Source organism: Lactuca saligna, chromosome 8 (genome assembly GCF_052625555.1).
Source record: "Lactuca saligna cultivar CGN05327 chromosome 8, ASM5262555v1, whole genome shotgun sequence".
Lineage (NCBI taxonomy): Eukaryota > Viridiplantae > Streptophyta > Magnoliopsida > Asterales > Asteraceae > Lactuca > Lactuca saligna.
The window spans coordinates 161,686,977-161,831,155 of NC_136424.1; the positions used below are offsets into that span (position 1 = coordinate 161,686,977).

Consider the following 144,179-nt stretch of genomic DNA (forward strand, 5'->3'; position numbering starts at 1 on the left):
TCTGTCCCCATTCAGTGCTATTAGTGATTTAGAGCCATAAAGCTTTCATCTTTAGTGATTAGTTGAGGTCATGCTTGAGTATAAGTCTCTAGAGAAAGGATAGAACATTATGAGAGTTGGTGACTTATCTAGCCATGCACAGGCATAAAGTCATCAACTTTATGGATTAAGAGGCTTAGATGTGGTCAGATCTAAATTTTGGACGTGGGTCTTAACCATTTAAGGCCTAAAAGAGTTAAGGTGCTGAAGCTGGGAGTACGCCAGGCATAATCCCAGTACGTGCCGCGTACTGGGTAGCATCCCCCGATCCTAAGAGGCAGCCAGGTATGCCCAGCGTACACATCTGGTACACGCAGCGTAACCCGGAAAGTTGACTTTTAGGGTATGGTCTATTGTGCGGCCTTGAGATATGAGAGGGGTAAAATGGTCTTTTACCCTTCTGAGAGTGTCATAAGAGGACATAGTCTAGCCTTTGAGAGTTATAATAATTAGGGTATTTATTTTGATTAGGCAGAGGTTAGACCAGCGTTACCGAGTCAGAGATTACCGAGATACCCGAGGTGAGTCTTCTCACTATACTTTACCTAGTGTGGTAACAGAGTTATTTGATAGAGTATTTTAGAGTAATATGCCAGTGTAATTGCATGTTATTTATGTGCTATGATTTATTGTGATATGTGCCATGTATGATTCAGAGTTACAGAGTTAGGACCTTCTGGTCCGCAGAGTTAGGACTTTCGGGTCCACAGAGTTAGGGCCAGAGGGCCCTTAGAGAGTTGGGGCTGGAGGGCCCCACTGAGACACCTAGACCTGAGCGTCAACAGAGTTACAACCTCGAGTGGCTATTATGTGTTAGAGTGGTATTTTGGGGAACTCACTAAGCATTTATGCTTATAGTGTTATGTGATATGTGTTTCAGGTACCAATGATGATCGCGGGAAGGCGTCGGCATGATTCGTACACACGCACACCGGAGTTTATATATATTGATCTTGGGTTTTGTACTGATAAAATGTTGATACAATGTTTTTATTTATGATTACAAACGATATTTTATGGGTTTCAAAAGTGAAAAATTGTTCAAATTTTTACGGTGTTACAGCTCCACATACCATGCTACATCCCGCTTCATGTAGTCTTCTATATATCCTTAGCCCTGAACCTCATTTGAGGGTATCCTGATCGCAAATCTATCTTGGAAAACCAAGATGCTCCCTGAAGCTGGTCGAACAAATCGTCTATCCTTGGGAGTGGGTAACGTTTTTCACCGTTACCTTGTTCAGCTCCCGGTAATCTATGCACATGTGATGCGAACCGTCCTTCTTCTTGACAAACAGGACCGGGGCTCCCTAAGGCAATCTACTCGTCTTGATAAACCCCTTGTCTAGCAGCTCCTGCAGCAGTGTAGACAACTCCAACATGTGACATCCGAAAAATACAACCAATTTAAAATTTTCAAAACAACCTGATTTTCATTAAAATGTTTACAAAAAGGTTTTCAATACAAGTCATTTGAGTATTCCCATAATCACATTGCTATAAAATCATGAGGAGCGGTACGATCGCGCCTTCGCCTTGCCACAGTCTCCTGAAGAACCTGAAAAACATTAAATCACAACTGTAAGCCCGAAAGCTTAGTGAGATACCCCCAAAATACCAACCACGTATACGCCCTTCCAGGCTACGACCTTCCGGTCCAAAACATATAAAACATACATAACATAACAGATCATAGAACAGCCATGCATATCGGGTCTACCGTGTGACTGGTCCGCCGTATCGGGCCTTCAGTCCAACGGATCCATCCTCCAGGTCTAGTCATGTCCTTCGAGTCTACAGTGGGATTGGTCCGCCCGCATCGGGCCTTCAACCCGCCTGGTCCACTCTCCGAGTCTACAGTGTGATTGGTCCGCCCGCATCGGGCCTTCAGTCGGCCTGGTCCACTCTTCGAGCCTCGGCACGTCTGGTCCGCCCTCGCGGGGCCTACAGCCTATCCGGACCGCTCGCTGTGCCTTCGGAACAACCGGTCCGCCCTGGGTATCTTGGCCTACAGCACAAAGCAGGACCCGCCTCAACCCATCTCCAGTCCAAACAACCATGTGCACAAAACATACATTCATATAACAGTCATAGTCAACAAAACGAGCAAGCAGATCACATAGCATATCATTACCCTAACCGGGTTACCGACCTAACCGGTCACTAGCATAGCATCACTCTGTATATCGGGAAAACTGACCTTAGCAAGGCCTCCTAGCATGTACCATCCTAGCTACCAGGATGCAGGCACATCAAACAATAACATAATAACCATAACCGAATCTCAATACAATAAAGGGCCGGCCTTGGTGCCTTAGACCCTGTTGATATAGTGAGGATAACTCACCTCGAAACTGCCGGCTGAAAAGATAAGATCCCGCTGCTCCGAACTCTGGCACGAACTCCTCTACTAAACATCAAAACATACAACTCAATAAATACCCTTAATTACCAAAATACCCCTGGAAGACAACTGGTCAACCTTGGACGAGTCAAAGTCAACCCCTGACTGACCCTACTCGCCGAGTCATCCCGATGACTCGCCGAGTCCTCATGCTCAGAACTTCCCTCAATTAGCGACCCAACTCGCCGAGTCACCCCAAGACTCGTCGAGTCCAACAACTCTAAGTCCACTCGCACCCAACTCACCGAGTCATCACTTGACTCACCGATTCATCGACTCAACCAGAAATATTGGGACTTCCTCGACAAGACTCGCCGAGTCCAAATGGACTCGCCGAGTCAAAGGCCATCTTCAACCTACTCGCCGAGTTGTTCTTCCAACTCGTCGAGTCCCAGGCCATCTTCAAGCAACTCGTCGAGTCCACCCATGTGACTCGTCGAGTACCACCTATCTGAACCCATACAGAAGCATCTCAGGCCATGCAATTGATCCAAAACATAGATCCAACCTCCTACAATCCATCCATCACGTAAAGTGGAAAACTTTACGTGAATCTAACGAGATTTAAGCCATATTCACCTTAAAACCAAGGTTTGGGACATGGTGGCTTCACTAAGCACTCAAACACAGGAACTTTAATGCACTCTAGGCCTTCAATATTCCAGATCTGAGGTAGCAACCTCAGATCTATTCTCCAAACTCCAAAACATTCCAAGACATACTCCCCACAAACCCTAAAATGATGAAACTAGGAATGCACAGCCTAAGGACGAAGATATTACCTCCAAAAGATGCCTCAATAGCAGCCAAACTCGAATCCAAGCAAAGCCCTTTGATCCAAGCCACTACTCCTTTAAGATCTCTTCAAACAACACCTCTCCAAGCTCTAATTTGCTCCACAAATGATCTATCCACGAATTTAGGGTTTCTGGAACTCAAGGGGGGAATAAGGGAGGCTGTGGAGGAGTATAATGCTCTTTATATAGGGCTCAACCCCGGAAATTAGGGTTTTCTCCATACAGCACCTACTCGCCGAGTCCATCCTAGGGACTCGCCGAGTAGGCCACTTGACACACGACCATGACCGCGACCTGACTCGCCGAGTCAGCCATGGACTCGCCGAGTCATCCTCTAAAACTTATACTTTTAGCCCTTCAACTCTACTCTTGCGATTCCGGGATGTTACACTACATCTCGGGAGGAGCCAACCGATATGGTGCCTTGGCTATCGGAGTCGCACCAGGGACTAGGTCGATCCTGAACTCCACCTGCCGCTCCGGAGGTATCCCAGGCAGCTCCTCTGGGATTACATCCGCGTAGTCTCGCACCACCGGTACATCGCTCACCGTCGCCTTACCCGCCTCTAGGGTATCCAAAACATAGGCGACATACCTAACGCAACCCTGTTGTAGGTAGCACCTAGCCCTCGCTGCTGAACATAAGACTGGTCCGTCGAGTGGCCTCTCGCCGTGAATCACCAACTCTTCCCCACTTGGGGTCCTGACTCGCACTAACTGCTGCGCGCGGTCTATTACCGCCCCATTATGGCTTAACCAATCCATGCCTATCATCACCTTGTTCCCACGCAACGGAATGGGAACCAAGTCTACCAGGTAGCGCTCCTCGAATAGCCACAGTACGCAATCTATGAATACTGATGATGCTCACACTGATCGGTCGTCAGCAATCTCAACCTCTAAAGGGCTATCCAACATACCCGAAGACTCAGGGAACAATCCTAAACATGTATACATATAACACATCAATATCATGTATACATATAACACATCAATATCATACACATCATGAGTCGAACAACACTTGCACTGGGATACCGTTCACATGGAACAATCCTAAACATGTATACATATAACACATCAATATCATACGCATCATATAAATAAAAACCAAGGAGAAGAAATCATACCCATCACCACATCGGGTGCGACGCGTGCCTCTTTGGTAGTCAACTGGAAGTCCTGACTCCTCACCACTGGAGCCTCTGTCTTGCCCTGCCGTCCATCTGTAATATGCAGGTTCCCTGGAGCTGGCGCATTCACTAGCGCTACTGCTTTCAACTGGGGGCAATTGGCCTTTTTATGGCCCCTCTAGTTGCAGTGGAAACATAGAAACTTGGATGACTGAATGGTAGGTGCAGGGGCGGTATAATCCCTGTTGAAGTGCCCCATATTTCCGCACTTGTAGCAGCCCGACGATCCCAACCTACAAGCTCCCTCATGTGGTCTGCCTCATTTCCTACAGCGGCCCTGTCTCGACTGGCCTTCGGCCTAGTGTCAAATCCCTTGGGCTTCTTCCCCGAAGCCCTAGTCATCTGTCCATCCTCGGCCTTCCTCTTACGGATGTGCTCCAAATCAATCTCTCTCCCTTGCCTTGGCAATCAAAGGGTCCAGGGTAGGGCAAGCTGAAGAGATGACATGCTCCCGAATATCGGATTGCAACACGTCGTGATAGCGGGTCCTCCTCATATCCTCGTCTCCCGCATACTGGGGCACCAATAAATCCCTCTCTCGGAATTTCACGGTGATCTATGCCACTGTCTCAGTCGTCTGCCTCATATCCCGGAAGTCCCGGGCCAACTGCTAAAGCTCCACCGCAGGTGCGAACTCATCCCTGAATCGAGTCACGAAATCCGTCCATGACATAGCCTCAATAGTCGAGGCTCCCAGAGAGTCACCAAACAACTCCCACTGTAACGCCCCGTTCGTGAAATATCTATTTATGGGTTACCGAGATCAAGATTAAGGGCGTTTCGGTCCTTAATGTGGATAAAGAATTGACGAGAACGGACTTTTAATGGAGGAAATGTTGTAAATTAAAGATATTGGCAGCAATGGTCCCTAAGGGGGAAGTTTAGCAAAGGAGTCTGATGCATGCCAAGCATGCATGTATGAGTTTGGCTAGATAAACCCAATGTAAGCTGAACGTACGCCCAACGTAATGCAAGAGAGGAATGCGAGGGTCTCTTGACGTACGCCCAGCGTACGTCTATCTTCCAGAAACCCTAAATTTAAGGCTAACCACTATATAAGGAACATAATGGCTCTCACCCTAGCCTCCATAAAACACTCTCTCATCCTCAGAAGCCCTAGATAACCGTTTCACCTCCATTGTTGGGTGTGTTTGACCTTGGGAAGCTCGTTTTAGCAAAGGAGAGCCAAGAAGAAGAAAGAGGAAGTTGTCAAAGAAGGAGTGGGGTGGCTAGAGCTTTTAGATCTGGAAAGGCATAATCTTCTAGAGCCCTTTTGAGGTAAAAAGTCTCTAGCTTGATAATCATATTGTGTAGATCTATGTGTTATGAAGTTTAGACACCATTCTTGTCCCAAAAACCTCATCTTGATGCATGATTCGAGTTGGCTGAGATTAGTTGTCATTTTAGACCTTAGGAGAGGTCTTAAGTAAGAAAAATGAGGTCCCAAGGGCTTTGGTTGTCTCATATGTGATATAGATAGGTCTTAATGGATTAAGACCTTGGATTAAGAGCTTTATGGACGTCCCAAGTAATAAAGTTTGAGACTTTATGGACCCTAGGCATATTTGGTCTATAGATCTGAAGTTTGGGCTTAAGAGCTTAAGCCTTTAAGAACTTATGAGAAGATGTAGTGCAGCAAAGTTATTCCCCACGTAACAGGGGAGTACGCCTAACATAGTGGGTCTGTGTCCCGATCCCAATTCGCGAAGCATCGTTGTACGCCCAGCGTACCAAGGAGGGTACGTCCAGCGTACTCCCTCTGTTGGGTTTTCAATTTTGGGCCTTATTTGTTTGGGCTGCCTATGGACTAATAAGCTTGGGCCTTGACTGAATGGTATGGTTGGAGTATTTTGGGCCCAATTATTATTATGGACCTTGGATCTAGGCCCGTTTGTAGAGGTGGGCCCAATTTAGTAAATTGGGCCAATATTGGGCTTGGTATGAGAATTAGACTTTAGGCCATGGCCCAATAAGAGGATGGTGGACTTGAAAAGTATTGTGGGCCTTAGTCATGGACTAGATTGAGTTAAGGGTAATTGGTCAATTTACCCTTGGAAGGATATATGAGTGATCTAATAATTATTTTTGCTATGTTGGCTAGTTCGGGATTTTCTGTGAGTCGGTGGTTCAGGAGTCTGCTTTTCAGTTCAGAGTTTCGGCAGTTACGAGGTGAGTTATCCTCACTATATCAATAGGGTCTAAGGCACCAAGGCCGACCCTTTATCAGATTGTAATCCGGGTATCATTGTTATGTTATTGCTTTGCTATGTTTGCATCCTGGTAGTTAGGATAGTATATGTTAGAGACCTGGTTAAGATCGGTATCCTGGTATATAGGATGATGCTATGCTAGTGACCGGCTAGGTCGGTATCCTGGTTAGGGTGATGTTATGTTATATGATCTGCTAGATCGGTTTGATAGGATGCGAATTGTTATATGATTGTATGTTTATCTGCACATGCTTGTTGTACTGGGGTTGGGTTGAGGCAAGTCCTGCTTTGTGCTGTAGGCCAACATACCCAGGGCGGACCGGTTATCCCAAAGGCTCAACGAGCGGTCCGGATTAGCTGTAGGCCCCATGAGGGCGGACCAAACGTGCCGAGGCTCGGAGAGTGGACAAGGCCGACTGAAGGCCCGGTGCGGGCAGACCAGTCATACTGTAGACTCAGAGAGTGGACCAGGTGGGTTGAAGGCCCGGTGCGGGCGGACCAACCACACTGCAAACTCGATGGATATAGCTAGACTCGGAGGGTGGATCAGGTGGATTGAAGGCCCGATAAGGCGGACCAGTCACACAGTAGACCCGAAGGGCATGTCTGTTCTGTTCGGTTATGATATGTTACGCGTGGTATATGTGGTTGGTATTTTGGGGGTATCTCACTAAGCTTTCGGGCTTACAGTTTTGGTTTAAATGTTTTAGGTATATCAGGAGACCGTGGCAAGGCAAAGGCGTGATCGTACCAATCCTCATGTTTATGTTTTCTGATATGGTTCTGGGAAGACTCTGATAATAAATGCATTAAAAAAACTTTTTGTAATACCTTTATGAAATTGGGTTGTTTTTGAAAAGTTTAAATTGGCTTGAATTTTTGGTCGTTACAAGTTGGTATCAGAGCCTTGGTTTGAATGAATTGGAGGAACATTCGTTTGAATCCAGTCTCAAATCAAGGAGAGTTTTCAAAATGAGAATTTAAAATAGTTTTCAAAATGAGTAAAGGAGGACGCGGAGGTACGATCAGCCGGAGCCAGTAAGTAGCCCCAAAATACCATGCAAGTTATTTGTTTATGTGATGTGATAGAACAACATGGTAGTACTAGGCTAGGGATCTTCAGGAGATTGCATGATAGAGTTGCCTGATTTATGATGCCTGCTAGCCTAGGGTTTCTTTCTGTATGAGATTTCCAGTGATTCCTCTAGGAGTGAGGGAGGAGTGCTTGTTATGCCTGTTCTTCTCTAGGGTGTTGTGATGATACTTGATATAAATATAGGTAGGTGTGGAAGGTAGTATGGTCCCATACTACTGAAATCACAGGATCCATACACATATCAAGGAAGTCACAACCCTTAAGGAAGGGTTGGGAGTCAGTTCCCGGGTTAGTGGGAGGTTTCTGATGTTTGTGGTGTTTTTTCAGTATGGTGGTTACGAGGCATGTTGGGAGTGGATTTGGGTCGCGATCGGGAGCAGGAGAGGGTAGTCAGGGTGGATCAGCACCAGCCGAGGTTATCATTCAGATGAGCACATACGAGTTGGATGCTAGGATTCGTGAGATCCTGCATGATGAGGTTGTTGCGATGTTCCGATCTGAGTTGCCGGAACTGTTTGGGTCTATCAAGACCGCTATGGTTGAGTATTTTGATGAGCGTTATACAGCTCTTACAGAGACGGCTACCGCGGCAGCTACAACGGCTGTAGCTGCGGCAGAGGGAGGAGCCGGTAGAGGTTTTCAGTATCAGGACTTCGATAATACGAAGCCCCTACCTTCGATGGAGTTCAGGACCCGATTATTGCTATGAGATGGTTGTCAGGTGTGGAGGGGTGTTTCTTCAGGTGCTCATGCCCTGCTGATCAGAGGGTGAGGTGTGCTCTGAACCTTTTAAGGCTCGGGGCGAAGGATTGGTGGAGGTTGACCACGGGATCGTATTCTGATGCGCAGCGAGCTGCGGTTTCTTGGGATCAGTTCAGAGATATGTTCAGTACTCGTTATGTCTGCGAGTTGAGAGGGAGAGATTAGCTCAGGAGTTCCTGGAGTTGAAGCAGGATTCCGAGTTGGTGACAGAGATCACCAGGATGTTCACTGAGAGGGAGATGTTTTTCCCTGAGTTTGCTTCTGAGCAGGCTCAGATGTCCCGATATTTGAGTATGCTAAAGAGGGATATCAGGCAGTTTGTGTCTACGCAGAGGTGCGAGACATTGTTGGAGTTGCAGGAAACCGCTAGGCGGTGGGAGTTGGAGATCGAGTTATAGTTAAGAGAGCATAGGCAAGCTTCGGTACAGTCGCAGCCGGCGTCGAAACGGTCAAAGACCGTTGATTTCAGTTTGGGCAGTCAGGGCAGCCACACTTGTGGGAAGTGCGAGAAGGGTCACACCGGAGTTTGTAGGTCTGGAGGTGCGTGCCGCAACTGCGGGAGAGAGGGGCATTATGCGAGGGGTTGTCGTCAGTCTGCCCCGGTTCAGGATATGAGGATTTGTTACCAGTGTCATCAGATTGGTGACATGAGGGCGAACTGTCCACAACTTACTGCAGGACCGGTGCAGGCTCCAACACCGGCCACTTTGAGGATTACGGGCGGAAGTCAGGGTGGAGCGGAGCCCCCGAGGGCTTCGGGTCGTGCATTTTAGCTTATAGCAGAGGAGGTCAGGACAAAGTCGGATTCAACTACGAGTATGTTTCCTTCTTGATATCTTGTTATCTTATGGTTGTTATGAAGTATTATATCTACTAGTCTTGTTCGCATAATTCTTGGTATCGCATTCGTTCGATTTTTTGGGTTATGGTATTATTGAGGAATCGGTTAGTATCCAAGGGATTGATGGTCAGAATTTGGTAGTATGGTCTTGTTGTTGAGTATAGCATTCGCGATGTGAGAAGTGTTCAGCTAGAAGTCGGACTCCTTTGGGATTCGAGATGTTCAATGTCGGGAGAGCAGTTTTGTGGAGGTTACTTGTTCAGAGGAAATCAGTTTATGGATAAGGAAGGTTTGGGATAGATATGATTGTTCTAGGCTGGATGAGTCACCGGTACTTGGAGGTCAGTGTTCTAAGTAGGGGGAGAGTTGGAAAATTCTCAAGATGATCAGCAAGTATTTGAGTTCGATTAGATGTTTGGAAGTCGGTGGTGTTTCAGTCAGCCATGAGTGTGGGCTGGTATGAGTAAGAAGCGGACTAGTGGGGGCAGGAAGCAGACCATGGATTCAGGGTAGATAGTGTTGAGGTTAGGCCTATGTTAAGCCATGGAAAGGATTCCAGGATCGGAATGAAGTTAGAGTTCGGAACCCCTTGAGGACTAGAACAGTATGTTCGGGAGAGAGTCCCATGAAGGATAGTTCGGGATGAGATATGATAGTCTGAGCGGTCCGGGGAGACTGAAGGCCTGTGGGCATATAAGTCAAGCCAAAGGCTCGGGGAACGGTCCAGACAGGCTGAAGGCCCAGGAGGGCTGTCCAGACATGCTGAAGGTTCCGAGAGTGGTCCAGATATGCTGAAGGCCTGGTAAGGCAGTCCAGTCATGTTGAAGGCTCTGTATGTGTTAGTGGATCAGTACGAGGAAAATGAGGAAAAGCGTCACCCGGTGATGATAATTGATATGGTCTGGCCCCAAGCTTTGATCATGTTAGTGGAAGGCAGTGCATGGACTCGGGAGTCTTTGCGGGTTAAATCATAGTAGGTAAGTTCGAGAATAGTAGTTTCTCTACATGGATAGCGTAGAGTAGAGTTTAGCTCAGTGGCACACGCAGGCACGTAAGAGTTGTTGAGTGGATTTCCTGGAAGGGAAAAGTCATGTAGCTCCGGAAGGAGCGTGGGTCCTCCGTTAGGGGAGGAAGTGGAGTAAATGGATAACCGTCGTGCCTCAGTCATTAGTAGGAGGTACTGGGTTGTACCAGGTATACGGAAGCACCTACGGGTTGGCTGCTCGTCGAGGCAATGGAAATTTTGAGTGACGATTAGTCATATTTTCAATCTCCTTGGAAAAGGAGGAGGTTAGTGGCTCTAGAGTGGAGATTTGGAAAAGAGGCCCTAAATTTAAGGCCAGCCACTGTATAAGGAACATAATGGCTCTCACCCTAGCCTCCATAAAACACTCTCTCATCTTCAGAAGCCCTAGATAACAGTTCCACCTCTATTGTTGGGTGTGTTTGACCTTGGGAAGCTTGTTTTAGCAAAGGAGAGCCAAGAAGAAGAAAGAGGAAGTTGTCAAAGAAGGAGTGGGGTGGCTGGAGCTTGTAGATCCGGAAAGGTATCGTCTTCTAGAGCCCTTTTGAGGTAAAAAGTCTCTAGCTTGATAATCATATTATGTAGATCTATGTGTTATGAAGTTTGGATACCATTCTTGTCCCAAAAACCTCATCTTGATGCATGAATCAAGTTGGCTGAGATTAGTTGTCCTTTTAGACCTTAGGAGAGGTCTTGAGTAAGAAAAATGAGGTCCCAAGGGCTTTGGTTGTCTCATATGTGATATAGATAGGTCTTAATGGATTGAGACCTTGGATTAAGAGCTTTATGGACGTCCCAAGTAATAAAGTTTGAGACTTTATGGACCCTAGGCATATTTGCTCTATAGATATGAAGTTTGGCCTTAAGAGCATAAGCCATTAAGAGCTTATGAGAAGATGTAGTTCAGCGGAGTTACGCACCGCGTAACAGGGGAGTACGCCCAGCGTAGTGGGTCTGTGTCCCGATCCCAATTCGCGAAGCATCGTTGTACGCCCAGCGTACCAAGGAGGGTATGCCCAGCATACTCCCTCTGTTGGGTTTTCAATTTTCGGCCTCATTTGTTTGGGCTGTCTATGGACTAATAAGCTTGGGCGTTGACTGAATAGTATGGATGGAGTATTTTGGGACCAATTATTATTATGGACCTTGGATCTAGGCCCGTTTGTAGAGGTGGGCCCAATTTAGTAAATTGGGCCAATATTGGGCTTGGTATGAGAATTGGACTTTAAGCCATGGCCCAATAAGAGGATGATGGACTTGAAAAGTGTTGTGGGCCTTAGTCATGGACTAGATTGAGTTAAGGGTAATTGGTCAATTTACCCTTGGAAGGATATATGAGTGATCTAATAATTATTTATGCTATGTTGGCTAGTTCGGGATTTTCTGTGATTCGGTGGTTCGGGAGTCTGCTTTTCAGTTCAGAGTTTCGGTAGTTACGAGGTGAGTTATCCTCACTATATCAACAGGGTCTAAGGCACCAAGGCCGGTCCTTTATCGGATTGTAATCCGGGTATCATTGTTATGTTATTACTTTGCTATGTTTTCATCCTGGTAGTTAGGATAGTATATGTTAAAGACCTGGTTAAGGTCGATATCCTAGTATATAGGATGATGCTATGCTAGTGACCGGTTAGGTCGGTATCCTAGTTAGGGTGATGTTATGTTATGTGATCTGCTAGATCGGTTTGATTGGATGCGAATTATTATATGATTGTATGTTTATGTGCACATGGTTGTTGTACTAGGGTTGGGTTGAGGCGGGTCCTGCTTTGTGCTGTAGGCCAACATACCCAGGGCGGACCAGTTAACACGAAGGCCCATCGAGCGGTCCGGATAGGTTGTTGGCCCCGGGAGGGCGGAGCAGACGTGCTGAGGCTCGGAGAGTGGACCAGGCCGACTAAAGGCCCGGTGCGGGCATACCAGTCATACTGTAGACTCAAAGAGTGGACCAGGTGGGTTGAAGGCCCGGTGCGGGCGGACCAACCACACTGTAGACTCGATGGATATAGCTAGACTCGGAGGGTGGATCAGGTGGACTGAAAGCCTGGTAAGGCGGGCCAGTCACACAGTAGACCCGAAGTGCATGTATGTTCTGTTTGGTTGTGATATGTTATGCGTGGTATATGTGGTTGGTATTTTGGGGTTATCTCACTAAGCTTTCAGGCTTACAGTTGTGGTTTAAATGTTTCAGGTATTTCAGGAGACCGTGGCAAGGCAAAGGTGTGATCGTACCGCTCCTCATGTTTATGTTTTCTGATATGGTTATGGGAAGACTCTGATAATAAATGCATTGAAAACCTTTTTGTAATAACTTTATGAAATTGGGTTGTTTTTGAAAAGTTTAAATTGGCTTGAATTTTTGGTCGTTACACCCACCAATCCCTGTCCCTATCCCTCAACCATCCTGCTGCATATCGTACCTTCGACCCCTCGGGGCAGAAGCTGGTCAACTGTGCAGACTCAATATTTGCAATCCATCATCTGGCAACAATGTACGTGTTCCTGACTGGCTGGTCGCCATGTCACTCCTAAACGCCCTGAGACGATCCTCCATCAGCTCTACCATACCTTCCTTGATCGACCCAAAGATAACCGGGGTCGCATCAAGGATGCCTCTAATGATCTCTGACGCGATAAACTCGCGTAGCCTCTCATCCACTGGTTCGGAACCTGAACCCGATCCCTCTCCCGAACTGCTAACTGATTGTCTAGGACGTAGTACCACCATTGTATAGACAATCGTCGGAAATATCGATATATTTAAAGGGATCACTTCTACCACAAGTTCCCTGGTCTTGTCTCAGCCTTCCTCGATTTAAGTACAGATCCTCTGCTTTCAGTAGTACGGGCCCATACTACCTTCCACATCTATCCGTACTTTCCTCAAGAACTTCCTTGACCCCACCAAGTCCATTCTAATACTACTGTCCTCTGCTACTCCCATCCTAGGCTTACCCTAGGGAAATCTCCAATTCCAAATCAGTCCTAAGCTGCTGAAGGCCTCTTCGTAATGCCAATTAGCCATCACCTAAATACTATCACATGCAACGAGGCTTGGATAATCCTTTGAGTAAGGGACTCATCCCTACAACAGTTAGGACTCAGACAAGAGCTACATAATAGGGTCAACCTCAATTCTCTAAGATTATTCAACCCTGATTGCATTTGACTTAACGTATTCACCTAATAGCTAACTCCCATTACTCAGAGTCCCACAATTCACAAAGCAAGCAACATTCAGACAAAAAGGAAACAAACTCAAGCAATTCTATTCACATAACAAGAATCTGTACTAGCATGTGATGTAAGCTCATATAACCAGGCATAACCTAAACAGGCTATCCTACCCCTGTCTAATCAACACTATCATGCAGCTCAAAAGCACTTATAACTGGTACATAAGGCATCCTTCCTAGATCCTAAGTCCTAATCTAGCAGGTTGTCCTACTAGCTGATAATCATAACATAAACTTGCATGGGTAATTTGGGAAAAACTTACTTGAGCTCGGTCGGTCGCGCACATCACACACCTTGTTCTTTTCAAAGTTCTTTTCTCTTTTCAAACTTCTTTTATAAAATAATCTTACTTTTGAAAATTTTCATACCAAGTCCTTAATTTGAGTTCATACACACCCGAGAGTGTGCCCGGATCCCTCAAACCAAGGCTCCGATACCAACTTGTAACGTCTCAAATTTCAAGTCCAAAGTCTAATCTTGGTCAAAGTCAACTTCCAATTGACCTGACTCACCGAGTTGGGCCGCCAACTCGCTGACTCCCTATTCTTTCATCTTACCCCCTCCTGACTCCACCCGTCGAGTTTAGCAAAGACTCGACGAGTTCTCTTTCTATAATATCATTGAATGAACCTTCATACGACTCGCCAAGTTGTACGAACAACACGTCTATTCCATCTTCAAAGGGTTGGGAGATTGCCTTGGACTCGCTGAGTCTGTTCATACACTCACCGAGTCCTATGATTCCCAGGTCTAATGCTAAGTCTAATATGTTGAGTCACTCCCCTGGACCCTTCCAAGACCCTTCTAACACTCAACTGGGTTCCTTTGAACCTCAACAGATGGGGGACTCAAGCCCTGGACTCGCCGAGTTCCAAGAACAACTTGACGAGTCTGCGCTATCCAAGTTTTATATCTCGATTTCTGATGTACAACACTCATCCAAAAGACAGATCTGGGATTCTAAGATCGATCTAGCATGTAAAGTTATGAACTTTACGTGCATGCATGGGAGTATAAGCTTAATGGACCCAAAAACAAGGTCTAAAGGTGCATGTGGCTCTCAAAGGCTACAAAGTTGGCCACTTTAGGCCATGTAGTCCCCTAAGGACCCTGGATCTGGAATCTTAACCCCCAACCATGCTTGCACTCATGATTGGTCACCAAAAATGGTTCCTAAAAGCCCTAATTCACTCCAAAAAGTGATATAGAACATGAATGAACAAGGTGTAAGCTTTATACCTCTAAGGAACTGTAGATGTTGCACAAACTCAAAATCTCCTGGTTTCCTCTTAGCTTCTCAAGCTTTTACTTCTTTCTTCTGATCACAAACTACCAAAATCACCAAAAAGGGCCTTAGATCTTCACAAAACGATTAGGGTTTCAGTATGAGGTGTTATGGGAGCATAAGGGACGATGGAGGCTGCATTAAGACGTTTAAATAGGGTGTAATCCCTCAGATTTAAGGATTTGTCCAAACAACGCCTACTCATCGAGTCGGTTTGCCGACTCGTCGAGTAGGTAAGTAAACTCCTGTGTCCAAAGTCGATTCTACTCGACGAGTTGGACCTTTAATTCACCGAGCCCCAGGCCAAAATGTTATAATTACTTGAACGAAAATACGTACTGGGTGCTACACCAAAACAAAAAAGCAACAACAAACGACAATCTTAATGGAATTTAAATAAACCTTCGACAGAAGGGAGTACAACATGAAATTATAATTGTGGTTGGAACCTTTGAGATAACTGCATCTAAACAATCTTTACAATCAAACCTTGCATAGTTTCGTAAATAAAATAAAAACTTCTTAATAGTCTTGAAAATTTTATCTATAACTAAGGACTCCTAAATGCCACATAATACTTCATTTTTATTTATATTTTCTAAGTTTATCACAAAAAAAAGAAATGCATCTGGAACTCTGGCATTAGATTCAACAAAATAATTCCATGCATGTTAGGGTTTTGGATCACCTCTAATAGTATCAAAGTCAATTCTTCTCCTAATTTTGATTTATTTTCCCTTTACATCCTTCTTGGAATCAACAACCTTTAACCTTTATTTTTAACCTTTTCAAGCAGCCATGATCGACACCCCTTCATCACTTTTCTCAACCCTGGCAGCCTGAACTATGATTCCCGACAAGAACTATTTTACACACATAGTATTGGGTTCTATTTTTTGTTTTTTTATCATAATGAAGAAACATGTCGTAAACTCCTACTACACATTAGGATCGTGAGAGAATAAAAATCGACTTGAACGTGAAACATTCGGTATAATCTAACAAATATATTTTATAGAAAATGACCCTAAACCGAATAGGACTACCGTGTAGATTTTCGAGAAATCTGATACCTTCTTCCGTCAGATGTTAATGGAATTCAACAGTTGTATAATACCTCAATCGGAGACCCGACTAACGATGACTACTACATCAAAATCATGTCGGTTACACTTCTCTTAGAAAAAATTGATTCGATGGTCATGTATTAGAATTTCCTCATGTATATCGTTAAAGATTTGTGTTGCCATAAAAATGGCTACATTGCCGGTATCAATCAAAATCATTCTTATCTTCCCGATTTCTCTTTAGCGCATTTTGTACATTTTCAAACATTCTTATCAAATGTTAAATTTAACATTGAAAATACGTGATGAAAAAATTATTATGATTGAAATTATAAAAATGGCTAAATGAATAGTTTTTAAATGTACTTTTTCAAATTTGATTTTCCATGATTTCTCTTTAGTGTATTTTGTACCTTTTCAAGCATATTTTCAAGATTTCCCTTTACTAACATAGTAAACTTGCTATTTCATCACCATTTTAAATTGGCGGGCATGTGGACAAGTTCTCTATAGTAATATAGTGGCAAATGAGCTTGGAAAGGGAGAGTTCGCAAAAGGTCATTGTTGGTGCACACTATGCGTTTTGATTCTTATTTTTGGGGAGGTTTTGTAAAATGTATTGGAGTATCATGTCGTGACAACCGACTTCAGTGGAAAATTCAAACATCGGGCATCACTCATTGATTGTGAAAAGTGGTTGTGAAGAAGCATTCATGTATTAGGGCCAAATTAAAATTTTGAAATAGGGATTATGCCATAAAACCCCTTAAGTTTTTCAAGAATTTGCGGTTTTACCCTTTGACATAATTTTTGTTCGTCTATACCACGGACTTGTAAAAAAAATTCCTTTTGGCCCATTTTACAGGTTAAACTGGTAATCTGTATCGTTGGTAATAGAGATGAAAGTGAGTCTAAACTCGGACCGGATGGACCAGGACCCGAAAAACCCAGAACTGGTTAACGAGATTTTGTAGAACCGAAAACCGGACCGGTATATAGGAACCGGTTCGGTTTCGGGTACGGTACTGGGTAAAGTGAGTCTACAACTGGAAAACCCGAAAACATAAAAGTAGGTAGGTTCGAAATGGATAAAGTGGGTTTAGAACCAGAAAAACCGGAATTTTTTGCTAATTATTTACTACTTAGTGGTTTGAACTTTGAAAAATTTCATATTGATATTCCGATTTTGTGGGGCTGTAACTCATTGGATATAAAACCAAAATTGACAACATTATAGTCTAAAATCATGTACAAACTGTAAACTAAACTCTGGAAAAAAAACCGTATATCAATCCGACTTTAAACGAATGAGATATGCATGTGTTAACATTTTCACAAAATACAAAGTACAAAAACATATAGTTAAAAAGTTGTAAATTTTCAGTTTTGATATCCCGACTTCGGGGGACTGTAAATCATTGAATATTAAACCAAAAATGACAAAATTATAGTCTAAACTCATGTAAAAACTCTAAACTATAAGTTGGAAAATAACTACATGTCAATCCGGCTTCGAACGAATTAGATATGCATGTTTTAAAACTTTCACGTAATACAAAAAAACTGAAAAACTAAAAACTTTCAGCTTTGATATCTCGACTTTCGGGGACTGTAAGTCAATGAATAAAAAAGTAAAAATGGCAAATTTATAGTCTAGAATTATGTTACAAACTCTAAACTAGACGTTGGAAAAAACCGCATGTCAATCTAAGTTGAAACGAATGAAATATGCATCTTTTAAACATTTCACAAAAACCAGTTCCGACCGTAAAAGTGGTTCCGGTTTTTAAACCCGATTTACCCGGACTCGATGGAGCCAAACCCGGAAATACCGGAACCGGATAAAGCATGTTGAGGGATTCGAACCCACCATCTCCATCTCATAAAACAATAAACAAACAACTAAGATGTATCTCCTTTTGGGTTTTATAACTCGAAAAGTTGATATATATTGTTTATTACTGAAACAATTTAAAATAATAATAATAATAATAATAATAATAATAATAATAATAATTATTATTATTATTATTATTATTATTATTTTATTTTATTTTTTGTAAGTGTATATATATACATTTTAAATTACGTTTTTAAAGGTATAAATATAATTAAAAATATGAAAATTATGTTTTTAAAGGTTAAAATACATTTTTAAAGGTATTTATACACTTAAAAACATATGCATGACTTTTAAAACCGCAGTTTTATGATGATATATGTATTTATATACTTAGAACGTATGTTTTTAATATACAAATACCTTTCAAATTGTATTTCTTCTACAAAATTACAAAAAATATGTATTTGTATTAATAATAAAAAAAAGAAAAACAATATTTATATTGAAAATGGAAGAAAAAATCTAGATTATCACCGAATATGTAATTTTATGGTTTTGAAAGTTTAAAAGATATGTACCTATACATTATATACTTTCAAAATTATATAACATACATACACTTATAAATAATAATAATAATAATAATAATAATAATAATAATAATAATTACTATTTTATCGATATACAAAAAACACGTAATTTAAAATGTATACACTATATATACTATTATTGTATTTTAAATTGTTTCAATCATATACAATATATACTATGTTTGCAAGATATAAAATATAAAAAGCGTCCAATTTAGTCGTTTGATCGTTGCTTTATGACTGTAGTTAGTGGGTTCGAAACTTGTTACCATCCCATTTTTATAATGACGTAATAATGCAACTCTCAGCCACGTCAATGTGCTGACACGTCACCGAGTCCTTCCAACTCATCGTCCATGCGGCTATAGAAGTTACGTGTAAAAAGGGAAAACCCAAATTTTTTTTACAACTTTGCTGTATAAACGAACAAAAATTCTGTCGAAAGGTAAAACTGCAAATTCCTGAAAAACTTATGGGTCTTATGGCATAATCCCTTTTGAAATATTATTATTCTTGATCGTTTTGGGGATACTACAAATCTGATTGAGGGATCAAGATATATTACATATAACAAGCTTCTTGTAATTGCAATGTATGTTGTGATGAGATAGATATTTTGTACAACCAATCAAATTCATTTACTGCCTAGTACTCTTCAAATGCATTGAATGTGTCGGTAAAGTTAACAAAAACCAAGATGGAGATAAATAGAATAAAGGCATGCATATCTGCGTTAAGAAGATCTAAAAGCGAGTAATAAAAAAAATGTTAGAAATAAAAAAATATGTTATACGTATCAGACCTTTAGAGAATTTCTTTCATAAATGATACAACTACACTCCAAAATAATGGTCAAACTATGTTCTGTAAGCTTTTATATAACCTACCTATGTCTACGTTAAGAAAACAAATTAGTACACAACAATTTTAGTCAACAGGAGTATAGTCCAAAGGAAAAATCCAAGTAAATTAGTGGCATCAATCATAAATCTAAACAACGTAACATGTATGTTTTCCTCATATTAATAAATATATATCAATTGAACATCATATCTTCCACGAACAGTGATATATATATATATATATATATATATATATATATATATATATATATATATATATATATATATATATATATATATATATAGTTTCCCAAACAATGATGAAACCACGTGTTTCTATATAAAGTAGACTTGCGGGCAAAGAAATTATTCCAAATCATCATTCACATCCATTTTCTCTTGTATCTACCAAAATTATGAAATCAACAAACCGGACAACCCAGACTTTTTTGGTATTAATCTTTTTCTACGCTACTTTGCTTTCACACACCACATCTAGGTTGCTCCTTGAAGCTTCAAGCTATGAGAGCCACGAACAATGGATGGCTCATTATGGACGTGTGTACAAGGATGCTGGTGAGAAAGAACAACGTTCAAAGATTTTTCAAGAGAATGTTCGTTACATAGAGTCATCCAACAGTGTCATGAACAAAGCTTACAAACTAGCAGTTAATGAGTTTGCAGACCTCACAAACGAAGAGTTCACGAGCACAAGGAACCGATTCAAGGCACATGAATGTTCCCCATCGACCACTGCTTTCAGGTATGAAAATGTGACAGCAGTTCCATCGTCAATGGACTGGAGAAAGAAAGGCGCAGTAACACCTGTTAAAGACCAAGGTCAATGTGGTAAGCAAAAACTACTACGGAAATTTCAAACTTGAGACGTAGTCTAATTACTAATTAAGTTATGTTTTCTTACAAGACCATATTTAAACTCGATATCACATCATATATGTTTGTAGGGTGTTGCTGGGCGTTTTCAGCTGTGGCGGCTATGGAAGGAATAACCCAACTGAAAACAGGTAAATTAGTCTCTCTATCCGAACAAGAGCTCGTGGACTGTGACACCAGTGGACAGGATCAGGGATGTGAGGGCGGTCTTATGGATGACGCCTTTGATTTCATCTTAAACAATAAAGGTCTTACTACAGAGAGCAACTACCCGTACAAAGGAGTCGATGGCACCTGCAACAGCAACGAGGAATCTAACCATGCTGCAGCCATTACGGGTCATGAAGATGTTCCTGCTAATAGTGAAAGTGCACTCTTGAAAGCTGTAGCTAGTCAGCCTATTTCTGTGGCCATTGATGCTAGTGGGTCCGACTTCCAATTCTACTCTAGCGGGGTGTTTACAGGAGAATGTGGTACTGAACTAGACCATGGTGTTACTACGGTTGGTTATGGAGCGAGTGCTGACGGAACTAAATATTGGCTGGTGAAGAACTCTTGGGGAACAAGTTGGGGTCAAGAGGGGTACATAATGATGCAAAGAGATGTTGATGCGCAAGAAGGCCTTTGTGGCATTGCCATGATGGCTTCCTACCCGACTGCATAATTGTGGAACATCATGGGTAATTATTGTAAATTAAGTGTGTTTACGGTTATGTTATTACAAGGAAACATGTATATTAAAAAATATATCTCAGAAATTAAATATTTGTAAAGATGCAATTATATATATATATATATATATATATATATATATATATATATATATATATATATATTATGCATCAGTATTATTACTAGCCTAAATGTCATTTCGAATATGCATATACTTCTTGGAGTATAGGAAATGCCGAACGAAACAATCACTCAAGAAAAACATGTTGAAATGTGTGAATTCTTTTTTGATCAAACGAAGGTTCGAATGAACAATAAATACTTTTGACCAAATAACAAAGTTTACCATTAGTTGGTAAAAGATTCAAGTGCAAAATTCTAAATAATCCAAAGTCTATAAATGATTTGATAATACTGAATAACACCCACAATGAAGGAAATCACAAATCGGGGAATGAGAATCTGCGGGCCGTATAAATGTGATACCGGATTCAAATACAAGTCGTGTCGATCAAAACACTAACTTTCCTTGAGAACCACTTGAAACATTTATTTTGATGCTAAGCTGAATATGGAAGTAGTGGTGAAGTGGCTTTGAGAGGTATGCAATTTATTGGTCGGATGTAAGTAGCTATGAATATAAAACTAAAAATGACAAAGTTATAGTCTAAAATTATGTACAAACTCTAAACTAGAATTTTGGAAAAAAACGCATATCAATCGGAGTTGAAACGGATAAAATATGCATCTTTTAAACGATTCACAAAAACCGGTTACGACCGTAAAAGTGGTTCCAGTTTTTAGACCCGGTTTACCCGGACCCAATGGACCCAAACCCGAAATACTGAAACCCAGATAAAGAAAATTGAGGGATTCGAACCCACCAACTCATAAAGCAATAAACAAACAACTCAGCTGCATCACCTTTTGGGTTTTATAACTCGAAAAGTTGATATATATTGTTTATTATTGAACCAATTTATAATAAAGTAATAATAGTTAAAATAATAATAATAATAATAATAATAATTATAATAATAATAATAATAATAATAATAATAATAAGTATTATTATTATTATTATTATTATTATTATTATTATTATTATTATTATTATTTTATTTTTTGTAAGTGTATATATACATTTTAAACTACGTTTTTAAAATTGTATTTTAACCTTTAATAACATATTTTTTAAATTTATAAGTATATTTAAACCTTTAAAATCAAATTTTAAAATGTATTTATTTAATTTAAAAAAATAAAATAATAACAATAATATTAATTATAATACTAATTACAATAATAATAATAATAATAATAATAATAATAATAATAATAATAATAGTAATAATAATAATTACTATTTTTGCGAGATACAAAAAATACGTAATTGAAAATGTATACACAATATATATACAGTTACTGTATTTTAAATTGTTTCAGTAATATACATTATATACTATTATATACTATGTTTTAGAGATATGAAACATAAAAAGCATGACACGCCACCGAGTCCTTCCAACTCATCGTCCATGTGGCAATAAAAGTTACCTGTAAAAAGGGCAAAACCATTTTTTTTTTTACAACTTTACGGTATAAATGAACAAAATTTCTGTCGAAAGATAAAACTGTAAATTCCTGAAAAACTTATGGGTTTTATGGCATAATCCCTCTTGAAATATTAATTTTCTTGATCGTTTTAAGGATACTGCAAGTCTGGTTGAGGGATCAAGATATATTACATTTAACAAGCTTCTTGTAATTGCAAATTATGTTGTGATGAGATTGATATTTTGTACAACAAATCAAATTCCTTTACTGCCTTGTATATTTCAAATGCATTGAATGTGTCGGTAAAGTTAACATAAACCAAGATGGAGATAAATAGAATAAAGGCATGCATATCTGCATTTTGAACATCTAAAAGCAAGTAATAAAGAAATGTTAGAAATAAAAAAATTTGTTATACGTATCAGACCTTTAAAGAATTTCTTTCATAAATGACACAACTACACTCCAAAATAATGGCCAAACTATGTTCTGTAAGCTTTTATACAACCTACCTATGCCTATGTTAAGAAAACAAATTAGTACACAACAATTTTAGTCAACATGAGTATAGTCCAAAGGAAAAATCCAAGTAAATTAGTGGGCATCAATCATAAATCTAAGCAACGTAACATGTATGTTTTCCTCATATTAATTAATATATATCAATTGGACATCATATCTTCCACGAACGGTGATATATATATATATATATATATATATATATATATATATATATATATATATATATATATATATATATATATATAGTTTCCCAAACGATGATGAAACAACGTGTTTCTATATAAAGTAGACCTGTGGGCAAAGAAATTATTCCAAATCATCATTCACATCCATTTTCACTTGTATCTACCAAGATTATGACATCAACAAACCGGACAACCCAGACTTTTTTGGTATTAATCTTTTTCTACGCTACTTTGCTTTCACACACTACATCTAGGTTGCTCCCTGAAGCTCCAAGCTATGAGAGCCACGAACAATGGATGGCTCATTATGGACGCGTGTACAAGGATGCTAATGAGAAATAACAACGTTCAAAGATTTTTCAAGAGAATGTTCGTTAAATAGAGTCATCCAACAATGTCATGAACAAAGCTTACAAACTAGCAGTTAATGAGTTTGCAGACCTTACAAACGAAGAGTTCACGAGCACAAGGAACCGATTCAAGGCACATGAATGTTCCCCATCGACCTCTTCTTTCAGGTATGAAAATGTGACAGCAGTTCCATCGTCAATGGACGGGAGAAAGAAAGGCGCAGTAACACCTGTTAAAGACCAAGGTCAATGTGGTAAGCAAAAACTACTACGAAAATTTCAAACTTGAGACGTAGTCTAATTACTAATTAAGTTATGTTTTCATACAAGACCATATTTAAACTCGATATCACATCATATATGTTTGTAGGGTGTTGCTGGGCGTTTTCAGCTGTGGCGGCTATGGAAGGAATAACCCAACTGAAAACACGTAAATTGGTCTCTCTATCCGAACAAGAGCTCGTGGACTGTGACACCAGTGGACAGGATCAGGGATGTGAGGGCAGTCTTATGGACGAGGCCTTTGATTTCATCTTAAACAATAAAGGTCTTACTAAAGAGAGCAACTACCCGTACAAAGGAGTCGATGGCACCTGCAACAGCAACGAGGAATCTAACCGTGCTGCAGCCATTACGGGTCATGAAGATGTTCCTGCTAATAGTGAAAGTGCACTATTGAAAGTTGTAGCTAGTCAACCTATTTCTGTGGCCATTGATGCTAGTGGGTCCGACTTCCAATTCTACTCTAGCGGGGTGTTACAGGAGAATGTGGTACTGAACTAGACCATGGTGTTACTGCGGTTGGTTATGGAGCGAGTGCTGACGGAACTAAATATTGGCTGGTGAAGAACTCTTGGGGAACAAGTTGGGGTCAAGAGGGGTACATAATGATGCAAAGAGATGTTGATGCGCAAGAAGGCCTTTGTGGCATTGCCATGATGGCTTCCTACCCGACTGCATAATTGTGGAACATCATGGGTAATTATTCTAAATTCAGTGTATTTACGGTTATGTTATTACAAGGAAACATGTAAATTACAAAATATATCTCATAAATTAAATATTTGTAAAGATGCAATTATATATATATATATATATATATATATATATATATAATGCATCAGAAATATTACAAGCCTAAATGTCATTTCGAATATGCATATACTTCTCCGAGTATAGGAAATGTCGAACGAAACAATCACTCAAGAAAAACATGTTGAAATGTGTGAATTGTTTTTTGATCAAACGAAGGTTCGAATGAACAATAAATACTTTTGACCAAATAACAAAGTTTACCATTAGTTGGTAGCAGATTCAAGTGCAAAATTCCAAATAATCCAAAGTCTCTAAATGATTTGATAATACTGAATAACACCCACAATGAAGGAAATCACAAATCGGGGAATGAGAATCTGCGGGCCGTATAAATGTGATACCGGAATCAAATACAATTCATGTCGATCAAAGCACTAACTTTCCTTAAGAACCACTTGAAAAAAAAAAATTATGCTAAGCTGAATATGGAAGTAGTGGTGAAGTGGGTTCGAGAGGTATGCAATTTATTGGCCGGATGTAAGTAGCTATGAAAGCACAGATGTTATTTTTAAGAAAACTACTAACATTCATGAACTTATAATAAAAAGAAAAGAAATTCCATGTATTTATGTTATGTGTATTTATAATCTATGTTTTGGCCCATGTTGGCAAATGAGCGTGGAAAAGGAGAGTTCGCACAAGGTCATTGTTGGTGCACACTATGCGTTTTGATTCTTATTTTTGGGAAGGTTTTGTCAAATGATTATTGGCTTTTCACGTCATGACAACTGACTTCAGTGGAAAATTCAGACATCGGGCATCACTCATTGATTGTGAAAAGTGGCCGTGAAGAAGCATTCATGCATTAGGGCCAAATGAAAATTTCAAAATAGGGATTATGCCATCAAAACCCTTAAGTTTTTCAGGAATTTACGGTTTTACGATTTGACAGAGTTGTTGTTCGTTATATACTTGGAATAAACCGCATATCAATCGGAGTTGAAACGAATAAAATATGAATCTTTTAAACGATTCACAAAAACCGGTTACGACCGTAAACGTGGTTCCGGTATTTAGACCCGGTTTACCCGGACCCGATGGACCCAAACCCGTAATACTGAAACCCAGATAAAGCAAATTGAGGGATTCGAACCCATCACCTCCAACTCATAAAGCAATAAACAAACAACTCAGCTGCATCTCCTTTTGGGTTTTATAACTCGAAAACTTGATATATATTGTTTATTATTGAAACAATTTATAATAAAGTAATAATAATAATAATAATAATAATAATAATAATAATAATAATAATAATAATAATAATTATTATTATTATTATTATTATTATTATAATTATTATTATTTTATTTTTTGTAAGTGTATATATACATTTTAAATTACGTTTTTAAAATTGTATTTTAACCTTTAATAACATATTTTTTAAATTGATAAATATATTTATACCTTTAAAATCAAATTTTAAAATGTATTTATTTATTTAAAAAAAATAAAATAATAACAATAATATTAATTATAATACTAATGACACTAATAATAATAATAATAATAATAATAATAATAATAATAATAATAATAATAATAATAATAATAATATTTACTATTTTTGCGAGATACAAAAAATACGTAATTTAAAAGGTATACACAATATATATACAGTTATTGTATTTTAAATTGTTTCAGTAATATACATTATATACTATGTTTTCGAGATATGAAACATAAAAAGCGTGACACGCCACCGAGTCCTTCCAACACATCGTCCATGTTGCAATAAAAGTTACCTGTAAAAAGGGCAAAACCAATTTTTTATTACATCATTACGGTATAAATGAACAAAAATTCCGTCAAAAGGTAAAACTGTAAATTTCTGAAAAACTTATGGGTTTTATGGCATAATCCCTCTTGAAATATTGTTTTTCTTGATCGTTTTGGGGATACTGCAAGTCTGGTTGAGGGATCAAGATATATTACATATAACAAGCTTCTTGTAATTGCAATGTATGTTGTGATGAGATTGATATTTTGTACAACCAATCAAATTCCTTTACTGTCTCGTATTCTTCAAATGCATTCAATGTGTCGGTAAAGTTAACGTAAACCAAGATGGAGATAAATAGAATAAAGGCATGCATATCTGCGTTTTGAACATCTAAAAGCGAGTAATAAAAAAAATGTTAGAAATAAAAAAATCTGTTTTACGTATCAGACCTTTCAAGAATTTCTTTCATAAATGACACAACTACACTCCCAAATAATGGCCAAACTATGTTCTGTAAGCTTTTATATAACCTACCTATGCCTATGTTAAGAAAACAAATTAGTACAAAACAATTTTAGTCAACATGACTATAGTCCAAAGGAAAAATCCAAGTAAATTAGTGGCATCAATCATAAATCTAAATATCGTAACATGTATGTTTTCCTCATATTAATTAATATATATCAATTGAACATCATATCTTCCTCGAACGGTGATATATATATATATATATATATATATATATATATATATATATAGTTTCCCAAACAATGATGAAACAACGTGTTTCTATATAAAGTAGACCTGTGGGTAAAGAAATTATTCCAAATCATCATTCACATCCATTTTCTCTTGTATCTACCAAAATTATGACATCAACAAACCGGACAACCCAGACTTTTTTGGTATTAATCTTTTTCTACGCTACCTTGCTTTCAAACACTACATCTAGGTTGCTCCCTGAAGCTCCAAGCTATGAGAGCCACGAACAATGGATGGCTCATTATGGACGCGTGTACAAGGATGCTGATGAGAAAGAACAACGTTCAAAGATTTTTCAAGAGAATGTTCGTTACATAAAGTCATCCAACAGTGTCATGAACAAAGCTTACAAACTAACAGTTAATGAGTTTGCGGACCTCACAAACGAAGAGTTCACGAGCACAAGGAACCGATTCAAGGCACATGAATGTTCCCCATCGACCACTGCTTTCAGGTATGAAAATGTGACAGCAGTTCCATCATCAATGGACTGGAGAAAGAAAGGCGCAGTAACACCTGTTAAAGACCAAGGCCAATGTGGTAAGCAAAAACTACTACGGAAATTTCAAACTTGAGACGTAGTCTAATTACTAATTAAGTTATGTTTTCTTACAAGACCATATTTAAACTCGATATCACATCATATATGTTTGTAGGGTGTTGCTGGGCGTTTTCAGCTGTGGCGGCTATGGAAGGAATAACCCAACTGAAAACACGTAAATTGGTCTCTCTATCCGAACAAGAGCTCGTGGACTGTGACACCGGTGGACAGGATCAGGGATGTGAGGGCGGTCTTATGGACGACGCCTTTGATTTCATCTTAAACAATAAAGGTCTTACTACAGAGAGCAACTACCCGTACAAAGGAGTCGATGGCACCTGCAACAACAACGAGGAATCTAACCATGCTGCAGCCATTACGGGTCATGAAGATGTTCCTGCTAATAGTGAAAGTGCACTATTGAAAGCTGTAGCTAGTCAGCCTATTTCTGTGGCCATTGATGCTAGTGGGTCTGACTTCCAATTCTACTCTAGCGGGGTGTTTACAGGAGAATGTGGTACTGAACTAGACCATGGTGTTACTGCAGTTGGTTATGGAGCGAGTGCTGATGGAACTAAATATTGGCTGGTGAAGAACTCTTGGGGAACAAGTTGGGGTCAAGAGGGGTACATAATGATGCAAAGAGATGTTGATGCGCAAGAAGGCCTTTGTGGCATTGCCATGATGGCTTCCTACCCGACTGCATAATTGTGGAACATCATGGGTAATTATTCTAAATTCAGTGTATTTACGGTTATGTTATTACAAGGAAACATGTAAATTACAAAATATATCTCATAAATTAAATATTTGTAAAGATGCAATTATATATATATATATATATATATATATATATATATATAATGCATCAGAAATATTACAAGCCTAAATGTCATTTCGAATATGCATATACTTCTCCGAGTATAGGAAATGTCGAACGAAACAATCACTCAAGAAAAACATGTTGAAATGTGTGAATTGTTTTTTGATCAAACGAAGGTTCGAATGAACAATAAATACTTTTGACCAAATAACAAAGTTTACCATTAGTTGGTAGCAGATTCAAGTGCAAAATTCCAAATAATCCAAAGTCTCTAAATGATTTTATAATACTGAATAACACCCACAATGAAGGAAATCACAAATCGGGGAATGAGAATCTGCGGGCCGTATAAATGTGATACCGGAATCAAATACAATTCATGTCGATCAAAGCACTAACTTTCCTTAAGAACCACATGAAACATTTTTTTTGATGCTAAGCTGAATATGGAAGTAGTGGTGAAGTGGCTTTGAGAGGTATGCAATTTATTGGCCGGATGTAAGTAGCTATGAAACCACAGATGTTATTTTTAAGAAAACTATTAACATGTATGAATTTATAATAAAAAGAAAAGAAATTTCGTGTATTTATGTTATGTGTATTTATAATCTATGTTTTGGCCCATGTTGGCAAATGAGCTTGGAAAAGGAGAGTTCGCACAAGGTCATTGTTGGTGCACACTATGCGTTTTGATTCTTATTTTTGGGAAGGTTTTGTCAAATGATTATTGGTTTTTCACGTCGTGACAACTGACTTCAGTTGAAAATTCAAACATCGGGCATCACTCATTGATTGTGAAAAGTGGCCGTGAAGAAGCATTCATGCATTAGGGCCAAATGAAAATTTCAAAATAGGGATTATGTCATCAAAACCCTTAAGTTTTTCAGGTATTTGCGGTTTTACCATTTGACAGAGTTGTTGTTCGTTATATACCGGAAACTTGTAAAAAAAATTGTTTTTTCTCTTTTTATAGGTTAAACCGGTAGCGTGTATAGCTGGAAATAGAGATGAAAGTGGGTCCAAACTGGACTGGATGGACCTAGACCCGGAAAACCAAGAACCGGTTAATGAGACTTTTTAGAACCGTAAACCGGACCTGTATATAGGACCCGGTTCCGGTTCGGTTTCGGGTACGGTACCGGGTAAAGTGGGTCTAGAATCGGAAAACCGGAAAACATAAATGTGGGTAGGCTCGAACCGGATAAAGTGGGTTTAGAACCAGAAAAACCAGAATTTTTTACTAATTGTTTACTACTTAGTGGTTTTAACATTGAAAATCATCATATTGATATCCCGATTTTGTGGGACTGTAACTCATTGAATATAAAACCAAAATTAACAAAATTATAGTTTAAAATCATTTACAAACTATAAACTATAGTATGGTAAAAAAACAGCATGTCAATCTGACTTTAAACGAATGAGATATGCATGTGTTAACATTTTTACATAATACAAAGTACATAAACATATAGCTAATTTTCAGTTTTGATATCCCGACTTCGGGGGACTGCAAATCATTGAATATTAAACAAAAAATGACAAAATTATAGTTTTAACTGATGCAAAAACGCTAAACTCTAAGTTGGAAAAAAACCACATGTCAATTCGATTTCAAAAGAATAAGACATGCATGTTCTAAAACTTTCAGATAATACAAAAAAACTGAAAAACTAAAAACGTTCAGCTTTGATATCTCGATTTTGGGGGACTGTAAGCCGATGAATATAAAACTAAAAATGACAAATTTATAGTCTAAAATTATGTACAAACTCTAAACTAGAATTTGGAATAAACCGCATATCAATCGGAGTTGAAACAAATAAAATATGCATCTTTTAAACGATTCACAAAAACCGGTTACGACCGTAAAAGTGGTTCCGGTTTTTAGACCCGGTTTACCCGGACCCGATGGACCCAAACCCAGAATACTGAAACCCAGATAAAGCAAATTGAGGGATTTGAACCCACCACCTCCAACTCATAAAGCAATAAACAAACAACTCAGCTGCATCTCCTTTTGGGTTTTATAACTCGAAAAATTGATATATATTGATTATTATTGAAAAAATTTATAATAAAGTAATAATAGTTTTAATAATAGTAATAATAATAATAATAATAATAATAATAATAATAATAATAATAATATTAAGTATTATTATTATTATTATTATTATTATTATTATTATTATTATTATTATTATTATTATATTTTGTAAGTGTATATATACATTTAAAATTATATTTTAACCTTTAATAACATATTTTTTAAATATATAAATATATTTATACCTTTAAAATCAAATCTTAAAATGTATTTATTTATTTTTAAAAAATAAAATATTAACAATATTAATAATAATAATAATAATAATAATAATAATAATAATAATAATAATAATAATAATAATAACAATAATTACTATTTTTGCGAGATACAAAAAATACGTAATTTAAAATGTATACACAACATATATACAGTTATTGAATTTTAAATTGTTTCAGTAATATACATTATATACTATGTTTTCGAGATATGAAACATAAAAAGCGTGACACGCCGCTGAGTCCTTCCAACACATCGTCCATCTGGCAATAAAAGTTACCTGTAAAAAGGGGAAAACCAATTTTTTTTTTTTTACAACTTTATGGTATAAACGAACAAAAATTCTGTCGAATGGTAAAACTGTAAATTTCTGAAAAACTTATGGGTTTTATGGCATAATCCCTCTTGAAATATTATTTTTCTTGATCGTTTTGGGGATACTGCATGTCTGGTTAAGGGATCAAGATCTCTTGCATATAACAAGCTTCTTGTAATTGCAATGTATGTTGTGATGAGATTGATATTTTGTACAACCAATCAAATTACTTTACTGCCTTGTATTCTTCAAATGCATTGAATGTGTCGGTAAAGTTAACATAAACCAAGATGGAGATAAATAAAATAAAGGCATGCATATCAGCGTTTTGAACATCTAAAAGCGAGTAATAAAAAAAATGTTAGAAATAAAAAAATTTGTTTTACGTATCAGACCTTTAAAGAATTTCTTTCATAAATGACACAACTACACTCCAAAATAATGGCCAAACTATGTTCTGTAAGCTTTTATATAACCTACCTATGCCTATGTTAAGAAAACAAATTAGTACACAACAATTTTAGTCAACATGAGTATAGTCCAAAGGAAAAATCCAAGTAAATTAGTGGCATCAATCATAAATCTAAACAACGTAACATTTATGTTTTCCTCATATTAATTAATATATATCAATTGAACGTCATATCTTCCACGAACGGTCATATATATATATATATATATATATATATATATATATATATATATATATATATATATATATATATATATTGTTTCCCAAACAATGATGAAACCATGTGTTTCTATATAAAGTAGACCTGTAGGCAAAGATATTATTCCAAATCATCATTCACATCCATTTTCTCTTGTATCTACCAAAATTATGACATCAACAAACCGAACAACCCAAACTTTTTTGGTATTAATCTTTTTCTACGCTACTTTGCTTTCACACACTACATCTAGGTTACTCCCTGAAGCTCCAAGCTATGAGAGCCACGAACAATGGATGGCTCATTATGGACGCGTGTACAAGGATGTTGATGAGAAAGAAGAACGTTCAAAGATTTTTCAAGAGAATGTTCATTACATAGAGTCATCTAACAGTGTCATGAACAAAGCTTACAAACTAGCACTTAATGAGTTTGCAGACCTCACAAACGAAGAGTTCACGAGCACAAGGAACCGATTTGAAGGCACATGAATGTTCCCCATCGACATCTGCTTTCAGGTATGAAAATGTGACAGCAGTTCCATCATCAATGGACTGGAGAAAGAAAGGCGCAGTAACACCTGTTAAAGACCAAGGCCAATGTGGTAAGCTAAAATTACTACGGAAATTTCAAACATGAGACGTAGTCTAATCACTAATTAAGTTATGTTCTCTTACAAGACCATATTTAAACTCGATATCACATCATATATGTTTGTAGGGTGTTGCCAGGCGTTTTCAGCTGTGGCGGCTATGGAAGGAATAACACAACTAAAAACAGGTAAATTGGTCTCTCTATCCGAACAAGAGCTCGTGGACTGTGACACCGGTGGACAGGATCAGGGATGTGAGGGAGGTCTTATGGACGATGCCTTTGATTTCATCTTAAACAATAAAGGTCTTACTACAGAGAGCAACTACCCGTACAAAGGAGTCGATGGCACATGCAACAGCAACGAGGAATCTAACCATGTTGCAGCCATTACGGGTCATGAAGATGTTCCTGCTAATAGTGAAAGTGCACTATTGAAAGCTGTAGCTAGTCAGCCTATTTCTGTGGCCATTGATGCTAGTGGGTCTGACTTCCAATTCTACTCTAGCGGGGTGTTTACAGGAGAATGTGGTACTGAACTAGACCATGGTGTTACTGTGGTTGGTTATGGAGCGAGTGCTGACGGAACTAAATATTGGCTGGTGAAGAACTCTTGGGGAACAAGTTGGGGTCAAGAGGGGTACATAATGATGCAAAGAGATGTTGATGCGCAAGAAGGACTTTGTGGCATTGCCATGATGGCTTCCTACCCGACTGCATAATTGTGGAACATCAAGGGTAATTATTGTAAATTAAGTGTATTTACGGTTATGTTATTAAAAGGAAACATGTAAATTACAAAATATATCTCAGAAATTAAATATTTGTAAAGATGCAATTATATATATATATATATATATATATATATATATATATATATATATATATATATAATGCATCAGAAATATTACAAGCCTAAATGTCATTTCGAATATGCATATACTTCTCCGAGTATAGGAAATGTCGAACGAAACAATCACTCAAGAAAATGTTGAAATGTGTGAATTGTTTTTTGATCAAACGAAGGTTCGAATGAACAATAAATACTTTTGACCAAATAACAAAGTTTACCATTAGTTGGTAGCAGATTCAAGTGCAAAATTCCAAATAATCCAAAGTCTCTAAATGATTTGATAATACTAAATAACACCCACAATGAAGGAAATCACAAATCGGGGAATGAGAATCTGTGGGCCGTATAAATGTGATACCGGATTCAAATACAAGTCATGTCGATCAAAACATTGACTTTCCTTGAGAACCGGTTGAAACATTTTTTTTGATGCTAAGCTGAATATGGAAGTAGTGGTTAAGTGGCTTTGAGAGGTATGCAATTTATTAGCCGGATGTAAGTACCTATGAAACCACAAATGTTATTTTTAAGAAAACTATTAACATTTATGAACTTATAATAAAAAGAAAAGAAATTCCATGTATTTATGTTATGTGTATTTATAATCTATGTGTTGGCCCATGTTGGCAAATGAGCTTGGAAAAGGAGAGTTCGCACAAGGTCATTGTTGGTGCACACTATGCGTTTTGATTCTTATTTTTGGGAAGCTTTTGTCAAATGATTATTGGATTTTCACGTCATGACAACTTACTTCAGTGGAAAATTCAGACATCGGGCATCACTCATTGATTGTGAAAAGTGGCCGTGAAGAAGCATTCATGCATTTGGGCCAAATGAAAATTTCAAAATAGGGATTATGCCATCAAAACCCTTAAGTTTTTCAGGAATTTGCGGTTTTATGATTTGACAAAGTTGTTGTTCGTTATATACCAGAAACTTGTAAAAAAAATTGTTTTTTCTCTTTTTATAGGTTAAACCGGTAACGTGTATAGCTGGAAATAGAGATGAAAGTGGGTCCAAACTGGACTGGATGGACCTAGACCCGGAAAACCAAGAACCGGTTAATGAGACTTTTTAGAACCGTAAACCGGACCTGTATATAGGACCCGGTTCCGGTTCGGTTTCGGGTACGATACCGGGTAAAGTGGGTCTAGAATCGGAAAACATAAAAGTGGGTAGGCTCGAACCGGATAAAGTGGGTTTAGAACCAGAAAAACCAGAATTTTTTACTAATTGTTTACTACTTAGTGGTTTTAACATTGAAAATCATCATATTGATATCCCGATTTTGTGGGACTGTAACTCATTGAATATAAAACCAAAATTGACAAAATTAGAGTCTAAAATCATGTACAAACTATAAACTACAGTATGGAAAAAAAACAGCATGTCAATCTAACTTTAAACGAATGAGATATGCATGTGTTAACATTTTCACATAATACAAAGTACATAAACATATAGCTAATTTTCAGTTTTGAGATCCCGAATTCGGGGGACTGCAAATCATTGAACATTAAACAAAAAAATGAGAAAATTATAGTTTAAACTCATGCAAAAACGCTAAACTATAAGTTGGAAAAAACCACATGTCAATTCGGTTTCAATAGAATAAGACATGCATGTTTTAAAACTTTCAGATAAACAAAAAAACTGAAAAACTAAAAACGTTCAGTTTTGATATCTCAACTTTGGGGGACTGTAAGCCAATGAATAGAAAACTAAAAATGACAAATTTATAGTCTACAATTATGTACAAATTCTAAACTAGAATTTGGAATAAACCGCATATCAATCGGAGTTGAAACGAATAAAATATGAATCTTTTAAACGATTCACAAAAACCGGTTACGACCGTAAACGTGGTTCCGGTTTTTAGACCCGGTTTACCCGGACCCGATGGACCCAAACCCGTAATACTGAAACCCAGATAAAGGAAATTGAGGGATTCGAACCCACCACCTCCAACTCATAAAGCAATAAACAAACAACTCAGTTGCATCTCCTTTTGAGTTTTATAACTCGAAAACTTGATATATATTGTTTATTATTGAAACAATTTATAATAAAGTAATAATAATAATAACAATAATAATAATAATAATAATAATAATAATAATAAGTATTATTATTATTAATATTAATATTATTATTATTATTATTATTATTATTATTATTATTATTATTTTATTTTGGGATAATGTCATAAAAAACCTTAACTTTGGCAGAAAATGTCGGTTTTACCCTTCGGCAGATTTTTGGTTCATTTATACCGCAAACTTATAATTTTTTTATCGGTTTTCTCTTTGTAACCTGCAATAGCAGGTTTTTAGGTTATTATGAATTATTTTTTGCGAAAAAACCCTTAAGTTTACAAATATTTTGCAAAAAAACCCTTAAGATTATAAACATATAAAATATAAATATATATTCAAAATTTTATAAAACTAAATAGTTTTCTACTGAAACATATTTTTAGCTTTATGTATGGTAAATTTTATATTTGTTTGATATAAAGTTTTTATATTTAAGTTTTAAAAAAGTTACCTAGTTTTATCAAAATTTAAATATTTATTAATTAATATTTAAACTTTTCAAAGTAACTTTAAAAAACGTCTGTTAACTAATAATAATATGACATTAGTGACATTCAATTAATTTTTTTAAAAGAAAAATAAAAATATTTTATATGTTTAAAAGGTTTGAATTTCAGAAATAATAAACTATCATATTTTATATAAAAATAAATATATTTATATAATAAATTAGACAAATATATTTATATTTTATATGTTTAAAATGTTTATATTTTTTTTTTGATGTTTAACATGTTTATGATATTTTTATAAAAAAATATGATAATATTATTATGTATTTAAACATATAAAAAATACGATATGTTAGTATTTCTGAAATACAAACCTTTTAAATATATAAAATATTTTTATTTACCTTTTAAAAAAAATTAATTGAATGTACATGATACCATATTATTCATAATAACTATTTTAGCATAATTACTTATTAACTAACAAATGTTTATAATTTTGTTTTGAAAAGTTCAAGTATTAATTAAGAAATATATTCAAATTTTGTTAAAACTATGTAATTTTTTTAAAATTTAAATATAACAACTTTATATCAAACAAATATAAAATTTACCGTACATAAAGCTAAAAATATGTTTCAGTAGAAAACTATTTAGTTTTATAAAATTTTGAATATATATTTATTTTTATATGTTTATAATCTTAAGGGTTTTTTTGCAAAATATTTGTAAACTTAAGGGTTTTTTCGCAAAAAATAATTCATAATAACCTGGAAACCTGTTATTGCAGGTAACAAGGGCAAAACCGACAAAAAAAAATGACAAGTTTGCGGTATAAATGAACCAAAAATTTGCCGAAGGGTAAAAACGATATTTTCTGCCAAACTTAAGGTTTTTTTTATGATATTATCCCTTTTATTTTTTGTAAGTGTATATATACATTTTAAATTACGTTTTTAAAATTGTATTTTAACCATTAATAACATATTTTTTAAATTGATAAATATATTTATACCTTTAAAATCAAATTTTAAAATGTATTTATTTATTTTTAAAAAATAAAATAGTAACAATAATATTAATTATAATAATAATAATAATAATAATAATAATAATAATAATAATAATAATAATAATTACTATTTTTGCGAGATACAAAAAATACGTAATTTAAAATGTATACACAATATATATACAGTAATTGTATTTTAAATTGTTTCAGTAATATACATTATATACTATGTTTTCGAGATATGAAACATAAAAAGCGTGACACGCCACCGAGTCCTTCCAACACATCGTCCATGTGACAATAAAATTTACCTGTAAAAAGGGCAAAACCAATTCGTTATTACAACTTTACGGTATCAACGAACAAAAATTCCGTCGAAAGGTAAAACTGTAAATTTCTTAAAAACTTATGGGTTTTATGGCATAATCCCTCTTGAAATATTATTTTTCTTGATCGTTTTGGGGATACTGCAAGTCTGGTTGAGGGATCAAGATATATTACATATAACAAGCTTCTTGTAATTGCAATGTATGTTGTGATGACATTGATATTTTGTACAACCAATCAAATTCCTTTACTGCCTTGTATTCTTCAAATGCATTCAATGTGTCGGTAAAGTTAACATAAACCGAGATGGAGATAAATAGAATAAAGGCATGCATATCTGCATCTTGAACATCTAAAAGCGAGTAATAAAAAAATGTTAGAAATAAAAAAATCTGTTAGTCGTATCAGACCTTCAGAGAATTTCTTTCGTAAAGGACACAACTACACTCCAAAATAACGGCCAAACTATGTTCTGTAAGCTTTTATATAGCCTACCTATGCCTATGTTAAGAAAACAAATTAGTACACAACAATTTTAGTCAACATGAGTATAGTCCAAAGGAAAAATCCAAGTAAATTAGTGGCATCAATCATAAATCTAAACAACGTAACATGTATGTTTTCCTCATATTAATTAATATATATCAATTGAACATCATATCTTCCACGAACGGTGATATATATATATATATATATATATATATATATATATATATATATATATATATATATATAGTTTCCCAAACAATGATGAAACAATGTGTTTCTATATAAAGTAGACCTGTGGGCAAAGAAATTATTCCAAATCATCATTCACATCCATTTTCTCTTGTATCTACCAAAATTATGACATCAATAAACCGGACAACCCATACTTTTTTGGTATTAATCTTTTTCTACGCTACTTTGCTTTCACACACTACATCTAGATTGCTCCCTGAAGCTCCAAGCTATGAGGGCCACGAACAATGGATGGCTCATTATGGACGCGTGTACAAGGATGTTGATGAGAAAGAACAACGTTCAAAGATTTTTCAAGAGAATGTTCGTTACATAGAGTCATCCAACAGTGCCATGAACAAAGCTTACAAACTAGCAGTTAATGAGTTTGCAGACCTCACAAACGAAGAGTTCACGAGCACAAGGAACCGATTCAAGGCACATGAATGTTCCCCATCGACCTCTGCTTTCAGGTATGAAAATGTGACAGCAGTTCCATCATCAATGGACTGGAGAAAGAAAGGCGCAGTAACACCTGTTAAAGACCAAGGCCAATGTGGTAAGCTAAAACTACTACGAAAATTTCAAATTTGAGACGTAGTCTAATTACTAATTAAGTTATGTTTTCTTACAAGACCATATTTAAACTCTATATCATATCATATATGTTTGTAGGGTGTTGCTGGGCGTTTTCAGCTGTGGCGGCTATGGAAGGAATAACCCAACTGAAAACAGGTAAATTGGTCTCTCTATCCGAACAAGAGCTCGTGGACTGTGACACCGGTGGACAGGATCAGGGATGTGAGGGCGGTCTTATGGACGACGCCTTTGATTTCATCTTAAACAATAAAGGTCTTACTACAGAGAGCAACTACCCGTACAAAGGAGTCGATGGCACATGCAACAGCAACGAGGAATCTAAGCATGCTGCAGCCATTACGGGTCATGAAGATGTTCCTGCTAATAGTGAAAGTGCACTATTGAAAGCTGTAGCTAGTCAGCCTATTTCTGTGGCCATTGATGCTAGTGGGTCCGACTTCCAATTCTACTCTAGCGGGGTGTTTACAGGAGAATGTGGTACTGAACTAGACCATGGTGTTACTGCGGTTGGTTATGGAGCGAGTGCTGACGGAACTAAATATTGGCTGGTGAAGAACTCTTGGGGAACAAGTTGGGGTCAAGAGGGGTACATAATGATGCAAAGAGATGTTGATGCGCAAGAAGGCCTTTGTGGCATTGCCATGATGGCTTCCTACCCGACTGCATAATTGTGGAACATCAAGGGTACTTATTGTAAATTAAGTGTATTTACGGTTATGTTATTACAAGGAAACATGTAAATTACAAAATATATCTCAGAAATTAAATATTTGTAAAGATGCAATTATATATATATATATATATATATATATATATATATATATATATATATATATATATATATATAATGCATCAGAAATATTACAAGCCTAAATGTCATTTCGAATATGCATATACTTCTCCGAGTATAGGAAATGTCGAACGGAACAATCACTCAAGAAAAACATGTTGAGATGTGCGAATTGTCTTTTGATCAAAGGAAGGTTCAAATGAACAATAAATACTTTTGACCAAATAACAAAGTTTACCATTAGTTGTTAGCAGATTCAAGTGCAAAATTCCAAATAATCCAAAGTCTCTAAATGATTTGATAATACTAAATAACACCCACAATGAAGGAAATCACAAATCGGGGAATGAGAATCTGTGGGCCGTATAAATGTGATACCGGATTCAAATACAATTCATGTCGATCAAAACACTAACTTTCCTTGAGAACCACTTGAAACATTTTTTTTGATGCTAAGCTGAATATGGACGTAGTGGTGAAGTGGCTTTGAGAGGTATGCAATTTATTGGCCGGATGTAAGTAGCTATGAAACCACAAATGTTATTTTTAAGAACACTATTAACATTTATGAATTTATAATAAAAAGAAAAGAAATTTCGTGTATTTATGTTATGTGTATTAATAATCTATGTTTTGGCCCATGTTGGCAAATGAGCTTGGAAAAGGAGAGTTTCCACAAGGTCATTGTTGGTGCACACTATGCGTTTTGATTCTTATTTTTGGGAAGGTTTTGTCAAATGATTATTGGTTTTTCACGTCGTGACAACTGACTTCAGTTGAAAATTCAAACATCGGGCATCACTCATTGATTGTGAAAAGTGGCCGTGAAGAAGCATTCATGCATTAGGGCCAAATGAAAATTTCAAAATAGGGATTATGTCATCAAAACCCTTAAGTTTTTCAGGAATTTGCGGTTTTACCATTTGACAGAGTTGTTGTTCGTTATATACCGGAAACTTGTAAAAAAAATTGTTTTCTCTCTTTTCATAGTTTAAACCGGTAACGTGTATAGCTTGAAATAGAGATGAAAGTGGGTCCAAACTGGACTGGGTGGACCTAGACCCGGAAAACCAAGAACCGGTTAATGAGACTTTTTAGAACCATAAACCGGACCTGTATATAGGACCCGGTTCCCGTTCGGTTTCGGGTACGGTACCGGGTTAAGTGGGTCTAGAATCAGAAAACCGGAAAATATAAAAGTGGGTAGGCTCGAACCGGATAAAGTGGGTTTAGAACCAGAAAAACCAGAATTTTTTACTAATTGTTTACTACTTAGTGGTTTTAACATTGAAAATCATCATATTGATATCCCGATTTTGTGGGACTGTAACTCATTGAATATAAAATCAAAATTTACAAAATTATAGTCTAAAATCATTTACAAACTATAAACTACAGTATGAAAAAACAGCATGTCAATCTGACTTTAAACGAATGAGATATGCATGTGTTAACATTTTTACATAATACAAAGTATATAAACATATAGCTAATTTTCTGTTTTGAGATCCCGAGTTCGGGGGACTGCAAATCATTGAATATTAAACAAAAAATGACAAAATTATAGTTTTAACTAATGCAAAAACGCTAAACTCTAAGTTCGAAAAAACCACATGTCAATTCGATTTCAAAAGAATAAGACATGCATGTTTTAAAACTTTCAGATAATACAAAAAAACTGAAAAACTAAAAACGTTCAGCTTTGATATCTCGACTTTGGGGGACTGTAAGCCAATGAATATAAAACTAAAAATGACAAATTTATAGTCTAAAATTATGTACAAACTCTAAACTAGAATTTAGAATAAACCGCATATCAATCGGAGTTGAAACGAATAAAATATGCATCTTTTAAACGATTCACAAAAACCGGTTACAACCGGAAAAGTGGTTCCGGTTTTTAGACCCGGTTTACCCGGACCCGATGGACCCAAACCCGGAATACTGAAACCAAGATAAAGCAAATTGAGGGATTCGAACCCACCACCTCCAACTCATAAAGCAATAAACAAACAACTCAGCTGCATCTCCTTTTGGGTTTTATAACTCGAAAAATTGATATATATTGTTTATTATTGAAACAATTTATAATAAAGTAATAATAGTTTTAATAATAATAATAATAATAATAATAATAATAATAATAATAATAATAACAATAATTACTATTTTTGCGAGATACAAAAAATACGTAATTTAAAATGTATACACAATATATATACAGTTATTGTATTTTAAATTGTTTCAGTAATATACACTATATACTATGTTTTCGAGATATGAAACATAAAAAGCGTGACACGCCACCGAGTCCTTCCAACACATCGTCCATCTGGCAATAAAAGTTACCTGTAAAAAGGGCAAACCCAATTTTTTTTTACATCTTTATGGTATAAACGAACAAAAATTCTGTCGAATGGTAAAACTGTAAATTTCTGAAAAACTTATGGGTTTTATGGCATAATCCCTCTTGAAATATTATTTTTCTTGATCGTTTTGGGGATACTGCAAGTCTGGTTGAGGGATCAAGATATCTTACATATAACAAGCTTCTTGTAATTGCAATGTATGTTGTGATGAGATTGATATTTTGTACAACCAATCAAATTACTTTAGTGCCTTGTATTCTTCAAATGCATTGAATGTGTCGGTAAAGTTAACATAAACCAAGATGGAGATAAATAGAATAAAGGCATGCATATCTGCGTTTTGATCATCTAAAAGCGAGTAATAAAAAAATGTTAGAAATAAAAAAATGTGTTTTACGTATCAGACCTTTAAAGAACTTCTTTCATAAATGACACAACCACACTCTAAAATAATGGTCAAACTATGTTCTGTAAGCTTTTATATAGCCTACCTATGCCTATGTTAAGAAAGCAAATTAGTACACAACAATTTTAGTCAACATGAGTATAGTCCAAAGGAAAAATCCAAGTAAATTAGTGGCATCAAACATAAATCTAAACAACGTAACATGTATGTTTTCCTCATATTAATTAATATATATCAATTGAACGTCATATCTTCCACGAACGGTGATATATATATATATATATATATATATATAAATATATATATATATATATATATATATATATATATATATATTGTTTCCCAAACAATGACGAAACCACGTGTTTCTATATAAAGTAGACCTGTAGGCAAAGAAATTATTCCAAATCATCATTCACATCCATTTTCTCTTGTATCTACCAAAATTATGACATCAACAAACCGGACAACCCAGACTTTTTTGGTATTAATCTTTTTCTATGCTACTTTGCTTTCACACACTACATCTAGGTTGCTCCATGAAGCTCCAAGCTATAAGAGCCACGAACAACGGATGGCTCATTATGGACACGTGTACAAGGATGCTAATGAGAAAGAACAACGTTCAAAGATTTTTCAAGAGAATGTTCGTTACATAGAGTCATCCAACAGTGTCATGAACAAAGCTTACAAACTAGCAGTTAATGAGTTTGCAGACCTCACAAACGAAGAGTTCACGAGCACAAGGAACTGATTCAAGGCACATGAATGTTCCCCATCGACCTCTGCTTTCAGATATGAAAATGTGACAACGGTTCCATCATCAATGGACTTGAGAAAGAAAGGCGCAGTAACACCTGTTAAAGACCAAGGCCAATGTGGTAAGCTAAAACTACTACTGAAATTTCAAACTTGAGACGTTGTCTAATTACTAATGAAGTTATGGTTTCTTACAAGACCATATTTAAACTCTATATCACATCATATATGTTTGTAGGGTGTTGCTGGGCGTTTTAAGCTGTGGCGGCTATGGAAGGAATAACCCAACTGAAAACAGCTAAATTGGTCTCTCTATCCGAACAAGAGCTCGTGGACTCTGACACCGGTGGATAGGATCAGCGATGTGAGGGCGGTCTTATGGACGACGCCTTTGATTTCATCTTAAACAATAAAGGTCTTACTACAAAGAGCAACTACCCGTACAAAGGAGTCGATGGCACCTGGAACAGCAATGAGGAATCTAACCATGCTGCATCCATTACGGGTCATGAAGATGTTCCTGCTAATAGTGAAAGTGCACTATTGAAAGCTGTAGCTAGTCAACCTATTTCTGTGGCCATTGATGCTAGTGGGTCTGACTTCCAATTCTACTCTAGCGGGGTGTTTACAGGAGAATGTGGTACTGAACTAGACCATGGTGTTACTGCGGTTGGTTATGGAGCGAGTGCTGACGGAACTAAATATTGGCTGGTGAAGAACTCTTGGGGAACAAGTTGGGGTCAAGAGGGGTACATAATGATGCAAAGAGATGTTGATGCGCAAGAAGGCCTTTGTGGCATTGCCATGATGGCTTCCTACCCGACTGCATAATTGTGGAACATCAAGGGTAATTATTGTAAATTAAGTGTATTTAGGGTTATGTTATTACAAGGAAACGTGTAAATTACAAAATATGTCTCAGAAATTAAATATTTGTAAAGATGCAATTATATATATATATATATATATATATATATATATATATATATATATAATGCATCAGAAATATTACAAGCCTAAATGTCATTTCGAATATGCATATACTTCTCCGAGTATAGGAAATTGTTGAACGAAACAATCACTCAAGAAAAACATGTTGAAATGTGTGAATTGTTTTTTGATCAAACGAAGGTTCGAAAGAACAATAAATACTTTTGACCAAATAACAAAGTTTACCATTAGTTGGTAGCAGATTCAAGTGCAAAATTCCAAATAATCCAAAGTCTCTAAATGATTTATAATACTGAATAACACCCATAATTAAGGAAATCACAAATCGGTGAATGAGAATCCGCGGGCCGTATAAATGTGATACCGGAATCAAATACAAGTCGTGTCGATCAAGGCACTAACTTTCCTTAAGAACCACATGAAACATTTTTTTTGATGCTAAGCTGAATATGGAAGTAGTGGTGAAGTGGCTTTGAGAGGTATGCAATTTATTGGCCGGATGTAAGTAGCTATGAAACCACAGATGTTATTTTTAAGAAAACTATTAATATTTATGAATTTATAATAAAAAGAAAAGAAATTTCCTGTATTTATGTTATGTGTATTTATAATCTATGTTTTGGCCCATGTTGGCAAATGAGCTTGGAAAAGGAGAGTTCGCACAAGGTCATTGTTGGTGCACACTATGCGTTTTGATTCTTATTTTTGGGAAGGTTTTGTCAAATGATTATTGGTTTCTCACGTCGTGACAACTGACTTCAGTTGAAAATTCAAACATCGGGCATCACTCATTGATTGTGAAAAGTGGTCGTGAAGAAGCATTCATGCATTAGGGCCAAATGAAAATTTCACAATAGGGATTATGTCATCAAAACCCTTAAGTTTTTCAGGAATTTGCGGTTTTACCATTTGACAGAGTTGTTGTTCGTTATATACCGGAAACTTGTAAAAAAAAATTGTTTTTTCTCTTTTTATAGGTTAAACCGGTAACGTGTATAGCTGGAAATAGAGATGAAAGTGGGTCCAAATTGGACTAGATGGACCTAGACCCGGAAAACCAAGAACCGGTTAATGAGACTTTGTAGAACCATAAACCGGACCTGTATATAGGACCCGGTTCCGGTTCTGTTTCGGGTACGGTACCGGGTAAAGTGGGTCTAGATTCGGAAAACTGGAAAACATAAAAGTGGGTAGGCTCAAACCAGATAAAGTGGGTTTAGAACCAGAAAAACCAGAATTTTTTACTAATTGTTTACTACTTAGTGGTTTTAACATTGAAAATCATCATATTGATATCCCGATTTTGTAGGACTGTAACTCATTGAATATAAAACCAAAATTGACAAAATTATAGTCTAAAATCATTTACAAACTATAAACTACAGTATGGAAAAAAAAACAGCATGTCAATCTGACTTTAAACGAATGAGATATGCATGTGTTAACATTTTTACATAATACAAAGTACTTAAACATATAGCTAATTTTCAGTTTTGAGATCCCGACTTCGGGGGACTGCAAATCATTGAATATTAAACAAAAAATGACAAAATTATAGTTTTAACTGATGCAAAAACGCTAAACTCTAAGTTGGAAAAAACCACATGTCAATTCGATTTCAAAAGAATAAGACATGCGTGTTTTAAAACTTTCAGATAATACAAAAAAACTGAAAAACTAAAAACGTTCAGCTTTAATATCTCGACTTTGGGGGACTGTAAGCCAATGAATATAAAACTAAAAATGACAAATTTATAGTCTAAAATTATGTACAAACTCTAAACTAGAATTTAGAATAAACCGCATATCAATCGGAGTTGAAACGAATAAAATATGAATCTTTTAAACGATTCACAAAAACCGGTTACGACCGTAAAAGTGGTTCCGGTTTTTAGACCCGGTTTATCCGGACCCGATGGACCCAAACCCAGAATACTAAAACCCAGATAAAGCAAATTAAGGGATTCGAACCCACCACCTCCAACTCATAAAGCAATAAACAAACAACTCACCTGCATCTCCTTTTGGGTTTTATAACTCGAAAAATTGATATATATTGTTTATTATTGAAACAATTTATAATAAAGTAATAATAGTTTTAATAATAATAATAATAATAATAATAATAATAATAATAATAATAATAATAATAAGTATTATTATTATTATTATTATTATTATTATTATTATTATTATTATTATTATTATTATTATTATTATTATTATTTTATTTTTTGTAAGTGTATATATACATTTTAAATTATATTTTAACCTTTAATAACATATTTTTTAAATATATAAATATATTTATACCTTTAAAATCAAATTTTAAAATGTATTTATGTATTTTAAAAAATAAAATATTAACAATAATATTAATTATAATACTAATAACAATAATAATAATAATAATAATAATAATAATAATAATAATAATAATAATAATAATAATAACTATTTTTGCGAGATACAAAAAATACGTAATTTAAAATGTATACACAATATATATACAGTTATTGTATTTTAAATTGTTTCAGTAATATACATTATATACTATGTTTACGAGATATGAAACATAAAAAGCGTGACACGCCACCGAGTCCTTCCAACACATCGTCCATCTGGCAAAAAAAGTTTCCTGTAAATAGGGCAAAACCAATTTTTTTTACAACTTTATGGTATAAACGAACAAAAATTCTGTCGAATGGTAAAACTGTAAATTTCTGAAAAACTTATGGGTTTTATGGCATAATCCCTCTTGAAATATTATTTTTCTTGATCGTTTTGGGGATACTGCAAGTCTGGTTGAGGGATCAAGATATCTTGCATATAACAAGCTTCTTGTAATTGTAATGTATGTTGTGATGAGATTGATATTTTGTACAACCAATCAAATTACTTTACTGCCTTGTATTCTTCAAATGCATTGAATGTGTCGGTAAAGTTAACATAAACCAAGATGGAGATAAATAGAATAAAGGCATGCATATCTGGGTTTTGAACATCTAAAAGCGAGTAATAAAAAAATGTTAGAAATAAAAAAATTTGTTTTACGTATCAGACCTTTAAAGAATTTCTTTCATAAATGACACAACTACAATCCAAAATAATGGCCAAACTATGTTCTGTAAGCTTTTATATAACCTACCTATGCCTATGTTAAGAAAACAAATTAGTACACAACAATTTTAGTCAACATGAGTATAGTCCAAAGGAAAAATCCAAGTAAATTAGTGGCATCAATCATAAATCTAAACAACGTAACATTTATGTTTTCCTCATATTAATTAATATATATCAATTGAACGTCATATCTTCCACGAACGGTCATATATATATATATATATATATATATATATATATATATATATATATATATATATATATATTGTTTCCCAAACAATGATGAAACCATGTGTTTCTATATAAAGTAGACCTGTAGGCAAAGATATTATTCCAAATCATCATTCACATCCATTTTCTCTTGTATCTACCAAAATTATGACATCAACAAACCGAACAACCCAAACTTTTTTGGTATTAATCTTTTTCTACGCTACTTTGCTTTCACACACTACATCTAGGTTACTCCCTGAAGCTCCAAGCTATGAGAGCCACGAACAATGGATGGCTCATTATGGACGCGTGTACAAGGATGTTGATGAGAAAGAAGAACGTTCAAAGATTTTTCAAGAGAATGTTCGTTACATAGAGTCATCTAACAGTGTCATGAACAAAGCTTACAAACTAGCAGTTAATGAGTTTGCAGACCTCACAAATAAAGAGTTCACGAGCACAAGGAACCGATTCAAGGCACATGAATGTTCCTCATCGACCTCTGCTTTTAGGTATGAAAATGTGACAGCAGTTCCATCATCAATGGACTGGAGAAAGAAAGGCGCAGTAACACCTGTTAAAGACCAAGGCCAATGTGGTAAGCTAAAACTACTACGGAAATTTCAAACTTGAGACGTAGTCTAATTACTAATTAAGTTATGTTTTCTTACAAGACCATATTTAAACTCGATATCACATCATATATGTTTGTAGGGTGTTGCTGGGCGTTTTCAGCTGTGGCGGCTATGGAAGGAATAACCCAACTTGAAACAGGTAAATTGGTCTCTCTATCCGAACAAGAGCTCGTGGACTGTGACACCGGTGGACAGGATCAGGGATGTGAGGGCGGTCTTATGGACGATGCCTTTGATTTCATCTTAAACAATAAAGGTCTTACTACAGAGAGCAACTACCCGTACAAAGGAGTCGATGGCACCTGCAACAGCAATGAGGAATCTAACCATGCTGCAACCATTACGGGTCATGAAGATGTTCCTGCTAATAGTGAAAGTGCACTATTGAAAGCTGTAGCTAGTCAGCCTATTTCTGTGGCCATTGATGCTAGTGGGTCTGACTTCCAATTCTACTCTAGCGGGGTGTTTACAGGAGAATGTGGTATTGAACTAGACCATGGTGTTACTGCGGTTGGTTATGGAGCGAGTGCTGACGGAACTAAATATTGGCTGGTGAAGAACTCTTGGGGAACAAGTTGGGGTCAAGAGGGGTACATAATGATGCAAAGAGATGTTGATGCGCAAGAAGGCCTTTGTGGCATTGCCATGATGGCCTCCTACCCGACTGCATAATTGTGGAACATCAAGGGTAATTATTGTAAATTAAGTGTATATACGGTTATGTTATTACAAGGAAACATGTAAATTACAAAATATGGCTCAGAAATTAAATATTTGTAAAGATGCAATTATATATATATATATATATATACACACACACACACACACACACACATATATATATATATATATATATATATATATATATATAATGCATCAGAAATATTACAAGCCTAAATGTCATTTCGAATATGCATATACTTCTCCGAGTATAGGAAATGTCGAACGAAACAATCACTCAAGAAAAACATGTTGAAATGTGTGAATTGTTTTTTGATCAAACGAAGGTTCGAAAGAACAATAAATACTTTTGACCAAATAACAAAGTTTACCATTAGTTGGTAGCAGATTCAAGTTCAAAATTCCAAATAATCCAAAGTCTCTAAATGATTTATAATACTGAATAACACCCACAATGAAGGAAATCACCAATCGGGGAATGAGAATCTGCGGGCCGTATAAATGTGATACCGGAATCAAATACAAGTCGTGTCGATCAAAGCACTAACTTTCCTTAAGAACCACATGAAACATTTTTTTTGATGCTAAGCTGAATATGGAAGTAGTGGTGAAGTGGCTTTGAGAGGTATGCAATTTATTGGCCGGATGTAAGTAGCTATGAAACCACAAATGTTATTTTTAAGAAAACTATTAACATTTATGAACTTATAATAAAAAGAAAAGAAATTCCATGTATTTATGTTATGTGTATTTATAATCTATGTTTTGGCCCATGTTGGCAAATGAGCTTGGAAAAGGAGAGTTCGCACAAGGTCATTGTTGGTGCACACTATGCGTTTTGATTCTTATTTTTGGGATGCTTTTGTCAAATGATTATTGGATTTTCACGTCATGACAACTAACTTCAGTGGAAAATTCAGACCTCGGGCATCACTCATTGATTGTGAAAAGTGGCCGTGAAGAAGCATTCATGCATTAGGGCCAAATGAAAATTTCAAAATAGGGATTATGGCATCAAAACCCTTAAGTTTTTCAGGAATTTGCGGTTTTACGATTTGATAGAGTTGTTGTTCGTTATATACCGGAACTTGTAAAAAAAAATTGTTTTTTCTCTTTTTATAGGTTAAACCGGTAACGTGTATAGCTGGAAATAGAGATGAAAGTGGGTCCAAACTAGACTGGATGGACCTAGACCCGGAAAACCAAGAACCGGTTAATGAGACTTTTTAGAACCGTAAACCGGACCTGTATATAGGACCCGGTTCCGGTTCGGTTTCGGGTACGGTACCGGGTAAAGTGGGTCTAGAATCCGAAAACCGGAAAACATAAAAGTGGGTTGGCTCGAACCGGATAAAGTGGGTTTAGAACCAGAAAAACCAGAATATTTTACTATTTGTTTACTACTTAGTGGTTTTAACATTGAAAATCATCATATTGATATCCCGATTTTGTGGGACTGTAACTCATTGAATATAAAACCAAAATTGACAAAATTAGAGTCGAAAATCATATACAAACTATAAACTACAGTATGGAAGAAAACAGCATGTCAATCTGAATTTAAACGAATGAGATATGCATGTGTTAACATTTTCACATAATACAAAGTATATAAACATATAGCTAATTTTCAGTTTTGAGATCCCGACTTCGGGGGACTGCAAATCATTGAATAATAAACAAAAAATGACAAAATTACAGTTTAAACTCATGCAAAAATGCTAAACTATAAGTTGGAAAAAACCACATGTCAATTCGGTTTCAAAAGAATAAAACATGCATGTTTTAAAACTTTCAGATAAACAAAAAAACTGAAAAACTAAAAACGTTCAGTTTTGATATCTCAACTTTGGGGGACTGTAAGCCAATGAATATAAAACCAAAAATGACAAATTTATAGTCTAACATTATGTACAAATTCTAAACTAGAATTTGGAATAAAGCGCATATCAATCGGAGTTGAAACGAATAAAATATGCATCTTTTAAACGATTCACAAAACCGGTTACGACCGTAAACGTGGTTCCGGTTTTTAGACCCGGTTTACCCGGACCCGATGGACCCAAACCCGTAATACTGAAACCCAGATAAAGCAAATTGAGGGATTCGAACCACCACCTCCAACTCATAAAGCAATAAACAAACAACTAAGCTGCATCTCCTTTTGGGTTTTATAACTCGAAAACTTGATATATATTGTTTATTATTGAAACAATTTATAATAAAGTAATAAGAATAATAACAATAATAATAATAATAATAAGTATTATTAATATTAATATTAATATTAATATTACTATTATTATTATTTTTATTATTATTATTATTTTATTTTGGGATAATGTCATAAAATACCTTAAGTTTGGCAGAAAATGTCGGTTTTACCCTTCGGCAGATTTTTGGTTCATTTATACCGCAAACTTGTCATTTTTTTGTCGGTTTTGCCCTTGTTACCTGCAATAGCAGGTTTTCAGGTTATTATGAATTATTTTTTGCGAAAAAACCCTTAAGTTTACAAATATTTTGCAAAAAAACCCTTAAGATTATAAACATATAAAATATAAATATATATTCAAAATTTTATAAAACTAAATAGTTATCTACTGAAACATATTTTTAGCTTTATGTATGGTAAATTTTATATTTGTTTGATATAAAGTTTTTATATTTAAATTTTAAAAATGTTACCTAGTTTTATCAAAATTTAAATATTTATTAATTAATACATAAACTTTTCAAAGTAACATTAAAAAACGTCTGTTAACTAATAATAATATGACATTAGTGACATTCAATTAATTTTTCTAAAAGAAAAATAAAACTATTTTATATGTTTAAAAGGTTTGAATTTCAGAAATAATAAACTATCATATTTTATATAAAAATAAATATATTTATATAATAAATTAGACAAATATATTTATATTTTATATGTTTAAAATGTTTATATTTATTTTTCATGTTTAACATGTTTATGATATTTTATAAAAAAATATGATAATATTATTATGTATTTAAACATATAAAAAATACGATATGTTAGTATTTCTGAAATACAAACCTTTTAAATATATAAAATATTTTATTTTACCTTTTAAAAAAATTAATTGAATGTACATGATACCATATTATTCATAATAACTATTTTAGCATAATTACTTATTAACTAACAAATGTTTTTTAATTTTGATTTGAAAAGTGCAAGTATTAATTAAGAAATATATTCAAATTTTGTTAAAACTATGTAACTTTTTTAAAATTTAAATATAAAAACATAATATCAAACAAATATAAAATTTACCGTACATAAAGCTAAAAATATGTTTTGGTAGAAAACTATTTAGTTTTATAAAATTTTGAATATATATTTATATTTTATATGTTTATAATCTTAAGGGTTTTTTTGCAAAATATTTGTAAACTTAAGGGTTTTTTCGCAAAAAATAATTCATAATAACCTGGAAACCTGCTATTGCAGGTAACAAGGGCAAAACCGACAAAAAAAATGACAAGTTTGCGATATAAATGAACCAAAAATCTGCCGAAGGGTAAAAACGACATTTTCTGCCAAACTTAAGGTTTTTATAATATTATCCCTTTTATTTTTTGTAAGTGTATATATACATTTTAAATTACGTTTTTAAAATTGTATTTTAACCTTTAATAACATATTTTTTAAATTGATAAATATATTTATACCTTTAAAATCAAAATTTTAAAATGTATTTATTTATTTTAAAAAAATAAAATAATAACAATAATATTAATTATAATAATAATAATAATAATAATAATAATAATAATAATTACTATTTTTGCGAGATACAAAAAATACGTAATTTAAAATGTATACACAATATATATACAGTTATTGTATTTTAAATTGTTTCAGTAATATACATTATATAATATGTTTTCGAGATATGAAACATAAAAAGCGTGACACGCCACCAAGTCCTTCCAACACATCGTCCATGTGGCAATAAAAGTTACCTGTAGAAAGGGCAAAATCAATTTTTTATTACAACTTTACGGTATAAACGAACAAAAATTCCGTCGAAAGGTAAAACTGTAAATTTCTGAAAAACTTATGGGTTTTATGGCATAATCCCTCTTGAAATATTATTTTTCTTGATCGTTTTGGGGATACTGCAAGTCTGGTTGAGGGATCAAGATATATTACATATAACAAGCTTCTTGTAATTGCAATGTATGTTGTGATGAGATTGATATTTTGTACAACCAATCAAATTCCTTTACTGCCTTGTATTCTTCAAATGCATTCAATGTGTCGGTAAAGTTAACATAAACCAAGATAGAGATAAATAGAATAAAGGCATGCATATCTGCGTTTTGAACATCTAAAAGCGAGTAATAAAAAAATGTTAGAAATAAAAAAATCTGTTAGTCGTATCAGACCTTTAGAGAATTTCTTTCGTAAATGACACAACTATACTCCAAAATAATGGCCAAACTATGTTCTGTAAGCTTTTATATAACCTACCTATGCCTATGTTAAGAAAACAAATTAGTACACAACAATTTTAGTCAACATGAGTATAGTCCAAAGGAAAAATCCAAGTAAATTAGTGGCATCAATCATAAATCTAAACAACGTAAAATGTATGTTTTCCTCATATTAATTAATATATATCAATTGAACATCATATTTTCCACGAACGGTGATATATATATATATATATATATATATATATATATATATATATATATATATTCCCAAACAATGGTGAAACCACGTGTTTCTATATAAATTAGACCTGTGGGCAAAGAAATTATTCCAAATCATCATTCACTTCCATTTTCTCTTGTATCTACCCCAAAATTATGACATCAACAAACCGGACAACCCAGACTTTTTTGGTATTAATCTTTTTCTATGCGAGTTTGCTTTCACACACTACATCTAGGTTGCTCCATGAAGCTCCAAGCTATGAGAGCCACGAACAATGGATGGCTCATTATGGACGCGTGTACAAGGATGCTGATGAGAAAGAACAACATTCAAAGATTTTTCAAGAAAATGTTCGTTACATAGAGTCATCCAACAGTGCCATGAACAAAGCTTACAAACTAGCAGTTAATGAGTTTGCAGACCTCACAAACGAAGAGTTCACGAGCACAAGGAACCGATTCAAGGCACATGAATGTTCCCCATCGACCTCTGCTTTCAGGTACGAAAATGTGACAACAGTTCCATCATCAATGGACTGGAGAAAGAAAGGCGCAGTAACACCTGTTAAAGACCAAGGCCAATGTGGTAAGCTAAAACTACTATGGAAATTTCAAACTTGAGACGTAATCTAATTACTAATTAAGTTATGTTTTCTTACAAGACCATATTTAAACTCGATATCACATCATATGTGTTTGTAGGGTGTTGCTGGGCGTTTTCAGCTGTGGCGGCTATGGAAGGAATAACCCAACTGAAAACAGGTAAATTGGTCTCTCTATCCGAACAAGAGCTCGTGGACTGTGACACCGGTGGACAGGATCAGGGATGTGAGGGCGGTCTTATGGACGACGCCTTTGATTTCATCTTAAACAATAAAGGTCTTACTAAAGAGAGCAACTACCCGTACAAAGGAGTCGATGGCACCTGCAACAGCAACGAGGAATCTAATCATGCTGCAGCCATTACGGGTCATGAAGATGTTCCTGCTAATAGTGAAAGTGCACTATTGAAAGCTGTAGCTAGTCAGCCTATTTCTGTGGCCATTGATGCTAGTGGGTCTGACTTCCAATTCTACTCTAGCGGGGTGTTTACAGGAGAATGTGGTACTGAACTAGACCATGGTGTTACTGCGGTTGGTTATGGAGCGAGTGCTGACGGAACTAAATATTGGCTTGTGAAAAACTCTTGGGGAACAAGTTGGGGTCAAGAGGGGTACATAATGATGCAAAGAGATGTTGATGCGCAAGAAGGCCTTTGTGGCATTGCCATGATGGCTTCCTACCCGACTGCATAATTGTGGAACATCAAGGGTAATTATTGTAAATTAAGTGTATTTACGGTTATGTTATTAAAAGGAAACATGTAAATTACAAAATATATCTCAGAAATTAAATATTTGTAAAGATGCAATTATATATATATATATATATATATATATATATATATATATATATAATGCATCAGAAATATTACAAGCCTAAATGTCATTTCGAATATGCATATACTTCTCCGAGTATAGGAAATGTCGAACGAAACAATCACTCAAGAAAATGTTGAAATGTGTGAATTGTTTTTTGATCAAACGAAGGTTCGAATGAACAATAAATATTTTTGACCAAATAACAAAGTTTACCATTAGTTGGTAGCAGATTCAAGTGCAAAATTCCAAATAATCCAAAGTCTCTAAATGATTTGATAATACTAAATAACACCCACAATGAAGGAAATCACAAATCGGGGAATGAGAATCTTTGGGCCGTATAAATGTAATACCGGATTCAAATACAAGTCATGTCGATCAAAACACTAACTTTCCTTGAGAACCACTTGAAACATTTTTTTTGATGCTAAGCTGAATATGGAAGTAGTGGTTAAGTGGCTTTGAGAGGTATGCAATTTATTAGCCGAATATGGAAGTAGTGGTTAAGTGGCTTTGAGAGGTATGCAATTTATTAGCCGGATGTAAGTAGCTATGAAACCACAAATGTTATTTTTAAGAAAACTATTAACATTTATGAACTTATAATAAAAAGAAAAGAAATTCCATGTATTTATGTTATGTGTATTTATAATCTATGTGTTGGCCCATGTTGGCAAATGAGCTTGGAAAAGGAGAGTTCGCACAAGGTCATTGTTGGTGCACACTATGCGTTTTGATTCTTATTTTTGGGAAGCTTTTGTCAAATGATTATTGGATTTGCACGTCATGACAACTGACTTCAGTGGAAAATTCAGACATCGGGCATCACTCATTGATTGTGAAAAGTGGCCGTGAAGAAGCATTCATGCATTAGGGCCAAATGAAAATTTCAAAATAGGGATTATGCCATCAAAACCCTTAAGTTTTTCAGGAATTTGCGGTTTTATGATTTGACAAAGTTGTTGTTCGTTATATACCGGAAACTTGTAAAAAAATTGTTTTTTCTCTTTTTATAGGTTAAACCGATAACGTGTATAGCTGGAAATAGAGATGAAAGTGGGTCCAAACTGGACTGGATGGACCTAGACCCGGAAAACCAAGAACCGGTTAATGAGACTTTTTAGAACCGTAAACCGGACCTGTATATAGGACCCGGTTCCGGTTCGGTTTCGGGTACGGTACCGGGTAAAGTGGGTCTAGAATCGGAAAACCGGAAAACATAAAAGTGGGTAGGCTCGAACCGGATAAAGTGGGTTTAGAACCAGAAAAACCAGAATTTTTTACTAATTGTTTACTACTTAGTGGTTTTAACATTGAAAATCATCATATTGATATCCCGATTTTGTGGGACTGTAACTCATTGAATATAAAACCAAAATTGACAAAATTAGAGTCTAAAATCATGTACAAACTATAAACTACTGTATGGAAAAAAAACAGCATGTCAATCTAACTTTAAACGAATGAGATATGCATGTGTTAATATTTTCACATAATACAAACTACATAAACATATAGCTAATTTTCAGTTTTGAGATCCCGAATTCGGGGGACTGCAAATCATTGAACATTAAACAAAAAAATGAGAAAATTATAGTTTAAACTCATGCAAAAACGCTAAACTATAAGTTGGAAAAAACCACATGTCAATTCGGTTTCAATAGAATAAGACATGCATGTTTTAAAACTTTCAGATAAACAAAAAAACTGAAAAACTAAAAACGTTCAGTTTTGATATCTCAACTTTGAGGGACTGTAAGCCAATGAATAGAAAACTAAAAATGACAAATTTATAGTCTACAATTATGTACAAATTCTAAACTAGAATTTGGAATAAACCGCATATCAATCGGAGTTGAAACGAATAAAATATGAATCTTTTAAACGATTCACAAAAACCGGTTACGACCGTAAACGTGGTTCCGGTTTTTAGACCCGGTTTACCCGGACCCGATGGACCCAAACCCGTAATACTGAAACCCAGATAAAGCAAATTGAGGGATTCGAACCCACCACCTCCAACTCATAAAGCAATAAACAAACAACTCAGTTGCATCTCCTTTTGAGTTTTATAACTCAGAAAACTTGATATATATTGTTTATTATTGAAACAATTTATAATAAAGTAATAATAATAACAACAACAATAATAATAATAATAATAATAATAATAATAATAATAATAATAATAAGTATTATTATTATTAATATTAATATTATTATTATTATTATTATTATTATTATTATTATTATTATTATTATTATTTTGGGATAATGTAATAAAAAACCTTAAGTTTAGCAGAAAATGTCGGTTTTACCCTTCGGCAGATTTTTGGTTCATTTATACCGCAAACTTATAATTTATTTATCGGTTTTCTCCTTGTTACCTGCAATAGCAGGTTTTCAGGTTATTATGAATTATTTTTTGCAAAAAAACCCTTAAGTTTACAAATATTTTGCAAGAAAACCCTTAAGATTATAAACATATAAAATATAAATATATATTCAAAATTTTATAAAACTAAATAGTTTTCTACTGAAACATATTTTTAGCTTTATGTATGGTAAATTTTATATTTGTTTGATATAAAGTTTTTATATTTAAGTTTTAAAAAAGTTACCTAGTTTTATCAAAATTTAAATATTTATTAATTAATATTTAAACTTTTCAAAGTAACTTTAAAAAACGTCTGTTAACTAATAATAATATGACATTAGTGACATTCAATTAATTTTTTTAAAAGAAAAATAAAAATATTTTATATGTTTAAAAGGTTTGAATTTCAGAAATAATAAACTATCATATTTGATATAAAAATAAATATATTTATATAATAAATTAGACAAATATATTTATATTTTATATGTTTAAAATGTTTATATTTTTTTTTTGATGTTTAACATGTTTATGATATTTTTATAAAAAAATATGATAATATTATTATGTATTTAAACATATAAAAAATACGATATGTTAGTATTTCTGAAATACAAACCTTTTAAATATATAAAATATTTTTATTTACCTTTTAAAAAAAATTAATTGAATGTACATGATACCATATTATTCATAATAACTATTTTAGCATAATTACTTATTAACTAACAAATGTTTATAATTTTGTTTTGAAAAGTTCAAGTATTAATTAAGAAATATATTCAAATTTTGTTAAAACTATGTAATTTTTTTAAAATTTAAATATAACAACTTTATATCAAACAAATATAAAATTTACCGTACATAAAGCTAAAAATATGTTTCAGTAGAAAACTATTTAGTTTTATAAAATTTTGAATATATATTTATATTTTATATGTTTATAATCTTAAGGGTTTTTTTGCAAAATATTTGTAAACTTAAGGGTTTTTTCGCAAAAAATAATTCATAATAACCTGGAAACCTGCTATTGCAGGTAACAAGGGCAAAACCGACAAAAAAAAATGACAAGTTTGCGGTATAAATGAACCAAAAATTTGCCGAAGGGTAAAAACGATATTTTCTGCCAAACTTAAGGTTTTTTTTATGATATTATCCCTTTTATTTTTTGTAAGTGTATATATACATTTTAAATTACGTTTTTAAAATTGTATTTTAACCATTAATAACATATTTTTTAAATTGATAAATATATTTATACCTTTAAAATCAAATTTTAAAATGTATTTATTTATTTTTAAAAAATAAAATAGTAACAATAATATTAATTATAATAATAATAATAATAATAATAATAATAATAATAATAATAATAATAATAATTACTATTTTTGCGAGATACAAAAAATACGTAATTTAAAATGTATACACAATATATATACAGTAATTGTATTTTAAATTGTTTCAGTAATATACATTATATACTATGTTTTCGAGATATGAAACATAAAAAGTGTGACACGCCACCGAGTCCTTCCAACACATCGTCCATGTGACAATAAAATTTACCTGTAAAAAGGGCAAAACCAATTCGTTATTACAACTTTACGGTATCAACGAACAAAAATTCCGTCGAAAGGTAAAACTGTAAATTTCTTAAAAACTTATGGGTTTTATGGCATAATCCCTCTTGAAATATTATTTTTCTTGATCGTTTTGGGGATACTGCAAGTCTGGTTGAGGGATCAAGATATATTACATATAACAAGCTTCTTGTAATTGCAATGTATGTTGTGATGACATTGATATTTTGTACAACCAATCAAATTCCTTTACTGCCTTGTATTCTTCAAATGCATTCAATGTGTCGGTAAAGTTAACATAAACCGAGATGGAGATAAATAGAATAAAGGCATGCATATCTGCGTCTTGAACATCTAAAAGCGAGTAATAAAAAAATGTTAGAAATAAAAAAATCTGTTAGTCGTATCAGACCTTCAGAGAATTTCTTTCGTAAAGGACACAACTACACTCCAAAATAACGGCCAAACTATGTTCTGTAAGCTTTTATATAGCCTACCTATGCCTATGTTAAGAAAACAAATTAGTACACAACAATTTTAGTCAACATGAGTATAGTCCAAAGGAAAAATCCAAGTAAATTAGTGGCATCAATCATAAATCTAAACAACGTAACATGTATGTTTTCCTCATATTAATTAATATATATCAATTGAACATCATATCTTCCACGAACGGTGATATATATATATATATATATATATATATATATATATATATATATATATAGTTTCCCAAACAATGATGAAACAATGTGTTTCTATATAAAGTAGACCTGTGGGCAAAGAAATTATTCCAAATCATCATTCACATCCATTTTCTCTTGTATCTACCAAAATTATGACATCAATAAACCGGACAACCCATACTTTTTTGGTATTAATCTTTTTCTACGCTACTTTGCTTTCACACACTACATCTAGATTGCTCCCTGAAGCTCCAAGCTATGAGGGCCACGAACAATGGATGGCTCATTATGGACGCGTGTACAAGGATGTTGATGAGAAAGAACAACGTTCAAAGATTTTTCGAGAGAATGTTCGTTACATAGAGTCATCCAACAGTGCCATGAACAAAGCTTACAAACTAGCAGTTAATGAGTTTGCAGACCTCACAAACGAAGAGTTCACGAGCACAAGGAACCGATTCAAGGCACATGAATGTTCCCCATCGACCTCTGCTTTCAGGTATGAAAATGTGACAGCAGTTCCATCATCAATGGACTGGAGAAAGAAAGGCGCAGTAACACCTGTTAAAGACCAAGGCCAATGTGGTAAGCTAAAACTACTACGAAAATTTCAAACTTGAGACGTAGTCTAATTACTAATTAAGTTATGTTTTCTTACAAGACCATATTTAAACTCTATATCATATCATATATGTTTGTAGGGTGTTGCTGGGCGTTTTCAGCTGTGGCGGCTATGGAAGGAATAACCCAACTGAAAACAGGTAAATTGGTCTCTCTATCCGAACAAGAGCTCGTGGACTGTGACACCGGTGGACAGGATCAGGGATGTGAGGGCGGTCTTATGGACGACGCCTTTGATTTCATCTTAAACAATAAAGGTCTTACTACAGAGAGCAACTACCCGTACAAAGGAGTCGATGGCACATGCAACAGCAACGAGGAATCTAATCATGCTGCAGCCATTACGGGTCATGAAGATGTTCCTGCAAATAGTGAAAGTGCACTATTGAAAGCTGTAGCTAGTCAGCCTATTTCTGTGGCCATTGATGCTAGTGGGTCTGACTTCCAATTCTACTCTAGCGGGGTGTTTACAGGAGAATGTGGTACTGAACTAGACCATGGTGTTACTGCGGTTGGTTATGGAGCGAGTGCTGACGGAACTAAATATTGGCTGGTGAAGAACTCTTGGGGAACAAGTTGGGGTCAAGAGGGGTACATAATGATGCAAAGAGATGTTGATGCGCAAGAAGGCCTTTGTGGCATTGCCATGATGGCTTCCTACCCGACTGCATAATTGTGGAACATCAAGGGTACTTATTGTAAATTAAGTGTATTTGCGGTTATGTTATTACAAGGAAACATGTAAATTACAAAATATATCTCAGAAATTAAATATTTGTAAAGATGCAATTATATATATATATATATATATATATATATATATATATATATATATATAATGCATCAGAAATATTACAAGCCTAAATGTCATTTCGAATATGCATATACTTCTCCGAGTATAGGAAATGTCGAATGGAACAATCACTCAAGAAAAACATGTTGAGATGTGCAAATTGTCTTTTGATCAAAGGAAGGTTCAAATGAACAATAATTACTTTTGACCAAATAACAAAGTTTACCATTAGTTGTTAGCAGATTCAAGTGCAAAATTCCAAATAATCCAAAGTCTCTAAATGATTTGATAATACTAAATAACACCCACAATGAAGGAAATCACAAATCGGGGAATGAGAATCTGTGGGCCGTATAAATGTGATACCGGATTCAAATACAAGTCATGTCGATCAAAACACTAACTTTCCTTGAGAACCACTTGAAACATTTTTTTTGATGCTAAGCTGAATATGGAAGTAGTGGTGAAGTGGCTTTGAGAGGTATGCAATTTATTGGCCGGATGTAAGTAGCTATGAAACCACAAATGTTATTTTTAAGAACACTATTAACATTTATGAATTTATAATAAAAAGAAAAGAAATTTCGTGTATTTATGTTATGTGTATTAATAATCTATGTTTTGGCCCATGTTGGCAAATGAGCTTGGAAAAGGAGAGTTCGCACAAGGTCATTGTTGGTGCACACTATGCGTTTTGATTCTTATTTTTGGGAAGGTTTTGTCAAATGATTATTGGTTTTTCACGTCGTGACAACTGACTTCGGTTGAAAATTCAAACATCGGGCATCACTCATTGATTATGAAAAGTGGCCGTGAAGAAGCATTCATGCATTAGGGCCAAATGAAAATTTCAAAATAGGGATTATGTCATCAAAACCCTTAAGTTTTTCAGGAATTTGCGGTTTTACCATTTGACAGAGTTGTTGTTCGTTATATACCGGAAACTTGTAAAAAAATTGTTTTCTCTCTTTTCATAGGTTAAACCGGTAACGTGTATAGCTGGAAATAGAGATGAAAGTGGGTCCAAACTGGACTGGGTGGACCTAGACCCAGAAAACCAAGAACCGGTTAATGAGACTTTTTAGAACCATAAACCGGACCTGTATATAGGACCCGGTTCCCGTTCGGTTTCGGGTACGGTACCGGGTTAAGTGGGTCTAGAATCAGAAAACCGGAAAATATAAAAGTGGGTAGGCTCGAACCGGATAAAGTGGGTTTAGAACCAGAAAAACCAGAATTTTTTACTAATTGTTTACTACTTAGTGGTTTTAACATTGAAAATCATCATATTGATATCCCGATTTTGTGGGACTGTAACTCATTAAATATAAAATCAAAATTTACAAAATTATAGTCTAAAATCATTTACAAACTATAAACTACAGTATGAAAAAAACAGCATGTCAATCTGACTTTAAACGAATGAGATATGCATGTGTTAACATTTTTACATAATACAAAGTATATAAACATATAGCTAATTTTCTGTTTTGAGATCCCGACTTCGGGGGACTGCAAATCATTGAATATTAAACAAAAAATGACAAAATTATAGTTTTAACTGATGCCAAAACGCTAAACTCTAAGTTCGAAAAAACCACATGTCAATTCGATTTCAAAAGAATATGACATGCATGTTTTAAAACTTTCAGATAATACAAAAAAACTGAAAAACTAAAAACGTTCAGCTTTGATATCTCGACTTTGGGGGACTGTAAGCCAATGAATATAAAACTAAAAATGACAAATTTATAGTCTAAAATTATGTACAAACTCTAAACTAGAATTTAGAATAAACCGCATATCAATCGGAGTTGAAACGAATAAAATATGCATCTTTTAAACGATTCACAAAAACCGGTTACAACCGGAAAAGTGGTTCCGGTTTTTAGACCCGGTTTACCCGGACCCGATGGACCCAACCCGGAATACTGAAACCAAGATAAAGCAAATTGAGGGATTCGAACCCACCACCTCCAACTCATAAAGCAATAAACAAACAACTCAGCTGCATCTCCTTTTGGGTTTTATAACTCGAAAAATTGATATATATTGTTTATTATTGAAACAATTTATAATAAAGTAATAATAGTTTTAATAATAATAATAATAATAATAATAATAATAATAACAATAATTACTATTTTTGCGAGATACAAAAAATACGTAATTTAAAATGTATACACAATATATATACAATTATTGTATTTTAAATTGTTTCAGAAATATACACTATATACTATGTTTTCGAGATATGAAACATAAAAAGCGTGACACGCCACCGAGTCCTTCCAACACATCGTGCATCTGGCAATAAAAGTTACCTGTAAAAAGGGCAAACCCAATTTTTTTTACATCTTTATGGTATAAACGAACAAAAATTCTATCGAATGGTAAAACTGTAAATTTCTGAAAAACTTATGGGTTTTATGGCATAATCCCTCTTGAAATATTATTTTTCTTGATCGTTTTGGGGATACTGCAAGTCTGGTTGAGGGATCAAGATATCTTACATATAACAAGCTTCTTGTAATTGCAATGTATGTTGTGATGAGATTGATATTTTGTACAACCAATCAAATTACTTTAGTGCCTTGTATTCTTCAAATGCATTGAATGTGTCGGTAAAGTTAACATAAACCAAGATGGAGATAAATAGAATAAAGGCATGCATATCTGCGTTTTGATCATCTAAAAGCGAGTAATAAAAAAATGTTAGAAATAAAAAAATGTGTTTTACGTATCAGACCTTTAAAGAATTTCTTTCATAAATGACAAAACTACACTCCAAAATAATGGCCAAACTATGTTCTGTAAGCTTTTATATAGCCTACCTATGCCTATGTTAAGAAAACAAATTAGTACACAACAATTTTAGTCAACATGAGTATAGTCCAAAGGAAAAATCCAAGTAAATTAGTGGCATCAATCATAAATCTAAACAACGTAACATGTATGTTTTCCTCATATTAATTAATATATATCAATTGAACGTCATATCTTCCACGAACGGTGATATATATATATATATATATATATATATATATATATAAATATATATATATATATATATATATATATATATATCTATATATATATATATATTGTTTCCCAAACAATGATGAAACCACGTGTTTCTATATAAAGTAGACCTGTAGGCAAAGAAATTATTCTAAATCATCATTCACATCCATTTTCTCTTGTATCTACCAAAATTATGACATCAACAAACTGGACAACCCAAACTTTTTTGGTATTAATCTTTTTCTACGCTACTTTGCTTTCACACACTACATCTAGGTTGCTCCATGAAGCTCCAAGCTATGAGAGCCACGAACAATGGATGGCTCATTATGGACGCGTGTACAAGGATGTTGATGAGAAAGAAGAACGTTCAAGGATTTTTCAAGAGAATGTTCGTTACATAGAGTCATCTAACAGTGTCATGAACAAAGCTTACAAACTAGCAGTTAATGAGTTTACAGACCTCACAAACGAAGAGTTCACGAGCACAAGGAACCGATTCAAGGCACATGAATGTTCCCCATCGACCTCTGCTTTCAGGTATGAAAATGTGACAGCGGTTCCATCATCAATGGACTGGAGAAAGAAAGGCGCAGTAACACCTGTTAAAGACCAAGGCCAATGTGGTAAGCTAAAACTACTACTGAAATTTCAAACTTGAGACGTTGTCTAATTACTAATTAAGTTATGTTTTCTTACAAGACCATATTTAAACTCGATATCACATCATATATGTTTGTAGGGTGTTGCTGGGCGTTTTCAGCTGTGGCGGCTATGGAAGGAATAACCCAACTGAAAACAGGTAAATTGGTCTCTCTATCCGAACAAGAGCTTGTGGACTGTGACACCGGTGGACAGGATCAGGGATGTGAGGGCGGTCTTATGGACGACGCCTTTGATTTCATCTTAAACAATAAAGGTCTTACTACAGAGAGCAACTACCCGTACAAAGGAGTCGATGGCACCTGCAACAGCAACGAGGAATCTAACCATGCTGCATCCATTACGGGTCATGAAGATGTTCCTGCTAATAGCGAAAGTGCACTATTGAAAGCTGTAGCTAGTCAGCCTATTTCTGTGGCCATTGATGCTAGTGGGTCTGACTTCCAATTCTACTCTAGCGGGGTGTTTACAGGAGAATGTGGTACTGAACTAGACCATGGTGTTACTGCGGTTGGTTATGGAGCGAGTGCTGACGGAACTAAATATTGGCTGGTGAAGAACTCTTGGGGAACAAGTTGGGGTCAAGAGGGGTACATAATGATGCAAAGAGATGTTGATGCGCAAGAAGGCCTTTGTGGCATTGCCATGATGGCGTCCTACCCGACTGCATAATTGTGGAACATCAAGGGTAATTATTGTAAATTAAGTGTATTTACGGTTATGTTATTACAAGGAAACATGTAAATTACAAAATATATCTCAGAAATTAAATATTTGTAAAGATGCAATTATATATATATATATATATATATATATATATATATATATATATATATATATATATATAATGCATCAGAAATATTACAAGCCTAAATGTCATTTCGAATATGCATATACTTCTCCGAGTATAGGAAATGTCGAACAAAACAATCACTCAAGAAAAACATGTTGAGATGTGTGAATTGTCTTTTGATCAAAGAAAGGTTCAAATGAACAATAAAGACTTTTGACCAAATAACAAAGTTTACCATTAGTTGGTAGCAGATTCAAGTGCAAAATTCCAAATAATCCAAAGTCTCTAAATGATTTGATAATACTAAATAACACCCACAATGAAGGAAATCACAAATTGGGGAATGAGAATCTGCGGGCCGTATAAATGTGATAGCGGAATCAAATACAAGTCGTGTCGATCAAAGCACTAACTTTCCTTAAGAACCACATGAAACATTTTTTTGATGCTAAGCTGAATATGGAAGTAGTGGTGAAGTGGCTTTGAGAGGTATGCAATTTATTGGCCGGATGTAAGTAGCTATGAAACCACAGATGTTATTTTTAAGAAAACTATTAACATTTATGAATTTATAATAAAAAGAAAAGAAATTTTGTGTATTTATGTTATGTGTATTTATAATCTATGTTTTGGCCCATGTTGACAAATGAGCCTGGAAAAGGAGAGTTCGCACAAGGTCATTGTTGGTGCACACTATGCGTTTTGATTCTTATTTTTGGGAAGGTTTTGTCAAATGATTATTGGTTTTTAACGTCATGACAACTGACTTCAGTTGAAAATTCATACATCGGGCATCACTCATTGATTGTGAAAAGTGGACGTGAAGAAGCATTCATGCATTAGGGCCAAATGAAAATTTCAAAATAGGGATTATGGCATCAAAACCCTTAAGTTTTTCAGGAATTTGCTGTTTTACCATTTGATAGAGTTGTTGTTCGTTATATACCGGAAACTTGTAAAAAAATTGTTTTTTCTCTTTTTATAGGTTAAACCGGTAACGTGTATAGCTGGAAATAGAGATGAAAGTGGGTCCAAACTGGACTGGATGGACCTAGACCCGGAAAACCAAGAACCGGTTAATGAGACTTTTTAGAACCGTAAACCGGACCTGTATATAGGACCCGGTTCCGGTTCGGTTTCGGGTACGGTATCGGGTAAAGTGGGTCTAGAATCGGAAAACCGGAAAACATAAAAGAGGGTAGGCTCGAACCGGATAAAGTGGGTTTAGAACCAGAAAAACCAGAATTTTTTACTAATAGTTTACTACTTAGTGGTTTTAACATTGAAAATCATCATATTGATATCCCGATTTTGTGAGACTGTAACTCATTGAATATAAAACCAAAATTGACAAAATTATAGTCTAAAATCATTTACAAACTATAAACTACAGTATGGAAAAAAACAGCATGTCAATCTGACTTTAAACGAATGAGATATGCATGTGTTAACATTTTTACATAATACAAAGTACATAAACATATAGCTAATTTTCAGTTTTGAGATCCCGATTTCGGGGGACTGCAAATCATTGAATATTAAACAAAAAATGACAAAATTATAGTTTTAACTGATGCAAAAACGCTAAACTCTAAGTTGGAAAAAACCACATGTCAATTCGATTTCAAAAGAATAAGACATGCATGTTTTAAAACTTTCAGATAATACAAAAAAACTGAAAAACTAAAAACGTTCAGCTTTGATATCTCAACTTTGGGGGACTGTATGCCAATGAATATAAAACTAAAAATGACAAATTTATAGTCTAAAATTATGTACAAACTCTAAACTAGAATTTAGAATAAACCGCATATCAATCAGAGTTGAAACGAACAAAATATGCATCTTTTAAACGATTCAAAAAAACCGGTTACGACCGTAAAAGTGGTTTCGGTTTTTAGACCCGGTTTACCCGGACCCGATGGACCCAAACCCGGAATACTGAAACCAAGATAAACCAAATTGAGGGATTCGAACCCACCACCTCCAACTCGTAAAGCAATAAACAAACAACTCAGCTGCATCACCTTTTGGGTTTTATAACTCGAAAAATTGATATATATTGTTTATTATTGAAACAATTTATAATAAAGTAATAATAGTTTTAATAATAATAATAATAATAATAATAATAAGAAGAAGAATTATTATTATTATTATTATTATTATTATTTTATTTTTTTTGTAAGTGTATATATACATTTTAAATTATATTTTAACCTTTAATAACATATTTTTTAAATATATAAATATATTTATACCTTTAAAATCAAATTTTAAAATGTATTTATTTATTTTAAAAAAATAAAATAATAACAATAATATTAATTATAGTACTAATAACAATAATAATAATAATAATAATAATAATAATAACAATAATAATAATAATAATAATAATAATAATTACTATTTTTGCGAGATACAAAAAATACGTAATTTAAAATGTATACACAATATATATACAGTTATTGTATTTTAAATTGTTTCAGTAATATACATTATATACTATGTTTTCGAGATATGAAACATAAAAAGCGTGACATGCCATCGAGTCCTTCCAACACATCGTCCATCTGGCAATAAAAGTTACCTGTAAAAAGGGCAAAACCAATTTTTTTTACAACTTCATGGTATAAACGAACAAAAATTCTGTCGAATGGTAAAACTGTAAATTTCTGAAAAACTTATGGGTTTTATGGCATAATCCCTCTTGAAATATTATTTTTCTTGATCGTTTTGGGGATACTGCAAGTTTGGTTGAGGGATCAAGATATCTTACATATAACAAGCTTCTTGTAATTGCAATGTATGTTGTGATGAGATTGATATTTTGTACAACCAATCAAATTACTTTACTGCCTTGTATTCTTCAAATGCATTGAATGTGTCGGTAAAGTTAACATAAACTAAGATGGAGATAAATAGAATAAAGGCATGCATATCTGCGTTTTGATCATCTAAAAGCGAGTAATAAAAAAAATGTTAGAAATAAAAAAATGTGTTTTACGTATCAAACCTTTAAAGAATTTCTTTCATAAATGACACAACTACACTCCAAAATAATGGCCAAACTATGTTCTGTAAGCTTTTATATAGCCTACCTATGCCTATGTTAAGAAAACAAATTAGTACACAACAATTTTAGTCAACATGAGTATAGTCCAAAGGAGAAATCCAAGTAAATTAGTGGCATCAATCATAAATCTAAACAACGTAACATGTATGTTTTCCTCATATTAATTAGTATATATCAATTGAACGTCATATCTTCCACGAACGGTGATATATATATATATATATATATATATATATATATATATATATATATATATATATATATATATATATATATTGTTTCCCAAACAATGATGAAACCACGTGTTTCTATATAAAGTAGACCTGTGGGCAAAGAAATTATTCCAAATCATCATTCACATCCATTTTCTCTTGTATCTACCAAAATTATGACATCAACAAACCGGACAACCCAGACTTTTTTGGTATTAATCTTTTTCTATGCGACTTTGCTTTCACACACTACATCTAGGTTGCTCCATGAAGCTCCAAGCTATGAGAGCCACGAACAATGGATGGCTCATTATGGACGCGTGTACAAGGATGCTGATGAGAAAGAACAACGTTCAAAGATTTTTCAAGAGAATGTTCGTTACATAGAGTCATCCAACAGTGTCATGAACAAAGCTTACAAACTAGCAGTTAATGAGTTTGCAGATCTCACAAACGAAGAGTTCACGAGCACAAGGAACCGATTCAAGGCACATGAATGTTCCCCATCGACCTCTGCTTTCAGGTACGAAAATGTGACAGCAGTTCCATCATCAATGGACTGGAGAAAGAAAGGCGCAGTAACACCTGTTAAAGACCAAGGCCAATGTGGTAAGCTAAAACTACTACGGAAATTTCAAACTTGAGACGTAATCTAATTACTAATTAAGTTATGTTTTCTTACAAGACCATATTTAAACTCGATATCACATCATATGTGTTTGTAGGGTGTTGCTGGGCGTTTTCAGCTGTGGCGGCTATGGAAGGAATAACCCAACTGAAAACAGGTAAATTGGTCTCTCTATCCGAACAAGAGCTCGTGGACTGTGACACCAGTGGACACGATCAGGGATGTGAGGGCGGTCTTATGGACGACGCCTTTGATTTCATCTTAAACAATAAAGGTCTTACTACAGAGAGCAACTACCCGTACAAAGGAGTCGATGGCACCTGCAACAGCAACGAGGAATCTAATCATGCTGCAGCCATTACGGGTCATGAAGATGTTCCTGCTAATAGTGAAAGTGCACTATTGAAAGCTGTAGCTAGTCAGCCTATTTCTGTGGCCATTGATGCTAGTGGGTCTGACTTCCAATTCTACTCTAGCGGGGTGTTTACAGGAGAATGTGGTACTGAACTAGACCATGGTGTTACTGCGGTTGGTTATGGAGCGAGTGCTGACGGAACTAAATATTGGCTGGTGAAGAACTCTTGGGGAACAAGTTGGGGTCAAGAGGGGTACATAATGATGCAAAGAGATGTTGATGCGCAAGAAGGCCTTTGTGGCATTGCCATGATGGCTTCCTACCCGACTGCATAATTGTGGAACATCAAGGGTAATTATTGTAAATTAAGTGTATTTATGGTTATGTTATTACAAGGAAACGTGTAAATTACAAAATATATCTCAGAAATTAAATATTTGTAAAGATGCAATTATATATATATATATATATATATATATATATATATATATATATATATATATATATATATATATATATATATATGCATCAGAAATATTACAAGCCTAAATGTCATTTCGAATATGCATATACTTCTCCGAGTATAGGAAACGTCGAGCGAAACAATCACTCAAGAAAAACATGTTGAGATGTGTGAATTGTCTTTTGATCAAAGGAAGGTTCAAATGAACAATAAATACTTTTGACCAAATAACAAAGTTTACCATTAGTTGGTAGCAGATTCAAGTGCAAAATTCCAAATAATCCAAACTCTCTAAATGATTTGATAATACTGAATAACACCCATAATGAAGGAAATCACAAATCGGGGAATGAGAATCTGCGGGAGGTATAAATGTGATACCGGATTCAAATACAAGTCGGGTCGATCAAAACCCTAACTTTCCTTGAGAACCACTTGAAACATTTTTTTTATGCAAAGCTGAATATGGAAGTAGTGGTGAAGTGGCTTTGAGAGGTATGCAATTTATTGGCCGGATGTAAGTAGCTATGAAACCACAGATGTTATTTTTAAGAAAACTATTAGCATTTATGAATTTATAATAAAAAGAAAAGAAATTCCGTGTATTTATGTTATGTGTATTTATAATCTATGTTTTGGCCCATGTTGGCAAATGAGCTTGGAAAAGGAGAGTTCGCACAAGGTCATTGTTGGTGCACACTATGCGTTTTGATTCTTATTTTTGGGAAGGTTTTGTCAAATGATTATTGAATTTTCACATCGTGACAACTGACTTCAGTGGAAAATTCAGACATCGGGCATCACACATTGAATGTGAAAAGTGGTCGTGAAGAAGCATTCATGCATTAGGGCCAAATGCAAATTTCAAAATAGGGATTATGCCATCAAAACCCTTAAGTTTTTTAGGAATTTGCAGTTTTACGATTTGACAGAGTTGTTGTTCGTTATATACCGGAAACTTGTAAAAAAAATAGTGTTTTCTCTTTTTACAGGTTAAACCGGTAATGTGTATAGCTGGAAATAGAGATGAAAGTGGGTCCAAACTGGACTGGATGGACCCAGACCCGGAAAACCAAGAACCGGTTAACGGGAATTTTTAGAACAGTAAACCGGACCTGTATATAGGAATCGGTTCCGGTTCGGTTTCGGGTACGGAACCGGGTAAAGTGGGTCTAGAATCGGAAAACCGGAAAACATAAAAGTGGGTATGTTCGAACCGGATAAAATGGGTTTAGCACCAGAAAAACCAGAATTTTTTACTAATTGTTTACTACTTAGTGGTTTTAACATTGAAAAGTATCATATTGATATCCCGATTTTGTGGGACTGTAACTCATTGAATATAAAACCAAAATTGACAAAATTATAGTCTAAAATCATGTACAAACTATAAACTACAGTATGGAAAAAAACAGCATGTCAATATGACTTTAAACGAATGAGATATGCATGTGTTAACATTTTCACATAATACAAAGTACATAAACATATAGCTAATTTTCATTTTTGAGATCCCGACTTCGGGGGACTGCAAATCATTGAATATTAAACCAAAATGACAAAATTATAGTTTAAACTCATGCAAAAACGCTAAACTATAAGTTGGAAAAAACCACATGTCAATTCGGTTTCAAACGAATAAGACATGCATGTTTTAAAACTGTCAGATAATGCAAAAAAACTGAAAAACTAAAAACGTTCAGCTTTGATATCTCGACTTTGGGGGACTGTAAGCCAACGAATATAAAACTAAAAATGACAAATTTATAGTCTAAAATTATGTACAAACTCTAAACTAGAATTTGGAATAAACCGCATATCAATCGGAGTTGAAACGAATAAAATATGCATCTTATAAACGATTCCCACAAAAACCGGTTACGACAGTAAAAGTGGTTCCGGTTTTTAAACCCGGTTTACCCGGACCCGATGGACCCAAACCCGTAATACTGAAACCCAGATAAAGCAAATTGAGGGAGTCGAACCCACCACCTCCAACTCATAAAGCAATAAACAAACAACTCAACTACATGTCCTTTTGGGTTTTATAACTCGAAAACTTGATATATATTGTTTATTTTTGAAACAATTTATAATAAACTAATAATAGTTTTAATAATAATAATAATAATAATAATAATAATAATAATAATAATAATAATAATAATAATAATAAGTATTATTATTATTATTATTATTATTATTATTATTATTATTATTATTATTATTATTATTATTATTATTATTATTATTACAGCGTAGAAAAAGATTAATACCAAAAAAGTCTGGGTTGTCCGGTTTATTATTATTATTACAGCGTAAAATAATAACAATAATAATAATAATAATAATAATAATAATAATAACAATAATTACTATTTTTGCGAGATACAAAAAATACGTAATTTAAAATGTATACACAATATATATACAGATATTGTATTTTAAACTGTTTCTGTAATATACATTATATACTATGTTTTCGAGATATGAAACATAAAAAGCGTGACACGCCACCGAGTCCTTCCAACAGATCGTCCATGTGGCAATAAAAGTTACCTGTAAAAAGGGCAAAACCAATTTTTTTTTACAACTTTATGGTATAAACGAACAAAAATTCTGTCGAAAGGTAAAACTGTAAATTTCTTAAAAACTTATGGGTTTTATGGCATAATCCCTCTTGAAATATTATTTTTCTTGATCGTTTTGGGGATACTGCAAGTCTGGTTGAGGGATCAAGATATATTACATATAACAAGCTTCTTGTAATTGCAATGTATGTTGTGATGAGATTGATATTTTGTATAACCAATCAAATTACTTTATTGTCTTGTATTCTTAAAATGCATTGAATGTGTCGGTAAAGTTAACATAAACCAAGATGGAGATAAATAGAATAAAGGCATGCATTTCTGCGTTTTGAACATCTAAAAGCGAGTAATAAAAAAATGTTAGAAATAAAAAAATATGTTATACGTATCAGACCTTTAGAGAATTTCTTTCATAAATGACACAACTACACTCCAAAATAATGGCCAAACTATGTTCTGTAAGCTTTTATATAACCCACCTATGCTTATGCTAAGAAAACAAATTAGTACACAACAATTTTAGTCAACATGAGTATAGTCCAAAGGAAAAATCCAAGTAAATTAGTGGTATCAATCATAAATCTAAACAACGTAACATGTATGTTTTCCTCATATTAATTAATATACATCAACTGAACATCATATCTTCCACGAACGGTGATATATATATATATATATATATATACATACATATATATATATATATATATATATATATTCCCAAACAATGATGAAACCACATGTTTCTATATAAAGTAGACCTGTGGGCAAAGAAATTATTCCAAATCATCATTCACATCCATTTTCTCTTGTATCTACCAAAAGTATGACATCAATTAACCGGACAACCCAAACTTTTTTGGCATTAATCTTTTTCTACGCTACTTTGCTTTCACACACTACATCTAGGTTGCTCCCTGAAGCTCCAAGCTACGAGAGCCACGAACAATGGATCGCTCATTATGGACGCGTGTACAAGGATGCCGATGAGAAAGAACAACGTTCAAAGATTTTTCAAGAGAATGTTCGTTACATAGAGTCATCCAATAGTGTCATGAACAAAGCTTACAAACTAGCAGTTAATGAGTTTGCAGACCTCACAAACGAAGAGTTCACGAGCACAAGGAACTGATTCAAGGCACATGAATGTTCCCCATCGACCTCTGCTTTCAGGTATGAAAATGTGACAGCAGTTCCATCATCAATGGACTGGAGAAAGAAAGGCGCAGTAACACCTGTTAAAGACCAAGGACAATGTGGTAAGCTAAAACTACTACGGAAATTTCAAACTTGAGACGTAGTCTAATTACTAATAAAGTTATGTTTTCTTACAAGACCATATCTAAACTCGATATCACATCATATATGTTTGTAGGGTGTTGTTGGGCGTTTTCAGCTGTGGCAGCTATGGAAGGAATAACCCAACTGAAAACAGGTAAATTGGTCTCTCTATCCGAACAAGAGCTCGTGGACTGTGACACCGGTGGACAGGATCAGGGATGTGAGGGCGGTCTTATGGACGACGCCTTTGAACAATAAAGGTCTTACTACAGAGAGCCACTACCCGTACAAAGGAGTCGATGGCACCTGCAACAACAACGAGGAATCTAACCATGCTGCAGCCATTACGGGTCATGAAGATGTTCCTGCTAATAGTGAAAGTGCACTATTGAAAGCTGTAGCTAGTCAGCCTATTTCTGTGGCCATTGATGCTAGTGGGTCCGACTTCCAATTCTACTCTAGCGGGGTGTTTACAGGAGAATGTGGTACTGAACTAGACCATGGTGTTACTGCGGTTGGTTATGGAGCAAGTGCTGACGGAACTAAATATTGGTTGGTGAAGAACTCTTGGGGAACAAGTTGGGGTCAAGAGGGGTACATAATGATGCAAAGAGATGTTGATGCGCAAGAAGGCCTTTGTGGCATTGCCATGATGGCTTCCTACCCGACTGCATAATTGTGGAACATCAAGGGTAATTATTGTAAATTAAGTGTATTTACGGTTATGTTATTACAAGGAAACATGTAAATTACAAAATATATCTCAGAAATTAAATATTTGTAAAGATGCATTTATATATATATATATATATATATATATATATATATATATATATATATATATATATATATATATATAATGCATCAGAAATATTACAAGCCTAAATGTCATTTCGAATATGCATATACTTCTCCGAGTATAGGAAATTTCGAACGAAACAATCACTCAAGAAAAACATGTTGAAATGTGTGACTTCTTTTTTGATCAAACGAAGGTTCGAATGAACAATTAATACTTTTGACCAAATAACAAAGTTTACCATTAGTTGTTAGCAGATTCAAGTGCAAAATTCCAAATAATCCAAAGTCTCTAAATGATTTGATAATACTTAATAACACCCACAATGAAGGAAATCACAAATCGGGGAATGAGAATCTGCGGGCCGTATAAATGTGATTTCAAATACAAGTCCTGTCGATCAAAACACCAACTTTCCTTGAGAACCACTTGAAACATTTTTTTTGATGCTAAGCTGAATATTGAAGTGGTGGTGAAGTGGCTTTGAGAGGTATGCAATTTATTGGCCGGATGTAAGTAGCTATGAAACCACAGATGTTATTTTTAAGAAAACTATTAACATTTATGAAATATAATGAAAAGAAAAGAAATTTCGTGTACTTATGTTTTGTGTATTTATAATCTATGTTTTGGCCCATGTTGGCAAATGAGCTTGGAAAAGGAGAGTTCGCACAAGGTCATTGTTGGTGCACACTATGCGTTTTGATTCTTATTTTTGGGAAGGTTTTGTCAAATGATTATTGGATTTTCACGTCGTGACAACTGACTTGAGTGGAAAATTCTGACATCAGGCATCACTCATTGATTGTGAACAGTGGCCGTGAAGAAGCATTCAGGTATTAGGGCCAAATGAAAATTTGAAAATAAGGATTATGCCATTAAAACCGTTAAGTTTTTCAGGAATTTGCGGTTTCACCATTTGACAGAGTTGTTGTTCGTTATATACCGGAAACTTGTAAAAAAATCGTTTTTTCTCTTTTTACAGGTTAAACCAATAACGTGTATAGCTGGCAATAGGGATGAAAGTGAGTCCAAACTGGGACCGGATGGACCCAGACCCAGAAAACCAAGAACCGGTTAACGGGAATTTTTAGAACCGTAAATCGGACCCGTATATAGGAACCGGTTCTGGTTCGGTTTCGGGTACGGTACCGGGTAAAGTGGGTTTAGAATCGGAAAACCGGAAAACATAAAAGTGGGTAGCTTCGAACCGGATAAAGTGGGTTTAGAACCAGAAAAACCAGAGGTGGAGGAGGCGGTGGAGGTGCAGGGTTATTTCGGAGAGATTTGCAAGGAGGCATCTTTTAGCTATAAGTTTATAAAGATAAGCAAAGTGGTAAGAATCAATTTGTACGTAAGGTGAGAGTGACACATGGACTAACTAACCATAGCCCAACATTTGAAGGAGTGTTTGAGATCATAACAAGGAAGATTAGTAGGAAAACAAGAGTGTAAAGATTTTTCCCACATATTAGATAGATGTCAATAGTACTGGTATTACCGATGTAATAAGTTCAGGGAAAATCGACCTAACAATAGCTCTTACATCATGCCAGACGGAAAAGTTTGGCAGATCTTATATTTCTAATTAGAGTACTGAAAGTTAGGAATATTTTACAGATAAGTGTTACTTAGAGCACAGATGTTAAAGGCTAATCCTTAACCCAAAAGATAAAGATGTACTAGACATCTTCTAACAGCGATGAGTATTCCTCGGGAGACCCCTGAGGTCTCTTATTTGATGTATTACTTCTTGAAGGTTTCGTTCATGAGTCCTTTGACGAGCTCGAAGTTCCATGACTTCTGCTTGAGAGGCAATCAGATGTTGCTGCAGGGTTTCATTGGTTCTCCGGGTCCGTTCCATGTTTTCTTCGAGACGGCGGAGGCGGAATGTGTTGATACCAGAGTTGGCATCAATCTCCATGACTCGATCGATGGCCGCTCGACCTTGTTCATCATTGCGAGCTATTCTGCGGATCATGACGGGCAGAGCTCGATCCGCAGAGCCACCATCGCTAACGTGGTAAAAGGTTCGGTCCCCAAAGTAAGGTAAGGGCTGACCCTGTTCGTCACTCCAGCGATTCAAATTATTTACCCACAAGGGAGTGGGACCTGGAAAGGCTGGTCGAGGGTTGTTGTTTGGGGCTTGTCCAACTAAAGGTAGGTTGTTGACTTCGGGCTCAGAGTCTGATCCATCCGAGAAGCCTTCAGCTTGATGATCATCCAACGGAATTTGGTGCTCATCATCGGACTCTGCTTCGAGCCATCCTGTGTTACCTTCATTTGGAAAGTACGGGTCGCCGTGATGGAATCCAGCCATTTAAATCTACGCGAGAAGACAGGTATAAGGATATAGTATATATGTAGCTAGTAGTACAAAATACACCTATAGTAGTTTAAGTTTAGGTTCTAATGATCTTCTTGTGGTATTGTTGGCACGTTTCTAGACTTGTTAACACATCACAACCATTCTATGTCATATGCTAATCACTCCTCGGACCAGCATAGTTGATCAGGCTATGCCATTCCCAAGACTGACTATATATCCTCGAGCTTACCTGTGATATTTAACAATCGTAATACTTTTGTTCTTGTTGTTGTGACATTGGTTTTAGTATGAATGTATACTAGTATACTTAATTAAATATCTTAGTATTTAAAGTATAGACTCTTGATCAGAGTGTTTTAATCCCAAATAGGTTTATAGTTTAGTATATCTTTTATGGGTTGATATACTTGATTCACTATAAACAATGCTCTGATACCAATCTGTCACACCCCAAAACCATGAATGGCGGAAACGTTCTGGGGTGGAGGACGTCATGTAAAGTATCACAACACAGTATAACAGTAAATAAGCAAACAACATCATCCATTGCATTAAATATATAATTTTAATACAAGTGTGTTCTTTACAGTTATAGACACCAAAAATACTGTAAATCAAAATAATAAGAGGAGTCTTGGATGCGCTCTATCTTCTCAAAAGCTGGCATCGGTACCTGTGTACTGATGACCTGAGAATACAAATTATTTTGAAAGAGTTTATCAGCATAAAGCTGGTGATTTCATAAGTATTTTAGTGTCGGTGTTTGTTATCAAAACGTTTGAACATGTCTTAAGTGTAAGTTTGTAAAATGTATGCAAGTGTTTGTAAAAGTTTGAATCTCTCAAAAAAACCTATATTTTCTATTAAAGTAGCCTTCTACCAAGGCTTAACTATTTTGTATGTTCGTTTACTGTAAAAGTGTGTAATTTACTCAGGTGTAACTATCATTCTCAAAATATAGTTTGTACATAAATGTTTAAGTGAAAAGATCAGTAATTGTGTAAAGAGTAAATTAATGTAGTACTGTAGTGTTGTATTATAGGAACTACTGTTGTACTAACTACCTTAAACTGGATTTATATTAAGGCATCATGTGAGTAATTGCACCATACTATTGACTGGTAACAACGGCATATGAATGGTCGTAAAATGGAATGACGTTTGGCACCCGCAGACCTGCAGGTCCGGCTATAGCTAGCAGCAAGGTGTAGGATAGTCAATCCAGTATAGATCTATACGCAAACTCATGCTCTCCCTCCAAGAGAATTCTGGCTACAACTCGGGCCATGACATTTAAGGCATGCTCCGATACAGTGGATCACAATTGTTAACGTATTCATGTATGTATAACGTAATGTTACTTGTTCTAGTATTGTTGTATATGTTCTCTTCTTAGTATAGTTGTATATGTTCTTCTCTAGTATAGTTGTATATGTACTCATAGTAATGTAATGTATATGTTCTCATAGTAATAAGTATTGACTCATGAATGAACTGACTCATTGATCTAGAAATTGTAGTAGTATGATCCTGTGTTACCCCGATGGTAACTTAATAATGATGTAACTGATACGCATGAATATGGAAGTACTTTTATGTCTATATATGCATATATGATATATAATTAATATTGAAACGACCCTCAGACGGCTACCCGACATCCCACCAGACCACACCCAAATCGAGGAAAAGGAAATAGGGCGGATGGCCTTCCTAAGCCCTTTAAACATTTCTTATATATCTATACATATATGGGCATGCAATTTATAAGAAGTAAAAAAAGTTTAAATAAAAGTATTTAGTAAGAAAAGAGTTTGTAAAACATTTTGAAGTAAAGTAGTTTGATAAATAGTTTGAACAAGGATAAAATCATTGGTTTTATAGTTATTAATCACATGTGATTGATGTAATAACTATAAGTATTTAACTTGTATCCCCCCCCCCATAAAAGTATTTAAAACGTTTAAAAGTATTTCAAAGGTTAATTAAAGGGGTATGAACTCACTTGTGGTGAGTGGATTGGATTGAAGTATCGGATACCGTGCTAGGTGGCAAACGGAGACTTGTACACACGCACGAGCCTAGTTATCATATAATGAGCATATGTATAACTAGTTAGCCTTATTATAACTAATAATATGAGTTGGGACACTTTAGAACCTGAAAACACTTTGTTTCAAGTGTTAAAGTTCACAAGGTTTGCATCCGAGTGCTAGTAGGGCATAACTAGGGTGTTTGGGGTCCAAGGGTAAACTCCTTGGGAGTTCACGGTCTAAATGACCTTTACCCTTGGAGTTTATGGTAGTAAACTCTAGGGTTTACGGTCCAAACTCCAAATATTTGCAATCCATGAGTTGTTTTGGAGTTTAACAAGTCCATAGAAGTACCCTTGCTAAGTAGTTTAGCTCTTGAATGGATTAAGACCACAAAACACCCTCCTTGAGGTGTTTACGGCCTAAGGGTATTTTCCCTTGGGTTTACTACCATAAACCCTTATGGGAAGTGGTACTTCCATTGTTTTATGTCCTTATCACAACTAGGTAAACGTCTAAGTTAGTCTTTATGGTTAGGAAAGTAATATGACTCATTTAAACACCTTTTTGGGTGTTTACGGTTTTGGGGCATCCGTAGACCGTAAACACCTATATTTTGTGGTGTTTGATGTTTTACAATGCTTAAAAACATCAATGGAAGGTTTAGATATGTTAAGGTAAGTCTAGGGCTTCAAACTAGGGCTTAAAATGGGACTTAAACCAAATTTGAGGTACTTTATGGTGTTTGCGGTCCAAGCATCTTCTTGGACCGTGAACACCTCAATCATGGTGTTCTTGGCTGATTTCCTTGGTGTTTGTTTGATATACTAGCTTACAAGCACTTAAGGATGAGAGTACTTACTATAACGGTGCTTGATTTGAGCTAAAAGGGCCAAGAACACTTAGTGTGTGTTCTTGGTGTTTTGGAAAATCTAAACAAAAACTGGAAATGAATGGATGAATAGATGCACAAACACTACATTAAGTGTTTTACTAACTTGAAATGGTTAGAACACTTACAAGATCGGAGTTTTGGAATTAAATGTTGCATGATAGTTGAGAGAGTTTTTGGGAGTTTACTCTTTTCACTATTTGGGGAGTAAACACAATGACTAGTTTATTGGGGAGTAAACTCATACATAGGCATGAGTTTACTGTTTTTGGGTAATTCCTAAACCCAAAACATAAAAGTTTAGTCGGGTGATTCTAATACGCGAAGTGTTTGCGGTATTCAAAATAAAAACCCGAGACGACATTTTCTTTCACCCGTTCATTTAAAAATAATAATAAAATAATTAAACGAACTTTATATTTCTTAAAAATAATAAATAATGACATTAAATCACGATACGAAGTGGTTGACTTTCAGGGTTTGACCAAAAGAAATTTCGGGTTGTCACATCATCCCCCTATTAAGGGAATTTCGTCCCGAAATTAAAGTCTAAGTAAATAAAATAGTTACAAATAACTAAGCAAAGAGACAAGGGTATTTCAGTTTCATCTGATCCTCGCGCTCCCAAGTGAATTCCGGTCCTCGCTTGGCATTCCAGCGAACCTTCAGAATCGGGGTACGGCTTTGTTTCGTCTGCTTGACCTCACGGTCCATGATCTCTACAGGTTTTTCCACGAAGTTGAGGCTCTTGTTGATCTCGATCTCGTTGAGTGGGATTACAAGAGTCTCATCGGATAGACACTTTTTCAAGTTAGATACATGGAATGTAGAATGTACGTTACGAAGTGTGTCGGGTAGGTCGAGTTTGTAAGCTACGGGGCCGACTCTTGCGAGAATCTCGAAAGGCCCTATGTACCTCGGATTAAGCTTCCCACGCTTACCGAAGCGTATCAAGCCCTTCCAGGGTGAGAGTTTGAGAAGGACTCGGTTTCCCACCTGAAATTCCAAAGGTTTTCTTCGCTTATCAGCGTAGCTCTTCTGTCGGTCTCTAGAGGCTTTCAATCGTTCACGGATCTGAACAATTTTCTCTATCGTTTCCCGAATGATCTCCGGACCGGTGAGAGTACTATCAGAAGCTTGCCCCCTAGCTAATTGGGTATCACCCACTTCAGCCCAGCACAGAGGGGATCTGCACTTTCGGCCGTAGAGGGCTTCAAATGGTGCTGCCTTTATGCTCGTGTGATAACTGTTGTTGTAGGAAAACTCGACGAGGGGTAAATGGGTATCCTACGCTTTTCCAAAGTCAATTACACAAGCACGCAACATATCTTCTAAAGTCTGGATTGTTCTCTCACTTTGACCGTCGGTATGTGGATGGTAGGATGTGCTCATGTCTAGCCTTGTTCCTAGGGATTGTTGTAGTGATTGCCAGAATCTTGAGGTGAACCTACTATCTCTATCGGAGATAATGGATATAGGCACACCATGTATCCGTACGATTTCCCTAATGTATGTTCGCGTAAGTTTCTCCATCTTGTCGGTTTCTTTGATAGGCAGGAAGTGTGCAGACTTGGTCAATCTATCGACGATGACGCATATGGTATCAAGTCCACCCGTTGTCTTGGGCAACTTGGTTATGAAATCCATAGTGATCCGCTCCCACTTCCATTCTGGAATCTCTGGTTGTTGCAGTAATACGAAGGGCTACTGGTACTCGACCTTAACCTTTGCGCAAGTAAGGCATTTACTTACGAAGGTAGCAATCTCTGCTTTCATATTAGGCCACCAGTATAGCTTTTTAAGATCTAGATACATCTTATCGGAACCTGGATGGACGGAATACCGAGTGTTGTGCGCCTCGGTCATGACCAAGTCTCGGAAACCACCGTGTTTCGGTGTCCAAATCCGGTTCATGAAATATAAGGCTCCGTCACCCTTGGCTTCTAAATTCTTGTCCATTCCTCTGAGGGATTCACTCGGCACATTTTTCAGGTTTCATGGCTTCAATTTGGGCCGAATGAATTTGTTTAGACAATTGTGAATGGATGGTTATCGACAATGACTTGACCCTACGACCAGAATATTCCTTCCGACTTAGGGCGTCTGCTACTACGTTGGCTTTACCCGGATGATAACAAATATCGCATTCGTAGTCACTGAGTAGCTCGACCCACCATCGTTGTCTCATGTTGAGCTCCTTCTAATCGAATATGTGTTGTAAACTCTTGTGGTCGGTAAATATAGTGCTTTTCGTCCCGTACAAGTAATGTCTCCAGATCTTCAGAGCAAACACCACAGCTCCTAGTTCAAGATCGTGGGTCATGTAGTTAACTTCATGTATCTTCAACTGTCTGGAAGCATAGGCGATGACCTTACCTCGTTGCATTAGAACACACCCGAGCCCTTGGTTCGATGCATCTCAATAGACTACGAAGTCTTTTATCCCTTCGGGGAGAGATAGTATTGGTGCGGTGCACAAGGCTCGCTTGAGCGTTTGGAACGCTCTTTCTTGTTTCTCTTCCCAGTCAAAGTCCACGCCTTTCTAGGTCAGGGTTGTAAGAGGTTTCGCTATTTGGGAGAAGTTCTGCATGAATCTGCGGTAGTAGCCAGCGAGGCCTAGAAATTGACGAATTTCTGTAGGCGTCTTCGGTGCTGACCAGTTCTCAATGGCTTTAATTTTGGATGAATCCACGTGGATTCCCTCTTCGCTTACCACGTGTCCTAAGAATTCGACTCTTCGGATCCAAAATTCACATTTTGAGAACTTTGCATAGAGTTTCTCCGTTCGTAAAGTTCCTAAAACTTGTCGCAGGTGATCGCCATGCTCTTCCGTACTTCGGGAGTAGATCAGGATGTCGTCAATGAAAACGATGACGAACTGATCCAAGTAAGGTCGGCATACTCTGTTCATCAGGTCCATGAAAACTGTGGGCGCATCGGTCAATCCGAATGGCATCACCACGAACTCGTAGTGTCTGTAACGAGTTCGGAAGGCTGTCTTTGGAACATCCTCCTCTAGTACTCGTAACTGGTGATATCCGGATCTCAGATCAATTTTGGAGAAGTAACTCGCCCCTTGCAGTTGGTCAAATAGATAGTCTATGCGCAGCAGAGGGTATCGATTCTTGACCGTCAGTTTGTTGAGTTCCCTGTAGTCGATACACATACGAAATGATCCGTCTTTCTTCTTAACAAACAAAACTGGTGCTCCCCAAGGTGAGAAGCTTGGTCTTATGAAACCCTTGCTGAGCAGTTCGTTAAGTTGACCGGATAGTTCCTGCATCTCTGTTGGTGCTAATCAGTAGGGTGACTTGCTATTGGGACAGTTCCTGGGACTAAGTCGATTCTGAACTCGACCTGTCGTTACGGAGGTAATCCTGGTATCTCTTCTGGGAAAATGTCGGGGAAGTCGCTCACTACTGGAATGCTCTGTAGTTCTTTCGTTTCGAGGTTCGTGTCGACAATGTGAGCAAGGAATGCATGGTATTCTTTACGCAGATATTTATGTGCTTGAATACTTGATATAATACGGAGACTCGCACCGGGTTTGTCACCGTAGACGATAAGTGTTTCGTTAGACGGGAGGTTTAGACGGACTGCTTTCTCGAAGCACATGATGTCGGCGCGATGAAGGCTCAACCAATCCATGCTGATGATAACGTCGAAGCTTTTAATCGAGACCGGAATAAGGTCGATTGGGAATGAATGGTTATCTAGAGTTAGGGTACATCCTAAGTATATGCTATTGGTGTTTTCTGTTTTTCCATTAGCCATTTCTACTGTGAATTGTTCTTTAAGTGCGTGTGGTTGTTGTTTAAGCATGCAGACAAATTTATGGTTCACGAAGCTTCGCTCCGCTCCACTATCGAACAGAATGCATGCATAGGAGTTATCGAGGAGGAACGTACCAGTTACCACTGTCGGGTCAGCAACTGCTTCCCCATGGCCTATTTCCAGTACCCTCCCTGCTCCGCCAACATTCTGCGCTTTGGGGCAATCCCTCTTATAGTGGCCTGCCTCACCACATCCATAGCAGGTAGGGCTCGTGCCAGAGCCGGGGACTTGGGCAATCGGCCTTGCCGGGGATTTACAGAAACTGACGGTGTGTCCTTTCCTGTTGCAGTTAGAGCACTGCATTTCATGGCAGGGGCCGTTGTGGTGGAAGTTGCATTTGTTGCACTTAGGCAAACTTCCAGCATACTGTCTCACCGGAGCAGTATCAGCAGCAGGGGTTATCGCGGCATGAACAGCCATAACTTGCTGCTTTTTAGCAGCTCGCTGTTTCTTCTTGTCTTCCCAAAACTTCCACTTAGTGTCAGCGGGTTTGGAAGGTTCCGGGATGGCTAGGGTGGTTGTTGTTGCAGGGGTTTTGACTCCATGGTCAATGAGTCGTTGTGCCAGTCGCTTGGCACTGTCGAAGGTAGCGGGGTTTGATGATAGGACATTCCCCTGATAAAGAGGCACTAGCCCCCATATGTACCTTTCGATCTTTTTCCCTTCAGTGGGAACCATATTGGGGCAGAGGGCCACCAGTTCGCTGAATTTGGCTGTATAAGCAACAATGTTGGTGCCCTTCATGGTCAAGCTCCAAAGCTCCTGCTCCAATTTCTGGATTTTCCCCCTCGGGCAGTATTCCTCAATCATGAGGTCTTTCATCATTTCCCAGCCTATGTCGTTGGCTACGACGAGGGTTAGAGCTTTAACGTGGCTGTTCCACCACGTCAGGGCCTTTCCTTCAAATGTGCATGCGACATATTTAACTTTGCTCGCAGCAGGGCATGAACAAATTTCGAAGACTGATTCAGTCTTCTCGAACCATTGCTTGAGGGCAATGACTCCGCCGGTCCCATGAAAGGACTTCGGCTTGCAGTTGGTGAAATTCTTGTAAGAGTACTCTCTCGAGCGCACAGGAGTATCAACCGAGATAGAGTTAACAGGGGTTCCACCTCTGCTGGCATCAGTAGAGTGATATTGTGCCATGGCAGTTGCCACTGCTGCAGCTACGGCAGCATTTAGGGCTACTGTATCGATGACCGGAGGTGGAGGAGGCGGTGGAGGTGCAGGGTTATTTCGGGGAGATTTGCGAGGAGGCATCTTTCAACTATAAGTTTATAAACATAAGAAAAGTGGTAAGAATCAATTTGTACGTAAGGTGAGAGTGACACATGGACTAACTAACCACAACCCAACAGTTGAATGAGTGTTTGAGATCATAACAAGGAAGATTAGTAGGAAAACAAGAGTGTAAAGATTTTTCCCACAGATTAGATAGAAGTCAATAGTACTGGTATTATCGATGTAATAAGTTTAGGGAAAATCGACCTAACAATAGGTCTTACATCATGCCAGACGGAAAAGTTTGACAGATCTTAGATTCCTAATTAGAGTACTGAAAGTAATATTTTATAGACAAGTGTTACTTAGAGCACAGATGTTAAAGGCTAATCCTTAACCCAAAAGATAAAGATGTACTAGACATCTTCTAACGGCAATAAGTATACCTCGGGAGACCACTGAGGTCTCTCATTTGACGTATTACTTCTTGAAGGTGTCGTTCATGAGTCCTTTGACGAGCTCGAAGTTCCATGACTTCTGCTTGAGAGGCAATCAGATGTTGCTGCAGGGTTTCATTGGTTCTCCGGGTCCGTTCCATGTCTTCTTCGACACGGCGGATGCGGACTGTGTTGACACCAGAGTTGGCATCAATCTCCATGACTCGATCGATGGCCGCTCGACCTTGTTCATCATTGCGAGCTATTCTGCGGATCATGACGGGCAGAGCTCGATCCGCAGAGCCACCATCGCTAACGTGGTAAAAGCTTCGGTCCCCAAAGTAAGGTAAGGGCTGACCCTGTTCGTCACTCCAGCGATTCAAGTTATTTACCCACAAGGGAGTGGGACCTGGAAAGGCTGGTCGAGGGTTGTTGTTTGGGGATTGACCTACTGGAGTTAGGTTGTTGACTTCGGACTCAGAGTCCGATCCATCTAAGAAGCCTTCAGCTTGATGATCATCCAACGGAATTTGGTGCTCATCATCGGACTCTGCTTCGAGCCATCCTGCGTTACCTTCATTTGGAAACTACGGGTCGCCGTGATGGAATCCAGCCATTTAAATCTACGCGAGAAGAGAGGTATAAGGATATAGTATATATGTAGCTAGTAGTACAAAATACACCTATAGTATTTTAAGTTTAGGTTCTAATGATCTTCTTGTGGTATTGTTGGCAAGTTTCTAGACTTGTTAACACATCACAACCATTCTATGGCATATGCTAATCACTCCTCGGACCAGCATAGTTGATCAGGCTATGCCATTCCCAAGACTGACTATATATCCCCGAGCTTACCTATGATATTTAACAATCGTAATACTTAGTTCTTGTCGTTGTGACATTGGTTTTAGTATGAATGCATACTAGTATACTTAATTAAATATCTTAGTATTTAAAGTATAGACTCTTGATCAGAGTGTTTTAATCCCAAATGGGTTTATAGTTTAGTATATCTTTTATGGGTTGATATACTTGATTCACTATAAACAATGCTCTGATACCAATCTGTCACACCCCAAAACCATGAATGGCGGAAACGTTCTGGGGTGGAGGACATCATGTAAAGTATCACAACACAGTATAACAGTAAATAAGCAAACAACATCATCCATTGCATTAAATATATAATTTTAATACAAGTGTGTTATTTTCAGTTATAGACACCAAAACTACTGTAAATCAAAATAATAAGAGGAGTCTTGGATGCGCTACATCTTCTCAAAAGCTGGCATCGGTACCTGTGTACTGATGGCCTGAGAATACAAATTATTTTGAAAGAGTTTATCAGCATAAAGCTGGTGATTTCATAAGTATTTTAGTGTCGGTGTTTGTTATCAATACGTTTGAACATGTCTCAAGTGTAAGTTTGTAAAATGTATGTAAGTGTTTGTAAAAGTTTGAATCTCTCAGAAAAACCTATATTTTCTATTAAAGTAGCCTTCTACCAAGGCTTAACTGTTTTGTATGTTCGTTTACTGTAAAAATGTGTAATTTACTCAGGTGTAACTATCATTCTCAAAATATGGTTTGTACATAAATGTTTAAGTGAAAAGATCACTAATTGTGTAAAGAGTAAATTAATGTAGTACTGTAGTGTTGTATTATAGGAACTACTGTTGTACTAACTACCTTAAACCGTATTTATATTAAGGCATCATGTGATTAATTGCACCATACTATTGACTGGTAACAACGGCATATGAATGGTCGTAAAATGGAATGACGTTTGGCACCCGCAGACCTACAGGTGCGGCTGTAGCTAGCAGCAAGGTGTAGGATAGTCAATCCAGTATAGATCTATACGCAAACTCACGCTCTCCCTCTAAGAGAATTCTGGCTATAACTCGGGCCATGACATTTAAGGCATGCTCCGATATAGTGGATCACAATTGTTAACGTATTCATGTATATGTAATGTAATGTTACTTGTTCTAGTATCGTTGTATATGTTCTCTACTTAATATAGTTGTATATGTTCTTCTCTAGTATAGTTGTATATGTACTCATATTAATGTAATGTATATGTTCTCATAGTAATAAGTATTGACTCATGAATGAACTGACTCATTGATCTAGAAATTGTAGTAGTATGATCCTGTGTTACCCCGATGGTAACTTAATAATGATGTAACTGATACGCATGAATATGGAAGTACTTTTATGTCTATATATGCATATATGATATATAATTAATATTGAAACGACCCTCGGACGGCTACCCGACATCCCACCAGACCACATCCAAATCGAGGAAAAGGAAATAGGGCGGATGGCCTTCGTAAGCCCTTTAAACATTTCTTATATATCTATACATATATGGGCATGCAATTTATAAGAAGTAAACAAAGTTTAAATAAAAGTATTTAGTAAGAAAAGAGTTTGTAAAACATTTTGAAGTAAAGCAGTTTGATCAACAGTTTGAACAGTGATAAAATCATTGGTTTTATAGTTATTAATCACATGTGATTGATGTAATAACTATAAGTATTTAACTTGTATCCCCCCCATAAAAGTATTTAAAACATTTAAAAGTATTTCAAAGGTTAATTAAAGGGGTATGAACTCACTTGTGGTGAGTGGATTGGATTGAAGTATCGGATACCGTGCTAGGTGGCAAACGGAGACTGGTACACACGCACGAGCCTAGTTATCATATAATGAGCATATGTATAACTAGTTAGCCTTATTATAACTAATAATATGAGTTGGGACACTTTAGAACCTGAAAACACTTTGTTTCAAGTGTTAAAGTTCACAAGGTTTGCATCCGAGTGCTAGTAGGGCATAACTAGGGTGTTTGTGGTCCAAGGGTAAACTCCTTGGGAGTTCACGGTCTAAATGACCTTTACCCTTGGAGTTTATGGTAGTAAACTCTAGGGTTTACGGTCCAAACTCCAAATATTTGCAATCCATGAGTTGTTTTGGAGTTTAACAAGTCCATAGAAGTACCCTTGCTAAGTAGTTTAGCTCTTGAATGGATTAAGACCACAAAACACCCTCCTTGAGGTGTTTACGGCCTAAGGGTATTTTCCCTTGGGTTTACTACCGTAAACCCTTATGGGAAGTGGTACTTCCATTGTTTTATGTCCTTATCACAACTAGGTAAACGTCTAAGTTAGTCTTTATGGTTAGGAAAGTAATATGACTCATTTAAACACCTTTTTGGGTGTTCACGGTTTTGGGGCATCCGTAGACCGTAAACACCTATATTTTGTGGTGTTTGATATTTTAGAATGCTTAAACACATCAATGTAAGGTTTGGATATGTTAAGGTAAGTCTAGGGCTTCAAACTAAGGCTTAAAATGGGACTTAAACCAAATTTGAGGGACTTTATGGTGTTTGCGGTCCAAGCATCTTCTTGGACCGTGAACACCTCAATCATGGTGTTCTTGGCTGATTTCCTTGGTGTTTGTTTGATATACTAGCTTACAAGCACTTAAGGATGAGAGTACTTACTATAATGGTGCTTGATTCGAGCTAAAAGGGCCAAGAACACTTAGTGTGTGTTCTTGGTGTTCTTGGTGTTTTGGAAAATCTAAACAAAAACCGGAAATAAATGGATGAATAGATGCACAAACACTAGATTAAGTGTTTTACTAACTTGAAATGGTTAGAACACTTACAAGATCGGAGTTTTGGAATTAAATGTTGGATGATAGTTGAGAGAGTTTTTGGGAGTTTACTCTTTTCACTATTTGGGGAGTAAACACAATGACTAGTTTATTGGGGAGTAAACTCATACATAGGCATGAGTTTACGGTTTTTGGGTGATTCCTAAACCCAACACATAAAAGTTTAGTCGGGTGATTCTAATACGTGAAGTGTTTGCGGTTTTCAAAATAAAAACTCGATACGACACTTTCTTTCACCCGTTAAAAATAATAATAAAATAATTAAACGAACTTTATATTTCTTAAAAATAAGAAATAATGATATTAAATCACGATACGAAGTGGCTGACTTTCAGGGTTTGACCAAAAGAAATTTCGGGTTGTCACAATATATATATATATATATATATATATATATATATATATATATATATATATATATATATATATATATATATATATATATATATATATAATGCATCAGAAATATTACAAGCCTAAATGTTATTTCGAATATGCATATACTTCTCTGAGTATAGGAAATGTCGAACGAAACAATCACTCAAGAAAAACATGTTGAAATGTGTGAATTCGTTTTTGATCAAACGAAGGTTCGAATGAACAATAAATACTTTTGACCAAATAACAAAGTTTACCATTAGTTGGTAGCAGATTCAAGTGCAAAATTCCAAATAATCCAAAGTCTCTAAATGATTTGATAATACTGAATAACACCCACAATGAAGGAAATCACAAATCGGGGAATGAGAATTTGCGGGCCGTATAAATGTGATATCGGATTCAAATACAAGTCATGTTGATCAAAACACTAACTTTGTCACACCCCCAAACCAGAACGGCGGAAACGTTCGGGGGCGGAGGACGTCATATTCAGTATCATAACAGTTCATAGTAAGGACAGTACACACCGCCATATATATATATATATATATATATATATATATATATATATATATATAAAGGTTTTTAAATGTTTACATAATTGTATTCGTTACATGTTCAAAAGTTAAATACATAAACATCTTTCAAAAGAAGTAATTAACGTCAACACGTTATTCCCCAAAAGTTGATTTCCAAATCTGCTTAGCGGTTCCTAGATAATACAAGTTATTTCAAAGAGAAAGTGTCAACAATTAAGTTGGTGAGTTCATGAGTAGTGTTTTGAGAAAATGTACGCCATTCGAAAGTTCGTGTACGTTTTCCAGAAAACACAGTATTTCAAATGTAAAGAGTTATGATTTGTTGTGTTGAAAATGAATGTATTAGATTCAGAAAATCCCATATTTTCCCGAATGGTTGAGATATGAATTGTTGTGTTTTCCAAGAAAAACCCTTATTTTCTTATAAAAGTATGAAATGCATATGAATGTTCGTGTTATAAGTTGTAAATAATTGCACCAGGAAAATCCCTTATTTTCCTATTACTTGTTTGGTTTGTATACAGGAAAAACCCTTATTTCCCTAGCATAACTGGCAGTCTCTAAGACCGAAAATCGCAAGCAACCGACGTTCTTAAAAGTTGTGTCATAGTTTTATATAATAAAGCTATACGAAGATCGCATTTGTTAGATGAAGAATAGTTTTAATAACTACTAGTTTATAAAAGCATAATACCATAATAATTGTATATCCGGTGAGTTTTATAACCATACTAAACATAATATGCCTGTAGCGACGTTCTTCAGGCGTCGTAGCGTTATGACAACTGTCATCCCAAAGGACGGACTGTAGCTAACAGTCAGGGCGCGGGATCATGACTTCCCGTATAGATCTATACACATTTGACACGTTCTCCGAACGGGAGACTCTGGTTATAGACAGGACTTGTGGCGATACCTTTTTGCAAAAGGTAGTATTTGAAGATGTACATGTCTCACGGATTCTCAATTAAGTCTGTATTAAAGTAATAGTTTTGTATGCAAAGTTTATCCTTTTTCACAATGTTTGACAAAGCATAAATCATAAGTTTTTAGAATGTATAAAACGATTTAGCAACGAAAGGTGCTTTGAACTCACTATATACTTTGTATAAGTCTAATGCATGCAAAGTATGACAAGAGTTTTCCATAGTAGTAAGGAATTCTAAGTGATTTATTCGATAAAAGCAAGTGAAGTGAAATTTTATAAAACACACGATAACAACCGTATGTTTACTTGTATTCCCCCCCCCCCCCCCCCTAAAAGAGTATAAAAGCATTTAAAATGTATTTAAAGTGTGTTTGAAGGGGTATGAACTCGTTATATACTTTAAATCTAGGAAAAATGTTTAGTTTATACATGCATTACAACAATTTATAGTTTTAAAGATAGAATGTTATTGTAATATATTTTGTATATGGGAGTTCCCTATAAAGTTTATAAATCACATATGATTCTACTTAATAAGAGTGTATAATAATCTTTATATATATAACACCCGATAGTAGTCGTGTGTTTTACTTGTATTCCCCCCCCCCCCCCCCCTAGAAAGCATATAAAAGCGTTTAGAATATTTAAAAAGGGTTAATTAAGGGGTACGAACTCACTTGATCGATTGAAGAAAGCGCGATGGGAACCGAGCAGAACTTCTACTCAAGAAAGCGGATCTCTCGAGATTCTCGGGAAATCTCGGGAGTCTCGGGAGTGTAAAACTTTCTTCCCACCTTGGGTATGAAAACCGGGCCTTTGGGATGATTTCGAGGGTTGAAACACATAGCTTCGGCGCGCGAAAGGAAGGAAATTAGCAACTTTGGCCGGCACCCTCGCACCCTTTATATAGGGGCTGGAGGGCACACGTACGCGGGACGTACTCCCGTACGTAGCGCGTACGAGACGTCATCGCTGACCGCATCCTCGGTCGGAGCATTGGGGAAACGTGGCCGAACCGGAGCCTAGCATCTGGGTACGCGGGGCGTACGTCGGTACGCTGGGCGTACGAGGGATCGGACCGGTGACTCCTTCTTCGGATAATACCGGACTTTAATTTAATTTATATTTAAATTAATTAACAAACTTCAAAAATTCATATCTTTCTCATACAAACTCCGTTTTCGACGTTCTTTATATCCACGCGAAGGTGAGACTACGATCTACAACTTTCGTTTAGACTCCGTTGGCTAGTTTTGACTTTATTTTTAATATTATATTTTTAACAGGCCGGGATAGGAAAAGTCCGTTAAAATTCCATAACTTCTTCATCCGACGTCCGTTTTCGTCAGACTTTTTACCGTTGTGCTAGTATTGTTGAGCCCTTCGATTCTCATTTATATTGTGTCGGCTAAAAGTCTCTCGATCTCTATTTCGAGTTTTTAACTGTCTACTGTTATATTTGTAACTTAGAAAAATCACAACTTCCTCATACGAAGTCAGATTTGGACGTTCTTTTTATGTACAGTTACGGTTTGATGATATCTATGACTTTCATTTAGACACCTGAGGTCAAAAAGTGTTTTATTGAAACTTTGCGTTTTTACATAACTTCGTATTGTCGGTTTTTGTCGGGAAACTTAGAATGGTCATAACTTCTTCGTTATAACTCGGATTTTAGTGTTCTTTATATGTATGAAAACCTTGTTACAATATCTACCACTTAGTATACTTAATTACGGTTTTATAAAAGTTTAAATTTTGACCTGAATTTTGCTGTTGTTACAAACTTTCCTTGAGAACCACTTGAAACATTTTTTTTGATGCTAAGCTGAATATTGAAGTAGTGGTGAAGAGGCTTTGAGAGGTATGCAATTTATTGGCCGGATGTAAGTAGCTATGAAACCACATATGTTATTTTTAAGAAAACTATTAACATTTATGAATTTATAATAAAAAGAAAAGAAATTTCATGTATTTATGTTATGTGTATTTATAATCTATGTTTTGGCCCATGTTGGCAAATGACCGATTTGTTTATGCTTTGTTTTATAAATCAGAGTAATTGTTTAAAGAAAACGGTTGCGGAATTTGTTCCCAAAACAAGATATGATAAAAACTTATCAAAACATTTTTCAAAGAGAATGTATTTTCATTAAATAATAAAACCTCAGGATGTCATGTTCCGCTACAGACACACAAGCATAAACAGAACATACATTCATTTACTCTAGTGATTTACATCTCCTTTAATCTCTCAGTGCAAAGCAGCTTCGTATCGATACCTGTGATACAATTAAACTGAGTGGGTCAGGCTAGGGAGCCTGGTGAGCATATAGTGTTTTCAACCCACAATAATATAATTATTATATTTAATCATCAAACAATCAACCCAATTACCCATCCCCGTTATCTTCTTTATTTCTTAAGGTTTTACCCTAAGAATCATTTATCCTTTATTCATTTATTCCTAAAATTTTACTTTAAGGAATAGACACAAATTCCATTGTTATTTAAGGCGCATCTACCAACTTTATCATTTAAGCACCTCTGCCAGGATTACGACACTCACTATTAGGCGCATCTGCCAACCTTATCCTATAAGCGCATCTTCCAGGATTATCCTATAAGCGCATCTACTAGTATTATGACATTCTCTATTTGGTGTGTCTACCAATATTATTCTTAAGCGCATCTGCTAGTATTATGACATCTCTATTTGGTGCATCTACCAATATTATTCTTAAGCGCATCTGCTAGTATTATGACATCTCTATTTGGTGCATCTACCAATATTATTCTTAAGCGCATCTACTAGTATTATGACATATCTATTTGGTGCATCTTTCATACCTCCTCATTTTATCAAATACCAACTATCTCATCTACCCATGTTCTACCCAACATATTCGCGTATATAAACTACATATACATTTTAACTCATTTAAAAACTATATAAAACGTCTATTCCACACTCATCTCAAATAAGCAAACAATGTATAAACACATAATACGTATTTCTTAGCAAATACTCCATATCTATACATTAGAAGAAAGTAACCACACACTCACACATATAAACAACTTTATATTATACACATAGCACATATTTCATAGCAAATACTTAATAGTTATGTGTTAGAAGAAAGTGACCGCACACTCACACATATAAACAACTATATATATATATATATATATATATATATATATATATATATATATATACACATAGCACGTATTTATAAAATACTTCATATCTATGTGTAAAACGAAAGTGACTATACACTCACTTGATAAGAAGATGATCGGACAGCGCTATGGCTTGTAGAAATAGTATTCTTCGGTGAAACCGGGATCACTTCACACACCGGGTTTCTCGCGGGCAGAGCTTCGGCTCGGAAACTCTTTTCTTCTCGGGATCTTCGGGCTTCGGGACTTTCTTCAGGTATCGGGGTTGATACCGGGGCTTCGGGGGTACTTCTTTGCACGTAAATCGATGTAATATGGGAGAGAGATGAGAGAATGAGCAACCAAACTCGGCTGGCCCTTCAAATCTATTTATAGGGGAAAACTAGCCTTTTCCATGTAGTGGAACCTTTTGCCACGTCGTGGGCTTGGTCATCACTGCATGCGTCATCGCAAGTTGCATCTGGGGGACTCCCGAAGGTGTCAGGAGACTTGCCACGTCGTGGCACTGCTTTCCACGTCGTGGTCTCTGACAGTTTTGAGGTTTCGCGCCCCGAACTTCATAAATTCATAACTTTCACATACGAACTCCGGTTTCGACGTTCTTTACATCGACGCGAAGGTGAGATTATGCTCTACAACTCTTGTTTAGACTCCATTGGCTAATTTTGACTTTATTTTTAATATATTATAATTATATTACTTATATATTATTTTTAGTAGGCTGGGACAGGAAAACTCCGTTATAAACTCATAACTCCTTCATCTGAACTCCGTTTTCGTCTGCCTTTTTATCGTTGGACTACTATAGATGAGATCTTCAATTCTCATTTAGATTGTTTTGGATAAATATCGCTCTAACATAAATTCATTATTTACGTTACGTTGTTTCATGCCGGTTCTATCGCGAAACTTCGACAGGTCATAACTTCTTCGTTATAACTCGGATTTTGGCGTTCTTTGTATGCACGAAAACCTTGTGACATATACTAAAACTTGGTTAAGATTAATACTTCTAAATAATCTTCCATCAAAAAGTCATTTTTGATGCTTATCGTCTCTAAATTGACTAGCCCGGATCTACGGGCGTTACAATTATCTCCCCCTTAGGATGATTATGTCCCGGAATCATTGATGTGTGTAAAACCAACTAGTTTTAATCCTACTAACTTAGACACAAAATAAACACACGAAAGGCAGTGTACCTATCGATTAGTAATATAGTTCAAGCAAGTAGGGTATCGAACACAGGGAACGGTAAACAATTAAAATAAATGCTAATATTATCTAAATAAAACAAATAACAAAAAGGGGGTTTTCTCTAGTTTTACAAGACTAGAAACTTAAACAATTAACTAAAACTTAAACTAAGAAACTAAGAGCTAAGCAAATAAAAATCAACTAAATTCAATAATAAAGAGGACTTCTGTTTAGGTTCGACTCATTTGTTCTCATGGATGATTTCGATGTATCGGATTAATTCTTCATTAGCTACCGACTAAGATGATTAGTTCCACTTTCGCTATTACTAATCCTTAGGAAACAAATTAACTCAAGCAGTGGCCAGTTGTCTAAATTAACGAATTTCCTAGTTATTGATTTGGGTTAAATAAGACTTGTAACGGTTAATTAAATTGGCCCTCCAATTAACCTCTTGCTGATGTTCATCAAACAATCTCACACATTAACTTACCTATCTTCTAGTTAATTCTAGTTTCACATTCGTTATTCCTAGACATACAACTATGTGGTCACAATAAATCATATGAAATTAATAACTAAGAGATGTTCATACAACTTAATTACTAATTTATTAATAGAAGAATAGTTATTGTTAACACATAAGGTTCTTTAACAAGCTTAATAAAACATAATCACCAATTAAAATTAATCCTAATCAAATAATCAATCCATGTTCACAAATTCATCTACCTAAACAGAAGTTATGAGTTTTTAACTCATGATTACAGCAGAAACAAGCACAAAAACGAAATCAATTGGTAAAAACATAGTTCAAACAAGAGATTAGGTAAGAGTAAACTTGATTTTGACTTGATTCTCCTTAAAATTGAATGTAGGGTTGATTCCCTTGCTTCCCACGCTCCAACAACACCTTTAGTCGACAATTGGCCTCCAAGGGTTCATCTCTCTCCTAGGGTATCGATCTGAAAGTCCCTTTATATAGATTTTCACAAAACAGGGGCTACTCGGCGATTCCAATGACCTACTCGGCGAGTACGTCACTTAAAACCCGTGTACGGCAAGTCAGCGCGTCCAGAATCACGAAACTTCAGACCAACTCGGCGAGTAATCGAACCTACTCGCCGATTACGTTTGGAATCAGCATTTTCTCAAAACACGAAAGTCATCCGAAATTGTGTCTAGTTTTCAGAACATTTTGAATCTCGTCAATCGGAGTTACGGTTCATGAGATATGGCCAAAACACTAACGAGGGGTCAAGTTGTCTAGCAACGTCCTTTCTTCAAAATCCATGATCCAAGCGTCCAGTCGCTAGTTCCGCTTCATTTTCCTTTCGAGCATGTATTTGTTGCTGAAAATGAAATATTTAATCTAATTAAGCACCTTTTGTTCATTAAATGAGACAAAATCAACATAAAGTATTAAGATAATGCATGAATTTTATAACTAAATATGCCCATATCAAAATACCCCACACTTGACTTTTGCTTGCTCCCAAGCAAAACTGAATTTTAATACACTAATATTACATAAGACAATCCCAATCAAACCCAGCCATTATGCCAAGACCGCAACGCATGAATTTGTGTCTAAAATTTTCCTAATAACCCCCCATACTCCAAATACTCACAATCCTCATAAACATTCGCCCGCTTTTTCCGAACAATGCTCATTTTATGCATCCCTCCGAATCCATCCTCAGAAAACGTCTTAGCCTCAAGGTATTTTTGATTGAGCAACTCAAGCATACATAATCTAGACAATTACAATTTATGATACCACATTGGAGCTCTTTGGAATTCTTCACTTCTTTGACATTTAATCTTTAATTTCTTTGAATTCACCACCTTGTTGTTTGATTTTTGGTATCTTCAACCTTTTGAATTTCTTCGGAATTTTCGATCTTCTAATTTCATACTTAACTTTGATGCTCCAAAAATTCTTCAAATTTTTTCTTGTAATTCTCTCTCTGTTTTTTTTTTTTGAACATGTAACACACTTTTTCCACTCAAAACCCTACATGCTTAAGCAGGGGCGCTCAACTTCAACCTTTATTGGCTAAAGATAATAATTTTCCTGGATACATTTCTGGTACACGATGCTAAACATATTGCATCCTTCAAACTAAGCGAGGTCGTGTTTTTGTCCCATGATTTCATTGGAATAAGGAAGCCACAAATGCACTAGAACGTATATAGGCTCAACTAAACATTTGGGTTTTCATGCAATCATCAAATATAATACTAGCATGATCCCTAATTGCTTTACCAAAATTTTCTAAATTAATCCTAGCAAATTTTATGCAAAACTTTAAATTTAACTAGTGTAACCAACCAACCCCCTACCCCACACTTAATTTATGCAATGTCCCCATTGCATATCATGCTTGTAAAGAACAATAAAATAAAGAGGGAATTGGAACAAACTCCCCTGGGATAGTAGTTGCAAGGTTGAACTTCTTCATTTAAAGCTCCATCTTCAGCTGACTTTAGACATGGGAACAGCTCATCCATATCTTGGGTGTCAAAATCTCGTGTGGTACAGTCTTTATAAAAGCTCCAAATATAAGGGAAAAACTCTTGGAAATGCTCGGAAAATGATCTTCAAAGAATAGAATCAATGCCCATATCAAATGTCATCAAATCTTCAGCTCAAAAGTAAGAAGAATGAGCGACTCGTCGAGTCAGTATGTAGACTCGCCGAGTTGAAGCGTAAATGGCAGAAGAATCGTGAATTTTCACATGGACTCAGCGAGTCCATAAGATGCACTCGGCGAGTAGACTGCTGTGTGACAAAAATTTTATTCTGCCCAAGTCCATTTCTGATGTATGGGGGTTATATAAACTAATAATTTCCCTCATTTTTCTTTAGGTAATAAACACTATATAACCCTTCTATCAATTGGACTCATAGCTTGACTCAAAACTTCGTTTCCTCTCTCGCCTAGACTCGATTTCTCGCTTCATCAGCCTTGACTCTAGATCCTCACATGCATCCTTACACTCAAACTGAAAAGATCAAAAACAAATACCAAGTAATAATAAAAATAAATCAAAATAAAAATCCTAAATTATCCCTAAATACTAGAAGTTTAGAAAGAAAAAGAAAAGCAAACTCTAATGACGGGTTGCCTCCCGCAAGCGCTTCTTTTTGTGCAAGTCTTTAGCTGGACTCCCAACCTAATAAACTTCTAATAAATTCGATGCCCATCCATCCGTTGCATTGAATATCTTCTTTGGTGGACCAATTTGTGAAATTTGGCTCTTTACTTCTAAAATTGGCCAAACGAGCCTGAATACATAAAACCCAAGAATATTGACAAGGGTTGGAACCGGTTGGATACTAATCATAAATGGATCATGATTTAGAACTTTCTCCAAAGTTGGAATCATCACCCCATGCTTTGAAACACAAACCGGAAATACAGGGGGGCATGTCATGGTAATGGTCAAACCACAGCTTGGTTCCTGCAACTCAGCTTGTTCTTGTTCTTCGTCTGACCCCTCTGCCAGCAACCTTTCTAGTTCCTCCAAATCTCTTTCTGGATTAAATTCTTCATCTTTTAACTCTAGCTCTTGTGACTCAGATTGTTCTTGTGTGTTGGGCAAGATGTTATCTAACCATCTATCAAATTTCTTCAAATCTTCATCCCATCCAAACTCCTCATCTTCTTGCTCAATTTCCTATACTACTTCCTCAATAAAAGCATCAAAAGCATCGAGATTTGGAAAATACATAATAAATAAAAATAAAAATAAACTAAATAAACTAAAAAAATCAATAAAAATTAATAATAACAATTAGCAAATAATATTAACTATTTACAACCGTTCCCCGGCAACGGCGCCAAAAACTTGATGTGTGTAAAACCAACTAGTTTTAATCCTACTAACTTAGACACAAAATAAACACACGAAAGGCAGTGTACCTATCGATTAGTAATATAGTTCAAGCAAGTAGGGTATCGAACACAGGGAACGGTAAACAATTAAAATAAATGCTAATATTATCTAAATAAAACAAATAACAAAAAGGGGGTTTTCTCTAGTTTTACAAGACTAGAAACTTAAACAATTAACTAAAACTTAAACTAAGAAACTAAGAGCTAAGCAAATAAAAATCAACTAAATTCAATAATAAAGAGGACTTCTGTTTAGGTTCGACTCATTTGTTCTCATGGATGATTTCGATGTATCGGATTAATTCTTCATTAGCTACCGACTAAGATGATTAGTTCCACTTTCGCTATTACTAATCCTTAGGAAACAAATTAACTCAAGCAGTGGCCAGTTGTCTAAATTAACGAATTTCCTAGTTATTGATTTGGGTTAAATAAGACTTGTAACGGTTAATTAAATTGGCCCTCCAATTAACCTCTTGCTGATGTTCATCAAACAATCTCACACATTAACTTACCTATCTTCTAGTTAATTCTAGTTTCACATTCGTTATTCCTAGACATACAACTATGTGGTCACAATAAATCATGTGAAATTAATAACTAAGAGATGTTCATACAACTTAATTACTAATTTATTAATAGAAGAATAGTTATTGTTAACACATAAGGTTCTTTAACAAGCTTAATAAAACATAATCACCAATTAAAATTAATCCTAATCAAATAATCAATCCATGTTCACAAATTCATCTACCTAAACAGAAGTTATGAGTTTTTAGCTCATGATTACAGCAGAAACAAGCACAAAAACGAAATCAATTGGTAAAAACATAGTTCAAACAAGAGATTAGGTAAGAGTAAACTTGATTTTGACTTGATTCTCCTTAAAATTGAATGTAGGGTTGATTCCCTTGCTTCCCACGCTCCAACAACACCTTTAGTCGACAATTGGCCTCCAAGGGTTCATCTCTCTCCTAGGGTATCGATCTGAAAGTCCCTTTATATAGATTTTCACAAAACAGGGGCTACTCGGCGAGTCCAGTCACTTAAAACCCGTGTACGGAAAGTCAGCGCGTCCAGAATTGCGAAACTTCAGACCAACTCGGCGAGTAATCGAACCTACTCGCCGAGTACGTTTGGAATCAGCATTTTCTCAAAACACGAAAGTCATCCGAAATTGTGTCTAGTTTTCAGAACATTTTAAATCTCATCAATCGGAGTTACGGTTCATGAGATATGGCCAAAACACTGACGAGGGGTCAAGTTGTCCAGCAACGTCCTTCTTTCTTCAAAATCCATGATCCAAGCGTCCAATCGCTAGTTCCGCTTCATTTTCCTTTCGAGCATGTATTTGTTGTTGAAAATGAAATATTTAATCTAATTAAGCACCTTTTGTTCATTAAATGAGACAGAATCAACATAAAGTATTAAGATAATGCATGAATTTTATAACTAAATATGCCCATATCAATCATCAACGAAATAGGACTTGCATAATGATTCCACGCGTTATCTCTTCATCCTAGGTAATAACTGTAACTTCTATGTTTCCTCGATAGAGTATTTAACTCTATGGCTTTCTAGACCGCAGACGATGCCCAATCTTGCATCTGCTTATCGTACTATGTTGTACTTTCAATCATAACTTCCAAGTTACAAAATAAGTCCTTATTGTGGAATCCATCTTCTTCTCAGGATAAGTACTTGCCTTCATCTATTGCAATAGATCGATGGGTCATGTTCTAATGACCTCTCATCGTATGATGCAACGCTTACAGCAAGTCTCTTAGAGTCAAATTCAAGAATGGAATATACCTTCCTTCATATTCTAATGTGAGATAATCACGTTTCAGGATGTAGCATTTCTATCTGCAAACTTCTTTTAACAACGAGCGTGATACCAATGATCGTATTGACTTCAATCTTCTGACTTACGTCAGATGTTACATCGAACTTGGTTCTCTGAACCACGTAACAAAATCCTCGTATTCGGACTCAATTTGAGATGACCACTAGGGTCGGAATAACAACCATCTTACTAGTTACTACCGAAACAAGGGTAATGACACACTTGAACAAAACGGAATCAGTTACTAGCTTCTTGGTAACCTTGTGACTTTCCCTGATCCAAGTGCGAGTCCTGTGCTTCCGGTAGTATATGCATCTACTACCTTTCACACCTACTCATACTCGTCCCAAGTATTGTCCCGCAGTCGACCAAGTCACTATACAAGAAAATCACAAAACAATTTAGCACATACGAATGTATCCAAGTAATCATAAACAATTTCCCTAGACTCTACTAGGACTTCTTTATTGCTCAATCTTCAATCATCAACTCTACTTCAACTCGATTGGTGATGGAAATACCAGACGATGAGACAACTTCAAGAATTTCACCAATCGTTCCATCATCCTGCCAATCGAAAGTGTACTTTATACGTACCGTACTCCTCTAAATGTACTGTTATTTCATAAGACATACTCTAAAGGCAAGATACCACTCTTACAATATCTTTTGATAGGTGTCATCCACTATCATAAGCCTTCTTCATTTCCTTCATTTACTCAATTTATCTACGAGTCTTCACCATGACCTCTTGTACATCCAAGCAGACATTTGGTGTACCAAGCGAGAATTTTTTTTTAGATAAGAAAGTTTTTAATTACGATAAACGTATAAATCTCCTTATCACCCCAAAACGTTTACATGCTAGTTCTGATTTCGTAGTCGTACGCTTAGAATCCTAAACACATAAGGTTTCCTGATCCGGTCGGCAACAGACCATAGATCCGAACAAATAATAGCATCAATTTAGCTATCACACAAAACAATTAGCACATAAAAGCATTTTAGGCATCATTCCTAAAATAAACTAGTGCATGCGTCAATTTAGGTGTACTACCTAACATATTTTAGACACACTCCTCACGATTATTACTTAGCATTCTAAGTTTAAGTCTAGAAATTTCCTACATATTCGTAGTTCGCTTAAACTAATGCTCTGATACCAACTGTGACATCCCCAATTTCTCGGCTAGAAAAGACCGATTTGTTTATTCTTTCTTTTATAAATCAGAGTAATCGTTTAAAGAAAACGGTTGCAGAATTTGTTCCCAAAACAAGATATGATAAAAACTTATCAAAACATTTCTCAAAGAGAATGTATTTTCATTAAATAATAAAACCTCGGGATGTCATGTTCCGATACAGACACATAAGCATAAACAAAACATACATTCATTTACTCTAGTGATTTACATCTCCTTTAATCTCTTAGTGCAAAGCAGCTTCGTATCGATACCTGTGATACAATTAAACTGAGTGGGTCAGGCTTGGGAGCCTGGTGAGCATATAGCGTTTTCAACCCACAATAATATAATTATAATATTTAATCATCAAACAATCAACCCAATTACCCATCCCCGTTATCTTCTTTATTTCATAAGGTTTTACCCTAAAAATCACCTATCCTTTATTCATTCATTCCTAAAATTTGACTTTAAGGAATAGACACAAATTCCATTGTTATTTAAGGCGCATCTACCAACTTTATTATTTAAACGCCTCTGCCAAGATTACGACATTCACTATTAGGCGCATCTGCCGACCTTATCCTATAAGCGCATCTGCCAGGATTATCCTATAAACGCATCTACTAGTATTATGACATTCTCTATTTGGTGCGTCTACCAATATTATTCTTAAGCGCATCTGCTAGTATTATGACATCTCTATTTGGTGCATCTACCAATATTATTCTTAAGCGCATCTGCTAGTATTATGACATCTCTATTTGGTGCATCTACCAATATTATTCTTAAGCGCATCTGCTAGTATTATGACATCTCTATTTGGCGCATCTTTCATACCTCCTCATTTTATCACATACCAACTATCTCATCTACCCATGTTCTACCCAACATATTTGCAGATATAAAATACATATACAGTTTAACTCATTTAAAAACTATATAAAACGTCCATTCCATACTCATTTCAAATAAGCAAACAATGTATAAACACATAATACGTATTTCTTAGCAAATACTTCATATCTATACGTTAGAAGAAAGTAACCATGCACTCACACATATAAACAACTTTATATTATACACATAGCACATATTTCATAGCAAATACTTAATATTTATGTGTTAGAAGAAAGTAATCGCACACTCACACATATAAACAACTATATAAATACACATAGCACGTATTTTATAAAATACTTCATATCTATGTGTAAGACGAAAGTGACTATACACTCACTTGATAAGAAGATGATCGGACAGCGCTACGGCTTGTATAAATAGTATTCTTTGGTGAAACCGGGATCACTTCACACACCGGGTTTCTCGCGGGTAGAGCTTCGGCTCGGAAACTCTTTTCTTCTCGGGATCTTCGGGCTTCGGGACTTGCTTCGGGTCTCGGTGTTGATACCGGAGCTTCGGGGGTACTTCTTTTCACGTAAATCGATGTAATATGGGAGAGAGATGAGAGAATGAGCAACCAAACTCGGCTGGCCCTTCAAATCTATTTATAGGGAAAAACTGGCCTTTTCCACATCATGGAACCTTTTGCCACGTTGTGGGCTTGGTCGTCACAGCATGGGACTCCCGGAGGTGTCAGGAGCGTCGTGGCACTGCTTGCCACATCGTGGTCTCTGACAGTTTTGGGGTTTCGCGCTCCGAACTTCAGAAATTCATAACTTTCGCATACAAACTCCGTTTTTGACGTTCTTTATATCGACGCGAATGTGAGATTATGCTCTACAACTCTTGTTTAGAATCCATTGGCTAATTTTGACTTTATTTTTAATATATTATAATTATATTACTTATATATTATTTTTAGTAGACCGGGACAGGAAAACTCCGTTATAAACTTATAACTCCTTCATTTGAACTCCGTTTTCGTCTATCTTTTTATCGTTGGACTACTATAGATGAGATCTTCAATTCTCATTTAGATTTTTTTGGATAAATATCGCTCTAACGTAAATTCATTATTTACGTTACGTTGTGTAGTGTCGGTTCTGTCGTGAAACTTCGACAGGTCATAACTATTTCGTTATAACTCGGATTTTGGCGTTCTTTATATGCACGGAAACCTTGTGACATATACTACAACTTGGTTAAGATTAATCCTTCTAAATAATCTTCCATCAAAAAGTCATTTTTTGATGCTTATCGTCTCTAAATTGACTAGCCCGGATCTACGGGAGTTACAGTATAAATATAATTATAAATTTAAAAAATATGTTATTGAAGGTTAAAATACAGTTTTAAAAATGTAATTTAAAATGTATATATACACTTCCAACAAATAAAATAATAACAATAACAATAATAATAATAATAATAATAATAATAATAATAATAATACTTATTATTATTATTATTATTATTATTATTATTATTATTAAAACTATTATTACTTTATAATAAATTGTTTCAATAATAAACAATATATATCAAGTTTTCGAGTTATAAAACCCAAAAGGAGATGCAACTGAGTTGTTTGTTTATTGCTTTATGAGTTGGAGGTGGTGGGTTCGAATCCCTCAATTTGCTTTATCTGGGTTTCAGTATTCCGGGTTTGGGTCCATCGGGTCCGGGTAAACCGGGTCTAAAAACCGGAACCACTTTTACGGTCGTAACCGGTTTTTGTGAATCGTTAGAAAGATGCATATTTTATTCGTTTCAACTCCGATTGATATGCGCTTTTTTCCAAATTCTAATTTAGAGTTTGTACATAATTTTAGACTATAAATTTTTCATTTTTAGTTTTATATTCATTGGCTTACAGTCCCCCAAAGTCGAGATATCAAAGTTGGAACGTTTTTAGTTTTTCAGTTGTTTTGTATTATCTGAAAGTTTTAAAACATGCATATCTTATTTGTTTGAAACCGAATTGACATGTGGTTTTTTCCAACTTATAATTTAGAGTTTTTGCATGAGTTTAAACTATAATTTTGTCATTTTTGGTTTAATATTCAATGAGTTGCAATCCCCCGAAGTCGGGATCTCAAAACTGAAAATTTTCAACTTTTTAGCTATATGTTTATGTACTTTGTATTATGTGAAAATGTTAACACATGCATATCTCATTCGTTTAAAGTTGGATTGACATGCGGGTTTTTTTCCATACTGTAGTTTATAGTTTGTACATGATTTTAGACTATAATTTTGTCAATTTTGGTTTTATATTCAATGAGTTACAGTCCCACAAAATTGGGATATCAATATGATAATTTTCAAAGTTAAAACCACTAAGTAGTAAACAATTAGTAAAAAATTCTAGTTTTTCCGATTCTAAACCCACTTTATCCGGTTCGAACCTGCCCACTTTTATGTTTTCCGGTTTTCCGATTCTAGACCCACTTTACCCGGTACCGTACCCGAAACCGAACCGGAACCGGTTCCTATATACAGGTCCGATTTACGGTTCTAAAAATTCACGTTAACCGGTTCTTGGTTTTCCTGGGTCCATCCAGTCCCAGTTTAGACCCACTTTCATCCCTATTGTCAGCTATACACGTTACCAGTTTAACCTGTAAACGATTTTTTTTACAAGTTTCCGGTATAAAATGAACAACAACTCTGTCAAATGGTAAAACCGTAAATTCCTGAAACACTTAAGGGTTTTGATGGCATAATCCTTATTTTGAAATTTTAATTTGGCCCTAATGCATGAATGCTTCTTCACGGCCACTGTTCACAATCAATGAGTGATGCCCGATGTCTGATTTTTCCACTGAAGTCAGTTGTCACGACGTGAAACTCCTATACTCATTTGACAAAACCTCCCCAAAAATAAGAATCAAAATGCATAGTGTGCACCAAAAATGACCTTGTGTGAACTCTCCTTTTCCAAGCTCATTTGCCAACATGGGCCAACACATAGATTATAAATACACATAACATAAATACACGAAATTTCTTTTCTTTTTATTATAAATTCATAATTGTTAATAGTTTTCTTAAAAATAACATTTGTGGTTTCATAGCTACTTATATCCGGCCAATAAATTGCATACCTCTCAAAGCCACTTCACCACTACTTCCATATTCAGCTTAGCATAAAAAAAAAATGTTTCAAGTGGTTCTCAAGGAAAGTTAGTGTTTTGATCGACACGACTTGTATTTGAATCCGGTATCACATTTATACGGCCTGCAGATTCTCATTCCCCGATTTGTGATTTCCTTCATTGTGGGTGTTATTCACTATTATCAAATCATTTAGAGACTTTGGATTATTTGGAATTTTGCACTTGAATCTGCTACCAACTAATGGTAAACTTTGTTATTTGGTCAAAAGTATTTATTGTTCATTCGAACATTCGTTTGATCAAAAAAGAATTCACACATTTCAACATGTTTTTCTTGAGTGATTGTTTCGTTCGACACATCTCATCAATCTTTCTCTTGCAACGATTCATTAGCCTGATACATGAAAATAAAATTAATATAATTATGAGACTTGTAAATCATGTCAAAGTAAAATAATATTACAACTACCTTTCTTTTTGAACAACTAGAGGCGTAATGACCCAATCCTTGACCATAAGAGCACGTTCTTTTTTTTTGGTAGTTCTAATGAAGACTTAATTCTACTTGCATTTTTAGGACGCCCTTTCGTTTTAGTTGGACCAATAGGATCTCGGACAGAAAATTGAGCCATCAAATCAACTTGTGAAATTCCCATAGAAGGACCTTGAGAAGAATTTTCAAATGCTTTAGGGTTTTCCTGAATCGTTAAATCTTTATCAATACATTATTAACTTTTTCTATCTTTAAAGGGGATTCCTTAGCCTGTTCGACAACTTTGGTAAAATTTGAACGAACACACCTTAAAGTGAATGCACTAACCCCATTTTCATCATTCATTTCTTCGAGTCCGATACGACTTTTACCCACTTTGTACCTCGCATTAAGGGTCCACCGTGGTAAAATATAGTGACTCGGAAGTGTTTCAACATGCCTCTTCTTCATCACATATAGACAATGCTTGCATAAAATCCCACATGTCTCATACATAGCACAAGAACATGTGACATTAATTTGACTCATAGAACGGAAGCTAACAATTCGCCAATATGTTTTATCAACGTTCAGTTGCCCAACTCGGTATGTTATTTCTTCTTTACTTTTGCTTACAGTCTCATGGGTTAAATTGCTAGTGGCTTCAATCCATTCTTTTTTAAAAATCTCAAAAACATTTCTAGTGTAACACTCACCCGCTTTTAACCCATGAGAACAGCCCTCGAGTTCATGGTCTTGAAGTCTTCATCTTCTTCGGCGGCTCTTCGAGACTCAACTGTTTTGTCATATTGTAGTACAAACACATTCAACATGGTGCTCGAGTTGACAAATCCATCAAAAAATGAATTAATACTCTCACTTCGTCCACTGGTTGTCATACCAACCAACAAAATATCTTTCAAGAAGGGTTTAGCCCAATGTATTCGTTGGTTAAACATTTCACTTACCCAACAATTATTTTCTAGTTTATACTTACCACATATAACTTCAAACTTGGTTTCCAATTCTTCAATGGTGTCACTGTTCACATAATATCTATATGATTCCTGAAAGTCACTATAATGAGCAACAAATGGGCGAAGGTGTACAGATTCATGCTTTTTAATATGCCATGCACAAAAACGATGTCGGGTCTTGGGAAACACTTTTTTTTTTATTGCATTACCCATAGCTTTGTCTTGATCAGTAATAATTGCCTTTGGAAACTTGCCAAACATACATTTTAGGAAATTCTCAAATAACCATTCAAATGTTTCTTCTTTCTCGTTTTCTAACAATGCTCCGCCGAAAAGTATAGATTGCCCATGATGATTCACCCCTACAAAAGGAGCAAATGGCATCTTGTATTTGTTTGTCATATAAGTGACATTAAACACAACAACATCTCCAAACTTAGTATAAGCCTCTCTTGATCTTCCATCCGCCCAAAACATATTCCGGGGACATCCATCATCACACACATCCATGACAAAATAGTGGTCATTGTGCGTTAATGATTTATCTTGGAAATGCTTTATAAGTCCATAAAACTCTTTTCCCCTGTATTGTTTTTGTTGCTCGGATAAGACATCAGCACATTGCTTTGAAGTAACATCAACTTCATCTGAAGTTTTCATTGCATTAATAGCCTTTTTAAACTGATAAGGCTTCAACACTGCTTGATTAAGTTCAACCATAAGAGATTTGCATTCCATAGAACGGTGAAACTTCCCATGAGATCTATGCTTCATTACTTTCGTTGGTGTCATGCTCAAATCGTGATTGTGTGTATCGTTAAACATATCCACAAACCATTTTTTGTCTTTTTGTTTTGAAATTCGAAGCATTGCTTTGCAACGGATTCTTACATCTCTACGACGTTTTTTCTTATTTCTTTTGAAACCTTCTTTGTTGCATACATATATCCTCCGGTAAGGTTCATTTGTCGTCTTATTTTTATATTTGTGATGGATACATATACCAAATCCATGTAAAAATGCATAATCATTATAAAATGTATATGCATCTTTGGGCGTATCGAAAACCTTTCCCACTATACTTTCCTCAATACTTTTACCTTCATCACATTCGACATTCACATCCTTTATTTCTTCAGTTTCAGATGTTGTTTCTAACAAATCATTTGTGTCAACATCATCAATTGTATGTATGTCGATAGGACCTTCCGCTTGAGTTTCAGACATCATTCGCTATATATTACATAGAAACAAAAATCATGAATTAGAAGAAAAAAATCATTCACCGATGAACTAAAGAAAAAAACCTGTAATTTCTTTTTTCTTAAAACTAATGATCACAACAAACTAAAAGTAATACTACTAATATATTTTGAGAACAGAATGATAAAATTAAATTTATAATTAGTTTTTTCTTGAACACCACCAAATAATAATTGACACTGTTTGCAACATCAAATTTTATAAATTTTAATAGCCTTTTTCCCACACCACCAATAGAATCAATAAAATGTATTTATTATGTCTTATTAAAAAGCAATTTGATAACATGTTCATAGGCTCCACCAATTGCCTTTACAATTGTTTCTTTGTGTACTAACCTACCGACGCTCTTAGACATCACTAATAAAGTTTTTTTTAAACCCTACTAATTTTTTTAATACGTTTGGGATCAATTTCATAATTGTTCAGCATTAGGGAAGAAACAATCAACCATTCACCAAGGGGAAGATTAAAAAATAAAAACTAAAAAGAAACATGCCGTCAATAAAATTTCATAAATAAGAAAGGTTGTATTGCAAATTTTCATTTCTTTGCTTGAAAGAAAATCCCTTAACCAATTAATGAAAATTATACAGTGCAATTCCAATAGAATAAGAACAACTTAATGATCAACAAAACTTTTCAACATGAGGTATATCTATGTTACTGAATGCCAAAAGAACGGCATATACAGAAAGTGTTTCCTGTTAAATCCTAATATTTTACAAATTTGCCCGTATTTTATTTTCCTTCAATTTCCCCAAATATGGCATCATTTTCTCATTTAGTCCTTGGCAAATAAGTTAACGATTGATATACAGAATTCCTCACATAATGGTTTACTATTTTTGTTTTATATTTCGGACAAAACTTAATAAAAATAAAAAAAAAACATGTGTATACAACTACACAACAAACTTAAGCGGGTGATTCCAAAGGAACTCGGGTCCTTTGAAAACCAAGATTCCGTGCCCCAAGAGTCTTATAATCCCACACGATCTCCCCAAGCATGTCTTGAGGTAAACACAATCCTTGTTCTTTAACCGATCTTTGTAGCTCACAAAACAGCTTTAAATCCCGTAATTTTATATAATCAAGCAAAACCCGTTCATGATGCGGGACCCACTTCCTAGGAAACGGAGTATAATCACACGATGGAATCATAGACATATGCGAAAACCTAATTCCTTCAATAGCATCCGCAAGCCCTAATCTTAACAATTCCGCATACTCGGGTGTCCGATTATCCATACTTTGCCTAAGCGGACGGCTAAGATCGCGTGTTGCTTTCTTGAAAACCTTCGCCCGTGATTTCATTTTATACCTCGCGGCGTATAATTTCCCCACCGAGTTTCGAATCACGTACGCGCAAAACCCCACGATTTTTTTTCGGTTATCTGCGTATCGATACCAATCCGCCATTGTTTCAAGAAACTTATTCATTTGAGCATTTGTTTGAGCTTGACCACAATAAAGCATTGGAGTGCAAGGTAAAGGTTCGGGGTCTTTATCACCTTTGACTAATTTAAGCTTTCGAAAGTGTCGAATGCATTGAGGCAAACTTGCGGTGACTGAAAGCAAAATTCCTACGCTTTTTTGAGTCACTATATGACCACCGTTTGATGCGAAACGTATATTTGGGTAGATTATTCTTTGGCAAATTATATGATCCAAGAATTGAACACCTTTACTTATGTGTTGGATCTCTAGATTTGATTCGTTTATTGTTATGCCGTATTTATTTGAGGAAAACTCGATTATTGTGTTCCTTATTTCAACCGCATCCATTCTTGATCCTGTAATTCCAATCAAGAAATGACCTCCATAACGAATGTAATCCATTTTTTTGGTTTTATTTTTTCCACCTCCACGAACGAATTCAGGCCATGATGGAGTAGAACTACCATAACTATCAGTAGTGGAAGCATTTGTGATGGAATTATCATTTGAAAACTGAGAAAAGCTAAGGATTCTCTCCTCGATCATGTGGTCTAATTCATTAAGACAAATATTAGCAAGTAAAGGACTTAATATCCCACAATAGCCATAATTGGGTACCTTAAGTGCTTCCATAGGAGCAAAATCATAGAAAGTTCTGAGCCAATAAGGGTCTGGTTTGGCCTCATTTTCATCAAGAACTTTCTTCTTCTTCAACCCCTTTTTCTTGTTTTTTCTCCTCCATACCTTCTCATTGGAAAGATGAACTGGTTTTGGTAGATCTTTTAGTCCTGATTTGATCAAAGACAGTACTTTCTGATCCTTCACACCTTTTTCAACAAACCCCATCAATAAATTGACATCGACATTATCAAAAATTAGGGTTAAATCGCCTTTTAAGAACCATACATACCCAGCAAAATTACTCCTAATTGTTCGAATTACCGTATGCGCGTTCCTCCGAGGACGAAACCCGTGTGATTTGGGCGAAAATCTCGGCTCAAAAACAGGTTCCAGAATCATCAAAAGCAATTCTTGAACGACAGTGTCTTGAAACGGAGTTTCAATGGAGTCTGATATCGTACGAAGCTTGCGACTTGAGAGCTTCGAAAAAGGGATTTTATCGTTTGGGTTTTGGATGTAGGGATGGGTTTTCATGTTCCATTGAAACTGGCCGTGTACGACGGCGTTCCGGAGAGAGAGGAGGTCGGTGATGACTTGCGATTGGAGAGCGTTGCGCGAGGGAAAAGAGCCCGTGAAGTGGGCGCAGGTGCGTTGGTAGGCTAAGACCCATAGGTCGAGTTTGGAGAGGAAACCGGTGAGGTTGAAGAATGGAGTCTGGTTGTGGTCAGAGAAGGTTCGGACCCATAAATCAGAGAGGACTTGAACTGGGTCCTCTTTTAAGAGGGTATATGGGTCTTGTGGGGGAGACTGTGGTTGACGGCGGCGGCGGCGGCCGTCGTCGTGTTGGCCGTGGTGATGTTTGTGGGGAGTAGAGAAGTGTGAGAAGTTGCGGATGCAGGAAAGGTGTTTGAGTTTAGTCCTGATTAGTGACATCTGCGGGATTCATTTGGATTGTGAGTTGTTTTAGTCTTTAGAACGTTAGGTTTTGTTAGTAGAGAGAGGCCTCGCTCTACTCTAACTATATCTAATAAGATAAAATGCTATTTATTATGTTATATTTTGGGTTAACTGTTAACACCACAAAAACTATTATATTTATATCTTTGTGATGTTTAAACTTAAAAATAAATAAATAAATATAATTACTTATTATATTTTGAAAAAAAAAAAAAAAAAACATTTTTGGGCTTTTGGCAAATCACTTTAGCTTGTTGTACCAGAGTGGTTCTTCGTCAAAAGAAAAACAACGGTTTGTAGTATTTCCTATTGATTTGTCTAGGGGATGGGATGTAAAAGAAGCCGTTATCATTTAAAGGTAGGGGTGAGCTTTCTCACTATACCTCGCTCTTCTTTTATCTCGTCTGTTTTCTTATCCATATTCTGTAAATTTCGTATGTAGACAGGTAGTTGATTTGACTAGTTTTTTAGTGCAAAAAATCAGTTTGTAACTTCTTTTTTACATTTACCTCAACATTTAATTCTAGGTTTGCATGCCAAAACAACATCTTTTTTGTTTCATATTTGTCATTATTTTCTGGAATGTCTTTCATTTTTAGTCATTGGTTAGTCACTGACAGATATTTTAAGAGAAAATAAATTAAAATTAAAAAATTTAAAAAAAAAAACGTTAAAGGTGAAATTTGAAACCATGATTTCTCCGTAAGAGACGAGACGTGTTAACTAGTAAAGCAATTACTCTCTTTTTAGTATTACCAATATTTAACGTAAGTCTCGAACCAATACCATATAATAAATAATGCGACATGCTAATATATAAAACAATCAAATTTGTTAATTCATTTGTAATTCATCTAAGAAACAATTTGTTATTTCTAATGACATATTTATAGAGAAACCAAATAAATAACACAATGATACATATAGTTTTAAGGCTTAAATGCAAGAAATAACATTATATTTTTTTTCTGCTATTATAGTTTTGTACTTCCATATTTTCTTATGCATACTATCATCTCATTTATTTGGTTTTTTCAACAAGTATGTCATCAGAAATAATCGGTTGTTTCTTAGATGAATTAACAAGTTTGGTTTGCTTCAAAATAAGCATGTCACATTGTTTATTAGATGTATCGGGTTCAGGACTTACATTAGGTGTTTGTCCTTCATTGTAAAATACATGCATGCATTAAATACAACAAACACTAGCAATTATAAAAGCCCTTGGATTACTAGCTAAAATGTCCCGCCCTTCAAAGAAATCGTGGTTTCGAACTTTGCATTCAACACCACTTCCTTTTTCATTTAAAGTGGTTTCGAACTAGCAATAAAAAAACCTTGGATTACTAGCTAAAATACATGATGAAATCGATGGAGGAAATCAGAAAGTAAGCCTCATACAAACCTGAAGCAGAAATCAAACAAATGGTTTCTTATGAAATCGATGGAGGCAGATCCAAAGTTGATGAAATCAATTAAGGCCTAGAGACCGATGGTGGTTCTTGATGAAATCGGTGGATGAAATCATAAATTAAGCCTCATACAAACCTGAAGCAACGTTCAAAATCAATTCCTTCATGTTGTATGTATTCACGAGAGGCTCTAAGGTTGATTTAATCATCTTCTCTAGTGGTGTCGATCTAATTGTTGAGAGAGAGAGAGAGAGAGAGAGACGGGGATGGTTTGAATTTTGAATCAAGAGAATGAGAGAGATAGAAAGGAAAAGTGTTTAGAGAAAGAGACATAACACATTTGATAGAAGAGAGTGAATAGTATTTCTTTTGATTTTTGTATTATTAAAAAACAAAATTAATAATAAAAAATGCTTAAAAATATACTTAAGGGTATAATGGTCTTTTTAAGTTGTTCATGGACCAAACGCGCAACAAAAACATACAATAGACGGTTAGAGTTAAAAATTCTTTATAAGGACCAAATACACAGATTACCCTAAACAATAGGGACCATTCATGTAATTTACCGATATCATTTATTTAAATGATCCTAATGTCATACCTTGTTTATTGAGAAAGAAAGCACAAGAAAATCATAAAAGACATACAGTTTTTTTTGGTCGTCCAAAGGAGCAAGTCCTGAAGCTTTTCTTACATGATCTCGTTAAATACTTTATATAATCGAAAACCCCTTGCTAGTATCCAATTCTAAATTGTCATTTTTTTTAGTGTACACATTTTTTTTTTGTAGAATCTCTATGATTTTAAGTGTTGCTAATGGGATCTTGTATATCTAAAAGTTGAACTTAACTTCCAAGGGGTTTTTGTAAGGTCTACATTCTTGTATGATGTTAGGAAGTTCTTATTCACTAATGTTGATTTTGATGGGATGGATTTATCTGAGTGTGTAACTTTCCTGAGAAGGTTCATGAAGAAGAATGTAAAAAACTATACTATATATATATATATATATATATATATATATATATATATATATATATATATATATATATATATATATATATATAACAAAAGAGTTTGAGTATGCAATCTTCTTGAAAACTACACAACACTAACGGAGGTCAAATTTACAAATATATTGACCATTTTGGTTATGAATTAGAGAAATGGTTTAAAGAGGACAACTGTGAAGTAAAGAGTATAATGTCCTAAAAATACCAAGTAAAATTTCATTTTTAATAAGCTTAACCATTCATTCGTTAATCCAAAAGACAGTCAAAGTAAAAGTATTCTCAAAACATCAGAGTAAAATCATAAACAATCAATACGAAATAAATATCCAGGGGATGCGATCAAGTCGGACCCTTCCTTTTGAAACCAGAAGTACCTGAAAACATTTTAAACATAAACCATAAGCACGAAGCTTATTGATTTTCCCAAAATACCACATACCATACACCATACATACATATCATACTAAAGCATGTACGAGTCTATTTCACGCCTGAGTCCCTTCCGACTCTCCGAGTCCCTTCCGACTCCTTCAGTATCTTTCAACCAGTACGAGTCTATTTCACCCCTACAGATAAGCATACAATCATACTAACAAGAGTCATGGATACAACAAGTACATACAGACATATCAGTAAGTGTCACAAAGATCACTACTATCCTACATCATAATCCATAAAGTCCGGAATTGGTGACTTCGACCCACAAGTATAGTGAGAAGACTAAAATCAATATGAAGATATCCAAATCATGTACGCGCTACTGCTACAGGGATCCTCACACTGAACATATCCAAAATCACCCCTAGTCAATAATTAGGGTAATAAAAGATAATCGAAGGTCCAACCATTCTCATCAAAAGGAGCCCTCTGGTGAGTATGCCATGTGTACCACCCTATTACGCACCGCGTACTCGACAATCACAAGAAAGGAAAAACTGTTGGATTAGGTGTCAAAGTCCATAACTATAATTTAATGATAATTGGTATAAACTTGAATTGATAATAGCATAGTCATTTTGGATTGCCCTCAAACCTAGCAATTGGACAAGATGATTTTTGGAGAGAGTGGTTGATTTATTATTTCATTAATAAATTGAAATAAATAATTTATTAATATATTATGAGTATAATATATTAATTAGAAATAATAATATTTAATTAATAATTAATCAGAAATTAATTTGAATTAATATTAGGATTAATGAAATTAATTAAAAGTGTAGGGACTAAAGTGCAATTGTTCAATAGTTGAGAAAAATGCTCCAAAACCTTCCACACATGGGTTGGATGGTTTCTAGAGACCTTTAGGGTTTCTAGAATTATCCTTGGAGGATAATTATGAAGCTAGATAATTACCGATTCAAAATAATATTTATTATATTGGTTTTGGACTTATCTAGGATTTCCAGGTTGCACTATATAAGGAGCCTTACCCCTAGGATTTTCGGCCACTCTATCATTCAAAGGAATAGCCAAAAAATTTCTCTCATTCCTCCTCTCTCCATAATCTCCTTCATGCTTGAGTTGGGCGTGAACCATTAGAGGCACAACGCTTGTGGTGCTTGCTTCCAAAAGATTAATAATAGGATTTCTAGTTGTTTGGTATAATAATTAAAATGTAACAGTCCGAAATTCAGGTACAACTAATTAGCCTTCATCTTTTAATTATTTGTCATTTTTGGCCTTTGTGTTGGGCGAGTACGCTGGGCGTACAAGGAGCACGTTGCACGTACTCGCACGCCTTATTAAATGCGTTATCACTCGGGTACGTTGGGCGTACCCAAGGTTACGCCGGGCGTAACCGGTCCGGACCCAAAACCCTAATTTGGGTTGTTAGCTATAAAAGGAATGAGATAGCTTGGTTCCTCAGCCACCATCCTTCAGAAAGAAACCCTAAGAGAGTTGTTCCTTCGTTCATAGCTTGGGTGAGTGTTCTAAGCTTTAATGTGTTATTTCAAGGTAGCAAAGGAGAAGAGGAGTCCATTGTGGAGGCTAGAAGTTGGTGTACAAGTGTAGATCCGTGGATAGCAAAGTTTCGAGCTTCTTCCTGAGGTAAAAAGTTCGGATCTTGCCTTTTAGATCTTATGGTATGCTTCTTGGACCAATTTCTAGGGTTTTGGTCCCAAAGATGGAGACTTTATGAGCAAGTAGTCTCCATTGGCTTAGATCTATCATATTCTAGGTTTATTTGAGTTGTATGTTCACAAAAATGTGATCTTGGACGTAAATAATTAACCATGCATGAGATCTAGATCTTTGGAGTTGAAAAGAAAGGTATTAGAGAGTGTAGGAGCCTTTACAGCCATGCCAAGGCTTAAAGGTTCCGACTTTATGGCTTAGGAGACTTAAAGAGAGCCGGATCTAGAAGTTGAAGAAGTGTCTTAACCATTTAAGACCAAAAATATGGTATGGATGATATGGATGAATCTGGGACTTACGTTGGGCGTAACTCCCAGTACGCGCAGCGTAAGGGGTTGAGACCCCAATTGCGGTTCATCGATGTACGCCCCGCGTACAGAAGCTGGTATGCCCTGCGTACTGTGGTCTATTGACTTTTGTTGACTTTTAGGGTTTTGGTCAACATGTGGACTTTGAGTCAAGGAGGGGTGAAATGGTCTTTTACCACTCTGTGGGATAATGAAAAGGGTGTAGCCTAGTCTTGGAAGCCTATATTAATTAGAATGATATTTCGTTATGATTAGGCGGGGTTGGGTCTTCATTTTGAGATTCGGAGATAGCGAGCACGTGAGATTCTAGACTTCCTGCAAGGTGAGTCTTCTCACTATACAGTACCCGAAAGGGTATTTATGTGTGACCGGAAGGTCGGATATGTTATGAGTTGTATGCATTGTATATGAATAAGTTAACCGTTTGTATGTGCTATGTATGCTATGCTTGATATGGGCTGGAAGGCATTATGTTATGGGCCGGAAGGCATTATGTTATGGGTCGGAAGGCATTTATGTTATGGGCCGGAAGGCATTATGATGTGGACCGGAAGGTCGACGCGGGAAGGACCGGAAGGTTTACCGGGTCGGGACGGAAGTCCCCTGAGACACATGGACCGGAAGGTCGTGGCCTGGAAAGGCGTATGTGCGTAAGTAGTATTTTGGGGAACTCACTAAGAATTTATGCTTACAGTTGTTGTGTTATGTGTTTTAGGTACTAGCGAGGACCGTGGGAAGGCGCCAGTGTGATCTGTACACACTATCGGAGGATTTAGTTTATGATCTTGGGATTTATATGATTTGTATTATGTTATGATACATTGGATTTTATGACTTGATTTAGATGAAAACATGTTTTAAGAAATGAAAAATTTTGTTTTGAAAATTCACGTTGTTACATAAAAGGTATGTAACCCTAATCCTTGTCTTTAGTAATTTTCGAAATTACCTAGGGTTTCTAGGTATGTTCAAAGTTATAGGTTCAATAGAGAAAACATATATCTTGTTTTAGGTTGCATGCACACTTAAGAGTTTTAAGTTTGTTTTGTAATTCCTAACACCCATCAGTGGTATCAGAGTGTTTGGTTTGTTTTCAATTGACTTTGCTATGATTGTTGAATTTGATCAAATTAGGGTTTATGGAAATTAAATCATAAAAGGCTTATATTTTGAAATTAGGCTTAGTTTTTTGAAACCCTAACCTTGCCCATAAGTTTCGAAAATAGGGCTAGGGTTTTGAAACCCTAGCCTTCCTCCCCAAGCAAATTTTCGAAAATGGTATTAGTTGGTTAGGGTTTCCTAAATTTTTGGTAATTATTATTTTAATTGTTTAAATGGGATAATTGAAAATTTTTGGATAAATTCTATACCCTAATTTTTTGAAAATTAGAGGGTAAGGAATAGGATTAAATTATTTGATTAATTTAATTAGATAGTCCTTATTTGATATAATATAAGTAATTAAATGTTAATTAATAGATAATTGTTAAATCATTTGGTTTGTTTTAAATTTAAATTAATTATTTAATTTTCAAAATTTAAGAATTATAAACCTAGTATTTCGAAATTTAAGACTAGATCTTGGTTGTTTGGGTCATTCTAATGGATAAAGTTGGAAACTTTATCCATTATGGAGCTATTAGGAAGCTAATTTGAGTATTGTATGGTTAGCCTTTGAGCATTAAGTGTTAATAAGAAGCTAGGGTTTGGTTTTGGGCTTCATTGAGCCATACAAAAGCTTAAAGTTGTCGACTTTATCAGTATTGACCTTCCCAAGACTTAGATATGAGTATTGGACGTTGTATCTTAAAGGATTAAGTGCTTAAAATGAGTTTTTGAGGTCCCTGTGATTATGCACTACGTAAATCGGAGTATGCAGCGCGTACGACTTCTTGGTCCCTTTTTTTCCTTTTATGTGATTACCAAGTATGCGGTGCGTAATAGGGCAGTACGCATGGCGTACTCACCAGAGGGCCATATGGGTCTTGGGTCCTTTTGGGTTTTGGGTCATGGTTAGATGGGTTAAGTACGGGAAGTGTAATAGTCTTTTACCCCTTAGCATGATAGATTATGGTTGGACCTTTGATTATAGGTTATTACCCTAATTATTAATTAGTGGTGATTTTGGATATGTTCAATGTGAGGATCCCTATAGCAGCAGTGTGTGTGTGTGTGTGATTCGAATTCGGATTGAAGTGAGTCTCTTCACTATACTTGTGGGTCGAAGGCACCAATGTCGGCCCACTGGATTATGTTGTAGGACTTTGTGACACTTATTGATATGCATGTATGTGTTTGATGTCTTTGTGACTCTTGCTAGTATGATTGTATGCTTATCTGTAGGGGTGAAATAGACTCGTACCAGTTGAAAGATACAAAAGATTCAGAAGGGACTTGGAAATTCGAAAGCGACTTAGAGAGTCGGAAGGGACTCGGAGAGATAGACGGGACTCAGAGGTGAAAAAGATACGTACATGCTTTAGTATAATATGTATGTATGATGTATGGTATGTGGTATTTTGGGGAACTCACTAAGTTTCGTGCTAACAGTTTATGTTTAAAATGTTTTCAGGTACTTCTAGTTTCAAAAGGAAGAGTCTGATTTGATCGCACTGCCTCGCTTGAAGATTTATTTCGTATTGATTGTTTATGATTTTACTCTGATTGTCTTTTGGTTTAATGAATGAATGGTTTTGGCTTATTAAAAATGAAATTTTACTCATTAATTTTGGGACATTACAAGTTGGTATCAGAGTTGGGGCACGGGTCGATGTGTTTGACAGGGACGTCAAACCCTAATAATGGGGGTGCAGGTGGGTTGCACCTGATCCCACATCTGCTGGGAATGAGAACTAAGCATTCCTTATAAGGGGTGTGGATACCTTCCCTATCACAACGTATTTTAAAGTCGTGAAGGTAGCAGATCCCATAAGAACTCTACAATTAAGCATACCCGGGCGAGAGCAATTAAAGAATGGGTGACCCCTTCGGGAGTTTTCGTGCTGGAAGCCTAAAGCAGATAATATTGTGATGTATGCCAGCGGGGATGTTACAAAGAGTGTGAAAGAAAAGAATGTATGCATACATAAAGAAGAGAATGAAGATACGTTATCTTCAATTTCTCAGATGATCTTGATTTGGAAGATGAAGTTACTTGCATGAACAAGACCAATAAAGATGTATTATTGAGTAAGTTATATGTTGATGAAATAACAAGACACTAAAGATGTATTATCGAGTAAGTTATATGATGAAAAAAGCAAATATGTTAGGGGTGAGCCAAACCATGATGTTGATAAGGGCATTATAAATGAGTTTTGAGGTACATGTCAATTACATGAAATTTTTATTGGTCTTTACACTAGAAAAAATAAAAACCCATATCGGCCATGGATGAAATTTGAGAACCCAAACAACTCATGCATATGTTATGCAACTATATAATTTTCAATGGATACAAAGTGTGCTACAAAAAATGATAGTAAAATACTGCTAGTTAAGTTTAGTAAAGAGGAATGTAGTTTTAGGCTTTGGGGTTCCTAGATGAGTAATGAACACTTATTCAATATTAAATCTTTGAAGAGTGATCACAATTGTTTAAGAACTTCATGTTGGGTTTAGTTTTCACATATTCCTGGATTGGAAGTCGCTACACAAAAGAGATATTACATAGAAAAAAAAAAAAATTGACTGTTAAGAAGCCAAAGGTTATTAAAAGTTTGGAATTGAGGTGAGTATATAGGGCATTATAGGAGCGCTATAAAACATAAATCTTCTCTTAATGTGGGGACGCTAGTGGATCACTAAGCAAAACTTTGGTCCAATGGGACAAAATTTTCAATTAAAATGTGACACACAAAAGGGAAAAAGAAAGAAAAAAAAAAAAAAAAAACATCTATCCTCATCATTCAAATTAACCCTAGAAACTTGTCTAGACGCTTTCAATGTAATCCAGTCGCATGTAACAAACGAACACAGCTTAAAAACCCAAGCAACAAACGGTGCATGATAATACAAGTGCACGAAGCATTAACCTCCTATTTTCCATGGACGAAGTTAAAGATTCAAACACCAATCGGAGAAAAAACAAGTGATACCATTGAGCGAAACCTACACTTTATCGAGCATTTGAGCTATGTATTCTAACTTCTACATATATCTAGCTGCTAGGTGTTTATGCTACTAAGGAGTAATGAGAGTGAGTACTACCACTAATACTATGACTACTGCTACTACTACTATTTGTTCTTCTTGCCACCAGCTAAAATACGTTGGATCTGTAGACCTCTGCTGAAGGCTTGGTTGAAAAGAAGCCTGGTTTGGAAATCATACACCATTGGGAACCATGCAAGTATTGCCACCGGAGTGAAGATCATTACCCCCATTATATACTCATACCCTCTTCCCAGTGCCTTCACCGACCCCCACATCCCCAACGCCTTCACTGCTGGTCTGCATGCTTGTGCTATCTGCAAATGAAAATTTACAACATACTTTCAGTTATTTATTTATTATACCATCCACCTTCCCTTTCTTCCTGTTACAACATTATTATAGCATCCTACTTTCATTTCTTCCTGTTACATCCTAGTACTTTGAAAAATCTAACTAATTATAGCAATGTAAGTAAACGAAACTAAGTTGCTGTTTCCTTTTGACTTAATGGACCAAATGGGGACATGACACAATCCTATGTGCTTCTTTTACTTTATGGAAAAATGAACTTAATACAGAAAGAAAGTCAGGGAAAGTAAGCTTTCTGAATTAATTTTTTTTTTTTTTTTTTTTTCATTTGAATATCTTTTATACATTTATCTATCCAGGCAATGAGCAAGCATACCTGCAAGATTGCCCATCCTGTTGGCATGAATGCAAGTAAGCTTGCGAAAATGTCTCCAACAGTAAGCCCGAGGAATTGGAAGAGAACTATAAGCGTGGCCATCAATGCAATAAACAGGAACAACTTCAGGAGTCGGAACATCAGCTGGAAATCAGCACTGAACTTCTTCCTACCCATGGATACAATCTGCAAAAAATAAAAATCATTTTCTATTTCAAGAGGGTTAAAAGCTACACCAACAGTATGATGGGAATTTGGTTATAGCACCTACCTTCAAGATCATTATAACCGCAAGAATTACAATCCAAGATAGACCGTATATCTGTAATGGTTGCAAGAAAAAACTTTTACGTTAGGTAGATGTTACTAATGAATGGAGTGAGTCATTACATTCCATAATCATGTTTGGTTGGCGTGTAGCAATGGAATGGATTTTTCATGAGTTTTTTATATTATATGTAAAGTACAAGGTATAGTATTAACTCTATTCTATACTTCAAAATTCATATTAATTATGAATGCAGCACTTTCATTTACAAAAATAAAAAATTAGAGATGATAAAAGCTCATTGAAACACAAATAAGTTATAACAAAAGAAAAAGATAATGCAAGAAATAGTGAAGTAATATGATCTATGTGTTTATAATAGCATCTTACTTTCGATTCTTTCTAATACAACATTGTACTTTCAATATTTTTTTCTTTTTGAGATTATTACTTTGGAAAATCTACCCAATTATAGCACTGTACTTTCATTTTCTTTATGGAGAATGTACTCGCTTATGAAAATTGCTCTAAATGGGTAGATTTTTTAAAGTACAATGCTGTAAAAGTAAATATGAAAGTAGAATGCTATAATACCAAATAAATTAAAGTAGATTGTTATTTCTTGCATTTAAACCTAATGAAAATAATATTTTCAGTTCTGTTTATAAAATAAAACTATTGTTTAATTATAATAGTGAAAAAAATTCCCAAAATTTTTAATCATTAAAACTATTGCAATTTTTCATTCCATTATGAAGACTGAAAATCAACAAAATGGAAGTAATCCCATTCCTTCATGAAAGGTGAATTACATTTCCATCAGGCAAGAGAAACATATAGAATGGTTCATTCCTATAGAATGAACCATTCCATTCCTTCTCCGATTCCATCATACCAAAGTACAAACAGTACCTGATTTAGGTTTTACTTACCATGATGCTTTTATCGCTCTGGCTAACTCTAAGTTGATAAACAATCCCGTACTGGTAGCAGAAGAATCTGAGAGAAAGGATTACTTCCATAAGACGTCCAATCAGACCGGTGTACTGAAGGTGCTCCTGTTCCTCCTCCCACCACGATTCCCAGCTCTTGTTTGCCGGAACACCAATTCCACCACGGTTACTAATCCATGTCGACCAATCTTCCCAATCCTCCACTATCTTCTGCCACTCAAACCCTGAAGGATTAAAAAGAAAAGGAGCAAACAACCACGACACCACCAGAAACCACATGGAAACTGTTAGAAAAAAGTAGGCAGTGCTGCTGGTGGCTGCCGCCCCATACGCCTGATAAACCACCAGCAAAATAAACAACTCCATGGCTTTTGTAAAATGGCTGCGTGAGTACATTCGGTAGTTTTCGGCAAACTTCTCGTGTCTGACCACGAAACCGCGCCCGGTGGCTCGGTACTTGGCTCCACCGTGCAAAATGGTTCGACCGAAATAGTGGAGTTTTGTGCCGAGAGAGAAGGTGAAGAAGACAGCGGCAAGTTGGAGTTGCATGATGATGAAGTCACCCATGGCTGTTCTGAATCCTCTTTCTAGTCCGATTTCCATAACCATGGGTAAGGCCATTAAAAGGCCTAATTGGACTACAGATTGGGAAGCCATGACGGATTTAAGAGCAGTATCTCCCTTTGCTTTTGCTGATTTCATGATGGCTCTCTCTAATCCACTTAAAGAGAGGTATAGTCTTCCGTATAAGTATGCGTACACTGTAAGGACCACCAGCTGGATGGTATTAACAGAAATGTTGTGTCAGCTATAAGGAACTAGATAGTTGACATTTTAGTTGCCTCTTAGAAATTAAGGTTGCTTTTGTTATATGGGACGAGACTGGACAAATTTATAGGTTGAAGAGGGCAAATATGTCCACATGTTGACAGATTCAGAATGAGTCCATAGGTGGGACAAAAATTTGCAATTTTTGTCTCATTGACATGAGACCTAATCCTAGCCAATGCATGCTAACATACTCTACTTTTTCCTAAGCTACAAATGTAGTTACATGTATTTACCGATAGAAGAAACATGCTTACTTTTTTCTACCGAAAACAGAAACATATAACCCATAATAGAAATTTTTTACATATTCTTACACATAATAGCAACGTACCTATAATTCCTTAATCATAAGAGCACAATACTTACATTTCTTTACCATTAATAGCAATATGTAACAAATTGAGTATAATGCACATGTTAGTTATGAAATGTAAGTACGTTACTATTATAGGTAAAAAGATAAAGTATGTTGCTATTATCAGTAAGAAAATAAAAGCATGTTGCTATTATGGGTAAAAAATAAAGTACAATGTTCACATCCGTAACATGAGTGAGGTACGTTGCTATTCCCGCAATTTACCCTAACTTCCTAGCAAGTCACTTTTATATATCATGATCATTATCCCTAAATTCAGAGTCTCTTTCGTTTGTCTAAGTAAGCTGTTGAGCATATAATTGGATATAGTGCTTTAAGATAGATGAGTATGCATTTGTAAGCAAGAACTGAGTTACTTCAAAATGGTTAGTGATTTGGTAAAGTATTCCAGATATAAAAGCAGTTGAGAACTACCCAAGCAGATTGTTTAAGATCAGTGAATGATCTTAAGTACCCATTTGTTAAGTATAATTAGTAGAACAAGGCAAAACACAATGGCCTCAACTGTGTTTTGTTTGATAGGGACTAGGACTGATGTTAATAAGACAAAAAATTGCAATTTTTGGTCCCACCAAAAAAGGTAGGGCACAGATTCGCTCACAATCTGTCATCTATGCAAAATAAGTGAATGCCCTCATCATCATCATCAAAAGTAGTCCTAGAAAGCTAGTTCAGTCCTACCTAACTGAAAAAATTGGAAAGTACGATGCTATAATAATTAAAAAACAACGAAATGAAGTACATGGCATCAGGAAAAGCATTACCATAGAGCTGAAATAGAAGCCCGTAGTCGTGTAGTAAAATGATAACATCCGAAAGAAATCAAAGCGGTGGCCTAATCTGTAGATATCACGACTTAGAGTTTGCTCCCCATTACCGCATGCCACTTTAGCTTCAAAGAGTGAGATTTGGTTGAGGCCAACATCTCGTCCCTTTCCAACTTGTATGTACTCATGATGAGTTACATTACCACGTCTCAGCGTTGAGTTGAACCCTAGATCACAATAAGTTGCATTTTAATGGAAGTTCATCAAAGAGAGTATATAAATCCAAGAATTTACCTGCAAAGATGTCCTCGCTTAGGTTAATGCCTTTTGAAGCTTTGCTGATGCCACCTCGTGTAATGTGGAAAATTCTGTCAAAAACATCAGGATGCCCATAGTGGAACCGTACCCTGAATTGAACCAATAAAATGCATAACCAATTTGAAATAGCAACCTATCAATTCTTACATCAGTGTCAAATGAAATTGATAGGATGGGAGATAACATAACAGGTTGTATTGTGTTTGGACCGAGACTCGGAGTTAAAAAATTACTATTTGTCAAACCAAAATAAGTAATATATTTGATTGATTTAGAAGAAGTGACATACTTTAAAGGCCTTGCAAGGACACGTTGACCAATAGTGACAAAGCTCGTTTCCTGATTTGACATGAACCAGGCCAAAGAAGAAACACTGCAGGGAAAAAAATATGATATTTAAATACAAGTCTAAATTTAAGGCCAAACAAAAGTGTAAAGCTAATTTGAATATGGAACAAACCTTCCGGTAAAGATGTGTTCACGAACCCCCAGAATTGTTGGGGGTCTCACTCCATGATCCTCATGAAATTCTTCAAGCAGGTTACGCATTTTGAAAGCTTCTTCCAAGTAGTTGTCCTGCAACGTGAAACAAAAAACAATAACATATTATTTAGGGACGGTTGGTTCAGAGAATTTTTGAAGGAATGGAATCTGTTGAATGATCACGACGGAATTGAATTCTGTCTATTTGGCAACCTGACATGCCACGTAGTGGAATCTCAAATTCCAATTCCATCGGAATCAACTAAGCATACCCTTATAGTACTAAAGAGTAATGGGTTTAACTTCGAGTGAGGTCAAACCAATCTCAGAACTAATACAAATAGATAGGGATGTACCTGGTTCATGTCAATAGTCTGAAGAGCTTCCCCTCTTGTAAATATTATGGCGTGGTTTTGATTCTCAGGCTTCCCTTCTCCTATTTTTGCTGATCCGGGTAACTTTACCCTGTAAATTTCCTTCAAGAATAAAAAGGATGCACTCAGCACTACATTTCAATAAAGTTTAATGCACTTTCATTAATTTATTAATTAAAGCATCATACTTTCATTTCTTCCTACTACAGCATTGTACTTTGAAAAATTCTACCCAATTATAGCAATGACATCCAAATCCAAAGCCATTTTTATTGCTATAAGGGAAAAAATGGAAGTACGATCATATAATTAGGTAGATTTTTCAAAGTACAATGCCTTAATAAGAAAATAATTGAAAGTAGAATAGTTGCAAAGAGATCAAATCAAAATCATGAATATTGGGCAGAAACTAGAAGGTCAAGTACCTGATCAAGATTATCTGCAGCTTTAATCAACACGGAATAGTAGACCTTATGAGATTTTCCCCCTTCTCTTTCTTCCACTTCATCAATGTATGCTACACGAAGAGATGGATTGCTGCACAAGAAGATTTATTTGATTACTAAATAGTATAATTTTTTTTTTTTATATTAACCTCTATTTTCCCACGAAATACTTACTTAACCATCAAATTCAAAATGTCTGTTGCACGACGATCACCACTACGCTTCTGGTTTCCATAATTTTGGCATGTGGCTACATAAGTAAATTTCAAATCAGCCAAGGCCTCTAGTTGAGCATACAAGGACTTCTGGCTTTTCTTGTCCTCCTCTGACGGAATGGTGATGGCTTTATAGCCTTCCAATATTTCTGTTTGGTTCACATACAAAGAGTTAGGGACAGAATATTACCTTCAACATGTCAGTTACATAAGATTCTTTTGCCTCCAACGGTTCACCATAATATTCTTATATTATTTTATCTACCTTAGAGCCTATTTTGGAATAGCATCCTAAATAAGTTGGATCAAATTGAAGAGCTCTTGGCTATGACTGACATAAGTTCAGGATTCTTATCAAATAGAAGGGCCCTTGTAGAGACTCACTAGGTGATAGAAATCCATTAATGTCTGTCTACATAAATTAAAAGGAAGGCTAATATATAACTTTACAGTTGGCGCATACAACCCAAAATTACAATACTTTTGGCAAGGAATTGTCATGTTTATAAGACACTTGATTCGCATAGCCATGTCAAATTTCAAGGTTGGAATCGGAATCCGAATTCCACTCAATGGCATGTTCACATGGATGGAATTCAATTCTGTCGGAATCCTTCAACTTCCATGTTTGATGGATACGATCATTCCCAAGGGAGGGAAGAAGAATTCCATTCCATTCTTCCCTTTTTTTACTAAAAGACCAAATACCCTCATTATATATTGGAATAAATGAAAACAATAATTCAACTAAATAAAAAAATTATTTATTTTTTATTATTGAAGTCCATTCCATTTACTGCCAGCCAAACGCATGACAGATTATCACTTTGAAATTCAATTCCTTTGACAAAGTCCATTCCTTCCAAAGACATTCTATGAAACATTTTAGCATATGCACCCGATAGTAATAATTTGCTCTTACCTTTTTCAGTAGCCATGTCAAGAAAAGCCTGAAGCTTCAATGCCCTCCGGTAGTACATCATCCCTCTAACTGAAAAGCTGACATCCATTAGGAATGCAATAAATTTTTGAGAATAAATTAATATGTGGAAATACCTGTTCTGCAGAGAGTTTGTCCTCTTAAAGAAACCCAATGACGGAGTTGTAATATGCTTTCATCACTTTCAAAAATCTCCGCGTCTTCTTTGCAATTGATGCGTTCCATGAAGTTCTCCCATTCATCTGACAAAACAATATTTTCATTCTCAGATAACCATATATATGACTATAAGTTTGTGGAAGAAGTTGTATATACTAAAGAGGTGAAGTTTAGAAGTATCGGAACCTGGAAAGATCTTTCGCAGGTAGTATTTGATTGATATACCATCTTCATTTTCCATGTCAAGGTCGCTCTTTGAATAAACAGTCTCTTCACTATAATACGGGGTCATGACACTGCACTTCCAATCGATTATGATCATCTCATACTGACGAATGCAATTCCAGTTAACTATGATTGTATTATACTGATGAACTAAATATTATTCTGGATTCATGTATTAGTACTACCATACACCGCACTCTATTTGACGCACATGATGTGGTGTTTGGTTTTTGTATGCAAGAAATAACCATGTGCTTTCATTTAGTTGTTTGTTATAGCATCCTACTTCCATTTTCGTTTTTCTATTACAAATTTACAACATTGTATTTTCATTTTTTTTCCTAATTAAGGCATTGTACTCTGCATTTCCTATTTCCTACCAATTATAGCACTGTACTTTATAATTTCTTTTCTTATTAGGACACTGTATTTTGAAAGGTTTACCCAATTATAGCAACGACAATTGCTTTTGAATTGTATGGCATTGCTATAATTGGGAAGTTTTTATAAAATATAATGTTATGATAGGACGAAATGAAAGTAGGATGATTAAATACACAAATAAGTGAAAGTATGTTCCAACTTCTTGCATTTAACCTATACATAATAATTGGCTTTTTAGAATTTTCAACCTACAAGGTAAGTATACCATGAACAAAACTTCATGTACCTGAATGATAACATTTTACGGACTCGAGGTGCACGTGGCATATCCATGAACAATGAATTTGTGAAAAATGTGATCCTCCGCCTTGCTTCAAGGTTTTTAGGCACATCCATGGCAGATTCATTTACTGTCAGAAGAAGATAAAGCCGCTTTATCTGTAATGACCACAAAGTAAAGGTTAAGTGCCAATGTCACTGTGTGTGTGGGTCCATGAACATTAAGTAAATAATATGTGCAATGGGAAGATACGGGTAACCTGTTCTTCCCATTGGGCAGTAACAGGAGGAGGAAATGCAATTGCAGGTCTTGAGTCCATAGCTTTTTCAAACAGTTGTGTTCCAGAATCCTTGCTACCATGCCCTAATTCCACTAGTTCACTGAAACAAACATCTACGAGGTCATGATTATGTTTGTTGAACTTAAGAGAATAAAGCTATTGAAAATATGGCCAAATGCAAGAAATAACAATGTACTTTCATTTATTTGTGTATCATAACATCCTACTTATCACATTTTTTCATATTACAACATTGTATTTTTCACTTTTTACTTACTATGGAATTGTACTTTGAGAAATCTACCCATAGCTAGCATTATACTTGCACTTTCTATTTCTTTATAGGACATTATATTTTGAAAATTTTATCCAATTATAGCAATGAAAATTGTTTCGTACTAGTACGACAAGGCTATAATTGCATAGATTTTTCAAAGTACAATATTGTAATAAGAATAAATTAAAGTAGGATGGCATAATAAACATATATTTTATATATGGAAGTACATTACTATTTCTTGCATTTAACCCTTGCATATATATTTCCTAAGAAACGATGATGCATTTTGTTATACTAATGGAATGCACAAAAGCACAAACCGAATTTCATTGACCATCATGTCCCGTGTAACTACTTCTAACATGTCCTGAAGCAATAAAACCACAGTGTTGTGCTTAGATTCATCAGCCTCTTTCTGCAATATGGAAATTTTCACAATGTTAAATAAAGAGATCAGTAGTAAGCTAACATCTAACGTTTATTTCTCAAGGACTCACCAGACTTTCAACCAGTTTCACAAATTGGTTACGAAGAGTAGGTAGAGATCCCATTCTAAAATTCGTTAGAAAGGTGTTCTTTGAAATGTTACTTTCAACTTCTTTTATAATGATACCAATTATCCTGTCATCAGAACAACAATCAGATGTAAGATGTTTATTTTCTACATAATCTAGTAAGCTATACCAATCTACTTTATTTGGCTAATCTCGTAAGCTATGAATATACAACTTAAAATACAAAGTGATTTTTCATTTTTGAGGGAAGAAGAAGATGCCGAAAACCAGTTTGTTTCCACACCACAAAGACAAACAATAGTCTATCTTCTTGATCAAACGATCCATAAAAAAATATTTATAGGTGACGTATATCGATCTAGAGAAGGAATTCGATAGGGTAACAAGGAGAGTGATGTGATGTTGAGAAGAAGTCCCTACAATGTATGTTGAAGTGATTACGATGGACATGATAATATGATTGTGCATGAGAAGTGTATGATACACCCTACACCCTAAACCCTAAGCAAGACATACGTTTTTCCTATTAATACAGGGTTTGGTCATTGGTGTCAAGGTCCATCATTTTTATACAAGTGTTTGACTATCAAGTACATATCTAAAATGCTATTCACGAGAAGAGAATCTTGTGCACTATAATAAAGAGCATCCATAAAGTTATAACAATGACAAAAGGCAAGTGGGTAACTATAGCTTGGAGATTTGCCAAAATAAAGGAGAATTTACAATTTTTGATGGATAACCCAAATTAGAAAATGTGTCAACTTCCATAGAATAGAGGGATTAATTTCTATCAAGTTTAACCTCTTTATAATTGCTAACAGGTTTCATTTTCAGTGTGTTTTACTATTTTGGGGTAAAAAGCTTCTTGTAGGGGTAGATGTGGAAATTCAGAAGATTAACCTTTTTTCGGTATGTCCAACAACTAAAGCATTCAGCACAAGTTTGAAGGACTCATAGCACTCAATGACAGCACACTTCATATATTCATCAGCACATATACGCTTCCAAAGATCAGCATCCTTGGATCGAAACTGAACTGCCATGTCAAGTGCAATTGGAACCTTACTGGCAAGCAAATATGGTGGCCACTGAATTAGGTTAAGGCTGGGATCTGAAGAATATGGAACTAACATCAGGTCCATCTCCCTGCAATAGACAAATTTGGAGCTAAGTTAGAACTCTTTTTTCGATAAATTAAACAAAACAAAAAGTTGGATTAGCAGCCTTGCCTGTCACTTATGAAATCTTCTTCACGGAAACTACATACAACTTCATTCCACAATTGAGCAAATTTTGCTGCTTCAGTTCTCCTATTTGGTGTAACCTATTTTTATAGTATAATAACATTCTCATGAATCATTCGTCTACGAGTTAAAGGTTCTTATTAGCGTATTATATATACTTTGAAAAATCAAGTACCTCTGCGAATCGCTTAGACAGAGAAAACCCCTTTTTCTTAGCCCTGTCAGATGGCAACAAATACGCATTGAATGCACCGGGTATAGACTGGAAGCGTGACCTTAGCATGCCCAGTGTTCGTATCTGTGACAATAAACAGGAATGTTATCAAATTTGCTTTTGTTTACATCTTTCAGTCGGAACTCTAGTAGTAGTCTTGTGTTTCTGTTTCAATTTTGCTTTTTTCAAAGTTCAGGGATTGTTTTGCTATTTCACAACTTTCAGTGTCTGCTTTACAAGTTCAGTTCAATCACCAATCTTTTGGGTAGTAGTCTCTTGGTTCAGATTTTTTTCAGCTAATCAAGATTGAAAATAAGACATTGCCAAATGCAGATGTGTGTCTTCTTAAGAATTAACACAGTTGGATATTTAAAAAGAGAGTAACACAATACCTCTCCCAAACGATCAAACGCCCCGATAATACCACCGCACAAAGTTGAAAATATAGCATACCAAATTTGAGTGTCCATAAAGTAAACCTGAGTAATAAATATGAAACATATCATGCCAGTGGACAATCAGAGATAATAACACTAACAGCAGAAACAATAGTTAAAGATGAAAACACTAATACTGCAACAAAGCAATGAAACAATAAGGTAAAAGATACCAAAATAACTGGTAACCAGAGTGCAGCAACCGCTCCATAGTTTTTTTCAGCTGCATGGTCATGACAAATTATGAAAATCAATAACAAAGAATAAACAGGGAAATGCAAGAAACAGCAACGTACTTCAGTGACTAGTATATTAAAGCACCATGCTTTTATCTCTTCGTATTATAGCATTTTACTAGAAAAATCTACCCAATCATAGCAATGTCATCCAGATACAAAACAATTTCGCACAGCTAAAATTGGGTTAAATTTTCAAAGTAAAATGTCCTAATAAGAAAATGTTGAAAGCACCATGCTATAACTGAGAATAAAAGAAAGACCTAAAGAATCACAAACCATTTGGGAAGAATTCATGCCAAGCATACTGTACACGTCTGATTTTCATGATCTCTTTTGTAGGCTCGATTAAAGGTTTTATCTGTGGAGCAGAAAATATTTACTGTAACAGAATTTATCCAATTGTTGATTTCTATCTAATGTAATATAAAATTAGAGAGAGCTAACCTGAACAAAATAGCTAAAAGAAAACTTTGCAGATAAGAGAGCTACCCAAAAGAGGGTATACCTGCCATTGACAAATAAATGTAGCTGTAAATTTATGATAACTGTCTACGAAATAATATGCAGGAAACAAGTTAAAGACTCTGCACTTACTTCAAAAGGGCAAATTGACTTTCATGCATTCCTCTCCCGACATAGATTCTGGGCTGCAGATAACCAGATAAAACAATGAAGATTATCAATTAATGCGTATGAGTGAGACTTAACTATTAATGATTATCATTTATTATTTCTGTTGAAATTTGATTGTATTAGCTAGCTGTAAAAAATGATATTTTCTGTAGTAACAAAGAGGAAATTTCTGTGATTATACGTCTATGAAGGAACAAAAAAATAATTCGTGGTTATGTGAGTAAATACACATACACATTCATTAATTAGAACATAGCAAAAATACACAGTCAATATCTGATAAATAGTCTGTACCATACTAATCAAATAACAGGATGAGAAAAGATTTTGGATGAGAAGGTAAAATAGCAACATATTTTCAAAAAACAGTCACTTTGATATCACGAAGCAGAAGTATCACTTCAAAAGTTATACCCATCGGCATACATAATACATGAGCATGAATATCTTCGATAGGACCAAATTAGTCTTTTCTTATCGTTTAAGAATAATTAATAATCATAATATACTAACAACATGATTGTTGTAAAGCTAAAATTTCAAGATGTGGTGATGTTTGATAGTAGTTGAATATTGATATAAGGTCATATGGGAATGAGATGATAGGTACATGTTTGTCCTTTATTGTCCGTACAATATGATACAACTCACAAATTAGTGTGTGATAAACCGTGGGGGCGGTTGGCTCATTAAATGTTTTAGGATGGTATTTTGGGCTTTTAATAAAAAAAAAAATTAAAAGAAGAATGAAATTGAATTTCTTCCACCTACCCTAGGAATGATGAAATCCATCAAACATGGAATTTGAAGGAATCTGATGGAATAGAATTGTCCATTTGGAAACCAAAGACACCATGTGCCTGGAATCTCAAATTCCAATTCCATCAGATTCCACCAGAGTCCACAGACAAACATGCTGTGAAACTTCAAAGAAGGGAATAATAGACAAAAGTTTGTACCTGCGACCACCATAGAAGAAATCTTACAATAAGCCAGTCAGAGTTTTCAATCCATCGTCGAAGCATAGGGAAAATGAAGAGTGCTGCTGAGAGTAAATTTGGAATCAAATACAACGTCACAGCCATGAGATATAAAGAAGGAATGCCCTCAAATCGGTCAAGGGAAGAAAGAATATCTTTTATTCTTCCAAATGGCATTGAGTTATTGTCGTTTTGGTGTATGTAACATAGTGGAAGAACAATGGACCATGCAAGGCTATCAATAATCTTCAGAATGTTCCTCAATATATCTGTACACTTCCATCTATGGTATCCAGGGAAGTTCAAAACAATGTCCAATATACCTATTACAAATCAAATCAAAATAAATTTATAAATTTCAGAATAAGTGGAAATCCTGCATTTACTTAAAAGGGTTAACCGCAAGAAATATCAATGTGTTCCATTCATTTGAGTATTATAGCGTCCTACTCTCATATTGTTCTAACACATCATTGCACTTTAGGTTTTTTTTTCTTATTAAAGAATTGTACTTTAAAATTTCTACCTAGTTCTAGCATATACTTTTAATTATTTTCTTATTTAGTACATTGTACTTTGAAATATCAAATATCTACCTAATTATGGCGATAAAAGTTTATTTGTAATCGGATGACATTTTCTACAAGTGAGTAGATTTTTCAAAGTACAATGTTGTAATAGGAAGAAATTTAATGTAGGAGGCTATGACAAACAAATCAATGAAAGTACGTTGCTATTTTTTCTTCTAATCGTATACTTAAATGAGTGAGAATAATTGGCCAACAACCTGAAGTATGATCTGCCATATATTTTACTTGCTTACTTGAATTACAGTCTATAAACAAAGGCATGCCAAATTCTTCTGGGTGCTCGAGAATTATATGCAAAGCATCAAAAGACAATGATTATCTTTCTTCTCTGTTTTGTATTCTAGTTTCTATAACTATATTACAGGAAATGGGGTTTTTAAGGAATTTGGAATTTGTACGCTGTTGTCTTCAATCTGTTAGCCAACACTGCTTTCTTCGGAGGCTGGCTAGTACTGTTCAGATTGGAATTTTTTATGAATTCGCTCTATAACAATTTCATTTCTTTCACATATTTATAGTTTTGTATAGTTATCATGAGTTAAAAATAAGAAAAAGAGTTCAAAGAAACAATCCCCACAGTGACTTGTAGTACGTTATGCAGTGAAAGTTGTACCTTGCTCTCGGTATACAAATTTCAGCACTTGGAATGGGGCGCCTAGATGTTCCATAATCCATTTCATATTTGATGAAAAAGGTAATTACTAATTTTGGAAGTCAAACTGCAATGTACTCTCGCCACTAACTAACTTTACAAAGTTCATACGTTATTAATAGCTATTATTCATAAACATAAATAAATATATTAAAAAAAAAAAGATCAATACTAAAGTACCATGCACTATGCCGATGAGGCTAACAACTCCTAAAGTTGGAGCACAGAAGGGTTATTCCAATTTTAGACAAATTTACTGTAATAAGTTGTAAGATCACTTTATCACTACAAGTTTTAATCCAGACAACTAAGTATTTTGATGCATTCACAGACGTCACAGAATGATAAACATTATACTTCTAGATTTTAATATATATACCCAAACAGCTCTTGAAAATAATCCATACGATGATAAAAGACTGAAAATCAAGAACTGACTCAATAAGACAAGGGTGTAAGCATCGGAACAAACCAAACGATCATAAGGTATTGTGATTATTATTAACTTGAGAAATAAAGAAAAAGGAACATACTTTGGAAGAATCGAAGAAAAGCTGCTGTAATGAAGATACTGGATAATCTATATAACACATCCTTGTCAAAGATATCCGATACCGGAACATCATTCCATGCAAGGATAATCATAATCTGCAATTGAACAGTTCAAGATAAATTGCACTAAAATGTAAATTGCAGGAAAGCAAAATTGAATCTATATCTGTTTCTTACCTGAAGAGCTAGTATGAAGAATGTCCACAAACGGTCAAAACTTCGAAATGTATGCCAAAATGATCGTGTCTCCACAAAATATGATTTTCCAAGGCTTCCAGCCTTATGAGGTAATAGCTTTCCCTTTCATCAGATTTATATTATTTAGAAAAGAAATCCTCTTGTCGGTTGAAACCCCTAGTGTTTATATACAAAAGAGACAAACCTGTGTCATGTCACGTGTTGATCTAAAAAAATCGCCATCATCACGCATAGGCCAACCCAAAGCAAAACAATCTGGTGACCTATAATATCAGAGAAGAAATTTTGTTCAGAAAGTTTGAGACCACTTTTTTCTCATCAACTGTTTCAAGACTTTACCAGAAATATTCATTAAGATCGTCATAGTTGCACCAAGCCGAGTGAGGGGCCTTTCCATTTTTGCTTCTCTTGGTTTCCTTGATCATTACAACAAGTACCATTAACTAATACTTAAAAAACATCACATTTGATTATGTGTGCATGGGGTTGCAGCTGGAGGCCTGGAGTACCTTTTCAATGACTCGATAAATTGGAGTTATAACTTTGCGAAGGAAGGCTTCATCATCCCCACCATACGAAGGCTTGATATTTTCTCCAGTCACAATGCTGACGTTTCCAGCCAACAAACCATGGAGTTCATATGCCATCTGGAGGGATAGTATGGCATGGTCATGAAATATATAAACAATCTTCAAATTCATGCGTTAAATTTAGGTCTAATCCAAGAAATAGCAACATACTTTCATTATTTTTTATTATTATAGCATCTCATTTTCATTTCTTTCTATTACAGCATTGCACTTTGACTTATTTTCTTATCAACAAACTGGAATTTGAAAAATCTACCCATATATAGAGTTGTACTTTCAATTTTTTTTTCTTATCGGGACATTGTATTTTAAAAATCGACTGAATTATAGCAGTGAAAAATGCTTTATATTTGGATGACATTGCTATAGCTGGATACATTTTTCATAGTACAATTCTGTAATGGAAGTGCATTGCTACTTCTTGCATTTACTCCTAACACTTATTGGCACACATATCACTTTAGAATTGTGATAAACAAATGGAGTACTTACATTGTGAAAGATATAGCACAGACACTCTGGCATAAAGCGTACGTTAGCAGCCTCGCCCCAGATAAGAAGATAGAGGCCCATGTAGAGTAGCTTCCTCTGTTGCACTTCTTCTTGTTCTTTAGGGAGCCTGCAAAGCAACGGCTTTAGTAAACCTATGGACCACAAAAAATATTACATGCACACAACTATCAACTACCATAAAAACTTACATTCAGGAACAATACCTGGGTTATATAACTCACCTTAAGCTGTGCGGTCTTCCCAAAAATTTGCACCAGGTTTTATAATTTTTGAAAAGCTTGTTCATAACCACATCAACTGCTCGATTATCAAGCTGCATTACAGTGACTTTAGAAGTTATGCAAAGCAAATTAAGACATGTAAAACATTATGATGGTTTATACACAAGCTGTTGGGTATGCATTAGGAGTGTATACATAAAGAAAGATCATTTGGTATGTACTTTGTAGTTGTTATCATGGAAAACACATAAACCAGTCAGAATCAAGAAGGTTCTCTCAGAATAGACAAAAGTAGGTTTTACATGAGGTGCATGCCTTGTTAATCGGCTCAGGCTTAGGCGTCAGCCTTGCTTGAGGATGGGCAAGTTGCAAGATCAGATGTTCCCTCTGGTTCCTGACATTGTCTTTCTGGAAACATTTTCAAACAGAATGTACATTATGCAATAGATATATAAACCCAATATCTAAACAGCCACGGTCTTCAATAGTAGAATTAATCTTGAAAGACTACATACCTGAAACCCAAACATTGCCCTCAGCCAATCAAGAAGATCCAATTCTCCTGATATCTGCCAGTGCTGATCAACAGAGGCAGGCCAATTTAAGCGACATGTGTTCCTCAGAGCAGACACTGATGCCTTAATCTGCAGTTTCCCAAAAATTAATTGAAATATAAATTTCCTCTTTAGAATTAAAATCAATAGGAGGGGTACCTCTTCAAACTGCATGATGCATTGTGATTCACCGGCAGAATCAAGAGGCAGAATGTTGTAGGGTGCATATATAACCTGCTTTGCCTCAACCTCTCTAGCTGATGCAATGATCTATGCGTACAAACATCAGATATATTATGTAATGAACAAAACCACCAAAATAACCAATATAATGAAAAGACGGGAGCTGACATCAGCAGGAACTTCTTCGGCCTTTTCAGACTTGTTAACGGCGCAGAGGACTTCAAAAAGCACTCCAGCCACCTGGTAAGCTTTTCCAAGTTGGGCTCTGGTGATAAAGACAATGAGTAGAAGATGTTAATCAAACTTTCATTTTCTATAAAACTGTAGTTTTATTGTTCTTCAAAAATTACATATATGCTTGACTAGGTACCTATCTGCTTTTTCTCCTTGATCGAGTGCCTTGACATATTTTTCATAATATTGTTTGTAGAAGCTCTCAATTTCCCGCCCATCCGTCTTTTTAACACGAGCGGCAACACTTGAGGCATCGTCCTGATGAAGCACATTGCCAATTTCAGTTACTTTTCTTTCGAAACTCGAGGAATTCGTTATTAGATAGATCAGATATTTAGTAAATTGGATATGAAAGTTGTAAGTGACACCGGAATTTCGAAAGGTAATCCTTTTCGAATGACTAGCTAATGAGCCCTAATCCCCAAATGCATGGTTCAACTGTGGTCTATTTTGAATAATGGCATTTATATACTTGTCTTTAATTTATTTTCAATTCCGCCCCGCCTTTCTCATTACCAAAAATCAAAAACACAATTAATTAGAAATATCATCACCCTTTTAAGAAATATAAGTTTTTATGAATCTTAAATATAGTATGTTTCTATTGATACTAAATCAAAATCCTATACAATGATATGCTAAAGATAAAAATAATAAAAATAAAAATCAGGATACGGAATATCTAAAGGTTATTTAACATTTTGATAGCATTATTTTCCAATTTATGTTCAATTTAATTTTGTAAAACATTATGAATTCTGTTGAATTTAATCATCATGTAATTTTTTTTGACCAAGACCATATTAAATATAAACAAAAGTAAAATATCAATTAATTTTTAAACAGTTAAAACATATAACTTGTAGCCTTCTTTTGAGAAAACAATAGAAGTTAAAAAATTATTTTAGCTCGAATTATATTCCAAACATTATAATTTCAAAGTTTTTAATTTTAATAAGAGGTTAAAAGTAAACTATAACTGAAAAACAAACAATAGCTTTTTATATTGCAAAAAAAAAAAAAAAAAAAGTAAAAGAACTTAAATGCATAAATATATTACCCTTTCTAAACGTTGGAGGAGAGCGGTTTTGAACTGGCGAACACCACGTCCATTGGAGCTTTGATCCAATCTATGAGCTTTCTCAAATGCATAGAACCGACCTTTTTTCATACATAACAAAACATAAAAAGTGAAAAAATAAGTAGTTTGCTGATAAAAAAAATAACTATAGTTATAAGTAGACATATTTGATTGTGAAAAAGTTTTTGTATACACCACTGGTTATAAGCATGATCTAAGAGAACGAATGACCAAGTATCTTGAGAAGAGGATAAGGGAGAAGGAATTACAAAGATAAGCAACACGAGGTCGGTCTTGTTGAATCTCGGTTGCAACACGAAGAATGGGGGCAATTTGTTGGAGGGACGAGGGGACCACCTCGTTATCAAAAACCTCCATGGAGAAGGTGGTTGTGGCAGCGTTTCGTGAAGGTCTCCTCGTCAACCCTTGTGGTCCAGAAAATTCAGCACTTTGGGAAGACGATGATGCCATCGCCTTTCCTGATTTCTTTCCCACGCTGCCTTCTTCCATCTTTCTCCTTTATCTCTTTACCTCTTCATTCTCTCTCCCTATCATACACAATACGCAGTTACACATATTCAACAACAACAAAATTCATCAGTTTCAGTAATCTTAATAGTGCAAGATGCAGGAACAACTCTAGCAACAAATTCAGAACAAAATGTCAGCATAAACACATGCACATAAGTTAGGGCTGCAATTCCAAAGAATACACGAACAAACAATTATCAAGTTCAATCGATCATTCACCTCCTCTATTATTCTATACACGACATGCTAAAAAATTATCAGACATTCGTTAAGAAGACAGTTCCTGAAAAGTCAATCGGAGCTGGAAAACACACGAATTTTCAACAGTACGAAGTTTTTATAAATATGCAAAAGCTGGTCAATATTTCAGTTTTTGTAAATGAAAGCTAGAATCCTAGAAAATGCATAATCAAATCTCAATCTCAGAATTAATCTAAAGCTATGTACAAATATATTATGAATCCTATTCAACATTCGCAATCTGTATATATCATTCAAGAATTGATCTGGAACTTTCAAAAGAATATCAAACCGAAGCTGAAATCCTAGAAAAGAATATACGTACACATGCAAATAAATGAAAATTGGACTTTCATAGAACACCTGACACACACCTAACCTGCACTAATCCATTCTCGATAAGAAAACCTTCATAAGTTTATTCAAAAGTCGGTTTCCATATACATTGTGCAAAATTAAGTAACTATAAAATTTAAAATCTTCAAATCGAAGCTGGAATTCTGGGAGATACACACATCCAGATCTCAGGTATCAATACGTTATGAAATTCATTCAATATCCGTACTCTGTATACACTACACAGAAACTTAATCTGAAATTCTCAAAAATACATACATGAAAGCCGTAATTGCAGAAAAATAGACAGATATAGAAATCGAAACTTAAAATTCAGTGAAACATGAAGAACTACACAGAAAAACAGAGTTTTAACTGAAGATAATGAAACTAATCGCCTGAATATGGATTTTTGTGATGAACATGGACAATTACAGAAAGGAGCCGAGTTCTAGTTGACGACAATGAAGATAACCACATGAATTTAGATATTTGTGATGAGCATGAAGAATTAATGAGAGAAACAGAATTTTAATTGAAGATAATGAAACTACACACCTGAATTGAGATTTTTGTGACGAACGTGAAGAAATACATATACATACACAATTTCGGTTGAAATTAACGAAACTTAACCTGAATATAGACTTTTGGAATGAAATTCAGGTACATAATGTTATTAAATTCGTTCAATATTCATATTCTGTATGCATTATACATAGCTTAACCAGAAATTTAGATCATTCGACACAAAACGGAGAATCTAAAACCATCACGGAGATGTAGGAATCGAAACTCATAATTTAGTTGAGCACGAAGAATTACAGAGAGAAACATAGCTTCGTTTGAAGATAACGAAAATGATTACCTGACGATTTTGGTTTTGTTGATGATGAATCTTCTTCGGCGACGATCTGCTGCAACGATAAACACGAGATTACAGAGAGAAAAACGGGTGTTAGATTTGGTGGTAAATGAGATTTCTCATCAACTCCCTCATGATTTGCGGGCGGGAAGAGGAGGATGCAAAGTCTGTTTGCGTGAGGACACGTGTCCTTACAATACAGGTTGAGGAGAGCTGTCGTCACTGTCCGAAGTAATATGGTTAAGATATGCAAATGCTACAAAATAAAACTCATAAATCCAGATAAATGTACAAACTTGGATTCAGAACTTACAAATTGTTGTGAAAATGTTGTTTTTAATACAAAAAGTGTGAAGTTAGAGAAAATTTGTATCACCGAACTAGCGACAAAATATTTATTTAGTCCAAAATCTATTAATTGTATTTAGTAAACCATTTTATTATCTAATTTCGTGTCAATTTTAACAATATGAAGCAAAGAAAATGGATAAAGTGCTATTTCTAATCTAATCTTAGAAGACATCCTATATAACAATATTATTTACACGTAACAAAAATAAAAATACAACTCTATTGACTGCAATATTTTGGGGGGGATAATTAACAAAATGGCTAATAGGTATAAAAAAATAACCCAGTTTTCCTGAAAAAACAACATGGACCATCTATTTCAAAAAATAAATAAATAAATAATAAAAATAAAAATAAATAAAAATCCAATATTCAAGGCATGGAATTAGTGTTGGGGTCTTTCCTCAAAATTCAATTTAGAACTCTCAAGGAGTATACCACTTCGAAAATTCGACATCGAAAATTTTAGAAGTGGGTAATTGTAACATCATCATACCAAGCCTAGAAGCTTTGAGCTATTTAGTAAAAAAAAACGAAATAAAATAAATATTAAAAAAATGAAACGATTGCATATTATTAAGGTTAAAGTATCTAAGATGTTTAGAAGATCAAACTTTAGGTTTAAAAGAAATTTGACTTAAAAGGATGGTCAAACTTGTCAAGTTTGATAATCTTAAGTGTGACCTTAATATTATTAATTATTGGGATATAATTTGTTAATAAAACCATATTTAAAAGTCTAATTCTAAATCTTTAGATTAAGGTCTTGTTTGATATACGTCTGACCAAGTTGAGTCAAACATTTTTTGCTGACTCAGTCAGACAAACTTGTTTGTTAAGCAGATTTATTGATGTTTGACTCGGAAAGATATATCTGAATGAAGAAGATATGAGATATATCATGACTAAGAAAGATTCCAAACATGCCCTTGCCCTACGTTCAAGTTTCAACGCCTCCATCTCATTTTTTTTCTCTTTCAACTATTGACGATTTGAGACTCACCCACCACCGATCGACGTTGCACCTCTACCAATTGAAGATCTCTTCTAATCAGGTATGATTTCTATCTTCTTAGTTTAGTTTTTCATGTATATATCCGATTTTTCCTATTGTTCATTTTGATTTCGTGTTGTTTCTCTTTCAATTTGTTGTTAATTCCAATTTCTTGCTTTTGCCTGCCCTTGCCCTGTGATTTGCTATCCAATTTGATTTTTCTGCTTGAGAAGTTATAAATATGATGCAGATTGTTAACTCTAATGTTGTATTGTGTTTTTTTTCTCTTTTCACATTAAGATTCTTAAATTTGATGCAAATTTTTTTTACGTAGAAATCTAGTGCAAAATTTTTGTTTGAAAGATAAATATGGTGCAAAATTTGCAATCTGATATTTGCTAAGCTAATTGATTTGTTATCTTGCTTATTGACTTTTTTGATTTGCTAGTTAGTTGATTGATTTGCTAGTCATGCTTTAATTTGTTGGATTCAAACTTAGAAAATCATAGCTTTTGCAAAGATGTTTTTGCTGTTGAATTCATAGATACATATCTGTTAAATGTTCATTTTTGCTGATTTTTGTTGTTGAATGTTGATTTTGAAGTTCACTTTTTATGGAATGGTTTCTATTTGATGTTAAGATCTTTTATGTCCATAAACAAACGGTTTCTGATTGATGTTAGAATACATATTTTTTTTTTCTGTTGAATATTGATTTTGCTCATAAACAAATGATTGCTTGATTTTGCTCATAAACAAATGATTGTTTTATGATTGATGTTAAGATCTTCTATGTCCTTTTGAATTTAGTTGATTTTTGATAGCTGATATGGAGATAAGGGCGGAATGGTGTAGGTAAGGGGTTTTATGAATAGATGGGGTTACGAAAGAGGTTCAAGATGGGTGCTAATAGAGGTTAAAGTACGGTGAAGAAGATGATGATGCAGTGATAGTGGTGTGAAGAAGATGAGGGTAAAATGGTTATTTTTCATAAGTCAGCACATTCAGCCAGATGTACAATCAAACAACCTTGTTTCTTACTCAATCAGGATTTCTTACCCAGACAGGCCTTTCCAGTCAGCACTTTCTCAGCCAGCAACTAGATATCATTTGTAAAACTTTAAGTATGAGGGACCAAATTTGATAAAAACGTTAAACGTAGGATTGACCTTGTTTGATTTAGTTGGAACTATAAATGTTAATGAAGGTTATTTTTATAAGTCATAAATTTATAATATAAACTAGATGAGAAGCCCATGCTTCGTATGGGTCAAAAGTTTCGTTGTTTTATAATGTTCAAAATTACGAAGGAAGTCACACATAGAAGTTGGTTGTTGCTTACATCATATTAAAAGTTAATACAATATACATGGGACAAAGACATTGATAACATGATGCAATTTCTAAGACTTAATGATTCTAAAAACTACGAAATTTATAATACCAAGTTTTTGTGCGACAACAAGCAAACAAATTACCAAAACTACCCTTTTGCATAAAGGGTTTACTATTGCTATCAAAATTACCACTTTCTATTTTCAACAATTCTATGTGAATTCTAAATACCCTAAGACTCATTCAACAACTTCATGATGCACATTTTTTAAATTAAAATACATTAATGAAAAAAAAAAAAAAAACAAAAAAATACATACGATTTTTCATGATGATTTCTCATCTTGTCTTTGCAATGGTCAACCCGATTTTAGTGGGGCATGATTTTAATGTTTTTTACCTGAGCATCCATTTATGGTCAAGCTTTGGTGCCAGACTCCTTAGAAACAAAATGCACAAATTGATATCCTTTTCATTTCCAACTCTTGTCATCACATATAACCTTAACTACAATGCAATTGACCATGGAGGGTAGGTTTTTTATGAGAAGCTCAACGCCAGTTCATAAGATCAAGTCAAAATCCAATATAATGAACGTATTTTAGCGTGCTAATGAAAAAGAACTAATAAAATTTAATTCCCTTCGCCCTCCCTTAAGAATATTCAACCTATCAAACACGGAGTCAACAAATTCTTATGGAAATGAATTCCAAAACACACAATGGAATGGAATCTGAAATTCCAATTCCATCGGAATCTAAAAGGCTTTAAGGTAACAGTTTTTTAAGGTAACAGTTTTTTGCAAATTCACAACCTCTACAAAACATCATCTATCTCTCAAATAAAATGGAAATGGTGTAATTTATAAAAAAAAAAAAAAAAAATGTGACTTTTTATAGATTTTGTTATGCGTAAATGATTCAGAGAAAGAAAC

At 35.2% G+C, this 144,179-nt stretch overlaps 11 protein-coding genes and 5 pseudogenes across 21 annotated transcripts in view; 12 read left to right on the forward strand and 4 right to left on the reverse strand.

The window, feature by feature from the left end:
- The first annotated feature begins 19,616 nt into the window (after positions 1-19,616).
- LOC145009288 (senescence-specific cysteine protease SAG39-like) lies at positions 19,617-20,821 on the forward strand. Its single transcript, XM_078967991.1, has 2 exons — positions 19,617-20,079; positions 20,196-20,821. Exons 1-2 carry the CDS (start codon positions 19,647-19,649, stop codon positions 20,786-20,788), a joined length of 1,026 nt encoding a protein of 341 aa, XP_078824117.1. The 5' UTR covers positions 19,617-19,646; the 3' UTR covers positions 20,789-20,821.
- Positions 20,822-23,231: 2,410 nt separating this feature from the next.
- On the forward strand, positions 23,232-24,375 carry LOC145011469 (senescence-specific cysteine protease SAG39-like; annotated as a pseudogene).
- A 2,722-nt stretch (positions 24,376-27,097) lies between these two features.
- On the forward strand, positions 27,098-28,242 carry LOC145011015 (senescence-specific cysteine protease SAG39-like). The gene is made up of 2 exons (XM_078969624.1): positions 27,098-27,530; positions 27,647-28,242. Exons 1-2 carry the CDS (start codon positions 27,098-27,100, stop codon positions 28,237-28,239), a joined length of 1,026 nt encoding a protein of 341 aa, XP_078825750.1. The 3' UTR covers positions 28,240-28,242.
- Positions 28,243-31,840: 3,598 nt separating this feature from the next.
- Positions 31,841-32,983, forward strand: LOC145010928 (senescence-specific cysteine protease SAG39-like; annotated as a pseudogene).
- Positions 32,984-37,847: 4,864 nt separating this feature from the next.
- Positions 37,848-38,999, forward strand: LOC145010761 (senescence-specific cysteine protease SAG39-like). Its single transcript, XM_078969289.1, has 2 exons — positions 37,848-38,280; positions 38,397-38,999. Exons 1-2 carry the CDS (start codon positions 37,848-37,850, stop codon positions 38,987-38,989), a joined length of 1,026 nt encoding a protein of 341 aa, XP_078825415.1. The 3' UTR covers positions 38,990-38,999.
- A 3,335-nt stretch (positions 39,000-42,334) lies between these two features.
- LOC145011534 (senescence-specific cysteine protease SAG12-like) lies at positions 42,335-43,479 on the forward strand (annotated as a pseudogene).
- Positions 43,480-47,097: 3,618 nt separating this feature from the next.
- Positions 47,098-48,239, forward strand: LOC145011066 (senescence-specific cysteine protease SAG39-like). Its single transcript, XM_078969689.1, has 2 exons — positions 47,098-47,530; positions 47,647-48,239. Exons 1-2 carry the CDS (start codon positions 47,098-47,100, stop codon positions 48,237-48,239), a joined length of 1,026 nt encoding a protein of 341 aa, XP_078825815.1.
- Positions 48,240-53,093: 4,854 nt separating this feature from the next.
- Positions 53,094-54,235, forward strand: LOC145011296 (senescence-specific cysteine protease SAG39-like). The gene is made up of 2 exons (XM_078969997.1): positions 53,094-53,526; positions 53,643-54,235. The coding sequence occupies exons 1-2, from the start codon at positions 53,094-53,096 to the stop codon at positions 54,233-54,235; spliced, it is 1,026 nt and encodes a 341-aa protein (XP_078826123.1).
- A 4,924-nt stretch (positions 54,236-59,159) lies between these two features.
- LOC145010836 (senescence-specific cysteine protease SAG39-like) lies at positions 59,160-60,311 on the forward strand. The gene is made up of 2 exons (XM_078969386.1): positions 59,160-59,592; positions 59,709-60,311. The coding sequence occupies exons 1-2, from the start codon at positions 59,160-59,162 to the stop codon at positions 60,299-60,301; spliced, it is 1,026 nt and encodes a 341-aa protein (XP_078825512.1). The 3' UTR covers positions 60,302-60,311.
- A 3,327-nt stretch (positions 60,312-63,638) lies between these two features.
- On the forward strand, positions 63,639-64,780 carry LOC145010955 (senescence-specific cysteine protease SAG39-like). The gene is made up of 2 exons (XM_078969548.1): positions 63,639-64,071; positions 64,188-64,780. The coding sequence occupies exons 1-2, from the start codon at positions 63,639-63,641 to the stop codon at positions 64,778-64,780; spliced, it is 1,026 nt and encodes a 341-aa protein (XP_078825674.1).
- A 3,588-nt stretch (positions 64,781-68,368) lies between these two features.
- Positions 68,369-69,519, forward strand: LOC145010776 (senescence-specific cysteine protease SAG39-like). The gene is made up of 2 exons (XM_078969306.1): positions 68,369-68,801; positions 68,918-69,519. Exons 1-2 carry the CDS (start codon positions 68,369-68,371, stop codon positions 69,508-69,510), a joined length of 1,026 nt encoding a protein of 341 aa, XP_078825432.1. The 3' UTR covers positions 69,511-69,519.
- A 3,536-nt stretch (positions 69,520-73,055) lies between these two features.
- On the forward strand, positions 73,056-74,186 carry LOC145011344 (senescence-specific cysteine protease SAG12-like; annotated as a pseudogene).
- A 32,456-nt stretch (positions 74,187-106,642) lies between these two features.
- LOC145010246 (protein FAR1-RELATED SEQUENCE 5-like) lies at positions 106,643-108,612 on the reverse strand (annotated as a pseudogene).
- Positions 108,613-109,368: 756 nt separating this feature from the next.
- Positions 109,369-111,690, reverse strand: NMAT1 (Intron maturase, type II family protein). The gene has a single exon (XM_078970541.1). The coding sequence runs from the start codon at positions 111,640-111,642 to the stop codon at positions 109,567-109,569; it is 2,076 nt and encodes a 691-aa protein (XP_078826667.1). The 5' UTR covers positions 111,643-111,690; the 3' UTR covers positions 109,369-109,566.
- Positions 111,691-120,547: 8,857 nt separating this feature from the next.
- On the reverse strand, positions 120,548-140,675 carry LOC145010872 (callose synthase 5-like). The gene is made up of 42 exons (XM_078969432.1): positions 140,569-140,675; positions 138,863-139,141; positions 138,573-138,673; positions 137,649-137,770; positions 137,447-137,543; positions 137,255-137,365; positions 137,057-137,185; positions 136,857-136,949; positions 136,542-136,633; positions 136,300-136,426; positions 135,727-135,864; positions 135,557-135,633; positions 135,402-135,480; positions 135,197-135,319; positions 135,001-135,115; positions 133,205-133,548; positions 132,207-132,259; positions 132,057-132,117; positions 131,889-131,970; positions 131,547-131,596; positions 131,329-131,415; positions 130,898-131,020; positions 130,708-130,802; positions 130,379-130,624; positions 129,458-129,581; positions 129,281-129,375; positions 128,660-128,780; positions 128,407-128,558; positions 127,698-127,807; positions 127,469-127,594; positions 127,335-127,403; positions 126,372-126,561; positions 126,177-126,288; positions 125,734-125,853; positions 125,355-125,470; positions 125,184-125,267; positions 124,871-124,983; positions 124,574-124,803; positions 122,582-123,379; positions 121,653-121,703; positions 121,382-121,567; positions 120,548-121,010 (listed from the first exon to the last, which is right to left on the reverse strand). The coding sequence occupies exons 2-42, from the start codon at positions 139,101-139,103 to the stop codon at positions 120,780-120,782; spliced, it is 5,814 nt and encodes a 1,937-aa protein (XP_078825558.1). The 5' UTR covers positions 139,104-139,141; positions 140,569-140,675; the 3' UTR covers positions 120,548-120,779.
- Positions 140,676-143,384: 2,709 nt separating this feature from the next.
- The window catches only part of LOC145012616 (uncharacterized), a 4,297-nt gene continuing 3,502 nt past the window's right edge, over positions 143,385-144,179 (reverse strand). For all 11 annotated transcript variants that reach the window (XR_013664599.1, XR_013664596.1, XR_013664600.1 and 8 more), the window contains one exon: positions 143,385-144,179. This exon is cut by the window's right edge and continues 117 nt beyond it. The gene's annotated coding sequence lies outside the window, so the exon portion shown is untranslated.

Bases quoted from the DNA above. Each gene is read 5' to 3' on its own strand.
- LOC145009288 (XM_078967991.1), top strand. From the start codon at position 19,647: ATGAAATCAACAAACCGGACAACCCAGACTTTTTTGGTATTAATCTTT. The intron at 20,080-20,195 runs GTAAGCAAAAAC...ATATGTTTGTAG, and splicing joins TAAAGACCAAGGTCAATGTG to GGTGTTGCTGGGCGTTTTCA.
- LOC145011015 (XM_078969624.1), top strand. From the start codon at position 27,098: ATGACATCAACAAACCGGACAACCCAGACTTTTTTGGTATTAATCTTT. The intron at 27,531-27,646 runs GTAAGCAAAAAC...ATATGTTTGTAG, and splicing joins TAAAGACCAAGGCCAATGTG to GGTGTTGCTGGGCGTTTTCA.
- LOC145010761 (XM_078969289.1), top strand. From the start codon at position 37,848: ATGACATCAATAAACCGGACAACCCATACTTTTTTGGTATTAATCTTT. The intron at 38,281-38,396 runs GTAAGCTAAAAC...ATATGTTTGTAG, and splicing joins TAAAGACCAAGGCCAATGTG to GGTGTTGCTGGGCGTTTTCA.
- LOC145011066 (XM_078969689.1), top strand. From the start codon at position 47,098: ATGACATCAACAAACCGAACAACCCAAACTTTTTTGGTATTAATCTTT. The intron at 47,531-47,646 runs GTAAGCTAAAAC...ATATGTTTGTAG, and splicing joins TAAAGACCAAGGCCAATGTG to GGTGTTGCTGGGCGTTTTCA.
- LOC145011296 (XM_078969997.1), top strand. From the start codon at position 53,094: ATGACATCAACAAACCGGACAACCCAGACTTTTTTGGTATTAATCTTT. The intron at 53,527-53,642 runs GTAAGCTAAAAC...ATGTGTTTGTAG, and splicing joins TAAAGACCAAGGCCAATGTG to GGTGTTGCTGGGCGTTTTCA.
- LOC145010836 (XM_078969386.1), top strand. From the start codon at position 59,160: ATGACATCAATAAACCGGACAACCCATACTTTTTTGGTATTAATCTTT. The intron at 59,593-59,708 runs GTAAGCTAAAAC...ATATGTTTGTAG, and splicing joins TAAAGACCAAGGCCAATGTG to GGTGTTGCTGGGCGTTTTCA.
- LOC145010955 (XM_078969548.1), top strand. From the start codon at position 63,639: ATGACATCAACAAACTGGACAACCCAAACTTTTTTGGTATTAATCTTT. The intron at 64,072-64,187 runs GTAAGCTAAAAC...ATATGTTTGTAG, and splicing joins TAAAGACCAAGGCCAATGTG to GGTGTTGCTGGGCGTTTTCA.
- LOC145010776 (XM_078969306.1), top strand. From the start codon at position 68,369: ATGACATCAACAAACCGGACAACCCAGACTTTTTTGGTATTAATCTTT. The intron at 68,802-68,917 runs GTAAGCTAAAAC...ATGTGTTTGTAG, and splicing joins TAAAGACCAAGGCCAATGTG to GGTGTTGCTGGGCGTTTTCA.
- NMAT1 (XM_078970541.1), bottom strand. From the start codon at position 111,642: ATGTCACTAATCAGGACTAAACTCAAACACCTTTCCTGCATCCGCAAC.
- LOC145010872 (XM_078969432.1), bottom strand. From the start codon at position 139,103: ATGGAAGAAGGCAGCGTGGGAAAGAAATCAGGAAAGGCGATGGCATCA. The intron at 130,803-130,897 runs GTACTTGATTTT...CTATAAAAATAG, and splicing joins TGTCTAAGCGATTCGCAGAG to GTTACACCAAATAGGAGAAC. The intron at 125,854-126,176 runs GTACTTGACCTT...TTATTCTTGAAG, and splicing joins CTGCAGATAATCTTGATCAG to GAAATTTACAGGGTAAAGTT.